Source organism: Symsagittifera roscoffensis, chromosome 4, assembly GCF_963678635.1.
Source record: "Symsagittifera roscoffensis chromosome 4, txSymRosc1.1, whole genome shotgun sequence".
Taxonomy (NCBI): domain Eukaryota; kingdom Metazoa; phylum Xenacoelomorpha; order Acoela; family Convolutidae; genus Symsagittifera; species Symsagittifera roscoffensis.
This window is the reverse complement of record NC_087065.1, coordinates 3827825-3972003: the sequence shown is the minus strand read 5'-3', so window position 1 is coordinate 3972003 and position 144179 is coordinate 3827825. Positions and strand designations below refer to the sequence as shown.

The following is a 144179-nucleotide window of genomic DNA, read 5'->3' as shown; positions in this document are numbered from 1 at the left end:
ATCAAGGCGTGGACAAAGTATACAACAGGATACAGAAACGATTCGAATGGCCGGGATTGAAGAAGGCTTGTGAGAAATGGATAGCCGCATGCCTGTCTTGTCAACAGGCAAAGGATCCCAGGAAACTAAGGTTCCCCCTACAGTCAATAGAGTCGTCAGGTTTCAACGAAGTGGTGCAAATTGATCATCAGAAAATCTGCATGACAGCAACGGGCTATAATCAGGTGCTGGTAATGATCGACCATTTTACGAAGTATGCGGAGGCAGCACCCTGCATGACAGCATCGGCGGAAGAAACATGCTATCATCTGATAAATGTATGGATAGCGAGGCATGGCTGCCCCATCACGTTCCAATCGGACAATGGCAAAGCATTCGTGGGCGATCTCACGAAGGAGTTGATGAAGAGGTCGCAGGTAGCGCAGGCCCACTCGACCACTTATCACCCGCAAACGAATGGCCTAGTCGAGAGGCAAAATCGCACACTGGTATCCATGCTGAGAGTCTATTGCTCGCGTTACATGGATGACTGGGAGAAGCACTTGCCGCAAGTGATGGGTGCTTACAACAGCACGGAGCATTCCACCACGGGAATAAGTCCGCATATGATGTTAACGGGTCATGAAAAAGCGCTCCCGTTGACGTTTTTCTACCCTGAATATGAGGGGAAGAGGACAGCACCGCAAACGTACGTGCGGGATGTTATTAGAAGACAGCAGGATCTCAATGACTTATGCAGGAGGAATACGCAACAGGCGCAAATTAGACAAAAAAGGAGGTTTGATAAAAGGACAGCTGATGCGAATCTATGTTACCGGACGAACCCCGATCATTTCACTGCAGCTCGGAGGAAGACATCTTTGGATGAGCTTCCTAGTAGTAGAGAATTTGGACGAATCCGATCAGTTCATCTTAGGAAGGGATTTCGTTCGCAACTTTGACGTCACGATCGATCTCAATGACGGATTGATTAGGATCAAGGATCCTGAGAGAAAGTATGAGAAAAAACCCCTTAATAAGATCTTAATTAATCAGGCCAAGGTGCCGATTTTTCTGGATCGAAAAGTTAGATTAAAACCAAACCAAGCCGTAGTAGCGACGTTTAGGATGAGGAACTTGAATGAACTCAGCAATGACAGACAGGTGTGTCTGGTACCGAATCCAAACAGTAAAAGCTCGGCTATTTTAGGAAGAAGCTTCTCACTCACTCAGAGCGGACTGTGTGTGAGTGTGTTATTGAACACAGAAGCAACAACAGTGACAATACAGAGGGGAAAGAAACTTGGCTACGCTTTTCCTCTGAAAACAGACTTTCAGAGTGTGGAGAACTTGAAAAAGTTTGATGTAACTAAATGTCCATTGCATGCGAACCAAGAATGTATAATGAAAAGAGTGAATGAATTGAAATCTTCTAGGAAATTGTTTTCAATGAAGTCGGAAACAGATGATGGGCTGTCTAGTGGTTCCAACTTTCCTGAGCGGCCGACGGAAGCAGAGTTAGCAGCGAATAAGCCTGTCCTACCTGAGATAGAACACCTGAAGGGTAAAATATCAGATAAGGAATTAGATTCGCTCAGAGCGGTGCTAAATCGGAACGCAGACGTTTTTTCAAAGCATAAGGCCGACATAGGTTGTTTCAATTTTGTAGAGCACGAGATTGAGATAGAAGAGGGCTCGGTACCTCATAGGGAAGGGGCGAGAAGAATGACCCCAAACAAGTCAGAAGCGTGTAGGAAGGAAATCGAGATGTTAATGGAGTACGACATGATCGAGCCGTCGAAGTCTCCATGGGCTTGTGGTGTGGTCATGGCGAAAAAGAAAGGGGGACAACTCAGATTTTGTTGTGATTTCCGTTATCTGAACGCAGTGACTATAAAGGACGCATACCCGATTCCCCGCATCGATGAGAGCCTATCCAAGCTGGGAGACGCGAAGTTCTTCACGACGTTGGATTTGGGCTCTGCATTCTGGCAAGTGCCACTCAGAAAGCAAGATCGAGAGAAAACAGGTTTCGCGTGTGAGCTGGGACTGTTCCAGTGGAAGAGGATGCCATTCGGATTGTGCAACGCGACGGCCATATTCCAGCGACTGATGGCCCAGGCACTCACGAGCGTCACTAAGAAATACGGGAATCTCATCATGTGTTATGTCGATGATGTCGTGATTGCAACACCAACCTTGGAAGACCACATAGAGAGGTTGGAGGAGGTGTTTTCTTGCATGAAGCAGGCGGGTCTTAAATGTAAACCCTCTAAGTGTGAAATCCTCAGGGATTCCATAAAGTATCTGGGCCGCCTGGTTGACAAACATGGAGTGAGACCAGATCCCGAAGCGGTTGAAGCGGTGCTGACCTGGAAGGCACCTAAAACAGATACACAGCTGATGAGTTTTCTGGGATTCGCAAATTATTATCGAGATTTCATCAAGGGGTATGCTGACAAAATATACCCCATGCAGAGGTTGATGAGAAACAAGGGCAAAAAGTTCACCTGGACTGATGAGGCACAAGTTTCATTTGAAAACATCAAGCGTGAACTTTGCGAGGCACCGGTCCTCGGCATGCCAACAGAGAAGGGGATGTTCATGCTGGACACGGATGCATCAGTGGTTGCGATATCGGGCATACTTCACCAGGAGCAGGAGTGGAACGGGAGAACGGTTCTTCGTCCGATAGCCTACGGGAGTAAAGTCCTGAGTGATACTGAAATGAAGTACGGCGCACCAAAAGCGGAGATGTTTGCGGTGATCACTTTCGTGGAAAAATACAGGGCCTACTTGGGGAGTGCTCCCTTCAAGTTACGTGTGGATAATCGTGCCCTTGCCTGGCTGAAAACCTATTCGATGGACCAAAGCTATATTGGTCGTTGGATTGTGCGCCTGGATGGATACCACATGATCATAGAGCACCGTACCCGTGACAAGCACCAGAACGCAGATAGCCTCAGTAAAAAGACAGAATTTTTTGAGCGCCTCGAGGAGAAGCAGGCTAACCAATCAGAGATCAAAGACGGGTTTTCCTTCCTGGACAAAGAAACCTAGGACAAGCTGCCACTTACTAGGTGGTTAGACAAATCAGGACATCCTATACCTGGACACCCTGACCTTCCAGTGGAGACGGCCGCGGAGATAAAGCTTTTAGCTAGAGGCGAGCCCGTTCCGCTGGATCTGCTAGTCCGATCCAATTTGGTACAGCAAGAACTAACCAGGCTGGGTATAAACAGCATGGCTCTATTGAACAGGACGGTGAACGTGGCGCCGGACGTCATGGGAAAACTCCGTGACTTGTTGGACAAGGAAGTGGATAGGCATGATCGTGAATGGATGGAGACAATGCAGCGGTTGACTGTCACCGAGAGAACAGAGAAGAGGCCAGTGTCCATTCGCAGCCGAGGCGTTGAACGGGATTGCAGGTCGATCGTCAACCAGCTGGTGAGCTCGATGCCGAAAGAAGTCTTGTTGAGAACTTCGTTCACTGAATATGGAACACTGAATCAGAACCAAACTACTGAGAAAGTCAGGATCAGGTCGAAATCTAGCTTCACGAGGAGAGTGCACTTCACGGATGCAAAAGAGGAATACGAGCCGAGCCCAGATTGTTCGTCCGTGGACGAGACAATGTCCGGGGAGTCTGATACCTTCGAGCCAGTCAAGGACGACTCGGCTGAGGAGTCGGACACCTTTGAGCCCGTGCAGGACGACTTGTCCGGGGAGAGGTTGACTAGACCACCTAGGGGCAACATTTTGTCCGGGGAGTCGGGTTCAAAGCGACCGATGGACAGAGTTTTGTCCGGGGAGTCGAGAAACATCTCAAACAACTTGGAGTATGATGTTGGAGAATCAGTCGACTCAAGTGTTGACTCGGGACCCCAGTCCTGGGACAACACGTCTGAAACAACTTCCAATTCCGATATGTCAGAAATCGCAATCCACTCCTTATTGGTAGACTGGAAGCAGCGTGGGCTGGACCGGGAAACACATCAGGATCCAGACAGGGACAGATACACCTCAGATGAAGAGGGCACTGTGGTAGATAATGCCGCGGACGAGCTCGAGCTGATAGCAGTTTCGAAACGCCCAACCAGATTGCTGCCACATGGTATGGTCGTCCGTACCAATCTGGAACCATCTGTGCAGGAAGCGACGCCTTTGAAAAAGATATGGTGTGTCAAGCTGATGGACGATGCTCATGCTCCGGAGATAATGAGTGGGCAAATGAACGTGGTGAAGACGTATTTGAAAGCCAGGTACAGGCTGTCGGTTCTCCTAAGGGCTCAACGAAATGACAGAATGACGAGCAGTCTGAAGAGATGGATCGAGAATGGAGCACCAGACAAGGGAGATTTGGAAGAAGACAGCTACAAAATCCTGAAGCAATTCTACCTGAAGCGAAACAACTTGTTGTACCTGAACAAGGACGGAATCGTAGCCTGCAAACGAAAAGAGGAGGACAAGGTCCTTTATAAATACAATTCAATAGTGTTACCACAGTTGTACCAGACCGAATTGCTCTTTCGTTCACATGATCAGATGGGTCATCAAGGCGTGGACAAAGTATACAACAGGATACAGAAACGATTCGAATGGCCGGGATTGAAGAAGGCTTGTGAGAAATGGATAGCCGCATGCCTGTCTTGTCAACAGGCAAAGGATCCCAGGAAACTAAGGTTCCCCCTACAGTCAATAGAGTCGTCAGGTTTCAACGAAGTGGTGCAAATTGATCATCAGAAAATCTGCATGACAGCAACGGGCTATAATCAGGTGCTGGTAATGATCGACCATTTTACGAAGTATGCGGAGGCAGCACCCTGCATGACAGCATCGGCGGAAGAAACATGCTATCATCTGATAAATGTATGGATAGCGAGGCATGGCTGCCCCATCACGTTCCAATCGGACAATGGCAAAGCATTCGTGGGCGATCTCACGAAGGAGTTGATGAAGAGGTCGCAGGTAGCGCAGGCCCACTCGACCACTTATCACCCGCAAACGAATGGCCTAGTCGAGAGGCAAAATTGCACACTGGTATCCATGCTGAGAGTCTATTGCTCGCGTTACATGGATGACTGGGAGAAGCACTTGCCGCAAGTGATGGGTGCTTACAACAGCACGGAGCATTCCACCACGGGAATAAGTCCGCATATGATGTTAACGGGTCATGAAAAAGCGCTCCCGTTGACGTTTTTCTACCCTGAATATGAGGGGAAGAGGACAGCACCGCAAACGTACGTGCGGGATGTTATTAGAAGACAGCAGGATCTCAATGACTTATGCAGGAGGAATACGCAACAGGCGCAAATTAGACAAAAAAGGAGGTTTGATAAAAGGACAGCTGATGCGAAAGCCTACTCAGTTGGCGACTACGTCTGGGTGTTCCAGGAAGTGGTTCCACCAAAAGGAACCAAGAAATTATTAAAGAAATGGCGTGGTCCATTTCAGATAACAGAGGTGCACCAAGGAGGTCGTTTTTATCGATTGAGCACTGGAAGAGCAGCTCATTACGAGAACATCAAACCACACAATGCCTCGTCAGAGGATTGGTGCATCCCAGCGGACATGCAAGAGGGAGACTATTTGATAGTGGATCCTGCTTGTGAAGTGAATGAAAGGGGTACTCGCGACAAGAACGACGGGAATGAGGTGGTGGACGATTGCGATCTACCACTGGATCTCGAGTTGACCGAGCGAGTAGAGGTGGACGATGAAACTCTACCTTATGCCGAAGAAGACTGGGACTGCCCGGAACAAACCGAAATTGACAAAGGAATACAGCCTGACTTTCCTCTCACTATGGAAACACGCCAAAGCAAGAGAGGAAAAAACCAGAAGAAATACAATCCGTACGGCGAGGACTTCGTTGTAGACAGGATAGTAGTGAGTGATGTCATAGACTCGCTGGTGGGACTGGACGAAGTGGCGATGCTAGAAGAAATCGACCTTGTGAACGATATGGATCAAGATTGGATCGACGATCGATCAGAACCAGAAGTGGAGTTCGAACCAGAAGCGGAACAGACTCATGAGCAAGAACTAACTAACTTGCGCGTGCTCGAATGGCTCCATGATCTGCGGACAGATCCAAAAGAGACGATCCTGACGATTCAGGACGTCGATAGAGACGGCGTCAAATACATCAGTCATGACAATACCGAGTCCAACTGGGTCGCCCCAGATGGTCCTCTACGTGTTCCACAATCCAACCTCGATCTCCTAGACTTTGGGCGATCGACGGGGACGTCGATGGATATTTTTGTCCGGGGAGTGGGGGTAGGACTCACCCACACCGAAAATCTGATAATAAAAAAATTGAATTCGGCAAGAGAAACCGGAGAACTAGAGACAGAGGGCGAGAACGCTAAAAAACCGCCTTTTGGACGAATCTTTGAATCGTATTTTGATCTACCGAACCATTATTCGAACAATATCGTCATAACGGACAGCGATTTCATACTCACGGAACGCACGTGCGCCATAGCGATAACCGCGGACGTAAGCTTCAAAACAGCACTAGCGGCTGACTTCAAGAGAGAGTATAAAAATATCGAGTTTTTGTGGAAACAGAGGCCTGGTGTAGGAGGAATGATAGCGTTGCCCCCTGTTGCATCACAGATACCAGGGAAATATTTGTGTTTTTTGGTTACGAAAGCTACTGATAGGCAACACGTGAATCCGGAGAGCTTGGTATTGGCCTTGACTCGACTTAGGGATTTCCTGGTTGAGAGAGGTGTGACCTCTCTCTCGTTACCAGTTTATGATCCCAATAGAGGGAAGCTACACCCGAGAGAGTTGTACGCTCTTGTGCATGTGATATTTTCAGAGACTGACATAGAAGTTTACTTAGATAAAAAAATACTATCTGAGCATATGCTAAGAGTTGCGCTCGGCGATAAGTGGTTTTTATTAAGTTATTCGATAGGAATTGGAGTCAAGTTTCAGGTTAGGTTAGGTTTTAGGTACAGTATTAGGGATTATGTTTTTATGTGATAGTGTAGGTGTCTGATGTTTATGTGTTTATGTTATGTTATTGTTATGATTATGTTTTATGTTTTATGTCATAAAAGACCTGGGGCACTCCAGGTCATCAAGGTGACAGCGCGCATTCGTGCTACTTTGACAAAGGTAAAGGTGGACGATCGACCCTGGTGCTAAATTTTAAATCAGAATTGTGAAAAGAATTTCAATGGAGAGTTTTAAAGAATTGATTGATGTTGTATCCAAAAATGATGATTCTAAGTCGCGACTTGTTTTTTTAGATCTTGATTGATCGAAAATTGTTTACTGAACACTGAATCAGACGAGACAGAAAGGAATTACACGACACGACAACAAGAATCAAGACGATAAGAAATGGGTGACAAGAACGAACTCATGGAATTTCTCTCAGCGAGTCTAGGAGCGACTCTAGACGAGATCTATCAGCGGCTGATCGATTGTGATTTCACACGAGAAGACCCGGGGTTGGCGATGTTTGTGGTCGCACTCCTCAATGCACTAGGACGAGAGGGTCGAGGGAATCGCCCTACAGAAGTCGTGTTGATGTTGGCCTTCGGTGAGTCCGGGACCGCCGAGAGAGGCCGAAACCGATTGATGAGATGGAGGCATGGAGAAATGTCTGGCCACGACCTGGCTCGTGAGCCAGGACTAGGTGAGCAAAGGGACCACCGGCTAGGTGAGATGCCCTTACCCGTCCAACCTGCGCAGCCACTCATCGGAGCGAAGAGACAACGTGATGGGCCAGGCCCGTCACACTCGGTCGACTCTCCAACAGCTGCTCCTCCCCCGAAGAGAGTGAGAGTGAGCGAAATAGAGATCCAGACGTCGGAGAAGATTGAGACACTGGAGAAGAGGGAGAGAGATCAGAGCGAGCTGTGTGCCAAACTTCAGGAGTACAGGGCGATAGCTCGAGAGAGAGACGAATGGAAAAAGAAATTTGAAGATCTGCAGGTGGCCTATAAGGAGGATGTTGTTGGGAGTCACATCTCCCATCATTGCCCCTCGCATCGGAGCAGCTCGTGACGCAGAGAAGAGAATGCTGAAGTGGAGTGGAGGGATGGAGCCGCGCTTCATCAGCTGGAACGCTGCCGCCGCGCACACGTTTGACTTCTCATTCCCTGATGCTTGGAGCAGGAAAAAGATCAAGGCACTACCCTCCAGGAGACCAGAGGTCTCGGCTGAAACGTGGAACGAGGTGTATTTTCCCACGGATGACTTATCGAGACTGAAGTGGTCAGGAGAAGCGAAGGTAGTGATGCTGGAGGTAGCAAGGGAGAGCAGAGGAGGCTCATATATAACGATAGAAGACCTGGCTCCACATGGCGAGGAGTTAGTAGAATTCCTGGTGGATGGTGAATTGGTTTATCACGCAGGAGACATGACCGTCCCGGCTCGGCCGGAATCGGACATAGACTCACGACAAGGACCTTCAGGACCCAGGCCGAAACCTGATGCAGGTGATGATGAATTGATGGATCAGGACGATAATGATGACGAGTCCGGAAGTAAGACTGAAAAACCGGGAGAGACCGCTCTAGGAGCGTTGGAGAGGGACTTGCTAGAATACCGGTTCAGTGAAGACGACGATGGGGAAGTCGATGGGAGTTTTTTGCTGATGGCACCATCGTCCTTCATGTCTCCTACAAAGGAGGCGTCGGCCGATCTATCTCCGATGGACCCAATAAGCCAGGCTAGAGAGTGCCGAAGCAGGGATCCGCAGAGACTGCTTCATGAATCACCGAGGAGGAGGAAAATAGAAGAGTCATTGAAGATATCATTCCTCAGTACGTTACCAGAAGAGGAATGGGAAAGATATCAAATGGAACTGGAAGTCAAGACAGGAGCAACCTGGAGCCGAGTGAACTTCATGGAAAAATCATGGGACGTGATACGACGATATGGGACACAATGAAGGTGGGATTGAATCAACCCATCATGCGTGAGGTCCTGGAGAAAATAGTGAACTCCATGGAGTCGGATGTGCTGACCGAGTCAGTTACAGAAGACAGTGCCGATGATCAGCAGGGCACAAAGAAGTTACTTGTTAGACGAGCCAAAAAAGGGCTGAAGAGACTGAAAGGAAAGTCAGGGAGTCGAGTCGTGAACCAGAGGGTGGTGAAGTCAAAAGCTAAGGCAGTGGTGACCTCTCTGATTAGTGCGGGTCGTTCAGGCGAGAGCGGGCAAGGAGATGGTGCGACACCAGCCGGGGGAGAAAAAGAAAACCTGATACCCCCTATGCTCTTGGCAGGTCTGACCATAACCGCCACGAGATCGAAGAAGACGGCGCGAACCCTGGCAGACACTAAGTTAGAAATGGAAATCCTCAGTCAATGTGGATCTGGAGGACTTGAAGATTATAGACCCTCGCGAATCAACATGGCCAAGTTGAAACTGGAAGGACAACTCGACGTGGTCGAGTACAGTCGAATAACTGTGCCGGAATCGGTCCACATGGGAGATCCGGCAGGGGGTTATGTGGAGATGTTGAAAGCGAGGAACTCCGCGAGAGGGCACCTGATGGCTTGGAGCGAGAAGCGAGTCATGCAGGAATATCTGAAAGAGCTCACGGAGAATTCGAACTTGAATCGAAAAGAATACGGAACGGTAATGTCCTCTGAAGCGAACGAAGTCGGATTGGAAAAATTGCTAGAAATCTCCTGGAGGGCGGCCCTCCAGAGATACTTCGACGAGGCGATGCATGCACCTGCTACGGTGGCGGCATACCTGGCTCATCCTTGCGTGAGAACTGATCTGCAAGTACGGTTGGCTTGGTGCTTGATGGGCATCAAGAGAGCGGAGTATGAAGCCAGTAATGATTCGAAATCACGGGAACAGGAACTGGAGTTGATGGAAGCTCTGCGAGCGTTGATTTCGAAAGACGATTCTGCGATAGCATGGGCTACGCGTAAGGATGCCCTTTGCTTTGTCAGGTTCGTGGTGGATCGTATCCCCACTCCTGTTTTGGGAGAATGCATAAAGATCATTCGGCAGGAGGGAGTTGATTGTGAAAGGAACTTCCTTAGGGCACTCCTGGAACTATATCAGGACATGCCATTGACCGTGCCAAGCAAGGAGTCGAATGATATGGAAAGCTATCGCAAGTTGGAAGAGGTGAGAAGATATTCCAACAAAGAATTGAAAGTGAGCCGAGAGTTGTTTGAAGCGGTCAGAGGGCAAAAAGAGTTTGCAACACTAGGGAAACTGAAGTCGTTCCAATATGTGTCTGGCATACCGGGGATGGCGTATAATCCCTTCGTGAATGAAGAAGCCAGGGAAGCGTACTTCGACTATGAGCAAGTCATGGTACTCAATTTCTGGGTCGAACGTATTAAAGAAACTGGGATGCTGATGGTGGAACAACCCAAGCTGGGAATTATTTTGGAAGAACGAGTGGTCGAACCCTCAGTTCCCGAGCTAAAGGGGCAAGTGAGTTTTGATTGTGGTTCTTGGGACGGTCCCTTGAAAACCAGTCTAGTGACGATGTGGGAACTCATGAAGCCTTCTTGGTGCCCTCATCCTAATGCCGGTTTAATCTGGGACATGACGGCGGATATTACGTTAGACCTAGATGATGATGCGAGTTTACATGATCTGGCCATGATACACCATCTGCTGGCCATGAAGTCGACGAAGCGGAAGAGCAATCCATCCACGGAGCTGCCTGAGGAAAGTCCATCGAGCGATTGGTTGAAGCAAGGCACATGCTTGGCTCAACAAAGTAGGATGGAAGGGCATGTTTGCAACTTGGGACACTGCCTGATTACGCTGAGCGAGCAGCATCGACAACTGGCACGATTGTACGGAAGATTGAGCATGTCAGATAAGAGTGCCATGGAGTTGGTTGCAGACTGCCATGGGGTGACGGACGTGAACCTGATCACAGCCTTGGGATTTTGTAGCATGACGAGTTCGATAGAATCACTCGAGCGCCTGGAGTGTGCCCATGAGCTAGTGACGTCCCTCAGCTTGGAAATATTCCCTGGAGCATTACAAACAGAGCAGAAGATTGGAGGCTGGCGAGAAGCTCTAGAAAATGAAATGAATCTGAAGGATAGTGAAGCCTATCACAGACCTACTGGTTCAAAATATATGGTGGGTTCAAGCTTCGCGCCATACTGTAATAGCAAGTATCCTACGCACATGGTGGTAATGGATGCGAGGACGCAACAAGTATTGGTTGACCAACTTTTCTCTGTGCCAAAGTGCGTGAGGTTGGCCAGAATGTCGGAAAGGTCATATGACTTGTTGGCAAAGATCTTTCGGGCAGTCCCGAAGAGATCCGAAGGCGAGTTGCAAGACGTTGTGGGTGAAGAGTTCATGAGACTGAACGAAGGCAATGTGAGTGAGTTCGAGAAACAGAAAGCGAGTGGAGCCTTACCCACTGAATTCCCCACCATAGAAGAGAAAGACGATTTACATAGAATTCTGATGGAAGTGGAACCGTTGCTGGGAGCCTCAGGGTATCGGACCCGAAGGAACATAGTGAGAACCCATGGGGAGTATCCTTGCCACTGCTTGGCGCAGACGTAGTGGTACCCCAAACGCGGGAATCTGATCCTAGTATGGGACGTGGAGGAGTTGTACTCCACGGGGTTGCCCGATCAGAATCAACAAGTGTCAATCGTGGTGGTTAGCGCCATGCTAGCAGTGAGATGGCTGGAAGCTAACGCGGACACAAGTCAGCAGGAGACGGCCGTGCCGACTGCTGAACAGCTGAGCAACGTAAAAATGAGTCGTGAATTGGATCTTTTCAGAACCACCTGCAAGGCTCTGAGGATACCTAAAGCCATTGAAAGAATATCGTCAAGGCAAAGATTGATGCCTTGGTTCCGTGCAGTGATGACATCTTGGATGTATGAACGCGCGAAGCGTCACATGTCAAGGAACACGGAAGCCTATCAATCTTTCCAGCTAGATATAGGATCAGGAGCCTATAAACGAGCATTCCTGACGCACAGAAACGCGGTCACCACAGGGGTGAAGCGGGTAGCTGGAGCGCCTTGTGTTACTGAAGATGAGAAGAAAGAGGTCTTAAGAGCTGACCTAGAACGAAACGTGAGCCTATGTCTTCACAACAGCTTTTGCAGGAACCGGGAGCAGAAGGTGAATGTGGACTTGCTACCTTGTTGCAAACCGAGGCTGTTGGAACAGGAGGGTTGGGGCACGGCCCGCAACTCTCTGGACATGTTAGAGAAAGTCCTGGAAGACAGTGACGCTGAACATCAGGATGGAGAAATGATGGAATGAAGATGACCAAGGAAGAGAGGAGAAGGAGAAAAAACTTGATTGTCTTTGTGTGTAAAAACTTGAACAAATCAACCAAGTTTTGATTATTGAACTTGTTAAACTTTTTGTTTTGATCTAGTTTGGTCAGACCAAACTTTGAAAATTGTTGCAATTGTTAAAATTGTTGAAATTGTTGATTTTAGTTACTACTATCTATGTATGTATATAAGGAGCATAGGTGAGTATATTTACCTATTTATTCACGACTGAAGTTTTTAACCTGTGTAAGACACAAATTCACTGTGTGGCGACATGGTAAGTTTGAGTAAACTCGCTCGATAGGGGTGGGTAACTCAATAACTTTCCTAGCCACGGAGTTTCTTAGTTTTAATATTGAAAGGACCGCATAAATGACTGATTATACTTGGTGAGTGAAGTTAAGTTAATTTTAACGGGTGCGTGGCCGAGCCACGTCCCACTTTTTAATCAGAAGCGAAAAGAAGTTTTATGGCAAAACGACGTAAGTAGTCAGAAAATAAATTTTATCTAGGACACTCCTCATGGTGCAAATTTTGTGAAAATGTTGAAAGGCAGTGAGATGTAGTACGATGCCATTTGTGAACACGTAATGAGTTGAGGTGGAGTAGATAAATTTCATTTTCTTATGCAATTTGTAAGATTGATTACAGAAAACTGGATAACTACTTGATGATAACCCGGTGTTATGCGATCAATAGGGACATTGATGGAGACTTGTCCGGGGAGTATTTGCCATTCTGCCAGATGACTAAGCACAACCTTCCGGCGACATAAAAAAGGACGGCTAAAGGCCTTATGAACAAAAAAATGTTGCGAAGGAGGGTCAGAATATTCTAGAATTTTTATTTTTAAAATTTCGATTGAAGAATGAACATTTCTGAGAAATAGAAAAAAGACGGCCATTTTGAATAAAAAAGACGAAAGACAGAACGACGCCATATATTGTGAAGAACAGTCGTACCAGAGACAAGAAAATTACGAAGCCTCTTATTGTGGCAATAACACACGATAAGAACCTTAGCGACGGATATTTGTGGAGAAGGAGGCTTCAGTGGGGGAAGAAATATACCACGGAACCCTCCCGGGACACGAAAAATAAGAGATAAGAGTGTTATCTCAAGAATATTACGGGAGCGGAGGCTTGGTCCCCCAGAAACTGTCTATGTGAAGGGACTGTATAGACTGACTGTATAGCTGCTATAATGTCATAGATCTTAATTAACACCGTTATTATTTAATATTTCAGAGCATGAGTAGCTAGAAAAAGGAAAAGGCCAATCCATCTCTAATGGATTTAATATAGAACTGTCACACAAAAACATGTTAAAATCGGTTGTTCGAGCCGTGTTTTTAATGACAATCACGTAGTCTGAGGATCCGAGACTCAGCTATGTGGTTGTGTTCGCATGTAAACGAAAGCTGATCAAAAGTCGTTTGACTGATGGCCTAAAAATGGTAACTTTTTACTTTGCCCTAGACAGACCAGAAAATCAACGGGCAAGGTCGAGACGGTGAAAAACGAGTAGAATTAAGGTAACTGACGCCTGCCAGTCGTTAATAGGTACTTTTTCTACGCTCCGTCGCTGTGTAGTATTTGGGCGAATGTTACAGTGAATAAAAATTGTCCAAAACCGCTCAGATTTGTGCCATTCTGCCAGATTGGCCCAGCGCAACCTTCCGAAGAAGCACGAATTAGAGAGAAAAGGCCTTAACAGCGAAAAAGTGCTTGAAAGGAGGGTCGAAGTATTCTGAAATTTTCTATTTTCAAAATTTCGATCGTCAAGTGGATGTTTCTAAGAAATACGAAAAACGGCCATTTTGACCAAAAAAGCTGAAAAAATTAGAACAACCACAAATCTAGTGAAAAACAGTCACACGAGAACGACAGAAAAACGAAGCCTCTTATCCAGACAATCACGCACGATAAGACCCTTAGTGGAAGAAATTAGCGGGAAAGGAGGCTTCGGCGGGGAAGTGGTGGAAAGCAGTACCCTCCCGTGCCACGAATTGGGAGTGATAACAACGTTATCTCGAGGAGAACACGGAAGCGGAGGCTTGGTCCCCCAGAGACTGATATATGGTGAAAGACTGTAGTAACTTATTTTTTTAGCTACTCTGATGCCATAGAACTTTGAATTAACACCGGTATTACTTGATATTTTAGAATATGAGTAGCTAGGAGGAGGAAAGGGTCAATCCATCTCCAATGGATTTAATATAGAACTGTCACCAAAAACATTTTAAAATAGGGTATTCGAGCCGTGTTTTTAATAGCAATCACGTAGTATGAGGATCCGAGACTCAGCTATGTGGTTGTGTTCGCATGTAAACGAAAGCTGATCAAAAGTCGTTTGACTGATGGCCTAAAAATAGTAACTTTTTACTTAGCCCTAAACAGACCAGAAAATCAACTGGCAAGGTCGAGACGGTGAAAAACGAGTAGAATTAAGGTAACTGACGCCTGCCAGTCGTTAATAGGTACTTTTTCTACGCTCCGTCGCTTTGTAGTATTTGGGCGAATGTTACAATTTGTAACGATTGTGCTGCTACAATCGTTACAAAGCAATTCACGAGAACCAGGAAGGGTGTTGAGACGACGTGTCCAGCCTTCCGAGAAGAAATAATAGCGTTATTTCTCCGGAATCTAGAATCCGGAAGGGTCTCGGGAGATGACATATACATTATTTTAACAAACTTTTAGCTTCCTGGAAATATCCTGAATTGAGTTATTAACATTCGTTTTCAGATAATGAGAAGCTAGGAGTTGAGGGAAAGGGTTGATCCATCTTCGATGGAGATGATGATTTTTATCAACTGAACAGAAACAATCGTAATATAGTAAATAAGTAGTAGTCCTGTTTGTAGGAGTGACCTCGTGGTCTGGGGATACTGAGACCCAGCCATGAGCTCACTATTTTTGCATATAATTAAGTTAATCAGAGCGTTCTGATCTAAACCGGAAACAATAACGCTTTTTAGTCGACCCGATGTTAGAAAGACCATCAAAAGAACTGGCTTTGGTAGAGCAGGTGAAAAGCATGTAGAGCTGTGTTTAGACGCTAGCCAGTCGTTTTAGAACCTAGCTTTATTTTCCGTCGATATGTACTTCCGGGCGAATGTTACAAGTGATCTCAATCTGGTTGGCTTGATTCACAACCATCTGACTCTTTACTACTGTCCACATTAGTCTTTACTTTTCCAAATCTAGAAAATTCCGAGGATTTTGACTGGATAATGTGATGAAGGGACCCCTGACTGTAACCTCAGTTACTATGATACTTTCGACCTTCTGATTACCTTCTGAAAAATTTCTCAAATTTCAGTGTGCAAGTCATGGTGGGATATATACAATCGTTAATTACTGAAAAAGTAAATTGCAGTTTCAATTTTTTTGTTTAAGGTTGAAAGCATGCTGCTCTTTGTTTATGGAACTCTGAAAACTGGCCTGCCCAATCATCATCATATGCAAAAGTATACATTTTTAGGTAACGCCTGTACCTTGGAGAAATATCCATTGCTTGTTGCTTCTCCGTGTAACGTTCCTTTTATGTTGAATCAACCAGGAACAGGTTTGAACGTGGTTGGAGAGTTGTATGATGCTGGTAACAACTGGGAAGACCTAGATCGGCTTGAAAATGTGCCACATTTGTACAACAGGGAAACAATTTTGGTTAAAATGGACAATGGCGGAGAGGTTGAGGCCTATGTTTATATCTTGAATAATTTTCAAAATATTCTCTTAGAGAATAATTTAATTTCGAATTATGGAACTGAACAGTGTGCTAAATATGTTTCACGCGATAAACGCGCTGCTGGTCAGTCTCCTAAAGACATTGTTGCATCTGTCAAAAACATCGAGAAAGAAAACTAGTCAGCGATTTTGGATAGATCTCTTAACTGTGTACTCATTAGAATTGCTGTATTTTATTGGACAAATTCAAAGTAAATTCAGGAGCTTGGCGTTTACCCGCGGGCTTATAAAATGCCATACATACAAGATAACAGAAACAAATTTATTGGACAGCCCTGGTGGCTTTTTTCCGTGGTGACGGAAATGTTTTATTTTAGAAATTGTTTTGTCAAATTATTTGTCCTCAATTTGCATTAGTTTTTTTCTACTGAATGTTTTATTTCTCATATGTTTCATATGCGAGCTTTGATACTAAAATAACTGTTACCGGTAACTAATTTTTTTTTGTTTCACATGGCAATCAACCAGGGATTGAGTAATGGGGACAAGACTGAAGTCTACTAGTTGTATAAATGTTGTTTTTCTCGTTTCTCCATTTTTGGATGCGATTTGATATAACTGGAAATGTGTCCAACAAAATTGTTTCGTTGGGTAACCTAGAAAACTATCGTTTTCTAAACGAATCAGATAAACATGGGCATTCCTGCGCTGCCCGTTTTAAAAAAGCCGAATATCGCGATGTTGCTCTTTTTTTCTGATCTAATCAACAAAATGCTTTATCACTAGAGTTGGCAATGTACTAGTACCACCTAAAACTGTTAGCGTACGTACTAGTACTCGTACTGGTACCACAAAAAAGGACTTCGTTCAGGCTAAAAAAAACTTGTTACGAAAAACTTAATTCGGAATCGTCATGTGGATAGTTGATTTTCTATCAAAACCATCAAGCAGAACAGTTAAAACAAAAAAGAAAACGCGAAAAGCAATTTTTCTGTAAACGAATGCTCCAATAGCTTTGCAAATACTGAGCGAAAACTAGTTAAAAATTGACCCCCGTGTTGGCAAGGTATTAGTGCCTCTCAACTTGGTGACCGTACCATACTAGTACATGTACTAGTACTAAATGTACTAGTACCGATACCATGCCAACTCTATTTATCACCTGCAAAAGAAACTCTTTTTTTTCTAAGACCAAAACTTAGTACTGAAAAAGCGCGAAATGAATTGTATTCTGAAAGGTTAGACGTGAGTCGGCTAGTATAAAATATATACATATAAAATTACGCAAGCGGAGCAAATAAAATTGTTCATTTGTTGGCCTTTTTGGTATATTTCTAAGCATTGGCAAATCAATAGCATCTTTTTGAAGTATTATTAAAGTTTACAAAAGTTTAAAAACGTTTATATATCTATCTATTATATATTTAAATGCGGGCTTCACTATCTCGCCACGCTTAAGCTTTTTCAACGTAATATTTTCGCATGTTTAAGCTATATCGCATATTGCAATGGTTAAGATTTTTTCGGTTTTCCAGAAAACTTAAATTCCAACATAATTTTCAGAAAACTTAAATTCCAACATAATTTTACCAACTTCCCCTAACCCTGTTATTGCTGTCAGAGTACTCTCAAGGATTGCGAATCTTGCCTCCAAATGTGACGGCTCAAATCCTTGTAGTTTTCTATCTATCTATTATATATTTAAATGCGGGCTTCACTATCTCGCCACGTTTAAGCTTTTTCAACGTAATATTTTTGCATGTTTAAGCTATATCGCATATTGCAATGGTTAAGATTTTTTCGATTTTCCAGAAAACTTAAATTCCAACATAATTTTCAGAAAACTTAAATTCCAACATAATTTTACCAACTTCCCCTAACCCTGTTATTGCTGTCAGATTATTCTCCAGGATTGCGAATCTCGCCTCCAAATGTGACGGCTCAAATCCTTGTAGTTTTCGAGATATGACTTTTTTTGTGATTTTTCCAAAAATTTTCAAAAAATTAAATTTTTTTTTTCTTCTAAATTTAAAATTCCTGACCTTGTAGTTGGATGCTGTCAGGGTGCTCTCAGAGGTTGCCTATCTTGCCTTCAAATATGACTGCGCAAATCCTTGTAGTTTTTGAGATATGACGTTTTTTCTGATTTTTTTCAAAAAATTTACTTTTTTCAAAATTTGAAATTCTTTACCCTGTAGTAGGGTGCTGCCAGGGTACTATCAGGGGTTGTGAATCTTGCCTCCAAATATGAATGCTCAAATCCTTGTAGTATTTGAGATATAACGTTTTTTGTGATTTTTTCGAAAAAATTTCTACAAAACTTAAACGAAATTTTTTTCTTCAAAAATTTGTAATTACCACCCCTGTATTTGGGGGGCTATCAGAGTACTCTCAAGGGTTGCCTATCTTGCCTACAAATATGTCTGCTCAACTCCTTGTAGTGTTCGTGATATGGCGTTTTTTTGTGATTTTTTCAAAAAAGTTTTTTTTCAAAATTTAAAACTGTACCCTGTAGCAGGGTGCTGTCAGGTTACTTTCAGGGGTTGCCAATCTTGCCTTCAAATATGACTGTTCAAATCTTTGTACTTTTGTGATATGATGTTTTTTGCGATTTTTTCAAAAATTTTCAGAAAACAAATAATTTTTTTTAAATTTGAAAGTCCCGACCCTGTAGTTGAGAGCTGTCAGGGTACTCTCAGGAGTTACAAAACTTGCAAAATGCAACTGCTCAAATGCTTTAAGTTTGTGACATATTTTGATTTTTACGAGATGTGACATATTTTTTTTCAAAATTTCTCAAAGAACTTCGAAATTTCACAAAATTTGAAACTACTTATTTGATGGAGAGACAACCTTATCATCAGCGTACACCCAGGCGTTGCAAATCTTGCTTCTAATTATGAATGCTCAAATCCTTTTAGTTTCCGAGATATGACTTTTATTATGATTTTTTCATTGTTTTTTTTCGGGAAACTTAGGTTTAAAAAAACTCACGAAAGTTTAAATTTCCAACTCTATAGTAGGGTGCTCTGAGGGACTCTCAGTAGTTGCAAATCTGGTCTCCATTTTTTTTTCCAGAGCCCATTAAGTTTTCGAGCCCGAACGGTCATATGTTTTTGTGCTTGAAAAATGACGGTTTCCGATGTAACTCAAGCCTGAAAGTACTGCAATAAGTTTGCGAGATTTTGAAATTATCTTTGGTATTTATTTGCCATATTGTTCGCCATGCTCAAATTTTATCAGTGAATTCAACAATCTTTATTACAGAATATGCTGCATTGGGTTGCGTGTAGAAGAACTTAGTGAATTTCACTTGCATAGGTCATGATACTTCTTTTTGTTTTTATTTTCAGGAAAAAGTACTTAAATACTCTGATAATTACAGGAATGCTTTCCTGCGTTTATTGCATCTATGACTGCACTTTCTGGTATATGCTTTTCTTGAATTCAATTAAGTTAGGTAGGATAAATTGAGCAATCTCCCCCCCGTAATGACCAATTGAGCTATCTCCCCCCCAGCAAAAACGAAAAAACTCTACAAAAAGACCTCAGCAAACGCAAGTAGATGGATGATGTGTTTAAAGCGCTTTATCAATATCAATTAACCGACTGAAGTTTATTTTATATGAGTATCGAAAAAAAATTTGAAAAAAAAAATCGAAATTTATGAAAAAAAATTTTTTTTTTCGCAACTTTGTTTTTTTTTGTTTTAGAGAGATAGCCTCATCGAGGAAAGCAATTTACCACGGTTGGTGCTCTAGTCTTGTATCTGAATAGCAAAAAATGGTTCTCCGCAGCACCTTAATTTTGTACGTTAAAGCTTTTTTTTCATTTTAAGAAAGAAAAAAAGTCGCTTTTTATGCCTTTTTTATTGATTCTTTTTTCAATCTGAATGAAACTTTTGAGCTTTTATATTGTAAGTTTTGGCTTTCCACAGTCGTTGGAAAATATGTTTTATGATTTCATGTCATTCAAACTATTTTCAAGTGGTTATAAACAAGTCTCAAGTACCTATTGATCTATCCAACCCCCCCTCCCCCACGCGAGATTTTACTTAAATTATTTTCAATTAAATTTTTATTTAAATTATCAAGGCTTATCTATATTTACACTTAAATTAAACGTATTTAAAGCAACAGATCATCAAAGCTTTCCTTGGATCTTTAATTAAATTTCACTTAAATTCAATCACAATTAAATTAACTTTTCATTTTGATCATCAAGGCTTATCCTTGGATCAACTAGAACAATTTTGTTCTCCCACTCACAAATAATAAAGTGTCTAACAACCTCAAACGTCGATCCACTATCCAACCCTTACTCAAGACCCAGGACTAATAGAAATTTTTAAATCGAAAATAATAATTTAATGTGAGGAGAGAATGTGTTTGGCTGACACACCAATCAGTCTTGAGCCATTTTGATCGCCTCTGAAGATTAATTTTTATGTTGTCGAAGATAAGGAATTTTTGGGTTAACGCACCAAGCAAATTGGCATATTTATGATTACTTGATAGTAACATAGTTTTGAAAGCTTCGCTTCAAGATATGGTTTTGAAAGCTTCGGTTTTGATATATTAATATGGTTTTGAAAGCTTCGCTTCAAGATAAATGTAAAATTGTGTTGGATATTATCATAAGTTAAAACACCGAATATTTCAAGTGCTAGTAAGTTTAATTCGCAAGAGTGTTGCAGTCATTTTCATCTCTATGATCTTCTTTAAAGCGAAGAAGATAAATTTACAAAATGCTTCTTTTTACCTACGGAACACTGAAGAAAAATCTTCCAAACCATCACTACATGCAGAAGTATCAATTTGTGGGCGGAGCCAAAACGAGTGAAAAATATCCATTGATCAACGGTACGTCTCACAAATGCCCTTTTCTGCTGAATAAACCGGGAACTGGATTAAACGTACTGGGAGAAGTGTACGATATTGGAGACGATTCGGCTGTAGAGAATGAAGCTTGTGTCTCACAGGTTCTCGTTAATCTCGAAAGACTGAAAGGACCGAATATGCGAAAATAAAATTCAACCAATCAGGTTTCAGTATTCGAAAATCTGAAAAGAGCGTGAAAATCTCAATGAAAGTGAACATTTCTAGGGACTTAATAATAATATCGGCTGTACATAAAAATGGTGGAATCCCTCATGCGCGAAGGACCGAATGCGCGAAAATAAAAATCAGCCAATCAGATTTCAGTAATCTAAAATTTGGAAAGAAAGTAAACATTTCCAGGGACTGGAGTATTGATATTGGCCGAATATAAAAACGGCAGAAATATGCAAAAGTTCCAAATTGTCCTTGACCGCCGCAAAATTGGGACAAATTTTACAGTTCAAGGTTTTTTATTGAAAGAAGAAAAACATTGCTTCATTTAATTCATTTTAACTGAGCGGCAATTGTTTTTTTGAAAATTGACTTTCGGCTAATTTTGTCTTCGGTTTTTGGCCTACAAGTTTTTTCGCCCATTCGGTCCTTCGTGCATGAGAACAGCCCCCCATAAAAATGGCAGAAATATGCTAATTGTTACTGACCGCCGGCGAATTGAAACAAATTTTGTGTTTCAAGAATATAGTCGGTTAAAAAGAAGCAAATATTGCTTCATTTAATTCCTTTAAGTTGAACGCCAATTAAATCGCCGACGGGACTTCAAGCCGAAGGGACTTCAGGCCGAAAATTAAACTTTACAAGCACCTCAAATCATTTTTTTTTTATCTGTAAAACGTTGCTTGTCAAAATCATAGGCTATTTTACTCCATAATAAGAGTTATTTATGACAATGAATCACTTGGGATTGGCATCCGTTAATAATATCAGCCGGTTTTTGAAATGCATAAATTATAGAAAAGAAAATTACCTTCAACCGTGTTATATTTTTCAACTTTCCTAAACATCATTTGGAGGCTTAAATTTAATAAAAACGCTAATAATTACCGAATAAAGATCATGAAATTGAGAAATTCTTCGAAAAAATTTTTTCAAATTAATCATATTTCATGACTTGGAGAGAAAATTTGCGGCTTGATGTACCTAATTTTACGATTCGGCTTGAAGTCCCGTCGGCTTGATGTCCGGCACCCAAGCCCCACTGATGCTGTCTACCAATTATTAAGTCTATTGTTTACATTACAGGATTTTTATGCAATTCTGACATCCTCTAGCTGATATATTTCGATTAAAAGTGTTGACTCAGCGGCCTAATTACCTTAGTTTGATGTTCTCGGCAAAGTTACATAGCTGAAATGCTTCAAAGTCTCACACTCTTTTCATTGTTAGACTGTGAAAGGAGATTGTGTTCATCGTGTTTGTTTCAGCTTTTTTTTGTCATGCTGCCGTCTGTTATTGTTTTTGTTACTCTTCTAGGTTCTTTGCTCGGAGTGGTTTTGCTGAAATTTGATTTTGGAAGATTGATTGCTGATTTTGAGTCTCAGGAACTCGAAGAGTGTGAGTATTTTATGTTTCTGAGTCGAACACGGTGCCAAATTTTTATCAGCATGGTTTAACTTAGTTACTAGTGCGTTTAGCAAGCATTACATAACCGGAATATAGACTTTTTCTGGTTAGCAACTAGTTAAACATATTTGGAGCAGCAGTTCGCATAACAGATATATTTGAAGCAAGTCCGGATTTTAAATAGCCATTTCATTCAATTTTATTTCTTTGTGCTGATTTTGTTTTTTTTGTCTAAAGGTTTTTCGGTATGAATTTTTCCGCTAGATTCAATTTCCGATTGATTCAATTTTCCGTAAATGAATTTTCTTACAAATCAGTAATAAATTGAGCTTGCTTTGTTATTGTTATTGAACCTTAACAGCTTCCAGATTCTTTGCCTGGTCTAGAGGTAACGCCGTATCTTGTTTTTTTCTGCAGTTTTTTTTGAAATTGAAATTTGTTTCCGGAAAAATTGGATTTTTGGTTGTCTGCTTGTTTTGTTGCCTCATCGCGGATTTTTCTTGAGCTGTAAGCAATTTTCATTGTAGTTACAAGTGTTGTTATTTTACTCATGTAATTTGTAATTTTATTAATTCTGACTTAGTAAATTTTTCGTTTGCTTTTGCTTAAAAGTTTTTTTCCGGCCTGAATGGTTTCGGCTCGTGTTTCATGGGGCTTAATAAATTATTTTTGTGTCGTCTGAGGAGTAAAATTGATTGTTTTTCGAAAATTCAGATTGTTTGTGATGTAAAAGTTCGAAGTTTTGAATCCTAATCACTAATTTTTTTTTGACAATTGTTCATGGTATTTTTTGTTTTTCGTCTCAATGGCTGGTCAGCATTTATTTGAAGCTTATTTAATTCTGTTAGTTTTGGGTCTTGTTTTTTTTTCTGAAATTGAGTTTAGGTATTTTCCAAAATTTTTCATTTTTCTAAATTGTTTTTCGACTTAGTAGACTTAGGTAATCATTTGACTGTTTTCCGGCTTGTTTCCGTCTCATAATTTATTCACACTAGGTTGCAGTGATCGCTACCGAAGTATTGATTGCTTGATGAATTTGTTTTCTCAATACTTATTTATCACATTGTGTTTCTCAGCATATTTCTTGAAATTCGAGACAAAGGTAAAAAAAATAACGCATTCGAGACACACGTAAAAAGTAATAGATTTTTTTTATTCTGTCTTTTTTTTCAATTGTTTTCTTTCGTTGTTGAGTGGCTTTTGTCCTATTGTTTCGACTTGGTGCCGACTTGGAATCACAGATACTTATACCAAAGGGGTTTTGTGTTTAATCGCCCCTTTTTTCAGTTTTGGTCGCGTATTTCATTGCGAACTTATTGCCTTGATTATAAGACCTGGCTTTTCTATTTATAAAAAAAGGCATTTAATGCATTCACAAAATAACTCAGTCTGGGATGTGGGGAAATAATAGAAACTGACTATGCTAACACAGGCCCGATAACCTTTAATAGATCCTCTGCGATTCGCAGAAACCACTTTATTATTATTTCTGCCAGATTTTAAGGTAGGATTTTTGGTTGGAAGCGAGTACCTATGAAGTATGAATTCATACAAAAAATTCATGATTGGAGTCGTAGTATCATAACCATAACGTTGATACAACAATAATGTACAAAGAATGTGTTTGGCTGACACACCAATCAGTCTTGAGCCATTTTGATCGCCTCTGAAGATTAATTTTTATGTTGTCGAAGATAAGGAATTTTTGGGTGAACGCACCAAGCAAATTGGCATATTTATGATTACTTGATAGTAACATAGTTTTGAAAGCTTCGCTTCAAGATATGGTTTTGAAAGCTTCGGTTTTGATATATTAATATGGTTTTGAAAGCTTCGCTTCAAGATAAATGTAAAATTGTGTTGGATATTATCATAAGTTAAAACACCGAATATTTCAAGTGCTAGTAAGTTTAATTCGCAAGAGTGTTGCAGTCATTTTCATCTCTATGATCTTCTTTAAAGCGAAGAAGATAAATTTACAAAATGCTTCTTTTTACCTACGGAACACTGAAGAAAAATCTTCCAAACCATCACTACATGCAGAAGTATCAATTTGTGGGCGGAGCCAAAACGAGTGAAAAATATCCATTGATCAACGGTACGTCTCACAAATGCCCTTTTCTGCTGAATAAACCGGGAACTGGATTAAACGTACTGGGAGAAGTGTACGATATTGGAGACGATTCGGCTGTGTTTGACGCGGTCGAATACGTTCCGATTTTGATGGACCGAGAAATAATTTTAGTTGAATTGGACAGCGGACAGACAACAGAGGCACATGCATATGTTCTGAGCGATTTTAAAGAAGAGCTTTTGGGCGAGCCATTCATACTAGATTACTCAAAATCAGATGTTAATTTTGCCCTGATGAGAGACGCAAAAGAAATTGATGGAATAATTGAAGAAATAATTCCTCAAGTTAAGAAACAAATCAAGTCGACTTAAATCGATTCCTCTGAGCATTTTTAAAAGTATGCTCACATTTTAGATTGATCTAAATGATTAAATTTGGTTAAATGATTTATTTTAAGTTCAAGACATCTGTTGCAAATAGTTAAAATATAATAAATTATTTTAAGAGTAACGGTGGTGGTGGTGGTGGTGGGGGGGGGGGGGGTGTTTAGGGGGTACTCGTAAGATTGGTTTACATTCCTAGGAATTTGCCGACCGGAAGCGTTTGAAACAACTTTTGGTGATCGCGAGGAAAGAGTCAATGGACGTTTTTAAGCTGAAAGTCAAAAACAGCTGCAGCTGCGTAGTTCGATCGAAGTGAATTGCGATAGAAGAATTACTCCATAAAAGCGCGCGTGTATGTGTGTGCCATGAGGAAGTGTGTGATTGATCGGCTCTTCACCGAACCGAATAAATAGCGCGAACAGAAGCCGAATTCAAGAACCGACCTTTATCGATTTGATATTAGCGTGAAATTTATTATTTTTGTGATTGGTCAATGCTTAGATTATTATCAAGGTTTTAAAACTCAGCTTCTCTCGTGATTAAAAAGTAACAAGCAGCGCAACAAAAGGCTCACTTAATGAAAATTTGTTTGTTTGGCAGCGCTCGTGTTGGAATATGAGTCTTATTTTTACTTTTTTTTTTCGCAGTAACGTATTTCTGGAATTAACTGATATCCATTGAATAAGTCAGGTTATTTCTTATTTTTGTTTTCCTGATGAAAAGATTAAATGACAGTGGTGTTAAATATCGTCAATTTTTCAGAGTCTTTTTCTCAAATGTCTTTTCGCTATGTGGTTTTCTACCCTTGCGATTAGTAAGATTTTTGTAATCGGGTAAGAGACTTTCACATTAACTACTTTGCTAACAGAGATTGGCAAATGTGCACTATTCAAATTGTCAAGTACGCTCAGCTTTCTTCCAATGCGATTTGTTTTGCCATTTTTTAATTTTTTTTTTATGTATTACGATTTTCTTTTATTATCCTGTTTTTTTTCTATTAAGACTGAATAAACTATTAAAAGCAAAATTTTCGAAGAACCTCCTTATAAATATTTTTAAAAAACTTTGGAATGTTTCAATTGACATTCTGTCAGCTCATTTTCCTAATAAATTGTAATGCAGATGGAGGGCTGTTTTAAATGATTCATCTTTGTCAGGGTCAGATTCCTGAACACTAGAAAACTTTGGTACATTTTGATTGAGATTGCTTCAAAATTGGTGCAAAAATTTTTTGTGCTGTTTTTTTTAGGCTGATGTTATGGCCGCTTAGGTAGCAAGCAACATTTAGGCTGCTCATTGAAGGAAATTTTCTAGTGCTTTGTGCTCTTAATGGCAAGTTGTGAGTCTCTTTCGAAAATCATTTTTTTAAAGTTTCCAATATTCTGTTCTATCGTTATAGAGTTAGCATTTTCAGATGATTAATTTCCAATATGCCGCATAAGCAGGCATTATTAAGATTATTATAATCGGTTAAGAGACTTTCTGATTACCTACTTTGCTAACAGAGATTACCAATGATGTGACAGGATTACTGCTGTTTTTTTCTGTGGTGGTGTAAAGTTCGGTCTAATTTTCTGGAGTTAGCCTAAAATGAGCTAGTCGGCATTTTTAAACAAAAATATTTGTTGTGATGCAGTAATATTCCGAATTTTATCATTCATAATTGTGCAGATTTTCAATGATTGTCCTGTTTTCATCAGTTTTTTTATTGCTAGGATGCAAAGCTCGGCGTCACCTCCTAAAAGGCGGCACATTTTACTTCGGCTCTGGAACGATTTTCGTGACTTCTGTTAAATCAAAGTTAGCATAAGATTTGTATGAAAGAAGTTCAATAGAGGACTGCTGATTCATGCTTTTTCAGCCCCTCTAATTTTTTTTTCATTGTAGTTTCAAACAATTTCCATTTAGTTTGCAAGTGGTTTTGATTGATACTTGAATTTATCAAATTCACGAAATCTGACTTTGTAAAATTTCCTTTTTTTCGCTTGGTTGGTTGATCTTTCATCGGCTTAGTGAGTTTATATTTTTGTTTGAAGGAAAACATATTTTTAGTTCTGTTTTTTATACGTATTATTACTTTTTTCCGGCCTGCCATATTGTATCTACAGGTATTTTACTCTTTTCCCGCCGACGAGTTCTATCTTTGACGTGTTTCTTAATTTTCAAATTGAACATCACTCGAGACTAAATGCTTCAACTTTGGCAATTGTGCTTTGTTTGACTTATGCATTTTTGACAGTAGCCTTCTTTTTTGTCCGCTAACTTTCAATGCTGTTTGCCTGGAATTATTTTTGTAGTTTTTGTTTATTTAATTTCTTGCATTTTCAAAGATCCTTTAATCTTTTTTTTCTTGCATTTGCAGCTTTCTTTGCGTTAAAATTTATTTCCTAAATTCGAAGTATAACTGAAATTGCTTCAAAAGTTACACGGAAGAAGCTGCATACGACTTTTGTTCCTCTATTTTCTTCTAGAGTGGTCAAAAAATGACTATGAAAACTTCCCTTTATTATGACATTAAATGAAAGCAGCTGAGGACGAAAATTGTTTAAAATTGGCGGGCGAAAGTTATTTATGAGGACTTAAATACGAGAATTCATAAATGTCTCTACGCATTTATGAATGCACTTAAGTATGTATGTTTTTTTTTTGAGTTCAATTGAAATTTTTCTGCTAAAAGTGAGGTAAATTGAGCTCTCTGATAACGAAAGCGGAATCGGTGAGAAAAAACGCTTTTCCAACATTGTTTTGACTTACGAATACTGATTTGAATTCCCTGAGGTTTGACTAGTAAAACGAAGCAATATGCAACCATGCCTTTTCTGTAAAATTAATTGTAAGAGGATGGTCGCAAAATGTGCACTATGTTTTACTGATTGAAATTCAGATGAACCATGCTTATTTTCACATACGGTACGCTGAAGACCGGTTTGCCCTCTCATCATTTCATGAATAAATACCGTCTAGTAAGCCGGGCAAGAACAGTCGAGAGGTACCCTCTAATCACTGCCTCTTTTTTCAACAACCCTTACATCCTGAACAAACCGGGATTGGGTTTCAATATTAATGGAGAAATATACGATGTGGGTGATGATATTGAAGTTTTAGACCGAGTTGAACATGTACCTGATCTGTATGACCGAAAAACCATCAAAGTTGAACAAGAGAGTGGATCTGAAGTTGATGTCGAGGTGTATGTTTTGAGTAACTTCAAACCAGAGTTGCTACACAAGAAATTCCTCGCTGAATACACAGTTGAAGAAGCTAAAACTCTTGAAATTGCAAGCGACTGGTTCTCGTCTGTCAAACAAATTATTCAAGAAGTTAAGAATCCGGTATCAAATCTTTTGTTTTGTTACGGAACGTTGCGGAAAACACGAGTCAATCATCATGCATTGAGTGGTCATAGACTAATCGGAACCGCAACTTCGGCTGAAAAATATCCATTTGTGGTAACGACTTCATTCAATGTACCATTTGTTTTGAACAAAAAGGGAACTGGATTACGAGTTGTTGGCGAGCTTTATAGTGTTTCGGAGGACTGGAACGTGTTAGACCGTTTCGAACAAGTTCCTTTGTTGTATAGTCGTGAGGCTGTTCAAGTAAAGCTAGAAAACGGCGAGATTTTAGAAGCGCAAATATATATGCTGAATGATTTCAGGGAAGAGTTGCTGAATGAAAAGTTTATTTCGGATTACGTAACAGAAGAAAGCCGAGAACTCATATTTCCGAATGCCGACAAGCGGGATCAGTACTTCGAAGATATTGCGGTAGCTGTGAAAAATAGATAAAGGTCAATGAAACACGTCCCCCAAGGAATTTTTTTCTGTAAAGTTTTATTTCGTTTTTCTGTTTTAAGCTGTACATATGTATATAAATCGTTTGCTGCTGGGTACTTACTTTTTATAAGCGTGCTTTTCAGCATCAGATAATTTTTTGTTTAGTTTATCAATTTATTATCGGGCATAGAATCTTTCTAGTCTGATGTAATATCCTTCACAAATTGCCAAAAACAGAATCTATCATTGAATTTAGAATTTCAAAATGAACTAATGGCGTTGCGATTTTCGAATCTTGTATTATCTCATCTTTTTATCTTATATATTAAACGAATGACAGAAAAACTAATGCCATGTTTTATCTGCCATAAGGTGCAATGGTTAAGAGCGATCATCGAGCTCAACGTTTAAAAAAATCTTCACAGAATTTAGAATGTTATGGTATTTTTCAGTCAATATCAGATTGACTCTTCATATTTTTAAACAATCTTAAGCTGGAAGTTTCTAGAATTCTTGAAGCTATTTGAACAGGACGAACTCGACTCAACTTCAAACCTAGACTGTAACTGCTCACTTTTCCTCCAAAAATTGCAGTTACAGATTCATTTCAGTCTGAAACGAATCAGCTGAAAACAGCAACCACCATGTTTGAGAAAACTAATTTTTGGCAAATCGATTCGCACTATGAAATAGCTGCAAAATTTTTTCAAATTTTCATCACTTGAATAGCCTGCTTAGAACAACTCAAACTTTTCGCGAACCGATTTGGTCTATGAAACAACCTGAAGTATTTCAAAATTTCGTTGATTAAGTAGCTTGCATAGAAAAATCTCAACAATTCGCCAAATGTTTTGCTCTATGAAAGAACTGAGTTTTTCAAAGTTTCATTATTTGAATGGTTTTAATCGAGAAATGGAAATTTTTTGCCATCCGATTCATTTTATAAGTTCATTTGAAATTATCCAAAGTTTAATTACCTGAATAGCTTGAAAAAGAAACTGATTGGCTCTATGTTTCTAAGTATTTCTGCTTGAATAGCTTGCATAGAAAAAATAAATTTTTCGGAAAACGTTTCGGTCTAAGAACCAATATTTCAAAGTTTTATCGTTTGAATGGCTGCAATAGAGAAAGCCGAAGTTTTCGTCATCCGTTTCCCTCCATGAAAAAACTTAAATTATTTCAAAGTTTCATTGCTTGAGTAAATCTTTCGCCATCCGATTTCCCTTATGAAGTTACTTGAGTAAATTTTTCGCCATCCGATTTCTCTTATGAAATAATGTGAAAAGTTTCAGAGTTTCATGGCTTGCTTATATGAATTAAATTTTTCGCGTACCTATTCGGTCCGAAATAATTTGAACTTTTTCAAAGTTTCATAGCTTGTTTCGAACTATTTTTTTCGAACTAAGTTTCGAACTAATTTTTTCTCGAAACGATTAACTCTATGAAAGAACTTGCAATATTTCAAAAGTTTCATCACTTGATTGGCTTCAATAGAACATCCTCAACTTTCGGCCAGCCGATTGCTCCATGAAATAACTTGACTTACTTCAAAGTTGCTTAGTTTGAATAGCTTGCTTCAGAAAAATCAACTTTTAGCGAACCGATTTGCTCTTTCAATTAACTTGAAATAGTTCAAATTTTGTATCGATGGCGTGACTCCAATTAAAAAACTAAAGCTTTTCATCCGATTACCTTTTTGAAATAACTTGAGAAAATTTCATTGCTTGATTAGCTTGCATAGGAAAATTTTAACTTTTCGCCAACCGATTCGGTCTACAAAATTTATAGTTTTTCAAACCGGTTTATGATATGCTTTATTTTGATTAGCATGATCAGAAAAACAACAAATTTTTTGTGAGCTGATTGATCCTTTTAGACACGCTTGCTAGTTTTTTTTAAATAAATTGAATGACCAACCAAACGTCTCTACTTGCGCCGCTCCCAAAAATCATCTACTCTTGTAATCTTTTTAGATAATATGGTTTGAATATGAATGTTAAAGACGAACCCGATCACTTCGAAGAGCTCCCAGCCGCTCAAGAAAACCTAATATCAAATACCGTGACGCCGAAGTCGAAGAAAACCATTAAAAAGTCACCGAAATTGTCTCGAAGTAAACCAGGCCCGCAACTTGCAAATAGCTCGACGAGACCTGACTACGCTATCCCGGCTGCAGCCCAGAATGCGAAACTGAAAGAATTGACCAGGTACAAGAATGATAGTTGGTTCCTAAATTGATGTGTCTGCCTGACAGTTCTAAGATTACACCAATCCCCCTTCCTACGGTACTCCCCAAAATGGGTATTGGCGATTTAATAAAGTACTAGAGTTAGTCGGCTAAAAGTTGATCTCGTTTATTATTATTCTCATAAACGATGTTTAGGACTAAGTGAATAATCTTCCCTTTAAATCAATTTAGGGGGTAGATTGTTCACTTGTTGAAAGTAATATTTTTCAGCCAATCAGGTTTGAGCATAGTACATGGCCAGCCTTACGACTTGATATTGGAGTTTAGTTTTAGGGGGGAGGTTTTTTGCACATGGGACAATGTCTCTTTGGATGGCAAAGAAGCCGAATTCCCCTAAAGCTGTACCTGTGTTCATGACAAAAAAAATGATAGTCAGAAGTTTTTCGCAAACGGGTTTTGCCATCTGTTAGTTGCTATTTCTAAGGAATCACTTATCATACTTGTATCCTTGACACAGACCGCACATTGATTCGTTCAACTGGTTTGTGAGCAAAGGACTCCGTACGGCTGTGAGTGGCATCAACCCAATTGAGTTCGAAATTGCAGGCAATAGAGTGAAGATCAGCTTCAGAAATGCGTCATTACGAGGAACCAGTACCTCCACCGGATACTCGTCCGATAAGGTCAGGGGTGTAAAAAACTTCGAAAAAGTTGTCAGGGATTTTGAAATGGATACACTTCGGGTGTAAAAAACTTCGAAAAAGTTGTCAGGGATTTAAGAGAACTTGAAACGGATACACTTCGGGTGTAAAAAACTTCGAAAAAGTTGTCAGGGATTTAAGAAAACTTGAAACGGATACACTTCGGGTGTAAAAAACTTCGGGGTCAGGGGTGTAAAAAATTTGGAAAAAAAAATCTTAAGGTGGTAAAAACTTTTTAGAAAAATGATGTCAGGGGTGTAAAATTTTTCAGCAAGATTTGCATTTTGCAGAAAATAGTCCAAAGCTTATTGTTACTTGCCAAAATAGCATGTAATCAGGGTCGGATTTAGGGGGGGGGGGCTGCGGACGTACCCCCTCCTCAGGTACTCGACATCCTGCCGACCCCAAGGGTCCCCGTTTGTACTTTTTTGAGAAATCCATTTTTGGTGACAGAACCTAAACATTTTCTTTCTACTATTTTTGAGGGAGGAGCGCTCGCCGAAAAAAGGCAAATTTTCGGTCAAAATTTTCCAAAAAAATGCCTAAAAACGTCCTTTTTGGCCTGTTTTTTCAAAATTTTGCCCCTTTTAATTATTCAATTTGCCCCTTCAAATTATTCATTTCTCAATAGCCATAATGGTTATTGTGTGCAGTCAAATTTTAGACACCAACCATAAAAGTGAAAATCGTGAGATCTGATCACTTATATCAAGTGTCATTGCCCTACTTTGTTTTACACCTCTGTGTCTGTCTGTATAAGGGAATGGGTGATGTGAAGTCGAGATGTGGCTACCCGAGTGAGGCGAGGATGAGTGGCAAGTCCTACTCTGGAGTACTGACTGTTGGAATGTCGGTGGAAGTGGCCGGCCGCATCACACTCACTGAGGTAAAGAGAAGCTAAGTAATCCTTCTTGGGACATAAGAACTATCTTGACTGTGTTTTCAGTTTATACAGTTGTTTAATTTACACCTCAATTGTTCTTAACTTTTGAACAGATTACTGAAGTTATATAAAATGTTACATAATCGAGTGTCTTGGTCAAATAACTCACTTGTTGTGAATTATCTGAAATTTGACTGTGTTTTCAGTTTATACAGTTGTTTGATTTACACCTCAATTGTTATTAACTTTTGAACAGATTACTGAAGTTATATAGAATGTTACATAATCGAGTGTCTTGGTCAAATAACTCACTTGTTGATCCGACGACGAAATACGACTAAGGGTTATTGTTCCGACCTGCAGGGAACCTTGTATTCGCGTGTTAGTTTTCTAATTATTTTTCTAATAAATTAGAGTTATCTTTAGCGCAAAATGGGCGAGATTCCGATCATGGTCAAATCGGACTCCTGCATTCTCAGCAAAATGAGTCCCGCTGAGTTCATAAAACACAAGGAGGACCCGGAAGACATTGGGGGCTACTTTCTTGTGAATGGGTCGGAGAAAGTGGTCCGTATGCTGGTCCAACAGAGGAGGAATTTCCCAGTTGCAGTTGAGAGGCATACATGGAAACAGAAGAACGCCGAGTTCACGGAGTTCGGAGTGTCTATGAGGTACGTAAAGACTTTTTCGTTCTTTGGCTGTCTTTGAAATGCGAATTGCCTGAATAAGTTTTGTCTCTGAAATGTATGAAAAATGTTCAAGCGTTTGTCATTTCAAAATACATCGAGTAAAACTGAAAATGCTGGGGTTTCGTTGTGGTAATGTGCTTATTTTCTAAAACGAAGAGAGTAAAAATTTCGAGAGAGAAAAAAATTTAGTTAAATCTAAATAACCTGGGAAGATGTCGCTTAAGAGAATTCTTCCAATTTTGATAAGCAAGCTGCTGTTGACTTGGGAAATGTCCAATTTCTGACAGTTTGACACATTTTGAAAATTACGCATCACCTTTCGAATCAGGTACCCCCTGACTTTGGTTTGCTTTTGTTATCCTATATTCCTTCCAGGTGCGTAGATGCGGACGGGAGTATTTGCACCAACATACTTCACTACACCAAAACTCAACGAGTAGTTTGTAACATGATCTACTTGAGACAAGCTTTCCACATACCAATCGGAGTCATTCTCCGAGCACTGGTCGATATCACAGACTACGAGTTGTACTCACGAATAGTGCTCAATGACGCCAATGCCGCACGCTCAGAGATGTTGTGTAATGTAGCCCAGGTTTGATTTTTTTTTCAGAAAAAATCGACTTTTGTGTTCTTTTTTTATGCTATTCAGTAATAGGAAGTAAAAAGTTATATTTGATAAAAAAGTGGGCGTGTACGTCTATGCTTTCGATCCTCGTCTCTGTTCGTCTAGTGTACGATTGTTTTTTTCCGGATATTTCTGTTACCTCGCATAAGTGATAGCGTGTAGTGTGTGTCTGATTGAAGGGTCTTCAGTCGCAGTTTCAATGTCAAAAAGATATTCCAAAGTTAGCGTCTTCTTAATTTTTAGACTAGTTTGACCCAGAACCAGACTCTGAACTTGTGGAGTCAAACAGATGCACTGAATATGATTGGAGAGACTCTGAGATATGTGTTGAATGCTCCTGATTGGCACGAAAGCGCACAAGTCGGCAAACTCTTCCTAAAGTTAGTGTAGTTTTTCAAGACTTCTATTTCCATCTTCAAGTTATTATGGCCTCAATCCTCCTTCTTTAAGTATGTATGAGCCTTTTTTATGGCTAATTCCCTTGTTATGGCCTCAAATTTTAAACTTAATTTCAAGTTAAAATCTGGAATTTTCAACAAAAACCCTTCATTTTCAAAAAACAGCTTTTAGTTCCAAGAAACCTAATTTTGTTTCAAAAAATATTGCACATGATAGTATTAAGAATAGTTTGATGAAATTGAATAGTTACTGTTGACATATAAGGCCAGGAATGTATGGTAACCCGTGGAAGATATGTTTGTGCAAAACTATTAATAAATTCAAAATTTTGAAAATAAATTAAACTGAACTGTTCGCTTCAGAAAGTGCATTGCAATCCACCTGAAAGATCCGATAGACAAGGTCAACTTCCTGGCCCATGGCTTAAGAAAACTGGTCTCTTTTGCCACCGGACAATGTGCACCAGAGAATCTGGATTCACCCTCCAACTTTGAAGTGCTCACAAGTGGACATCTGTTTTGTCTGGTCATCAAAGTAGATCTGTTAAAATTTTCGACAAAGTTTTTTTCGATGATTTCTTAACTTAGAGAGAGTCATTGCAGCGAAATTTGACAAAAGTGAAGGGGGAGGAGAGGGGCTTCTCAGGGATTCGAACCCCTGACAATTCAAAGGGCCTCCCTGTGTTACTCTTTTACGACATCATTTTTTCGCTAGCCGACCATAAATTTTTTTTTTCTCAAGGCGCCTAATTTTAAGAGGGCGCGTCGAATTTTTTGTTTATTTTTGCTTAGTACCTTCCAAAAAGTGAATTATAACACCGTTTTTGGACTGTTTTTTCGAGAGTGTTTTGAGAGAGCTCGGAAAATTAATTTGGTCGATTTTTGAAAAAGTTTTAATCACTCCTTTCGCTCCGAGGCATGTTACGAGTGTTCTCTGGAAGTGGTATTTTGGTCCATAATCTCTACGTGAGCGGTTTTTTTGTACACATATCAACTGTTTTCATCACAGTTTTTAATTTTTAAGGAACCACTATCCAGAATTTTGCCTCTTTCATTTTTTAAAATAGGGATTTCTACAATAACTCAATTTTTTCATACTGCTCCTGATATTCTAGCACGACCAATTGTGCCTAAGGCACCGAAGCAATTCATTTGTTTAAAAATCCGTTTTGTCCGTTTACTTTATTTGAACAAATTTAATTATTTTCTGCAGCATAACTCATTCCCTTTTTCCATGTTGCTTGTCGATGAATGAACAAATTTTTAAACCATTTATTCCCTTGTCACTTTCCACTTTAAAATCTTGAAATGTTTTGAACGCGAAATATTTCGTTGAGTTATTGCTTCGTGCTGCTATTTTGATCTGGAAGTGTGTGTGTGCAGGGGCGGATCTAGGATTTTTTCGGGGGGAGGGGGGGTGCGGATTTTCAAAAACTTTTCGAAAATTTTGACGACCTTATTTTTGGGTCCCAATATAGTTTTTCGAGCTCTCCCAAAGCACTAAAAAAAATCCTGTTTTGGCCAAGTTTTCTGCGCCGCAGACGAAGTTTTGAAAAAAATTGGCCAAAAAAGGCGTTTTTAGGCACTTTTGGAAAGGTTTTTTCCCCTCCTCAAAATTATTATATATGGCGCCGAAGGCGCTCTTAGAAAATTTTTAGGGTTCGTCACCAAAAATGGATAATTCTTCAAAATAGTACAAAGGTGGGACCCTTGGGGTCGGAGGGGGTCGAATTTCTGAGGGAAGGGAGCGTCCGTCCACCCCCCCTCCTAATTTCGCCCATGTGTGTGTGTGACAGGGGGGTGTGTTAAATAGCGAGTTTTTGAGTTGAATTGTTTTATAATTAAATAGTCAAATTGCCAAAAAGTGAGCATTTTGGTAGAAATTTATAAACGGTCAAAAATGTCATTTTCCTTATGGTAAGCAGCTTTCGGTGAAGCATTTATTGACCTACTGTTAGTTCGGGTAGATTTCGTATGGCCCTATCTGAGTTTTGTTTGAAGGATCGCCTTGAGAATTGGCTCACAGTTTGTCAGGAAACATGCAAGAAGATTCACACAGCTAAAGGCAAGAAAATAGACATGGACAAGGTGGTGGCCGAATCAATACAGAGATCAGGAGACATAACCTCAGCTATTTTGAACTTCCTAGCCACGGGAAATATTACGTCGAAAAGTAGTCTCGGTCTGATGCAGGCGTCGGGCATGTGTGTGATGGCGGAGAAGATCAACTTCTACAGGTTTTTGTCTCACTTCAGAGCAGTTCACAGAGGGTCTTACTTCTTAGATAGTCGAGTTTCAACGTTAGTTCCATTCTAAGTAGATTGTATCCAATTTCTGATTGATTGATCCTTGTGTTAGTGTGTTTTACTCATATTGAATATATTCTGATCAAAAATATAGACTGGGTTCTTAAGTTACTTTCTGCGCCTAACCCCGCTTCCAAGTCGTCGGAAGAAAAGGACATTATCGCTGACATAATTGCTGACATTATTGGTAAAGCGAAGTTGAAAAAAGATCTCATTGTGTCTTAAAAGTGCGAAATGTAGAGTAACTTCTTGAATCTAACTTTATCTAACTGTATCTAATTTTTAAATCGAAGCTTATCATGGTTAGTGTAGCATCTGTTTCAGCTATTTTGATTGGTTGTTTTTAGAGTTCGAAAACTTCTTCCTGAGAGCTGGGGCTTCATATGTCCAGTACACACACCCGATGGAGCCCCCTGTGGACTACTGAACCACTTGCCAATCAAAACTGAAATCACGAATGACGAACATTTGGAGCTGGACTTGATTCCAATTTTAACTAAACTAAACGCAACGGATGCTAAAAATGCACCGAAGTGGTCAAATTTTTACGAGATTTCCTTCAACGGGAAGCTAATCGGATTCTGCAGGCGCAAAGATGGCTACAAATTTGCAAATGCTCTGAGATTGATGAAATTTGATGCAAAATCTGGCGTTTCTAATAAGATAGAAATCGCATTCATCCCATTTTCAGTGAAAGGTTGTCAGTTTCCAGGAATCTACATATTTTCGCACCAGTCAAGAATAGTCAGACCTGTTTTTAATTTCGAAGCAAACGACATTGAGTTTATTGGATCCCTGGAGCAAATGTATATGGACATTGCTTTGGAGGACCAACAAGATGTTGATGGTTTTACACATAGAGAGATTGCGAATACGAACATTCTGAGTTTTATCGCTAATTTGACCCCGTTTTCAGAGTGCAATCCAAGTCCACGTAATATCTATCAATGTCAGATGGCAAAACAGACGATGGGGTTCCCTTCGTATACGCTAGACAGTAGAAGTGACAATAAGATGTACATGCTTCAGACACCTCAGTCGCCTTTGAGTAGAAGCAAGACTTACGAGGAGCTGAAAGGGGATGAATATCCTCTTGGTACTAATGCGATCATAGCTGTGATTGCGTATACTGGTTATGACATGGAGGATTCTATGATTCTGAACAAGAGCTCAGTTGAAAGAGGTTTCATGAGTGCACATTTGAGGAAGACGAAAGTCATCGATTTGAGTACGTTTATATAGTTCTTCTGTTTTGTTCAGAATTGTTCAGGTTTAAGTGTTTCAACTATTTTTTAGTCGGACATTCATAAATTCCTGAATTTTGCCCCATTCGTTTATCTGAAATTTTTAATTATGATCACTGAACTGCTTCTGACTTCCTAGCACCACCAACTGTTCCATATGAAACTGAAGCAAACGCTTTGAATTAGATTTTCCGTTCCATCACTTCCAGCAGGTTGCATAGTTTTTGTTCCGACCATTAAAAGCGCGAAAGAACTTTGTCTTCTTATGGATTTTATTGTTTTGAAGTGTAAAACAACGAAGTGATTTACTCTTATAAAGATTGTGATGATTTTTTTTCATAAGCTTTAAAAACAAAGTGCCTATCAAAAGCAAATTCTCTGACTTTTTGTTCCGACTATTGAAAATGGGGAGGAACTTTGTATTCGGGTGTGTTTTAGTTTTTTTTTTCGTTTTCAAGCAACAGTAGGTACTATGATCAATCATTGGACTAGGTTGAGTAATATATCATCTAAAGCCCTTTCAGTTCTAATTCGAACCACATTAAAAAATTCCAAAAAAGTTTCCCATTGCCGCGAAAACTGGTTTAAAATATTTGGTTTTTCATTTTAATTCGACCGAACAAAGCTAAAATAGCTTATTTAATGGCTTAAAAGCTTACAATAGCTTAATTTAAAACGTAAATAATTAGTTTGACGCGAGTAACATTGGTTTTTTGAGTAATTAAGCGCCTTTTTGGAATCAAAGACTTACTAAGCTCTAAAGACTGCAAAAAAAACTTGAAAACTTTTAGATTTTTTTGATTTTCTAGTCGTTTTTCTACAAAAATCATTTTGCTTATTTCGCTATAAAAGTCCAGTATGCCTACTCTATAGCCTAAGCTTCTTTTGTCACACCTTGCCGAAAAAGAACGACACTAATTTGAAAAAAATTTTCAGTTGTTTTTTCTAAGACTATGTTCGGAACATTCTGTGCTACTTGCACAGTAACCGGTTATCCTTGTTACGCTTGCGATAAGCAACAGTTATCAAATCGGAATGTAGACATTTTCGGGTTAACAACTAGCTTACTAAATTCAGTTGAACCTTGAACATATTCAATCACTTGACATGCTTTTTAAAGTTTTTTTTGCAAAATCTGTTTTTTTTTTCGACTCAACTGATGTCTGCTCAAAGATTGTCGGCCTAGTTTCCGCTTCATAAGTTTTGTTCATTTTGAATTTCAAATGCTTTGCTTGGCATGTTTGTTTAGATTTCCTGTTTGGTAGAAACTGGTATTATGAAAGTATGGATTTTTTATTTCATTTTTTGAGACGCTTTGAAAATTGTATCAATTTTTGCAAAAATTTTAGTGTTTTCTTAAAGACTTTTCTACTGATTCTCAAAATGGGTATCCATAGAAGTATCGCCTGCGTTTTTGTGTGCCTGCATAACCCTGGTCTCTTTTTTCTTTACACTTTTGTCTACGGCCTTCGAAACAGTCTGTGGGGGGGGATTTTTGACCGACATTTTGATTTTTTTTCGTGTTCTCAAAAACTAAATTATCAAATCTGAGATTTTTGGTTTCAATGAATAGAACGAATTTGGAAAGCTACCCTCAAAAAGCGGTTACGCCCGAATTTTTTTACACACAAATTTAGGCCATCGGAATAGTCAAATTTTTGAGTTTTTTGACCGTTTTTTCAATCTTTTCAAGAACTACCCTGCCAAACCTGAGTTGCTCAATTTTCACATAAAACTGTTTTTGGGGCAATAATATTGACAAAATTTGTCGAAAAAAATGAAAACTTCAACCGCCAGAAAATGCCTGTTAAAATTGTTTCCTTGTGGTAATCAAGTTTCTGTGAAGCATATTTGGCCGACTGGCTTTTCTTGCAGAGTTTTCGTTTGTTTAAATTCGCATGTTAGTGGGATGCTTACATATCTCAAATGTTACTTCATCTCTGAGAAGTTTCATCGTCTCAATTAACTAGTTTTACCCTGTTTCAATCTATTCGTATCAAATGTCAGTGACCAGTTGAGGACAAGTTAGTAATAGTTTGTTGAATACATGTATGTATAACGATTTCATCGATATAAATGTATTTTAAAATATTTTTCCGCTGTTGGGTTTTGCGAGGTTTTTTTTTGCTCCCCTATTAATTATCTCTTGTTTGGTTGATTTCAATGTAGAGACATGTAAATGTAAGCTTGCCGATAATGATAACTTTCCACTCAATTTTTTGAAAGTTTCGGCATTTGTTTCGCTCATTTTTCTCCTGCTTATTATAGGGAAATGTTAGTAAATGTGTTGTTGAAAGTGAAAAAAAAACATTAGATCTAAAGCATTTTTTTGCGGTTTTGTCATGCTTGTCGTTATATCACGTGTACGTCAGACTGTGGTGTTCGCTGTTGGCAAAGGCATGCAAAGTGTTGAATCGAAAGGTGTTTTATTCAGCCGCTCAACTAAACTTTCGTTTTCAAATCAACTTTTTCAGTCGATCAGCAAAGTTTCAGCTTGAAATATTTTAGTTGAAGAGAAACGAAGTAACGACTACATCTTCAGTTGTGCCAATGATGACCTCATCCAGAAGGGAATTCTGGACAGAGACGGAATGCCGACTGTGGGTCGAATACTCCGACAGGGAGAACCACTCTACAGTTGTCTGGACACGACTACCCAGAAGTACTACGTGAAGAAAGTGGACTTCGCAGAGACTGCTCAGGTGTTATCCGTGCGAGCGGTTGATCATGAGAAAGTGAATAGGTGGTCAAAAGTGTGTATCAACTTGCGTGTGACAAGGAACCCTATCATAGGTCAGTTTATTTGCTTGTATTTTGTCCGAGTGTATGAACGGAAAAAAAGGTTTTATAGTGTTTTTTTCCCTATATTTCTGTAACCAAACAATATACAAGGATAACCGGTTGCTATGCAAGTAGCACAGAATGTTCCGACCACATTCATAAAAAAGTATAAAAAATAGGTTTTATTTTTTTCTTCAAATTAGTGTGATTTCTTGTGCGTGGTTTGATGAGAGAACTAAACAAACTTTTTCTGTTATTGTGCACAATTATCTTCAAGAATAGTAGTATTTATTGAGGCCTATCAAAAAATTTTAGGGTTGGCCGGCCTAATATGATGTCATAATATATAACCTAAGTGGGGACCCTTTGGTTGGTCAGCGAGGGGTTGTAGTCCCTCAGAGGGGAGGGTTGATGCTTTTTTGTTGTTTTTTTTTTTCAGGAAAAGTCTTGAACATCTTTTCAGGCTCAATTTTACGGCTCTTTTCTACCTGCCCTCCCCCAAAATTTCAAATTTTCCATTTTTTCAGTTGTCTTTCGTGTCATTATGGCTGAACGTTTTGTTGGAAAGTAAGGCATGAAGAACAAACGTGTTCACACTAGTTAAATTGTTCACCATGCAAAATTTCATTACCTTATGACAGCATAAAATTAGGTTTTCAAAACTGAAACTCAAATGTGGGGGGGGGGACGAGCCAAATTTTTTTTTTCTAGGAAGGCAACTCCACTATCAAACAGCAAAAGTGTAAAGGTCACAAAAAACGTGTCGACTTCTAGTTTCGAAAGTTGAATTTAATTTTCAGTTTTACCATCGAAATAAAAATTTACCTATTGATCTAGTGTTCTCAAAAAGGGTCACTTGTATCGAAAAAGTGCCAATCATAAGTTGTTGTAGAATTTCATAGAGCTTTAATGGTATCTGTTTTTTCTTCGAAAATCATTTTTTCTTTTTTTTTTTTTGTCTTTTTAGTTCTTTGACTCATTTCAAATTGTCTGTTTGCTATGTTTATGTTTTTAGAAACCTTTTGTTTCGTTTAGTAAACTCAAGTTTTCTTCGTCTAAATATTCAAATTTTCAAATGATCGAAATTAAACTCGGTGGAAATTAGATACGTTTGACCTGCTCGTAATTAGACCAAAGTTCGAAAATTTCGAACCGGTTTTTCTCGGCTTATTTGTCAGGTTTTGTTTAGGCCGAGCAAATTGAATTTCTGAGCTCTCCCATACCACGATGAAGACATTATTTTGACCAATTTTTCTGTCCCGCAAACAAATTGTGAACATAAAAAACAGGCAAATAGACGTTTTTTAGTCGTTTCTTGAAAAGTTTTGATCACATGATTTTTTTTGCGTTCGGTGGTTTTTCAAAATTTGTATATATATATCTTCACCGGAGGCGCCTTTGGAAAATTTTAAGGGTCGGTCAGCCTAATGTGGATGGCTTAAAAAGTACCAAAGGGTACGATTGGGATGGTCGGGTTGGTGGTCGCTGAGACAATCAAGATTGAGCTTTTGATTATTTGGAATATGCTAAATTGTATCAGATTATGACCCGGTGATCTAATCAGTTTTTTGAAGACCTTTGAAGAGCTCTTATTGTTCGGTTGAGAAATATATTTTCATGGAAATTTGCAGCGGACATATTAATTATTCATGATGGTATTTGTGCCAGAATTGGCATGCTCACTGAAGGATGGTTTGCTGCCTCAAGTCTCTGTCAGATGTAATTTGAAGGTACACAATGAAATCTAGAAGGTCTCTTTACGGAATAGTCTGATAGACGGACGTGCTTTTTCCCCTTAGGTGCTGCTAGCAACAAAAGCTGCACAATTTGCAATTACCTTAATAAGTGCGAGGCTAGTCTTTCCGAGTAGTTTTGGATGTCTATTGTCTAGTCTTATGCACAGCGAGCAGAGATTTAGAGCACTATATTATCCCAGATTAGTCTCGCTAGAACGACTCTTGGTTCAAGTTGACGTGTGTATATGGTTTTGATTTTTTTTCTGAATAGCGAAAAGTGGCTAAAAATATCTATATATACATTATTTAATTGGCGTTTCACTTGAAACATGTTGAAGAAGTCCCGATGGTGAAATGTTTAATGAAGTGACAATATTTTGCTGCTGCGTCTAATGTTTTATTGAATTCACTGTTTCAAATTTCCAAGGTCATCTATTATTTTAACTACATGCATGGAAGGGTGAATGCTTTAACTGTACAGATTAAAACTTGTAAAGCTTTTTCTTTTAAGTGTTTGTTTGACAAAATTAAAATCTCAACCATATACTGGTGTTCTATCAGGGTACTCTCAGGATTTGCAAATCTGCCCTCGAAATTTTACTGCTCAAATCTTTGGTTTTCGAGATATGGTATTTTTATGATTTTTCAATTTTCTTTTAAAAAAAAATAACAGAAATTGTAAATGGGGTTGCATTTCTGCTTTTCAAATTTGAGTGCTCATATTCTTTTCATTTTTGAGGTTTTTGTTATATTCTGCTCAAAAATTTTTTAAATTAGGTTTGAAAAAAAACTAAGGTAACAAGAAAATCTTGACCCTATGGTGGGGTGCTTTCAAGGTACACTCAGAGATTAAAAATAGGGCCTCCAAATGTGATTGATCAAAACTTTTTAAGAGCCGAGATATGGCGTATTTTATGCGTTTAAAGTTATTTCAAAAAGTATAGATTGTAAAAACTTAGAAAATTTTGAAGTAAGTCAGGGAACTCCTAGAGGTTCAAAGTTAAGATTCTAACTGAACTTCTCAATTTTAAATTACGAGATATGATGCTCTCATCTCAGTTATTTTGTCAAGTTTTCTGCAAATCTGATTGATATCAAAATTTTTGAACTGTTTTTAAATAAAGCGTGAAAATTTTTAAGGGTCCTTTTTTGAGCTTAAAGTTTCACAAATTTTTTTAAATATTACTTTTGGAGATATGACGATTTGGGTGCAAAAAACCTAAACTATAACTTGATAAATTGTTCAATTAATGAAATAGAAAACTCAGGCTGATGGGCCCTATTGAAATTTACGGTTGAATTGAATATCCTTTTTGTTAGTAAATATTTTAGGAAGCTCTTTTCTTGCTCAACAATCTATTTGAAGCACCTAAGTTCAAGTCATGTTTATTAATAAATTCTACCTCAAAATTGAAAAGCGGATGAAGTAAAGCAAAAAATGCGTATAGAATTCAATTTAGAATAAAAAGCAAAATTTGACTTTGACATTCGAAATTTAAAAAGTAGACGCGGCAACAACGTAATTTTTTGAAGTCCCGAAAATATCGAAATTGAATACCACTTTTGATTTTAGGAGACAAAAACGCCAGTCGAGCAGGTCAGAAAGGTATTTGCAGTCGCCTCTACGCAGTTGAAGATTTGCCCTTCACAGAAGGCGGAATGGTACCCGATATCATTTTTAACCCGCACGGCTTTCCGTCTCGAATGACAATCGGCATGATGATCGAGTTACTGGCTAATAAACATGCAGCTATAAGTGGAACTTTCCACGAATCGACGACGTTTAAGTACAGTGAAGAGAACCCAGCTATTGAAGTGTTCGGAAAACTGCTAGTAGAGCGGGGATTTAATTTTAATGGCTTGGAGACCATGTATAGTGGTGTAAGTGGTGAGAAATTGGAAGCGGCCATCTTTTTTGGACCTATTTACTACCAGAGACTGAGACACATGGTATCTGACAAGATCCAAGGAAGAACTACAGGACCAATCGATGCGGTTAGAAATGGAAGCATACAAGAATAATGTGATTTGTTACACGTGTTAGAGCAAGTGTTCGGTTATCGGAAACTAAACTAATTTTTTATTAAGCAATTTTTCTTACAATAAGCAATTGAGGTTTTTAATTATGAACCATGAAAGGGTATTGCGCAGCTTCCAGATAAAAGCATGGCCCATTATGCTCTCTAATTACGAACGTGCAAATGGCTCAAAAATGTGCTCGACTTTGTTTCGAAAATACTTACTAATTTTTTGATTTACAGAGTAATAAAAGTTTCATTTATTGAAACAGGTTTCTGAACTTGGGTTATTAAGTGTAAAGGATCGAGAAGTTAAATCGTACTTCTTTCGGTAACTTTGTTGTCATAACCTTTTCCATTTTTGTTGGCTGTTTTTCTTTCAAAATTTGAAGCATGAAAGATTTTGAGAATCGAATCAAAAAGTAATTAGACGTTTTTTGGATTTTCTTGATTTCACTGACGTTTTTGCTACGTTCACATTTTGCTCGCTTTGTTTCTATGATTTCATTTTTTTAAATTAGTCTGACTATTAAATACGTCTCAGACAATCGTCCGTTTAATTAAACGCTGATTAAGCGTTGATTTGATTTGATCATAATGGATATGATGACGTAGAATTGAGACAAGGAAGCTCAAATTTATAATCAAAAAAGCCGATTTCGATTTTTGTGTGCTTAGATTACGGAACAACCTGTAAAGGGTAGATCACGTGGTGGTGGAATTCGAGTGGGTGAGATGGAGCGGGACGGACTCCTCTCGCACGGTGCAGCCTACGTCACTATGGACCGCCTTCTAGAATGTTCTGATAAGTCATACATGCCAGTATGTATGCAGTGTGGACGCACACTCGGAACTGAGTTCATAAGGATGTTTAACGACGAAGATTTGTGGTATTTACGGAAATGGAGATGTAGAATATGCGATTCGAAGAAAAAAGAATCAGAAGATGATACGAAAGCAATTAAAAAAGAAACGATCGCACAAGTGGCGGTTCCGGCTGTTATGAGGTACCTGATTAGCGAGCTGTCGGCGTGTAATATATCAGTGCGGTTTAATATCTCAAAGATAAAAGATGATGGTATTATGAGATAAATTAAGGCGATCATTCGGAAATGTATCTGTTTTTTTTATTGTACACTCAAAAAAAAATGAACATGTAGTTTTAAGAAAAAAATTACGTAATTTCACATGTTCGTCACATGTGATTAAAACCTCGGGAGAAATTGCGTGTCACAAGTGATTCTAATGTCCAAACATGTAAAATCACATGTATTTTTACGGAATTTTTTTTGAATCCGCACGTAATTTTTGTGTAATTGACATGTTTTTTCATGTGAATTCTCATGTCAGCTCATGTGTGATCACATGTTGGAATTTGAGATTTCATCAAGATTTACATGATTGCTCAAGGAATTTCACATGTATGCTCATGTAATTAAACATGTCTGTTCATGTAATTTCTTATACCTGCTCATATAATTTCACATGTGTGCTCATGTAATTTTACATACCTGTTCATATAATTTCACATGTATGCTCATGTAATTTCTTATACCTGCTCATATAATTTCACATGTGTGCTCATGTAATTTTACATACCTGTTCATATAATTTCACATGTGTGCTCATGTAATTTTACATACCTGTTCATATAATTTCACATGTATGCTCATGTAATTTCTTATACCTGCTCATATAATTTCACATGTGTGCTCATGTAATTTTACATACCTGTTCATATAATTTCACATGTGTGCTCATGTAATTTTACATACCTGTTCATATAATTTCACATGTATGCTCATGTAATTTCTTATACCTGCTCATATAATTTCACATGTGTGCTCATGTAATTTTACATACCTGTTCATATAATTTCACATGTATGCTCATGTAATTTCTTATACCTGCTCATATAATTTCACATGTGTGCTCATGTAATTTTACATACCTGTTCATATAATTTCACATGTATGCTCATGTAATTTCTTATACCTGCTCATATAATTTCACATGTGTGCTCATGTAATTTTACATACCTGTTCATATAATTTCACATGTATGCTCATGTAATTTCTTATACCTGCTCATATAATTTCACATGTGTGCTCATGTAATTTTACATACCTGTTCATATAATTTCACATGTATGCTCATGTAATTTCTTATACCTGCTCATATAATTTCACATGTGTGCTCATGTAATTTTACATACCTGTTCATATAATTTCACATGTATGCTCATGTAATTTCTTATACCTGCTCATATAATTTCACATGTGTGCTCATGTAATTTTACATACCTGTTCATATAATTTCACATGTGTGCTCATGTAATTTCTTATACCTGCTCATATAATTTCACATGTGTGCTCATGTAATTTTACATACCTGTTCATATAATTTCACATGTGTGCTCATGTAAAGTCACATGTGTGCTTATGTAAATTCACATGAGTGTTCTTGTAAATTCACATGTTTGCACATGTGAAACCAGATGAGCAACATAAAAATTTACATGAACAGACATATTTAATTGCATGAGCTCACATGTGAAATTACATGAGCAATCCTGTGAATATTGATAAAATCTCAATTTCCGACCTGTGATTACACATGAGCTGACATGTGAATTCACATGAAAAAACAAGTAAATGACGCAAAAAACTACATGGGGATTCTTGAAAAAATTACGTAAAAAAAACATAAGATTTGCATGTTTGGACATGTGAATCACATGTGACATGCAGTTTCTCCCGAGCTTTTAATCATGTGACGAACGTGGGAAATTACGTAAAAAAAAACATGAGATCTTAAGTGTTTGGACCTGTAAATCACATGGGACACGCGATTTTTTCTGAGATGATGAACAGGTGAATTTACATAACTTTTAATGCACTATCACATGCTGAAAAGAAAAATGATTAGAAAAAGACTGTTGGTTATTTGGCTGAGATGAAGAGTCACAGAGTCATCAATTTCATCGGATTTTTTTTCTCCGACAAATTGACGAAAAAACCCTAAAACCCTTCCAATTTAATTAAAAAGAAAATACTATCAAGCAGGCTTATAAAAAGATTTTGGCCGCAAATTTTTAAAAAGATTTGACCCAGAAATTCTTTTGGAAATTACAAGCAGAAATTATCGACATGCATCGCAAGCGCTAAAAAATTTGAAAAAAAAAAACAAGTATCTTGAAATTCAACTAGCATTCAAGTCAACATTTAAAACAGTCAAGTTGATAATTCAAGTTAACATAACAAAAATCAAGACTCATTAAATCAAAGCTTAAGAAAAGCCGGAAAATTGTTTAAGTCAAGTTTTTGTCTTAACACTACATGATAGTGCTTACATTTAGAATCGAAGCACAAGTGAAGTGACAACTAATGAAAGTCAAGAAAAACTGTTTTTCCAAATTTAAAATAACATTCTCGATGTTTTAGCTCAGGTAAGATTGGGAGTGGTAATCGTAAGATACAGTGTTCAAGATTCGCAAATTTTGTGAGTAATCTGACAGCCCTAACTGCAGGGCTAGGAATTTCCAATTTTTGAAAAAGAAATTAAGTTTCCTGTAAAATTTTTTGAAGAAATGATGAAAAACGGTATATGTCAAAAATACAGAGATTTAAGCAGTCACATTTGGAGGCAACATTCGCAACACCTGATAGTACTCTGACAGTCCCAAACTATAGGGTTAGGGGTTTCCAATTCTTAAAAAAAATTAAATTTTCTGTTAAATTTTTCAAAAAATCACAAAAAAACGTCATACTTGGGAAACTACAAAGATTTGAGCACTCACAATCAATTTTATTTGGTTCGTGAAAAAATGAAGTGTTTCAAAGCAAAATATTAGAGATATGAAAATTTGAATTATTTCAAGGTACTTCGTAGACTGAATGCTAGCTAATAAATTTATGCTTTGAAACACTTCAACAAATTTCATAGAACGAATCAGTTGACGAAAAGCTGTTTTTCTTGAGCTGCTATTCAAGCTAAGAAATGATTCTTCAAGTTATTTCATAGACAGAATCCGTTTTCGAAAAGTTGGAGTTTTTCTAAGCAAGCTATTCAAGCTATAAATCTTTGAAAGAAACTACAGCGAATCGGATAGCGAAAAAACATACTGTATTGTGAAGCCATTCGACCAATGAAACTCTGGTTTTTTGATATTATTTCATGAGCCTAACCGGACAGGAAAAACTTCTAGTTTTTGTTTTGGAGCCAATCACGCGATGGAACTCTTAAATTTGTCAAGATATTTGATAGATCAAAATGATTACCAGAAAAGCAAGTTTTGGTATGCTAGCTATATGGCTTAACCTTTGAAACGCTTCAACTTATTTCATAGACTGAATCAAATCCCGAAAACTTCTTCGAGTCGTTTAGACCGGAAATTTTTGTGAAAGTTAACTTTAAGCGAGCTAATCGAGCATTGAGACTTTGGAATAAAATAAAATGTTTCATAGAGCGAATCGGTTTGCAAAAAAGTTGAAGTTTTTTTTAATCGAGCCAGTTTGCCACTGAACATTTTAAAAGTTCTTTCTTAGAGAGAACCGCTCTGCGAAAATTTAGTTTTTCTGCGCGAAATAATCGAGCAATGAACTTCAAAAAATCCAAGCTGTTTCTTAGATCAAATCATTCGGCCAAAAGTTAAAGTTTTCTAAGCAAGCTATTCAAGCTATGAAACTTAAAACTTTCAAGATATCTGGTAGATCGAAGCAAGCTTTTGAAGCTAGAAATTTTGAAATAATTCAAGTTATTTCATAAACTGAATAAGGTTGCGAAAAGCTGAAAGTTGTCTAAGCAAGCTATTCAGGCTATGAAACTTAGAGTTTTCCAAGTTATTTGGTAGATCGAATCGGTTAGCGAAAAGTTAGTCTTTTTAAGCAAGCTTTTGCTTAGAAAAGTTTAAATTTTTCGTGTACTAATTTGGTCACGAATAAATTTAACTTTTCTATGCAAGCTTTCAAAGCTATCAAACTTTGATTTATATCATGTTAACTCATAAACTGGATCGAATCGCGAAACTTTTAAGTCAATCTAAAGAAGCTTCAAATTATTTCAGTTTTTTTCATAGACTGAGTCGGTTCGCGAAACGCTTTAAGTCTTTCGAAGTTTTGGAAAAGCTATTCAAACTATGACAGCTATGAAACTTTGAAATATTTCAAGTTATTTCGTAATTCAAACCGGTTCCGCAAAAATTTTCAAGCAACCTTTTGAAGCTACGAAATTTCAAATTATTTCAAGTTATTTCATAGACCTAATCGTTTTGCGAAAAGCCCAATCTTATCTAATCGAGCTATTAAAACTCTGAATCTTGTAAATTTTTCAACTTATCTCCAAGGCCAAATCAGTTTAGGAAAATTTCGCTGAAAAAGGTTTACGAAAAGTTTTGAAAAAAAACCCAAGCTTTTCGCAAAATCATACGGTCAATGAAATCACTTGAAAGACTTCTGAGCACGCTGTTCATGAGATGAAACTTTGAATTATCTCAAGTTTTTACAGAGCATATCGATTGGCGAAAAGTTAGTTTTTATAAGCAAGCTATAGGGCGATGAAATTTTGAAATATTTCAAAGTTATCATAGCGCAAATCGGTTCGCAACAGCTAGCTTTTCTAGTAAGGTGGTTGCTGTTTTTAGTTGTTTCGTTTCAAAATCAAATCAATCTGGAAAGGCAAATTTTCAGTAAAAAATGGACAGGCACTGTCTAACCTTGAAAATGAATTGAGGTCATCTTGTCTGCAGAATTAAATTTTTGTCAATAAATAAATTTAGATTATTCCAGACAAGAAAATTTGACAAAACATTCTTGGCCTTCTCTTAAAAGTTAGGCCCAATGAATTTTTTAAAAGTTGCATTAGACCAAGCTAAATAATTGCGTTCAGTTAAACATTGCCCCCCATAGCGCATTCTGACTTCCATTCAATATATAAGATAGATTCAAAAAAATATTATAACAAGGTAAAACAAGAACTTTTTTTCAATGAAAGCTATTTTTGTTGCCTTTTTAATAATTTTTCGATGAAATAAAATTAATCATAACAATAGCCAAACTGCTCGTATCAAGGCGACGCCATGAATAATTTGACTGCTCTTCAAAGTTTGTGGAGAAAAATTTGAATTACAAGTTCGATGTGATGTTTTTAGCAAACAACAAGACTACTCGTATATCAGAGCAAAGCCCTGAATGTTCCGATTATGCCTCTTAACCCATTTTGAATAGTTTTTAGGAAAAAAATACTGAAAATCAATAAATGTTGGACAATATCAAAGAAAGGATCAAGTGTGAAAATTTGAGTCGTGCGAAATTCTTACGCTTTCAACATTATGAATAAAATGTCAAATCGCACATAAATTAGTCCAAAGCTTGGCCAAATTGGCAAAATTCAAACTCCAGAACTTTGTTAAAAATGAACGAAGGTAAGTTATTTTCTTAAATTTGGTTACAGGGAACCGATATCCTCAACGAGGTATAAAAACTTTCTTTAAAAATTATCATTTCGATGGCCGAAAACTGACTGAAAAAAAGCACAACGAGCATAATTATTCTGTTTACTTCGGAAGTCGGAACAAAAAGACTGATCATACCAGGGTAACGCCCTGAATGATATGACGACCTCCTAAGCTCTACAGAATACTGTTCGTACTGAAAAACAATGAACACATTTTGAATTTTTCTGAAAGTCTTCCCCCCACACGATATTTCTTTTAGTTTGTAACTATTTCTAAGACGGCCTAAATCGCCGCTCACGCAATAATAGCAAGAAATTGGCAATCTTTAAACCAGAATTTCAAACTATTAAGCAATCACGGCTATGTGGCTCACCTAAGTGTCCTTTTACACGGCCATGACAGCGCTCAAAGATGTTACTCTAAATGTACTGCTTGGTCTGAAAAATCAATTTTGAATTTTTCCTTTAACTTCGAAATCTACCATATGAAAAAAAAATTAAATTGGGCAAACTCCGGAGTTCCACTCTAATTAGTAATCACGGCTCGAGTAATCATAAATAATCAACGTTATTTTATTCCAAACTTTCAAAATCTAGCGTATGAATCACCATTAAGTGATCTTGAATAATCAACGCTGTTTTATTCCAAAAACTTCAAAATCTAGCGTCTGAAAAAGTCGTAAATTAAATAAACAACACAAGAGTTTCACACCATTAAACAATCACGTCTATGTGGCTCACATAAGTGTGCTTGTACACGGCCGCGACAGCGCTCGAAGGTGTTCTTTATAAAAAATTAATAAGCCAGGTAATTTTGGAGAAAATCTAGTGAGTTGCTAGCCCCCTGTTCGAATTACTCCAAAACATACCGCGCAGCGTTTTTTGCAAAAGATTATTGCACTGACCTGAGGTTTCTGAATGTTTTTTTTTCTCCATCTACATCAGCTAAATGAAAAGCACACAAGGAGCGACTACCAAAAGCCGATGCAAAATAATTTAACTAATACGACAAAACGAGCCGAAATCATTTAGGCCGAACACAAATTCTACGCGAAAAAAAACCAAAAAACGGAGAATATACCAGTCAGGGATAGTAAATAAAAAAAAATATAGGAGTTACTCATCGACACTTGAGACTAAAAATGAAAGCTGCTGACAGCGTAAAATTTTTCGTGGTGTGGCAACTAAGCCGACAATTTATTGTCAGACTATTCGATTTTTCTGAAAAAAAAAAAATTCAAACACTGAAAAAAAAACAAGGTCCGACCGGTACTCAAAACCCAGACCATAAGGTGCAAAGGCAAGCGCATTTTCTTCAAGCCAAGTGAGAAGACGCATTTAAAAAGCTAAGAATCAAATATGGCCAACTGACTGTTGGAAAAGAGTAATGAACGCAGGGAATCAGCAAATGTGTCTAGTTTTTGAAAAAACTTCTACTTTCGAATTTTGAAGAAAAATGTATGCCTTTAACGCTTTTTGAATTTGAAGAAAAATTTATAATTGAAAAATCTGGATCTTAAGGAAAAAATTTGTGAGAAAGCTGATAATTAAATTCCATTTTCGAAATTAGAAGTCGATCAGTTTTCGGTCACCTTTACATTTTTCTGTTCGATAGTGGAGTTTGCCTTCCTTTTGACAAAAGAAGTCAACCGCGAAAAATCAAAATAGAGCGTGAAAAAATTTGAGCGTGGATTTTTTCCTGAAACAACCCGAAACTCACCAAGACCTATAAAAGAATACGTCCATTACTCTTAAAAATTGTAACAGTTACCTTGATTTAACCAAACACCACAAGAATTTCACACCGTTAAGCAATCACGGCTATGTGGCTTACATAAGTGTCCTTGTAGATGGCCATGACAGCGCTCAAAAATGATCATTGCTTGCGGTTATTGCTTTTTTGATGAAATTAACCCAATTTGAGAAAACTGGATCAATGGGTAAAAATTTCGTGACCTTTTTGCTGGTCAAAAGTGAAGTTTTCCTCCCTTTTAAGAAAGAAATTGAACTGAATTTAAGCAGAAATCAAGCGGAAAGAAAATGAGACGCAAATAACGAAACCGAAAAAAAAACATCTCCTTTGGGGAAAGAATATTTCAGAAAACTAATCGAAAAACAGAACTACTAGTTTGAAATAAGCTTTTAGTATTTACCGATTGGACACTAAGTCAAGAACTGGTAGATAGGCGCTCATTGAGCAGAAAACAAAAAAGTCATAAACAAGTGTGGCTATAAAAAAATGCGAAGCATTAAATTATGAAACTTGGTAAGGCTGCTACACAAACAACCTGAATTTTCCAAAACAAAACTCGATCAATTCATGCTTTTGGAGCTTCACAAAAAAAGCAACTGAGCCGATAAGATAAGTCCACACCATTTAGGTAGAATAAAGTGGTGTCGTGTCGACTTCGAACGAATAAAGAACAAAAAGAAAAACCAAGAAAAATATAACGCAAGGGCTATCAAGTTTACAAACTAGAAATAAATCAAACAAATTTGCATCTACGATGAAAAATACTGGCAGCACATGTTTTTTTTCTAAAATGGCAACGGAGTTGACGACAGATCAGCAGACAAACGAAGGTCTGACCATTCAATTTTTCCAGAGAAATTTTTTTAAAATTTTTTACTGAAAAAAATAAGGTCCGGGCTGTGACTAAAACCCCAGACCTCTGGGTACAAAAACGACCGCGTTTCCTTAGGCCAAGTGGAGTTGTCGAAGTTGACGATGTTCATTAATTAAGCAACTTAACAGTTTCTTACTGTGTTATGTACTCACTGTCTTACATGTAAGAAAGTGTTTACGGGAAAAAGTCTAATTCTGATTACAAGACAATTGCTCTCGCAAAGGTAAAAAAACTAACTCAGTTAGAAAAAAAACACTTAGAAAAAACAAGGTCTTAAAATAATTTGGGTATTCCGCGAGAATTCTTAAAATTAGTCCGTTCTATTGTATTTAAATTTCAAAACTTTTATTTTGTGAACAACAATAAAATTGTTTAACCGCTTACTCATTTTGTTCCATTATCAGGAAATTACAGTTGTGTGCCTCTCATAAATGTCCATATACACATCCATGATAGAGCCCAACAATGATCAATAAACTAAGTGTGAAATCTGAAAAGTCTGAATGTTCTGGAGAAAATCTAGTGAGTTGCTAGCTCACTGGTCTGGTTACTCCAAACCACCTTTTGAATAAGTTATTGATAGATTTAAAATTTTTAAAAACTCATCTCGTTCCTGTGAGAGCCCTTTGAATATCTTTTGAACTTTGGGATTTTATAATCTGGGTCATCAATTTCGATTGATGACACATTCGGGACACTTTTTAAAATTATTTTCATATAGGAGGAGGTTTCTTGAACCTGCCGCGCCATTCGTTTACTCTATTATTATAATCTTGGCGCGAGAGTTTCCGTGACTCAGTGAGCTCCTTTTCTTTTTCATTTTTTTTCATCGAATCGGGTTATCTGAACAAAAAATGACGATCAATAAGCACCATAAGTTCAGAAAACAATCAATTTACTCTGAAGCAAGAACTAAGAAATCAAGGCTATATTAAAACTTGTTTGTGTGTACAGTTAATTTGTATCAACAAATTGTATTTTTTTTTGAAAAAGAACAAAATAAGAAATCAATAAATACAGTGAGACGAATCACGATTTTTCAAAAATACCTTTTTTTCCTTGAAAAAATTATACCGCTATAAATACAAAGCTTTAACCAGCAGTATTTATACCAAAATCAAGATACGATATCGAGCTTGATAATTTTTTCAAGGCTGAGGAGAAATCAGCAAAAACCGTGGGTTGTCTCACGATTTTTCAAAAAGCTATATTTTCACTAAAATTAATAGCACAAAAACTAGGAAAATTTAACATGTCAAATTTATATCAAAACCAAGCAATGATATTGATAGTGAGCTATCGATATCAATTTAATAGTTTGAAAAAATCCAACAGGACAGAGGAGAAATCAGCGAAGGTGTGGGACGTATCACGATTTTTCAAAAAAGCCAAATTTTCACCAGAAAATAATAACGCAAAACTTAGGAAGAATCAACCAGATATATTCATATGCAATTCAAGCTATGATATTGGGCTATCGATAGCAATAAACAGTGTTAAATAATTCGTCGAGACAGAGGAGAAATAAGCAAAGCCGCGGACGAACCAAAATTTGCGAGAAAGCTGATAATTAAATTCCCTTTTCGAAATTAGAAGTCGATCACGTTTTCCGTGACCTTTACATTTTTCTGTTCGATAGTGGAGTTTGCCTTCTTTTCGAAAGAAGAAGTCAACCGTGAAAAATCAAAATAGAGCTTGAACAAATTTGAGCGTGGATTTTTTTCTGAAACAACCCGAAACTCACCAAGACCTATAAAAGATTACGTCCATCACTCTTAAAATTTCGAACAGTTACCTTGATTAAACCAAACACCACAAGAGTTTCACACCGTTAAGCAATCACGGCTATGTGGCTCACCTAAGTGTTCTTGTAGATGGCCATGAAAGCGCTCAAAAATGATCATTGCATGCTGTTTTTGCTTTTTTGATAAAATTAACCCAATTTGAGAAAACTGGATCAATGGGTAAAAATTTCGTGACCTTTACTATTTTGCTGGTCGAAAGTGAAGTATTCCTTCCTTTTAACAAAGAAATTGAACTGAATTTAAGCAGAAATCAAAACCGCGAAAAAGTGATTTTGAGCCTGAAGAAATTCAAAAACACTAAAAATCATCGCGATCTATATTACAGTCAGAGCTTTCTATATAAGAGATCGGCTCTTAAAAAAAGGTTCGTACTAAAAGCTCGCAAGTTCAGCTATCGAACTTCGAAGAAAAATACTACGTTAAAATTCTTTGACCTCTAAATTATTTTACGAGTGACTCTTGTTTCACATAGAGGCGAAGCGAAGCTTCGCTTCCCTAACGATGCAACGCAAGCGCAGCATTGCAAGCTAGCGGAAAGAAAAAAGGAAGACGGAAATAACAAAATCGAAAAAAAAATTTGGGGAAAGAAAATTTCAGAAAACTACTCGAAAAACAGAACTACTAGTTTGAAATAGGCTTTTAGTATTTACCGATTGGGCAGTTAGTCAAGAACAGTAGATAGGCGCTCATTGAGCAGAAAACAAAAAAAGTCATAAAAAAGTGTGGCTCTAATAAAATGCGAAGCATTAAATTATAAAACATGGTAAGGCTGCTACGCAAACTACCTGATTTTTTCAAAACAAAAATTGATCAATTCATGCTTTTGGAGCTACACAAAATAAAGCAACTGAGCCGATAAAGCAATTCGACAACATTTAGGTAGGATAAAATGGTGTCGACTTCGAACGAATAAAGAACAAAAAGAAAAACCAAGAAAAATATATAACGCAAGGGCTATCAAGTTTACAAACTAGAAATAAATCAAACAATTTTGCATCTACGTTGAAAAATACTGGCAGCACTTGTTTTTTTCTAAAATGGCAACTGAGTTGACGACAGATCAGCAGACAAACGAAGGTCCGACCATTCAATTTTTCCAGAGAAATTTTTTAAAAATTTTTTACTGAAAAAAATAAGGTCCGGGCCGTGACTACAACCCCAGACCTCTGGGTACAAAAACGACCGCGCTTCCTTTAGGCCAAGTGGAGTTGTCGAAGTTGATGATGTTCATTAATTAAGCAACTTAACAATTTCTTACTGTGTTACGTACTCACTGTCTTACATGTAAGAAAGTGTTTACGGGAAAAAGTCTAATTCTGATTACAAGACAATTGCTCTCGCAAAGGTAAAAAAACTAACTCAGTTAGAAAAAACACTTAGAAAAAACAGGGTCTTGAGGTAATTTGGGTTTTCCGCGAGAATTCTTAAAATTTGTCCGTTCTATTGTATTTAAATTTCAAAACTTTTTTCTTATGAACAACAATAAAATTGTTTAACCGCTTACTCATTTTGTTATACTATCAGGCAAACACAGTTGTATGCCTCTCATAAGTGTCCATATACACATCCATGATAAAGCCTAACAATGATCAATAAACTAAGTGTGAAATGTGAAAAGTCTGCATGTTCTGAGAAAAAATAGTGAGTTACTAGCTCACTGTTCTGGTTACTCCAAGCCATCGTTTGAACAAGTTATTGATAGATTTATAATTTTTAAAAATTTACCTCGTTCTGGTGAGAGCCTTTTGAGTCTCTTTTAACTTGGGGATTTTATAATCTGGATCATCAATTTTGATTGATGACACATTCGGGACACTTTTTAAAATTATTTTCATTTAGGAGGAGGTTTCTTGAACCTGCCGCGCCATTCGTCTTCTCTATTAATATAATCTTGGCGCAAGAATTTCTGTGACTCAGTGAGCTCATTTTCTTTTCAATTTTTTTTCATCGAGTCGGGTTATCTGAATGAAAAATGACGGTCAATAAACACCATACGTTCAGAAAACAATCAATTTACTCTGAAGCAAGAACTAAGAAATCAAGGGTATATCAAAACTTGTTTGTGTTTACAGTTAATTTGCATCAACAAATTTTTTTTTTGAAAAATAACAAGATAAGAAATCAATAAACACGGTGAGACGAATCACGATTTTTCAAAAATACCTTTTTTTTTCACTGAAAAAACTATACCGCTATAAATACAAAGCATTAACCAGCAGTTTTTATACCAAAATCAAGATACGATATCGAGCTTAAAATTTTTTTCAAGGCTGAGGAGAAATCAGCAAAAGCCGTGGGCCGTATCACGATTTTTCAAAAAGCCATATTTTCACTAAAAAATTAATAGCACAAAAACTAGGAAAATTTAACTTGTGAAATTTATATCAAAACCAAGCAATGATATTGATAGTGAGCTTTCGATATCAATTAAATAGTTTGAAAAAATCCAACAGGACAGAGGAGAAATCAGCGAAGGTGTGGAAATTATCACGATTTTTCAAAAAAGCCAAATTTTCACTAGAAAATAATAACGCAAATCTTAGGGAGAATCAACCAGGTATTATTATATGCAAATCAAGCTATGATATTGGGCTATCGATAGCAATAAACAGTGATAAGTAAGTCGTCGAGGCAGAGAAGAAATAAGCAAAGCCGTGGACGAACCAAAATTTGTGAGAAAGCTGATAATTAATTTCCATTTTCGAAATTAGAAGTCGATCACGTTTTCCGTGACCTTTACATTTTTCAGTTCTATAGTGGAATTTGCCTTCCTTTTGACAAAAGAAGTCAACCGCGAAAAATCAAAATAGAGCGTGAACAAATTTGAGCGTGGATTTTTTACTGAAACAATGCGAAACTCACCAAGACCTTTAAAAGAATGCGTCCATTACTCTTAAAAATTCTAACAGTTACCTGAATTTAACCAAACACCACAATAATTTCACACCGTTCAGCAATCACGGCAATGTGGCTCACATAAGTGTCCTTGTAGATGGCCATGACAGCGCTCAAAATGATCATTGCTTGCGGTTATTGCTTTTTTGATAAATTTAGCTCAATTTGAGAAAACTGGATCAATGGGTAAAAATTTCGTGACCTTCACTTTTTTGCTGGTCGAAAGTGAAGTTTTCCTTCCTTTTAACAAAGAAATTGAACTGAATTTAAGCTGAAATCAAAACCGCGAAAAAGTAATTTTGAGCCTGAACAAACTTAAAAACACAAAAAATCATCGCGATCTATATAACAGTCAGAGCTTTCCCTATAAGAGATCGGCTCTTAAAAAAAGGTTCGTACTAGAAGCTCGCAAGCTCAGCTATCGAACTTCGAAGAAAAAACTACGTTAGAATTCTTTGATTTTTAATTTTTTTTACGAATGACTCCGTTTCACACAGAGGCAAAGCGAAGCATCGTATCATTAACGATGCAACGCAAGCGCAGCATTGCAGGCTAGCGGAAAGAAAATCAGACGAAAAAAACGAAATCGAAAAAAAACATCGCTTTTGGGGAAAGAATATTTCAGAAAATTAATCGAAAATTAGAACTACTAGTTTGAAATGGGCTTTTCGTATTTACCGATTGGGCACTTAGTCAAGAACAGGTAGATAGGCGCTTATTGAGCAGAAAACAAAAAAGTCATAAAAAAGTGTGGCTATAAAAAATGCGAAACATTAAATTAAAAACTTGGTAAGGCTGCTACGCAAACTACCTGAATTTTTCAAAACAAAAATTGATCAATTCATGCTTTTGGAGCTACGCAAAATAAAGCAACTGAGCCGATAAAACTAGTCGACACCATTTAGGTCGAATAAAATGGTGTCGACTTCGAACGAATAAAGAACAAAAAGAAAAACCAAGAAAAATATATAACGCAAGGGCTTTTAAGTTTACAAACTACAGAAATAAATCAAACGATGAAAAATACTAGCAGCACAAGTTTTTTTCCTAAAATGGCAACTGAGCTGACGACAGATCAGCAGACAAACGAAGGTCCGACCATTCAATTTTTCCAGAGAAATTTTTTAAAATTTCTCTCTGAAAAAAATAAGGTCCGGGTGTTGACTAAAACCCCAGACCTCTGGGTACAAAAACGACCGCGTTTCCTTTACGCCAAGTGGAGTTGTCGAAGTTGATGATGTTCATTAATTAAGCAACTTAACAATTTCTTACTGTGTTACGTACTCACTGTCTTACATGTAAGAAAGTGTTTACGGGAAAAAGTCTAATTCTGATTACAAGACAATTGCTCTCGCAAAGGTAAAAAAACCAACTCAGTTAGAAAAAACACTTAGAAAAAACACTTAGAAAAAACAGGGTCTTGAGGTAATTTGGGTTTTCCGCGAGAATTCTTAAAATTTGTCCGTTCTATTGTATTTGAATTTCAAAACTTTTTTCTTATGAACAACAATAAAATTGTTTAACCGCTTACTCATTTTCTTATACTATCAGGCAAACACAGTTGTATGCCTCTCATAAGTGTCCATATACACATCCATGATAAAGCCTAACAATGATCAATAAACTAAGTGTGAAATGTGAAAAGTCTGCATGTTCTGAGAAAAAATAGTGAGTTACTAGCTCACTGTTCTGGTTACTCCAAGCCATCGTTTGAACAAGTTATTGATAGATTTATAATTTTTAAAAATTTACCTCGTTCTGGTGAGAGCCTTTTGAGTCTCTTTTAACTTGGGGATTTTATAATCTGGATCATCAATTTTGATTGATGACACATTCGGGACACTTTTTAAAATTATTTTCATTTAGGAGGAGGTTTCTTGAACCTGCCGCGCCATTCGTCTTCTCTATTAATATAATCTTGGCGCAAGAATTTCTGTGACTCAGTGAGCTCATTTTCTTTTCAATTTTTTTTCATCGAGTCGGGTTATCTGAATGAAAAATGACGGTCAATAAACACCATACGTTCAGAAAACAATCAATTTACTCTGAAGCAAGAACTAAGAAATCAAGGATATATCAAAACTTGTTTGTGTTTACAGTTAATTTGCATCAACAATTTTTTTTTTTGAAAAATAACAAGATAAGAAATCAATAAACACGGTAAGACGAATCACGATTTTTCAAAAATACCTTTTTTTTCACTGAAAAAACTATACCGCTATAAATACAAAGCATTAACCAGCAGTTTTTATACCAAAATCAAGATACGATATCGAGCTTGAAATTTTTTTCAAGGCTGAGGAGAAATCAGCAAAAGCCGTGGGCCGTATCACGATTTTTCAAAAAGCCATATTTTCACTAAAAAATTAATAGCACAAAAACTAGGAAAATTTAACATGTGAAATTTATATCAAAACCAAGCAATGATATTGATAGTGAGCTTTCGATATCAATTAAATTGTTTGAAAAAATCCAACAGGACAGAGGAGAAATCAGCGAAGGTGTGGAAATTATCACGATTTTTCAAAAAAGCCAAATTTTCACTAGAAAATAATAACGCAAATCTTAGGGAGAATCAACCAGGTATTATTATATGCAAATCAAGCTATGATATTGGGCTATCGATAGCAATAAACAGTGATAAATAAGTCGTCGAGGCAGAGGAGAAATAAGCAAAGCCGTGGACGAACCAAAATTTGTGAGAAAGCTGATAATTAAATTCCATTTTCAAAATTAGAAGTCGATCACGTTTTCCGTGACCTTTACATTTTTCAGTTCTATAGTGGAATTTGCCTTCCTTTTGACAAAAGAAGTCAACCGCGAAAAATCAAAATAGAGCGTGAACAAATTTGAGCGTGGATTTTTTACTGAAACAATGCGAAACTCACCAAGACCTTTAAAAGAATGCGTCCATTACTCTTAAAAATTCTAACAGTTACCTGGATTTAACCAAACACCACAATAATTTCACACCGTTCAGCAATCACGGCAATGTGGCTCACATAAGTGTCCTTGTAGATGGCCATGACAGCGCTCAAAATGATCATTGCTTGCGGTTATTGCTTTTTTGATAAATTTAGCTCAATTTGAGAAAACTGGATCAATGGGTAAAAATTTTGTGACCTTCACTTTTTTGCTGGTCGAAAGTGAAGTTTTCCTTCCTTTTAACAAAGAAATTGAACTGAATTTAAGCTGAAATCAAAACCGCGAAAAAGTAATTTTGAGCCTGAACAAACTTAAAAACACAAAAAATCATCGCGATCTATATAACAGTCAGAACTTTCCCTATAAGAGATCGGCTCTTAAAAAAAGGTTCATACTAGAAGCTCGCAAGCTCAGCTATCGAACTTCGAAGAAAAAACTACGTTAGAATTCTTTGATTTTTAATTTTTTTTACGAATGACTCCGTTTCACACAGAGGCAAAGCGAAGCATCGTATCATTAACGATGCAACGCAAGCGCAGCATTGCAGGCTAGCGGAAAGAAAATCAGACGAAAATAACGAAATCGAAAAAAAACATCGCTTTTGGGGAAAGAATATTTCAGAAAATTAATCGAAAATTAGAACTACTAGTTTGAAATAGGCTTTTCGTATTTACCGATTGGGCACTTAGTCAAGAACAGGTAGATAGGCGCTTATTGAGCAGAAAACAAAAAATTCATAAAAAAGTGTGGCTATAAAAAAATGCGAAACATTAAATTAAAAACTTGGTAAGGCTGCTACGCAAACTACCTGAATTTTTCAAAACAAAAATTGATCAATTCATGCTTTTGGAGCTACGCAAAATAAAGCAACTGAGCCGATAAAACTAGTCGACACCATTTAGGTCGAATAAAATGGTGTCGACTTCGAACGAATAAAGAACAAAAAGAAAAACCAAGAAAAATATATAACGCAAGGGCTTTTAAGTTTACAAACTACAGAAATAAATCAAACGATGAAAAATACTAGCAGCACAAGTTTTTTTCCTAAAATGGCAACTGAGCTGACGACAGATCAGCAGACAAACGAAGGTCCGACCATTCAATTTTTCCAGAGAAATTTTTTTAAATTTCTTACTGAAAAAAATAAGGTCCGGGTGTTGACTAAAACCCCAGAGATTGGGTACAAAAACGACTGCGTTTCCTTTAGGCCAAGCGTAAGTGTCGAAGTTGATGAGGTTCAATAATTAAGCAATTCAACAATTTCTTACTGTGTTACGTACTCACTGTCTTGCATGTAAGAAAGTGTTTACGGGAAAAGGTCTAATTCTGATTACAAGACAATTGCTCTCGCAAAGTTGAAAAAACTAACTAAATTAGAAAAAAACAATTAGAAAAAACAATTAGAAAAAAACAGGGTCTTAAAGTAATTTGGGTATTCCGCGAGAATTCTTAAAATTAGTCCGTTTTATTGTATTTAAATTTCAAAACTTTTATTTTATGAACAACAATAAAATTGTTTAACAGCTTACTCATTTTGTTCCATTATCAGGAAATTACAGTTGTGTGCCTCTCATAAATGTCCATATACACATCCATGATAGAGCCCAACAATGATCAATAAACTAAGTGTGAAATATGAAAAGTCTGCATGTTCTGGAGAAAATCTAGTGAGTTGCTAACTCACTGGTCTGGTTACTCCAAACCACCTTTTGAATAAGTTATTGATAGATTTATAATTTTTTCAAAAACTTACCTCGTTCCTGTGAGAGCCCTTTGAGTCTCTTTTGAACTTGGGGATTTTTAAATCTGGATCATCAATTTTGATTGATGACACATTCGGGACACTTTTTTAAATTATTTTCGTTTAGGAGGAGGTTTCTTGAATCTGCCGCGCCATTCGTTTACTCTATTAATATAATCTTGGCGCAAGAGTTTCCGTGACTCAGTGAGCTCCTTTTCTTTTTCATTTTTCTTCATCGAATCGGGTTATCTGAATAAAAATTGACGACCAATAAACACCATAACTTCAGTAAACAATCAATTTACTCTGAAGCAAGAACTAAGAAATCATGGATATATTAAAACTTGTTTGTGTGTACAGTTAATTTGTATCAACAATTGGTTTTTTTTGAAAAAGAACAAGATAAGAAATCAATAAATACGGTGAGACGAATCACGATTTTTCAAAAATACCTTTTTTTCCTTGAAAAAATTATACCGCTATAAATACAAAGCTTTAACCAGCAGTATTTATACCGAAATCAAGATACGATATCGAGCTTGATAATTTTTTCAAGGCTGAGGAGAAATCAGCAAAAACCGTGGGACGTATCACTATTTTTCAAAAAGCCATTTTTTCACTAAAATTTTAATAAAACAAAAACTAGGAAGAATTAACACGTGAAAGTTATATCAAAACCAAGCTATGATAGTGAGCTATCGATAACAGCAAACAGTTTGAAAAAAAAATCCAACAGGACACAAGAAATCAGCGAAGTTGTGGGAACTATGACGATTTTTCAAAAAAGCCAAATTTTCACTAGAAAATTGATAAAACAAAAACTAAGACGAATTAACCAGTGATTGTTATATGCAAATCAAGCTTCTAGACAGAGGAGAAATAAGCAAAGCCGTGGACGAACCACGATTTAAAAAAATAATTTTCACTAAAAAATAAGAACGCAAAAACTAGGAAGAATTAACCAGTGACCATTATCTGCAAGTCAACCTATGATATTGGGCTATCGTTAGTAACAAGTAGCTTTAATAAATTCTTCGAGACAGAGGAGAAATAAGCAAAGCCAAGGAAAGAACCACGATTTTTCATAAAAATTAATTTTTAGAACAAAGACAAGTTCTAAAAATTGCAGACCATGGTCTGCGAATTGAGAATAAAAACAAGTAGCTTTGATAAATTCTTCGACAGAGAGAGAGGGGGGGGGGGAAATAAGCAAAGCCCTGGAAAGAACCACGATTTTTCAAAAAATTCCCTTTTTCACAAAAATAATAACCTAAATCATAAGAAGATACAACCGACGGCTGATATAAGAAAACAAAGCCACAACAAATTTCTACCAATGCCACAAATAATGGACAAAAAACAAACGCTGAGTTAAAAAACTTGTCAATTTGAACGAGAAAAAAAGATGATTTTCAGCTCGGGTACTCCCCCAATAGGAGCAAAAACAAGACTTTTGGACTAATACTCGCAATAAATCCTCGCAGAGATCTCTGGAGTCCATTCCTACCCACATATTTAAAAAATTTCAGGATTTTTGAGCGTCCTACAGGAGCTTTCCATCTTTTTCAGCAAGCATTTGCAAAATATTGTTTGGGTAGGGAATGACAAATATTCCGTACCCTAGAATTCGTGAGGAAAAATCAAAGTTTTTTTTGTGTTTCAAAAGTTTTTTTCATGAATTATCTGCAAATAGGAACACGCTTGTGCTTACCACGCTGCTTCGATGAACTAGATCTACTTTTCGACAATTTTTAAAGAATTGAGAAAAAACGTTTTTTTTGGACATTTTGGTGAAAAAAAATGCCTATCCGCGGTAACTCATCAACCTACAAGTAATCCTTTTCTTGGATTATTTGAGAACAAATGAATGAGTTGTTGATATCTAAAACTGTTTCTCTGTTTATTTTCTACGTTGATGCTAGTGCTTTTGAAAAAATTATCAATGAACTTTTTGTGTGGAAATGTGATTCCGGTTGCTTAGAAGTCAAAAACTTTGCTTTGAGGTAACAAAAAAGTGGTGTATTCTCTTATACTCTTCTAGGGTTTGCTATTACTTGCTATCATTTGAAATGTTTGTGTGCAAAAGATTAAGAAAATGAAAAAAAAAGCAATTGGTGTATAAATGATATTTCAAAAGTTCTAAATGAATCAACAAAATTGTTAGATACTGAGAAAATGTTTTTTCCAGTCAGTGAAACTCCTGTGCAGCTCTTTGAATAAGTTGCTGTTTACTACACTGTTGTAATCAGTTAGGCTTATTTGCTTGCGTCAATTGTGAAAGAAATGAGAACGAAAATGATTTTTTAAAGCAATTAATTTAAAAATATTACATGCCTCTCATCGGTAACTCATCAACATTCAAGTTATCTTTTTCTCTATACATTAGAAAAAAACTGATTGAGCCGATGTTTGAAACTGCTGTTTCTTTACTCCTTTCTTTTCTACGTTATTGTCGCTTTTTTTTGAAAGGTTTTCACTGATATTTCTGTGGAATTTTGATTCGGTTGTTTCAGATTTAAAAATTTTCATTAGGATAACAAAAAGGTTGCTGTATTTTTTTCAAACTTTTTTGAAGTCTGCAAATTTTTTCTCGATTGCAAAAGGTTAATTAAACAAGCTTTTATCCAGCAAAAACTAAGAAAATGAAGAAAAAAAAACAGTTTGTGTGCGATAGATATTCAAAAAGTTTTATTTAAACAAATGAAAAATTTTCAGTATGCAGGTTTTTGCCTGCTTTTTTCTAGTCGAGGCAACTCGCGAGCAGGTCTAAACAATTTGTCTAAAATTTTAAACTGCCCTGAGGATTTTTTCAGTTCAAACTTGTTCTTGAGTTTGAACGCAATCAAAGCCGACGGCGTAACGTTCTGCAGCAGAAGTGATAAACGCACTAAAAGCATAGTTTATACAGCATATGTTTATTGCTTTCTTGCTTTCTCTAGATAAATATATGGATTAGGTTTTAATTCTTCTTTTTTTGCGCTTGATTTTTTTTAATGCAACGAAAACATTTTGAACATAAATCAGCAAATTTGAAAAAAAAACATTCACTTTATTGCTGCAACTACTCTACTCGCACGGAAGGTCAAAAAAACTAGATACGTGTCAAATATATTAACTAAAAATTCTTTAATAAAAATTATTTAATAAGAGTTCATTATAATGCTAAATATTTTGTGTCTCACAAAAAAAACGAATTAATACAAAGTTTGACTCGTTGGCCTGTTTTTAAAGTTTTTTTATTTTGTTTAAAAGTTCGCTTTGGTTGTTTTTAGAAAAAAAACTCTGACTAATTTGATCTAAAAATCATAAAATTGCGTTTTGGTTGTTTTGAGATTTTAGCGTGTGCTCTCAAGATATCTAATACAAGGATAAAAGTTTCTTTCAACTTGAAAAAAGTTGAATAAAACCCTGAGAGTTCCACTTTCTTTTACCATTATTCACCTCAAAAGCGATTGTTTCAAACAATTTATTAGACCTCAGTGTACTCGCTGAAATATTATACAGAGACAAAGTTGCACTCCGCATACGCAAGCAAAATTATGACCGGTAACGCTACTGGGAAAAACTGAATGAGTAAAACTTTGAGTCTACTAAATTTCTTGCCAAGTGCCGCAAGATTGCTAAGTGCCGCAAGCCAATTATGACGCATTAGCAGTACCAGTAAATTAAATACTAACTAACCTGCTTCAACTTATAGAGCGGGGTATGCGAAAAAGTTCATTAAACTTATCCGACCCTGCCGAGGTTCGAACTCTCTTATTTTGTTCTGGCTCTCCTTCCCCACCTCTACGCAAAAAAAGTGAAACTGCAACGAAAACGTTCAGTTTCGTTAAGTTTTTAATTACTTTTTTAAAAAATATTCTATGGAAAAACTGTTGTAAATGTTTTAGTTGATTTACTATTCAAAGTTAATCCTAATTCAAAATTATGTTTTGATGATCGAAAATGGCCTGATTAGAACAGTTTCATTTGTTTGCTAGTTTCATGATAAGCCCAAAAAATTTTGTTCCGAAAAGGAAAAAATTTAAAAATCAAAATTTTTTTTACAAATCTTCAAGCATTTTTGCCAAAAACTACGTACTCAGCTTTTTTGTCAATACTTGAAGACGCAAGTAAACTAAAATTTTCATCAAATTTTGTCGGTGTTGATTGTCAAATAGCTTTTGAAAGTTGTTTTTTTGCATGGAAACATCGTTTCTATTAATAGCACGATTTATGTTGCGTTGTATAGTTTGCATGGTGAAAAAAAAACTCGAAGATTTTTTGACGCTTATTTTGTTCTGGTAATAAATTTTCTAGTTTGCTCGTGTCTATTTGCTTCTTATCTCATTTTTGTCATGTAAAAGCAGATGCATGAAAACGTCGCTTGCATAGATAGCATCATTTATGTTGCGACGTATGATTTGCATGGTGAAAATTTTCCATAAAATACCAAGAGCTTCCATAATGAGAAAAAAGGGTTTTAGTACTGATTTGATCATTCAAACAGTTGTTTTAAGAGTTTTTGAAAAACTAATTTGTGCGACCCATGAATAGTTTTTTTCCATACAACTCGTGCAGGGATATGTATGGTTGTGCATTATCTTGCATGGTGGGGTGGGCAACCCGGGTTGTCCTCATCCTCATGATTGTTTTATTAAGTTTTTTTTTCATCTTAATGGGTTTAGTTTTTGTTAGGAAATCAGGATCATCAAATTCAACCGAGGATGCAATGATGAGTTGTATCACAACAGTTCTAGAAAAGTTGTTAAGTTTAGGAATCGAGGGTTGCTTCAGTCGGCCCCAATTTTGCGATATGCGCAGGTAATAATTAACAGTCCAAATCAGTTTTGAGTCGCAAATGACAACTTGCACATACATTCCCTCCGACTTAAAGTACCTGCAATCCCACTCATTTTTAAAAAGTTATATTTTGTTGTTCAGTTAGTTCACAGGTAGCTTTTTTTTATCATTTGTACATCAATTGCAGACAATCAAAAAATTATCAAACTTTAGACTTTACACCAAAAACCTAAAACTCCTTGTACTAATATTGATTTTTTTCAACATGTGAAAAAACATGTGATATCGACATGTGTTTTTACACATGTAATTTAACATATGTGATTCTACGTTTTGTTTCATGTAATTTTATATGTTTATCATTTTACATGTGACAAATTACATGTTCATTTTTTAGAGTGTAAAGATCTGATCTTGAAGATTGAACTTTGATGGTGCTCAAATTAGCTTGAGTTGTTTACTGATGATTGCTGGAAATTAGAAATGATTAAACCTTTTTAGACATTTTATTTGAACAAGGTCGACCGAAAACATTCCATGTACTTTTTTTTAGGTCTAGACAAAAATTGTCCAAAACAGGATGTGTTTACAACTGCAAGAGCATGTGTGTTGTAACCGGGCACTTGACTTCTTTCTCCATGAACAAATTCGTTCTCAAAACTCATCTCCTCCCAGCTGAACCAAGCAGCTCTTTCCTTTCGAATTGTTCCTTTCTAAAATCAACATGAGTGTTCGAGGATAGCTTAGGTAAACGTTTTTTCACCCCCAACTTCGAAAAATGAAAAACAAATAACGGTTATATGATTTTGCACTTCTTTTTATCAAATCTCTAATTACATGCATTTCGAACCTTCATGGGATATATGGTGGGGTCTCCCTGGTGGAAAAAAAAATCAAAGATGTCATATTTACTCTTAAGGCACAAACCATTATAATAAATAGGAGTTATCGCAGCTAGTATTTATTGATTTTTTTTGTCTGCTCGTACGCATATACGATGATATATATGTTATTTAATCCAATGATGCTTATTAAATTCAGTCGTCGTCTCCTTGAAAGTTTTTAGTCTTCATAAAACTGTCACAAATTTGACCTTGAGGCATGAATGAATCCAATATATCAGCAGAAGTATATCTTAACTGTGAGAGCATAAAAAGCGAATAACTTTCACAGAAATGTCATGTTGTCACTTTGCTTTAATGACGTTTGCAGTTCTGTCATATGCTGTTCACGCTTTGATGGCCTTGAAATGTTTTAGTCTGCTTTTGAAACCATTAGTTTTTTATTAACTTTTCCATATTACAGTTCCACCATAAAGCCCTTGTTGGCTACGACTGGAACGGAACATGTAGGATAAACTCAATTCACTTCACACGCAATGGCCGCGAAATAATGGTAAAAGGGTTACTCGTTGCACCATGAAATAAAATTCGTCTGTTATTCTTCCGTTCAATTAGGTTCAATTCTTTTCTCTTATTTGTTTGTTTTAACAGTGTCAATTAGATCCCAACGCATTGGTTGTGTTAGAGGTAAAAGTTCGTTTCGCTCTGAAAATTCCCTTTTTGTAATTGTCAATTTGTTTTGAAGATCAGATTAAATTTAAGTACGAAGAAATCTTGGTTGGTAATTTAGACAGAGAAATCTGGTTGCGCTAAATTGGTATCTATGTTACCAATTGTGTTGAACCTTGTGAAGATTTTCTCTTAAGCCCCATTTGTAATTGTTTTCGCTGCGACCAGAAACAATCAATCATAACAATAGTTTCCAAAGCCTCTAAATAAAAACCATTCTATATGCCTAGGGGCCGTGGGCTTCAAATTCAATAAACCTGACAATCTTTTGACCCTTCTATTATAGATCGTTATTGGTAGATACTCAGAAAATCTTGAGCTAATTTCTGGTAAGTCTTTTAGAACTGCTTGGTTTGCATAGTGCCAGATTAAAAACGACTTCATTCCTCGTAAAAGACAGGCTGCTAGAGATTTGAAATTTGGAAACTGTCTTCTCTTGTTAAACAGATCAATAATTGAATATTTTTTCCGTAGTTCCACCCAGTTTACATTATATTTTCAGCCAATATTTACAATTTTTTTTATCAGAGGCGGGACATCTGGGTACAAAAAAGGTCCTTAATTTCAGTAATGAGGCTAAAGAATTCGATCTGTATGCCGCCTAACGAGAAGTCATTTGCTTGCTTTTATTTTACGACATCCTGTTTTGGTACGGCGGCTTCCCAATGAGCCTTCGGTGTCAAATTTTTACTTAAATTTGAGGGTGGATAAAAGCGTAAACATTCAATTTTGGTGAAATTTTGAGTGAGTAAACGTAATTTTTAGCTTTCTCAAAATGAAACAACAATTAAATAGTTTACCTTAAATATTCTATAAATCTGGATTTGTCCAAGGATTGTTGGTTTAGTAACTGCTGCGTTAGCTTTCTTTGATCGCTGATTTAACGCTGGCTATTGTCTTTCTCGGCATATTTCGAGACAAAAGTTTGAATATTCGGTAGACAATTTTTGTTCGCTAGCTAGTCATACTATGTTTTAAAAGCTCCACTTTGCCTCTGTCGAATTTTTTTTTGTGATGTTAGTTTAATTCTCAGTTTTTTCGATTTTATAAAGTTGAAAAGCAATATTCTTAGCAATGTACTGTATCTGAACTTCTATAAATTTCATTCATAATAAGGTTTTATTATTATGTCTCAATAAATATGTTCATGGACGTTTTTTCGCATTTACATTCAATGAATGATCATGCCATTGTCAATGCGAGTGTTTGAAATCAGATACTTGGAGGAATTATTGTTTCCTTTGCGTTTGATTGAATTTCTGGAGAAACTGTAAATGTTTGATCTATTATCTGCTTTCAAGCACTCGCTCTGACATTAGATATAATTTTTTTCGTGATATTTTGCGTTCTTAGAACGAGTAAGTTGCCAATAAATCTTTCCGTATTAAATTGAGGGGAGGTAATTAGTATTATTAGAACATCACTAGTTGCTAATTATTGTCCCGACTTTGGAAGAAACTGATGGAATATTTGTGCTCGGTGAGTTTTTTTCTCCAGTCCAGTTTATTTTTTCAACTAGTGTTTTTGGTGAATTTTTTATATCAAGGGTATTTTTGTCCTAAGCTCCAACTTGAAAAGATATTTTACCTGTGCTTTTTTTGGAAAAGTTAGGGTGGTTCAAAGTTAGCTAGTTTGGGACATTAAACGCGCGATATATTTCGTGCTATAAACGCGTAAGCGCAAATTTAATCCGACGTAAAAATCGTTCCAAACTGAGTTGAGGCATGCTTGCTGGTATTTTAAATACTTTGCTGTATTCGAAATGTAATATTTTATACTTAACATTGGGTGGGGAGGGATGGTTTTCAAAAAACCTCCAAAATATTTTTTGTTTTAAAAATTCATTTTTTTTTGAAATTTAACGCTACTCCATAAGGTTTAGAAGGCAGTCAGAACAGGGCTTCGTCCTGATACGAGTAGTTTTGTATAAAGTTATACTTTACATCTGTTTGTTTAAATATACCAAAAAAAAATTTTGATGTTAAAATCAGTCGTAACATTCAAAGATTCGCTCTCATACATGCAGTATTCTAAACTCTTGAACAAAATGAGGTTTGACTTTTTTTTTCAAATGATTTTTTTGTTCTTTTTTCATGAAAGAAATTTTGTTCTTACTCAAATTTATCATTTAAAGGGTCATTATTTGGTGTTTTGAATTTATTTTATTTTAATTTGATCGGCACTTAAATTTCAAAATTGCCAAAGGCGAAAAATTTTAGTGGATTTATTGTTTGAACATGAAATTCGCGGCGGCTCATTTCTTTTTTGTCATTGTTAGTTTTTGCGGACCATATTTCGGGTTGATCATGTTGAGATCATTCGAAGCAACCGCCGTTGATTTGATGAGACTAAAACTTCATCTGCAGCTGTTCAGCCTAATTTTGTTAGCTGTAGATATAGATTGTTAGCTGTAGATATTCTGACCACTGAAAGTGGGGAGCAAATGTGTTTTCAGGCGTTTTATTTTCTTTCATGCAAGACTAATTGTCACGAATAATTATCAGAATGAATTGAGTGATATATTATATTAGAGCCCTTTCAATTAAAGATCTTTCATATACAAGCCCTTCAATTGATCGAAATTGAAATTTTGTAAAAAAAAAGTGTTCAGAAAAACTGGCTCTGTTTGCTTTTTAGTCTAATTTCAAGCTGTTTTTGGCTATTATTTAGGCTATTATAAATGTTATAATAGAAGCAAAAGCTTTTATTTAGGCCGTGAAAAACTAGTTTTTGAAATTTCATTGAGCGCTTCCTTGGTAATTAGAAGTTGTGTTGAATTGTTGTGGTGTGAAAAAGCTTTTTTTAACCCTTGCGTTAAACAAGGGTATTGCAATCGGGTACTAGACCTTTTTCCCGTTAATAACTTTGTTCACATGACTCACCTCCTGGATCCTCCATTCACTCACATATTTCATTTATTATAAATTATAAATTCAATCAGCCACCTGGAGAAGAGATAATACACTTCAGTGAGACGGCAAAGGCTTCTGGTTCGAATCCGGCCGGGACCTGTTTTTTTTTGCTTATTCAGTGCTTTTTTGTACTTTTTCGGACTATCGTTCTTCTGCTTATTTTCGTCGGCTGAATTCTTGTAGCCCAATTTTGAGTTTCAAATTTCATCCATGTTGCTGTAAGAGCCATACTTGAGACGAAAATGCCCGCGGTTTTGTTTATATTCGGAACCTGTTTTTTTTGCGAAATGAAGTAATTCGGCTATTTTAGATTTTTGTCTATCTGCTTATTTTGCCGGCTTAGTTCCTGCAGAACGGCTTTTTAGAAAGTTTGACTTCTTTCGAGCTTTCCGAAAGCTTCATGTAAAAATTCAAATGGTGCAGGTAATTTTGTTAGGGATCTTTTTTTCCTTTTTTGCAATTTTTATAACTTTTTTTATGACAAACATTTTTTGAAGATTTTTTCAATTTTTGATTCTTCTTTAATATGATTTAAAACACAGTCAATTTTTATGACTCAGCTTTACGTCTGCGTTTAACTTTTGTTTTCATTTTCTTTTTGACTAATTTACTTAAGTTGTAAGCATTCGTTTTGTTCCTGTCAACACACACACCACGCACAAAATACAACACAATTTTGAAAAAAAACGGAAAACAATTTTTCTTAGCTTTTCTTAATGTGGTCGGAACTTTCTGTGATACTTGCACAGCAATAGTCTCAATTTTTTTATCAGTTTGTTTTTGCAAGAAAATGCATTCTTTTTTCTTTTGGAACTCAGTTGTTTAATTTTATTTACCAGCTGATAACGATCGCTTTTAAAAGCGGAACCCGCCCATCTTGTGTAGAGTTTACGACTGGAAAGAAATGTGGCAACCCTTAAGTTGTTTTTAATGCGTCCCATTTGTAAAAACACCTGAGGCCCATGTATAAGGATAGGAAAGAAAGAACTGAAGAAGTTCTCGATCTCTAACTTTAACGGGCCTCGTTCGATTAACTATTTTGTTTTCTTTTTCGTCTTCCGCGGGATGGTAAGATTACATCAATACCACATCAGTTTTTCTATATATTGACTGTTGACACAAGTTAAAGCTAGCTTGCTTTTCCTTTTTTTGGTGGCACAGAACAAAAAAGCAAAATGGTGGGATTTTAAATCGTGCAGTTGAATTTTCCAAGCGACGTATTTTGTTTTCTTTCTTGCTGTAGAATTAGAGTTTGTTCGCAAAGGACGGATTTGTAGAAATGAAATACTGAGTCAAATCAAAATAGATGTTAGGCCTATTTTATTGTACCAGATCCTTGTTCTTTAATGAAATTTCTACCACTGAGAAATTTTTCCATCGTTTAGAATGGACGAGCACTTTGGCAAGGTAATAAATGTAGTCTGAAAAGTGTGTTTTACATTTCCGCTTTTTTATATACATTCTAGTTAGTATTCACTAGATCGCTGCCACAGAAAATGAAAAATATGTATTTTAATTTGCAACATTAGCTCTTGTTTCCTGCCAAAATTTTATCCCAGGAGGCCTGTCGACTTCTGGGTGTTTTTAGACAGTCTGATAATTAAGTGTGAACTATATTCTCTTTTGTTTTTCCAATTATTTTCCTTACTCTGAGCAGTCTGTAATAATCAATTGAATCTCAAATATCGTTAATCGATTTTTTATTTGAAAATTGAGCCACTTTAGGGAGCAGAGCACTTTTTAGAGAAATTGTATGCTTCCTACTTCACTCTCAGAAGTGGATGTAACAATCGCAACTTCCGTTTAATTGTTCCAGATTTAGAGCTGCGCTTCCAAGATGATTTTTTCACATCGCATTATTTTACTGAAACCTAGAAGTGGTTTATCTACTGACACGTGAAGTGAGTTGAAAGTTTTTGATTATTTACATAGTATTGCAATGTGTTCAGAGTTCGATATCGATTTGTCGAACCCGCTCTAAGTGTCTGCGTAAGGTGTGTCACGATTTTTTTCCGTAATCAAAGCCTAGGACACTAGATTTACTACAGATGTCTCACTCCAACTTATTCTGTATGACAAACTGAAATTCTGTTTAAAAAAATTAAAAATTCTTGTTCAGCACGACTAACTGAAATTGTGGAAGTAAATTACTGCCCCATGGGTTTTTGAAATGAGGTAATTCAAGCCAAAGAAACGGCTAATTTAAAGAATTTGGGGAAGGTTTTCGTGGGTCGGTTGGTAAATAATAGTTAAATATCTTATGTAGTTGGTCGGTATTCAAGTTCCGTGAATCATTCCAGATTGAGTCATTCACCTGTTGGAGCTTGGTCATTTAATTGCTAATGCATGGCCATAGCGAGCAAATTCTGATTGTAATTCATGAATTATACAGCAAAGCAAGTTGGCATAGGGCAATTTGTCATGTGAAACAAGTTGGAATGAGACAAGTTTCGTGCGACAAATTTTCCGGAGGTCTACATTAAATCTAAATGGTGTCTCATGTTTTAGCAAAAGAAAAACTGAAAAAGCTTAGGCAAAGTTATTGAATGAGTTCGACAGTTTCATTCATAACTATGTCACTGTTTCACTTGATCGTCTCCGGTTATTTAAATGACCGGGTGATAATTATCCCAAGCGACAATTCGTTGCAAACGACACTTCGTAGCAAGGTTGTGGCAAGTTGAGAACTTGCTGCGCTACGCTTACGCACAAAACGTAAGGGAAGTGCGCGTCAATCAATGTTTTTTTACGAATTGTCGGCTCACTTAAAGTTTTAGCATCATTGATCACGGTTCTTTTGATTTGAAGAGCATTTTCTAGCATTTTAGGGGTTCCTCAAACTTTCTCTCCATAAAGGATGCATAATTTTTGTCTGCTTTTTTCGTTCTATTTTAAAGCGATAATGAACAAAGTGGAAATACTTATTTGTCGTGTGTTTTTTCAGCAATGTTTTCACGCTTAAGTTAGATCTTTAGCGGTTTGTCTTTCAATTTCCTTAAATACAATTCAAACTCCTTTGCTGAAAGGAAGAAAAATTTAGCTCATCATTCTCGAAAGTGCAAATGAAGCGAAAATTAAGAATTGCTTTGAGGTTTAAAAGACTTTCCAGCAGAACAAAAAAAGTTATCTTTTGCCGTTTTTTTAATTGCTTAGTTCATGAAGAATTTTATATTATTGATTTTTTTCTCATAAAGTAACCTCTTGTTTTTTGAAAAAAGTCAATTATGAAATTTTTAAGTGATTTTTTTCTCCGAGAACCGTAAGCTGAAAAATGTTAATTTAAACTTTTTTCGATTTTCTTGATCATTGACACTTTTACAGCTTTCTGTAGGCTATGTTTTGTAGTTCATGTCAGAAAGAAAAGGGTAACAGAACAAGCGAGATGAGCAGAATAATCTGATTCAGGGTTTCCTATGTTAAAAATGAGCTTTGTTTCTGCTTATTTTTGGAATATTAGGATTTTGAAGATCCTTTATCTATTCGATGTCATTAGGCTCTTTAATAAAGAAACAGGAATGTGGAAAGCAATTGACCTTCTTAGTAATTTCCTGAAAAAGCTGAATTTTTTTCATTAAAAGAAATGAATTTTTTAAAGTTTGGCCACTGTTCTCCATAAGTCTGCTGGGCTAAAAAAATTGTTGACTCGACAACTTTTTCAGTGATTTTTTATGCAACTGAAAAAGGTAGTCATATTAAAAGTTCTTAATCCGACCATTGAAAATGAGATGGAAGTTTGTATTCGGGCGCTTTCGTTTTTTTGGTATTCACTCAAAATCAGGTACAACAAATAATCATCGGAATTGGTCGACTGATATACCAAATTAAAGTCCTTCTAGTCGTGATTCGAACAACTTCGAACTATTTTCAAAAAGCTGTTTCAGTTTCGAGATAATTTCGTTAAAAATGTTTGAATTTAATTCAATTTTGGGCGACTAAAAGCGATGGAGTAACATTCGTTGTATGAAAGTTCAACTGTTATTAAGGTTTTTAGACTAGGAAGACAGTTTAAAAAACTAGTTTCGAAAGTTTCAATTAGCGCTTCTTTGGCAATAAAGGTTTTCAAAAAGCAATCATTGTCGAGCATGCTTAGTTCACTGACTTTTTACGTTTCGCGTTGATTTCTTCTTTATTATATTGCGCAAATTTTTTATCAAATACTCATCATTGTTGCAAAAATAATTGAAAACAGTTTAAAACTAATTAGATTAGTAATACTTACTTAAAACACTGTTGATGTTAAATATAATATTACGAGACACCTTGGTTTTCCTAGCCTGCTAACTAACTGCAAATTTTTCTGTAAAGAATTTCAAAGTTTGGCTCTGTTTTGGCAGCCGGCTTCGAAAAACCAAAGTAGTTCATGTAGAATTAAATTTTATCTAGAGTGCTGATTTTATTTATCTGGACAAATTGAAAAATATTTGAAAACTTTAGTGTAACGTGTTTTTCTCAAATTGGGTGAGAACCAAAGTTGTTTAGAGTTTTACCGGAATTCTTACGGTGCATTTTTTGCGAATTTGGGGACAAAACGTTTACCCCTAAAGTGGATAATTTTGGCTTTAGTTTTCGAAGTGTATAGTTTGCGCAAAACGCTCAAAATTTGTTTTCAAGAAAAGAAGTATTTATTTAGTAAAATTGACATTTTTTGGCTATCAGACGAAAATACATTTATTTATACAGATTTCTTGAGGTTATACTTTTCTAAAACTTTGTTGGGCTGTATGAGAGGCTGACTTTGATATAACTTGATCATCAATTGACTCATTAGATTAAGCGTAAGTTTTGATTGGCTGAAAAAAGCCGAAGTGTGAAATTCTAAGCAACTTTGCTTATCATTTTTTGTCTAATCTCAAACCAATTTGAGAAAAACGCGTTTAAATTTTCAACGTTTGTTCATTTTTTCTAGATAACTTAAACAGCGTTGTATAAAACGGAGGCTCTGTTTCATCTGTTAAAATGGTTTTTGGAGTTGCGCCATGTAGAAGACATATATAGCATCATAACGAAGGACCTTGATCGGAAAATGAGTGTGCAGACGAAGTTATGCTGTCAAAGTTTTATTTGGTCAATACTTAGCCTTGTAAAACCATTGATTACCCAAAAAAATATGAAGTGGGAAAGGGGGATGAAAAAGAGTGTTTTTGTATTTTATCTCGGCAAATTTGAAAACCAGTTGAAAAGCACAATTATTGCGTGAAAATGTGTCCCCATGTGCATTTTCTGAAAATTCTCTAAAAACTCTTGTTTCTTACAGGGGCCAAAAGCATCCTTAATAATTTGACAGCTTACCGAGCTATCCCCATGAATTACCCAAGCAAATAGTTGTGTTCAATTTCAGTTAGCTGAGTTCAATTAACGATGATGACTTTATTTACGATTCATCGATATTTTTTTCACTCCATCTCTCATCTTCTGATATTGGTTTTTCGATTACATAATATTGGCTAGTTTTTGTAGTTTTCGGGTTCGAGAGTTATTTTTCTCCTATTATAGACCGTTTTCTTTTCGAGATCTCCAGAAGCCTCGGAACGCCAAAAAAGTTTTTAAATTGTTTGAAAAATCTTTTTTTTTGTTGCATGTTACAGCAGACTTGACTTGTTTTATGGTCAGACAAAAAATCCGAAGTCGTGTAAATCACAAAACCGTAGACGCTTTGAGAACACAATCTTGGGCAGACAGAATAGCATCGACCATTAAATTTACTCGCCATCTTTTTTTCTTGCAGGTGAAAATTTGTTTCATCTTTAATTTCAGATGCTATAATTCATGCAGGTGTAGCAAGCAAGAGTGACTAAACCACCCGAAATTTACGTAATGTGGGTGTTAAATGGTCTGGTTTTAGCGACCGCTATATAATTATTGTATAACTGCTCTTGTTATTTTATTTCGGCTGCTTTATACGCTAGCTGATTTTTACTTCGCCTGGATTATGAAACACCGACACACGCAGGGGCGGATCTAGCATTTTCTCGGGGGGGGGGGGGGGGGGGGGGGGAGGATTTGTAAAAAAAATTTTATCGAACTTTTTTTAGGTCGACCAAATTGATATTTCCGAGCGCTCCCTGACAACTATGAAAACCCTATTTCAACAAAATTTCTTTTGAAAAGAGCGGCCAAAAAGGCCGTTTTGGAAAATTTTAACAAAAAAATGCAATTTTTGAGAACCCCTCAAAACGTATATATTAATGCCTTTAGAAAAATGCCTTTAGAAAACTTTTAGGTTCCCTCGGCGCAGAATGGATGTCGTTAAATAGTAACAAAGGGGGACCATTTTGGTGGTGAAGGTATCGAATCCCCCACCCCAAATCAGGCAACTGCACGCGCGAGCTCAAAAATGCTCTTTTAAAACTTTCCAAATTTAAATTGCATCTCAGTGACATGAAATACAATAGCATAATTTATAACGGAGGGTAATTTTAATTAGAATCAGAGGATGAATTCCCAGAAGACACGAAACTTATTTTCTTGTTCGAGTAGAGTTAGTTTCTTTTCATGTAGGATTGTATCTTTAAACCTTCAGATTGTTAGTGAGAGGAATCCAATTTCACGGTTATTTCTCTGCAGAAGAAAATGGAGATTTTTAAAGAAAATTGTTTCTTTTTTCAAAGCCGCTGGCATCTTCAAGTTAATCCAAGTTACCAACTACTTCCAGCCATTCAATAATAAATTAGCCCGCCTTTGTAGTGTAGAATGGCTGGTGCTTCAATTTCACATATAATCTCCGGCCCATTTTGCTAAGTTTCTAATCCGTCCCTTTACTACCCTCATCTTCTTGTGCCTTCATTCGACCTCAGTCTTACTCTTCTCCTTCATTCCCAGTCTCTGGAGAAATATAATGAAAAGCCCACTTGTAGCAGAACGCATGTCGTGCAAGCTTTCCATAGTGCAACTAAGCCGAAAAGTTCTAGAGTAAACGTAAAATCATCTCGATAAATTTTTTTTCGTTTTTTTTGAACTGGATTAAAAGTTGATTCAGTCGAAGTATCAGAATTAATAACTAAAATTGATGAAAGCAATATTGTTTTCAAAACTTGAAAATTATGCATATTTTTTTTTGTACTGAAATGCATTATTGGCGAATGGTTTCTGCATATTTATGAAATAACTTTTGGTTATTTGCTTCTTCTGGTGGGTGAACTTTTCTTGTAAGCCACATCCTCTTGGACGCTCCAAAGTAAATACGATGCAAAAGTGCGCCACTTGCCAAGCCCACATACCCTCCTAAACTCTCAGAGGGAATAATCGATCTAATATATTTTATCACCTATTTCGCAATTCACAACAATTGAGCTTTTGAAGCCTGTGCTCTTGAAAAAGTGTAGCCTTTTGTTTCGCTCTGTCGCAATTCAAGTGTGCGGAAATTGGACTCTTTGAAGGGATCTTTTTTCTTCGAGCCTCGTGAACCCTGCAGCTATATGTTGTGCATTAATTGAAAATAAAATTCAGAATACGACTGGGCAGTAAAATGGGAGAAAAATTCAATTTACTTATGAAGAAGAAACGCACGTCAAAACTCTCTTCTATAAATGCCTGCGTTGCATGTTTGAAATACTTGTGCGTCACAGTTTGTTTGACAGAGAATTAGTGTTTAGCGGTTCCGTTGCGTTCAATTCGTGGCTGAAGGATTCTTGTGTTGGGTCGTGCCGCTATCCTTGACATAAAATTCCCCTAATGAAGCTCATTAAGATTCATCCACTGTCCAGTCAAATCATATCAGCCGATTCAATGTTGCAGCATCCCTAATGAGCTCCGACCCATTTCCTCTTTATTGTATAATTGTCAGCCATCGCTTCTGTTTTGAAGGAATCCCTTTCAAAATTCCACCCTATTGCGAAAAAATGGGAATTCATTCTAGATTCAATTTGTAATATTCGCTTATGCGTAACCTTGGTGTTAGTCCTTTTTAGGGGAATGTTTGTTATAATTTTTATAGACTTGAAGTTTGATTAGATGTTCTGTTCAATTCGAATACATGTGCGCTTTTGAATTCGTCGTTTTTAGGCAGTTTTGTCAAACACAATTGATTTATGAATAAAAAACTTCGACTAGAGTCAATAATTTTTGAAGTATTGTTGACTTCTTCATATTTTCTATCACATTCTGAATTATTTATAATGTTTATTTTCTTGTTTGTTTCTGCAATCGAGAATTGCAAATAGGAAAAACAGCGGTACGCCTGGTCTAGGAACTGATTATCTCTGTATCCACTTATTATCTCAATATTCAAGTTTTTTGTGGTCTTATTGATTGGTATGCTTGTACCGGCAGGCAAATGAACCAAGCAATCGATCTATATGAAAGCAATAGAGTTTTTCGATTTGAATATCCGCCCACTTGAAAAACTAGTCGGGTAGATTTTGGCACAAGAACCGCGTTGTTCTTTTTTCTAAACTGAATTTGATACGAATTTTTTTTTCGTTAAAAATGATATGTTTTGTCTTAGTAAAGCTGTACTTTTTTAAAGTACTGATGTAACGTGATTACTCAAAAAAGGATTGAGTTTCTAGCAAATGCCTCTATTCTGCGATTAAGTGAGGGAATGATGTCATATCGATTTCGTATTTTAGTAGGAGGGTCTAATTTTAATCCGTTTCAAGCCTTTCAGTTCTGATCTTGTCTGAAGGTGGCGGGGGGGGGGGGGGTGTTGGTGGGGTGTTGAAATTTTGAGTACTGCGGTGTAGTATGTCTTAAAACCCTCTACCCTCTTATAACTCATTTTTACCAAAGTATAATTTTACTCTTTTCTGCCGCTCTGCGATGCACAAATACTCTTTTCTTAAATTTGATCTTTTTATTATATCGGAAAGGGTTTTCTAGGGGTTGTTTTTTGAATTTTCCATTAGTTTTTTAATGTTTTTCTCGGCCCAGAGGAATCACTTACAGGTAATTCGACTACTCTGGTTTTGATGTTTACTTACTCCCACATGTAACTGATAGTGTATCGCCTCGGAAATTATCAATCAGCAAGGAATTTTTCCTGAGGTTGTAATTTATTTTATAGCGCCATCAATCTTTTTTTATCGTTCTGTTCAGAGCGTCAGGATGTCTTAAATTATCACAGACTTTTTCTCTTCTGTGCCATTTTCTTTGTTTCGTTCGTATTCGGCTTTCCGCTTGAAAAGAGCGAATTTCCAAAACAGTGGTTTGGATGCAAAAACAAGAACAAAGGCTTTCTGAGATATAATTGACTTCCCAAATCGTAATTGAATTCATTGATTTTTTGGCAAGTACTCTCCTAAAAGGTTCAAAAGGTAGATTCATCATTTTACCATATTGTGACTCAGTCACTAACTTTTCCGTTTCATTTTTTTGTCTGCGATTCCCAAATTTTGAGTCATTGGCTTGATAATTTATGTGGGTGCGCTTAACTATGTTACATTTGTGATAATTTATGAATACGAAAAATGGATCAGGCGCTGTGCTCCGTTTTCAGATCAACTGCAAATTATATGAAGCAGAGCTAACCGAATTTTCCTTTTTTCAGTCGCGTATCATGTTCATTTCAAACAACTGTATCCCTTATTAGTCATCAGAAGAAGATGGAAAAATGGGCCGGCGACGAACAATTTCTCCACGCCATTATAGATTTATAACCAATTTTCGATTAGTGACTGACACGATTCCAGTAATGACCAATCATGGATCAATTACTTTAACCCATAATTAATCGTCAGTTTATCCGGTTCAGTCAAAACATGGCGGACAAATTCCACCAGAATAACCACAACAGCAACAGCGACAGTTTAAACATGTCAGCAGTTGAGAGCTCAGATTACAGACTGCAGCCGCCGTACAATGCGCTCTCAAACTCAAACAATGTGAACCAAACCGGATCAGTGGCAAACATGGGAGACGAGGAGGCAAAGCTCTTGGAGTGGTGTGCCAGTTGTTGCCAGGGATATCCAGGCGCGGTAGTCGACAACTTTACCTCGTCATGGGCCGATGGACTGTTATTCAATGTCCTCATACATTATCATGACCCGACCTTGTTTGATTACCAAGACGTGTACAGAGAGATGAGTTCGAAAGAGAGAATAAGACACGCGTTCGATATTCTGAATCAGTTGAATATTTTCATGATTATCGGACCAAATGACATTAGCCTTACAGAGCCGGACTCAACAACTGTCATTTTGTATGTGCTCAAACTGTTCCAGGTAAGAAGTGCGCCAAGTGGTTCGGGTACTCATAATTGGGTACATGTAGTACTAAAGCAAGGGTATTGCAATCGGGGTACTAGTCTTTTTCCCGAAAATAAGTTTGTTCACAGAATAGTCAAAATTAGAAATGGTAAATTTAGGTTCAGCTCATAATGAGTTAAGTGATCTTTGCGTCACTGACAGGACCTGCTTATGTTTTGTCGGGTTAGTTGCCACATAGAAGAAGTGTCTTTTTTTGCTGTACGAACTTAGCATTGTAGTTGCTTTTAGTGTTTTAGTTAATTACTGCAAATTGTAATTTTACTAGCCTTGACTTTGTATATTTTTTTCGCTTAAAATTTTTAACCTGCCCAATTTGATTTCGGCTTAAAATTTATCGGCTTAGTGGCCTAATTTTGAATAGTTTCAATAGAAACATAATTTTATGTTCACCTCTGGATCGCACAAATTGTTAAATTTTATTTTTCCCCCTGTTTTCGGGTGGATAGGTTTTGGCTATATTATATCTGTTAATGGCCTCATATTGCGTCTCAAATTTGAGTGTGCGGATATATGTTTCGAACGTGAAGGGACTTCTTAACTTTTTAATTAAAGTCTTGTTGATTTTTTGTCGGCTATTTTCGGTTTTTTACCGCTTGGTAAATTTTCTTCCGATGCTTATTTTACATTTTCTGTCTTGGCATCTTCTTGTTTCAAAATTAGCCTCATTCGTTTTGATAGATCTGGTTTTTCAAATTTGAAAAAAAATCCGACTTTCTTGTTTTGTATCGCAAGCGACTTTCTTGTTTTGTATCGCAAGTGGTGCGAAGCGCAGCTTCGTCTCTGCGTCCTTGTGATAATGATTACACCCCTCGCCCCTCAGAATTTGTTGCTCCTACCACGGAGTGGGGGTGCGGGACTTGTATTTGGTTGTTTTTATACGACATTCGAGGAAAGATCAGTAATGTCATTCGTTTCGTGTGATATCTTATTTTGAAATGCTAGTAGTCATGAGTCGAGCTGTAATGAGATGTTTTTTAAAATTTTCTGAGCGTCGAGAAGAACGTTATGAAAGTTTTCAGTGCTCATCCATATGCATGCATCAGTTTTCCTTTAAAAGGGTAATTGATGTACGTACTCTAAGCTTAGCTTCTCATATTTGCGAGACAAGAGAAAAGGAAAAACCCGAATTTCTGATGTATTTTGGTTACCCAAATCTTTAAAAGCTGTAGAAAAGTTTTTTAAGAAGTCCGCACAGTTTTCAGTATTCTGCTTCAAATTATAACTTCCCCGGGAAATCAATAGCCTTTCAATCCAAATAAAAAACTACCAGTACCATTATATGACATCTTTATGTGGCTGATAGCTCTGAAAAGCAATTCGGTCGATATTGAAAAAAGGAAACAACGTTTTTCGAATATACAGCGAGACCCTTCGAAAAGATCCTAGATTTTCCCTCTGATCCTATTAACTGGCAGTGCAGGTGCATGGAGTGGCTCCCCCAGGAAGAAACCCCAGGATATCATCCCCCATTAGATTTTTTTTTAAATCAGCGTTAAGTTATTGTTACGACCACTGGACGAACGTTTTCTTCTGGAGCTATTTTATTTTATTTTATTCTTAAGTGTCAATGAACTTAGTGTATACGCTAATATAGGTCGTAATCTTTTTTTCAGGAAAATCCTTAAAACTTGATCATGCTTATTTTGATTTTTTGCGGTTTGATTGTTGATTGCTTCAATTCCATTGAAATTCATTTGCTAAATGGGAGTCAAATTTTGCTCTCTAATTGAGAAATCGGAAACGGCGCAACAAACTTGAATAAGTTTTTTGGTTCGAAAGTGGATTTCGATTTTTAGATCGGGCTGCTTTCATACTTCGACACTTTTACAACTGTTTGTTGACTAGTTCTTTTTTTTCTCGCAAAATCAGGTACCACAAATGATCGGAATGGGTCGACTGATATATCATATTAAATCCCTTTCGGTCGGGATTCGAACGAAACTAAAATTTCTCAGTGTCGAAGAACCAGTTTAAATTTTTTTGAAATTTAATCAAATTTCCAACGATTAAAGCGAGCGCGCAGCCAATAGGGCGATAAGCTTTTTCTTACATTTTTTATTTTATTAAAGTTTTTTTATACTATGAGTTAAATACTCCAGTTTTTTTGACGGTTTTGAGTGTTTCTGATTTTTTTGTTTTTCTATTTTTCGGGGAACTCTGTGGTCGATTATTACTAATTTACTCTCACTTTGAAATATGCTCAAGTTCAATGTTAATCAATTCGTCAATTTTTCAGCGGTTATCCTGAAAAATTTTTGCATTTTTACCAAACCATTTGTTTTTACCAAACCATTTACCAGGTCAAAATACCGTTTTTGTGTCTTTTGAATGTTTAAAAATGGATGCCGTAAAACCTTTGGGTGCTGAGTGGTTCGAATCCCTTAACGCGCCTGACTCCCCCCCCCCCCCCCCCCCTGTTATCACCACCCAAATCCTCCCCCTGGATTACTGAAATAGGATCGACTTAAATCATATTGCTGCTTATATGGCTATAATCAGGACTCAAACGTTCATAATTTTTCTTGGATCTTAAGATTTTAATAGATGGCCAAAATAAATAACTATTCGACTATTTTGGCTGTAGGCTTTCGGCTTCGCGAATGAAATTGACGGGGAGGGGAGTCTGACTAAAAAGTCATCTCTCAACTCCGTGTCGGCATCCTCTCAGATATCAGGTTCCAAAAACAACAGCCTTTCAAAGCGGAACAAACAACCAAACAACAGTAATAATTCCTCGTCATCCTACATTCTATCGCACAACTCTGCAGCCGAGTTTCTAACCCCATCCCAAGTACTTGCCAACGTCACGAGAAGTGTAGACGAAACTCTCAGTTGGATCACAGAAGTTCACGACAAACTCGCTTCTATTCACACCGAAATAGAGTCGCTGTCTCAGCTAGCCGACGCAAGGAAGTTGTTCCACTCAACCGAAGACTTCTTCAACGATTTATCATATCAGAATATGGAGATCATTAATCTCATTGCACAAGGTCAGACGTCAATGCCAAAGCTGAACAATGTAGCCGAATCGCGGAACCTCTCAAAGAAGCTACTGACCCTAAAGCGTGACTGGGAAAACGTAAAAAATCGAGCAGCCAAAACCCAAACCGATGTCCAAAGTGCTCTTATGAGCTACGAAAAAGCCGAAATTGATACTATGGGAGATCGAATGACGGTTATAGAAGATCGTATCGACAAAATTACTGCGATTCCTGGAAATTATGAATTAGTCGAAGAGCATATTTCAGAAGTCAGCAGTCTTCAAGACCTTTTGCAGTCATATCAGCCGAAAATCAACGACTTAGGAAGTGCAGTCATTTTAGTAGACGAGGCTGAAAATTATCAGGATTTGGAAGAGGAGCTGAATTTATTAGGGAACAGATGGGCGAAGATCTGTAAGTGGACTGAAGAAAGGTGGGATTTGCTGCAAGTTATTCACCAAAAATGGGATCAATTTTACGAAATGAAAGAAAGCTTTTCACTGTGGCTAAATTCACAAATGTCTTCAGTTGAAGACTTGATTCTGAAATCTTCTAGTGACGATTTGGTATTGACTCAAGCAAAAGAGTATTTCAAACAGTTGAAAGCACTTGAAAACATTATGGAGACAAAACAAGAAGAGTTTGCAGCGTTGGGCGACGTTTCAGCCGAGTTGTGTAAATACAACGAAAACGACGAAAGCTTCGTTGACGTGCAAAATAGCATTATGCATCTCGCTTCTTTATGGGATATTTTAGTCCAAAAAATGGAAGATCTAGGAGATCAGTTGGGAAAAAGTTCGCTTTTCACAACGAAATTAACTGAAGATATAAACGCACGTGATCGAGTGGCTCAAATGACTACAAATATCGTTCTCACTGAAAAAGTTCAGACAAGTTCAACAGTTGAACAGAAGTTGGTGCCCACAGTAAATGTCGATGCTATGAGAAAGTTCTCGGAACGTGCAGTAAAAGTAGCGTATGATCTCGCAGTTAAAGAACTAGAAACTTCATTTAGTTCTTCAGACGCTAAAAACAGCGAACACAGTGCGTGTAATAATGGAGTTTCAGCGGACGAAGAATGCTCATCACGTGCGTCCGTCAGGCACGAGTCAGAATTGGAAGTGAAAGAGAACCCGCTGGAACACTGCTTCTCGCCGACAGCGATGGATCTGAAAGACGTTTGTTGTGAAAGTAACTCCAACATAGCGAATTACGAAACGGTAGAAGACGACTCTCAAAGAAGTTCACTTGACGCTATTCACAGATATAGTCAGTTATCGATAGATGTGAATTCGTCCTTTGAGGCAGAAAAAGTTTTAAATATCCCTCCTTCAGGTCGGGAAACTCCAAAATCTGAAACGAACACTGGGCAAATTAGCGAAAGAGACAAAGAAAAAATCAAAGAGGTCTCCAAATGGTTGGACACAATAACGCCAGAAGTCAACGCTTTGTCACATTGTTCAAACTCGGCCAAAAGCACCAAATCTATTTTAGAAAATCTGATGTCAGATTTTGACGCCAAAGATATCGAAATTGACTGGTTACCAGAATCAGATGAAAGTGCTTCGGAGGTACGTGAGCGCTTCGCCGCTCTGAGGAAGATTGTCCGCAACAAGGAATTAGAAATCTCAGCTTTCTTTGCTCAAAAACAATTACTATCCGAGCTTGAAATCTTGGAGAGATTAGCCAATGAAACGAGCGAATGGATAAACGCGCAAGAGCCAATAGGAATTGAGCAAGGAAAAATTAAATTTCAACTTGACCAATGCCAAGGAAAGTACTGGGAAGTCCAGAAACATCGAGTGAAGCTGGATAATTTGGAGGAAAATGATCTGGATAGTCTGGAACAGAACAAAGAGTTTTTGGATCCGCTGACTTTCAAATCCATTTATTCGAGGCTGAAACATTTGAAAAGCAGTTTCGACAAAAGTATGCTGTGGCTGGAAAATCGAGACAAACGGTTAACGGTGTCGTTGGATAACACGCCGCCTCAAAAGTACTCGGATTCTCTCTCGGATCTGACGTCATTTTTAGCCGAGCTGAAAACGAAAGTGGAGTCAATGGGATCACATGTTGTGTGTGATATAAATGTGATGGAGGAAAATTTGCAGACGTGTAAAGGCTTAAAACGCAAAGCAGTTGAACTTGGCGTCGCTTACGATTATGTCAAAACTAGTTTTAAAGAAATTGCCCAAAGATGCACGGACCATTCGAAAGGAGAGTTCTTGAAAAGTCAGAATAGCGAAGTTTGCGATAAATGGGTTCGCTATACTAAGAAAATCGACGACAAAACAGCTCATATTGAAAAATGGCTGAAGGTTTTCAAAAAGTTCAACGAGGAAGTCAGCGGACTTAATACGTGGATGGATCAAGTTTACATGTTTTTGCATTCAGAGGAGGCTGCCCTTGGTGATGTTGCAACAGTTACGGCACAGTTTGAACAGAGCAAAGCTTTAGAAGAAGATATTTCAACAATCAAGCCAAATTTAGTGACCATTTTGGAAATCGGCCAGCAATTGATTGATCGATCTGCGCCAAAATATGGGCGAAAACTGAGAAGTTCGCTGGACACTTTGCAGAAAAAATGGGACAAAACTGTTAAGTTGACAAAACAACAAACAGCAATGCTAGAAGTTGCTCTTGACAAAAGTAAAACCCTGGACGACTCTTTAAACCAGTTAAGAGCCGTCTTGGAAGACATAAGAAGCAGCCAAGTTTCGTTGGAGAATTTTGAAGTGAAAACATTAGACCAGATTCCACGTCAAATTGAGCAGTACTCGAAAATACAGGAAACAGTTAGAAAGCAAGAGCATCTTGTTAAGAAAATCGAATCAGTTTATAATGAAATTGTGAAACAAGATTTGATGGATGGACTTGATGAGTTAATGACACGTGTTAATACAGTCAACGATGCCTGGTCTGCGATTAAAAAACACGTCGACCAAAGTTTGGATAATTTGTCTCTAGCCAGTGAAAATTTTGCACTCTTGAAGAGCAAAGTTGAAAAGCGAAGTGAGTGGTTGCTAGAAGTAGAGAAGGTTCTAGAACGAACGCCGAAGTTAGTAGTGGGCGATGCGGAGGATCTTTCAGAGCAACTGGATTGTCTGGACAGAATCTTAGACCAGGAACCGGAACCAATTGACGAAATCAATGAACTGGCAACGAAGTTGAAAGAATCGGCGATTTTAGTAGTTGAAGTCAAAGAATTGGCAGATAAAGTTGAAAATTTGACTACTTCGATAGAAGTTCCAGCGAAGGAATTAAAACTGACAATGCAAACGAATTTGAAGAACGTTCAAAATATTCAAAGTGATATTATCGAAACTCAAACGTGGATTTCAGAGACGGATAAAATCATCCATGATTACATCGAGGAAGACATTTTCTCAGAAAAAGTTCCAGATGAATTTTCCAAAATCGAAGAAGAGATGGAACATTTTCAGCAGAAGATTAAAGATATCAACCAGCAATTTACCCAGATGACCTTGAACTCCTCTGACAGAATCCAGCAACAACTGAACCTCCTAGAACAAGACATGGCGAAGTTAGAGGTGAAATTTGTGAAGTTCCAAAAACCAGCCTCGTTCGAAGAAAAACGCGAAGAAGTTCTGACTAAATTATCGAGTGTTGCTCAGACTTTAGAGTCTGCTGAAATTAAAGACTGGAACGAGGAGTACCTCCAAATGTATCTAGATGACCATGAAAGACTTTACACGGAATTGAGTAGTCTGAAGCCAGAGGTCGAATTCGTTCTCAAAACCGGATATAGTATCATCGAATTGAGTCAAACTGAAGATCCAGATAAGCTGGACGGCAGTTTGTGTGAAATAAAAAACCAGTTTAATGAATTGGGCGCGCAAGTAACAGCGGGAAAGGGGATGTTTGAAAGCGCTGTTAAGTATTCGAGAAGGATTTCGGCGAATTATATTGAGCTGACGGATTGGATTGACCAAACTGAAAAACAGCTTCAAACTGATTCTCTGAATTCTCAGGTTGAGGACCTTCTGTATGATTTACAACTTCACGAACGAGAAATGAAGAATCTGTTACATGATACAGACGAGCTGTTGGATTTGGCAGAACCACACCCACTCCCATCTTTGGAACAGATGGTGGAATCGGCTAACCAACAGTTCAAAACACTGGCTCATAAAATAGCAGACCACGTGAATAAAACAGTTCAGAACGAAGATAAAGCGAATTCGCAGCCTGTTAAAAGTGTATCGCAGAAACCAAATACGAGTACAAGTGCTGAGACGAGCAAAGTGCCTAAAGCGACTAAACCGAAAGCAGTTTCGAACTCGGAAAATATTCCGGAGTCAGTTGCTACTGATACTTCTACGTGGTATGGCCTCGTTAATATAATTCGAAAGTGGTTAATAATTGCCGACAGAGACTTATACGAGATCGAAACCGCGAGCGAACCGAAAGACGACGAGACGAAAGCGGGTTACGATCGACTGAAGAAAGAGTTGAAAGAGCAAGAGGTCAAGAAAAGAGGTTTGAAAGCAATGGCAGCCGAAGCGAAAGCTGCGGGAGACACGCGAATAGACGAAGAAATCAAATGTTTCAACAGTCAGTTTAACAATGTCAGTTTGCGAATTCACACGGCGAAAGAGACCGTTACAAAAATACCGTTTGTAAGTCGAACTCTGGGACCTTTCGATGGCAACTCGGAACCGGAAGTTTCTGAGCCAGTGAGTGAAAAACCAACAGAATCATCGCCAGTAGAAACAAAACCGGAATCGAAATCCGAATCGAGTGACGAAAAATCTACGGCCAGAGCCGACTTTGTTCCGAATGCAATGGCGTTAGCTCAAGAACATCTGGAATTAGAACAAGAGTTGAAAAGTTTGAAAATGGTTGTCGACGAAATTAGCCAGTGTTGTAAAATAATTTTGAGTGAAGATGAAAACACCAGTTTCGGAAGTTGCAGCAGTAGTAGCAGCGCTGAGGAGTTGGACATGGCACGACAGGAAATTTCGATTAAAAATTTAGAAAAATTGGAAAAACTTTTCTCCAATTCCGAGCACCGTTTCAAGGAGCTTTTTGTCCGAGGATCAAAAGTTGTGAGTCGCATGAGTAGAAGTAATTTTTCGAAAAGCAGAAGTATGCAAGAGAAACTCGAGTCATTCAAGGGCGAATGGGACTCGGTCAAGAAGCAGAAAAACTTAGTGATCGAGAAACAGTGGTATGCTTTCAAACGTGAAATCCAACATTTTGAGATTTTTCTGTTCGAGCTTGAGCGAAAAACGAAACAAACAAAAGGAAATTTGCCAAAATTGAAAATAATATATCCAGATTTTATTCACCTGAAGCAAGATTTTGCAGCTATTAATTTCAGAACACGTGACTTGTTCGCCCACGGAGGTTCAAAGGAAGGCGAACTTTTGCTGAGTAAATTGACAGAAAAGTGGAAATACGTTGAATCTTATTTCGAATGGTTTGATCCACAACAGAGCTACCAAACAGACGAGCAAAGCGGTGCAAGTGTCTCGAGTAATAAAAACTCGGTGAAAGAGTTCATGGTCGAAGCTTACCCGATCATGATTTCAATAAACGAAACCAACACCGATCTAAAATCAACTGATTTGTTCTTATCCAATGAAAGCAACTTGTCAAATTTGGTGTCACAGTTAGAAGTGTTGGAAGCAAAACTATCTGCAATTGATTCGGAAATCAAAAATTTGGAACTCGTGTCGCGAGGATACGGCGAAGGCTCAAACTCAGAGTTCGAAGCTCGTGAAATCGAGCGAGTTTTCACTCGACTCAAGTTGGACTATTCGCAGTCGAAGAAACGATTTGATATGAAGAAAGATCAATTTGCGCATTGTGTTACTGAAGTTCAAGTTCTTTCTGATTTCTTGAAAGTGTTGACAGCCTGGGCAACAAAAACGGAAGCCATGTTTTCAAATACGAGACTTCCTTCGGGTAAATTGAATCTGCAGCGGGCTCAGATAGAACAGCCAGTTTTGGAAAGTGAGCTTAAGACAAACGCTCAGGTTTTTGAGTCACTCAAAACTCGATACACAGACTTAACTCAAATGAGCGCGTCTTTAGATACAACTTTCTTGAACGAAAAAATTGAAGCGTTCGAGAGACGCTGGAAAGTTATCGCCGATGAAATAAATAATCGCAAAACGTACATGAAAGATTTTCAACCTACGGTTGAAAAATTCTTGAGAGAGATTGATTCAATTTTAGCATGGGTAAATAAAGCCAATGATTTTTTGGCACAACAGCCTGGAAATTCGGAAATCGATCAATTACTAGCCCACCATGAAGAGCTCAAAAGTCATATTAAGGAGCTAGAAAACATAAATGACCGAATCCAAGATATCAACGAAATGGGAAAAGAATTGACAGCTAGCAGTCCTGCAGATTTGGAGTTGATTGAGTGCAAATTACGTGAACTGAATCCGCGATATGTGAACATTTCACACGCGGTGCTGAGGTCAAGCCATGAGATCGACTCGCTACTTCGACTAACAAGAGAATATACAGATGCCTTGAGTGAACTAGAACAATGGATTCCTGTAGCGAAATCTACACTTGATGATCCGGCGCTGGTATCTGACTTTAGCGCCATGTCTAATTTGAAAAATGTTTTGACAGAGAAAACTAACTTGGTCAACGTCATCAAAAGTTATGACAACGTTCAAGATCTGAAGTGTTTCGAGGAGCGAGCGGCGAAGGTGTTGCACGATGTTGCTGAAATAACGCATAGAATTACGAACAGCCAGCCTTCGAATATTGAACTGCAAAGTATTTTGAGGCAGTCAAAGTTACGAGAACTTGACAGAGAAGCGGTTATTCAATCTGGTCATGATCAATTTGATTCTACGATTGAAGAAATAAGAGATTGGTTGATAATTTTGAAGCATTTACTCAAATCGGAAATGGTGACAGTTGGAGACGTTAACCACATTAAAAACTTGATTAGCAGACAAAAACAGATTCTGAACGACCCAGGAATGACGAGTTCCGAGGAAATTATGAACGATCCAGGGTTCGCTGGCGACGAAAGCGACGAGTTGACCAAGTGTCTTTTCGGAATACAAAACGGCCTCCAGTTTGTCCAGGGATACCTGCTAAATTTGCACGACGGTCCGGGAACTGCCGAAGCCAATGAAGACGATTCAAAGATATCGATTCTTTCTAGGTTGGAATCCATCAAAAAAGACTGGGAAGAATGCCGTGAACAAGTTGTGGATCGATGTCGACATCTCGAAATCTTACTTCAGGCTTCGGAAACTTTCCTGAACATCTACGATAATTGCAGAAATGATTTGTGCAATACAGAGTACAAACTGACTCATTTTGGAGACATTGGTTACAGTTCGAATGTTTTGAAGAGACAAATCTCGACGCAAAAAGTTCTGAAAGACGAGATAAAAGTATTACGCAAGAGCGTGGAAGCTCTAGTTCGGCTAGCCAATAAAATCATATCCGATTTCAGTCAAGATAACACGACACGAGTTCGAGAAATGAGAGATTCCATTTATAGCAACTGGAAACGAGTCATGAAAATTTCGGACGAATTAGACGGAGAGTTGAGAAGAAACATGCATGAGATTGACAATTTGACCAGAAACGCGAATGATTTGCTTTATTGGATGCAAGAAATTGAACTGCAAATCGAAGTTTTGGCGCTTGAAGTTTCGACCAATGATTTAATTGAAAATGAAGCACAGTATTTTCAGTGGCAAGTTCAATGTAAGGAGTTTCAACTTGAAATTGCGAATCATCGGGGTCTATGGCATTCAGTCGAAAGTGCTTGTCACAAAGGTCTGAAATCTCTCAAACCAGGAGAAGAGTTTGATATTTCTGTTCCATTTTTAGACGAATTAACAGTCAAGTGGAATTCGATTAAACAGAAAGTTAAGCAAATCAGACAGAAATTGAATATTAACATGGAACATTGTAAACAGTTGATCGGCGCGCTAGTTAGTCTTAACACATGGGTAGAGCAGTATCTGAAAGAGACAAACGAAAAATCAGCGTCGCAATGCGGATCTTTAAGCGAAGTTGAAGCTTTGTATGACAAATTCATCATAGATAGAGGACAGATTAGTAAAAAGCAGAAAATGATTGAAGCTAACATTGATCTTGGAAGGCAATACGTGTTGGAATTGGAAGATACTTTTGCACGTGTTTCTGCTGACCTTGAACTTTATTCGGAACGACGAGGAAGTATTGTAAGCGTTGCAAGCGAAGACTCGCCCGAGTCCGTAAAGGAAGTCGTGAACAACATAAACTCTTTGATCAACAAGTTGAACGCAAATTGGGAAGAGCTGGCTAAAAAGTTGGAATCGAAAGGAAAAGAGATCACGGAAACTATGAAAAGATACCAAGTGTTTACCACTTCGTTAAATAACTTGTTCAGAAAAGTTCACGAGGCTGATAATTTGAGATATCGTTGGGTTAATGTGGAAACGATAACAGTTGAAGGCGTTCCAGAAGAACTAGAAATCATCAAGAATTTCGAAAGTCACCTCAAGGCCCTGAAAGAAACACTTGACGCTCTAAATGCAGATTCAAAGAAGCTAAACGTTGCAGTTGAAGAGAAAAAACGCGTGTCAACTTGCTCGACTAAGTGGAACGAAGTTCATACATCAACAGAACAGAGGAAAAATAAACTAAAAAAGCTCCTAAATGAATATGGACCAAATTCGCAGTCTCACTTAGCCAATTCCGTTTCAGCGCCTTGGGAGCGAACCGTCGCCCCAAATAAAGTCCCCTTTTATATTAACCACAAGACCGAATCGACACAATGGGATCATCCAAAGTACTCTGATTTTATGGACAGTTTAGCCGAATTGAACAGCGTGAGATTTTCGGCTTACAGAACGGCTATGAAGTTAATGAAACTAGAGACGTTTCTTAATTTTGAAACAATTGACTTACAGCAAGTTCAAGCTGCTCTTGACAAGCAGGATTTCAAGAAACAAGATTCTGGATCTTTCATCGACGTTGCAGATGTCATAAATTGTCTCAATTCTTTATTCCAACCTGTCGTAACGAAGAAAAAGAATCAGGTCAAGTTATCCTTTTTAGTGGATTTGACGCTTAATTTCATCCTAAACGTGTTCGACGCCCCCAGAAACGGAAAGATTCGAATACTTTCTCTGAAGACAGCTCTGGCTACCTTATGCCGGTGTGGATTAGAGGATAAATATAAGTTTTTGTTCAAACTTATGTGCTCAAATGCTGCAGCTGCATCGTGCAGTAGTGCTGACCTTGGAAGATTGATTCACGACATTATGCAAATTCCGAAACAGTTGGGAGAAATCGCCTCGTTTGGTGGGAGTAACATCGAGCCCAGTGTTAAAAGTTGTCTGTCGCTGAGTCAGAACAAAAGCAGCATCGACCTGAACACTTTTCTGGAATGGATGAAGTGCGAGCCCCAGAGTCTGGTTTGGCTGCCAGTACTGTTTAGAATGCAAAACGCAGAGGTAGCGAGACATCAAGCGAAGTGCAACATCTGTAAGGCGTTTCCGATCACTGGATTCAGATACAGATGCCTGAAGTGTTTTAACTTTGACATGTGTCAGAATTGTTTCCTGGCGGGGAAGTCCCACAAGAGTCACAAGCTGAGTCACCCGATGCAGGAGTACTGCTCGGCTTGTAACACGAGCGAAGACGTCAAAGCGTTCGCCAAAGTCTTCAAAAACAGGTTTTTTCATTTGTTCTGATTTAGAATTGTTAAATTTGCGCGGAATTTCAAAACCATGCCCGTTGCCAAAGTATTGGGTGTCAAATGGTATGATGTTTTAATGTTTGAGGAGAGCTCAGATCTTAATTTTCAAGGCTAAATTTTTGATTATCAGCACAAAAATAGCCTGAATGTGCAAGTATAGGTTATAATCAGGTAAAAAAACATCATTTTTCAGCTTAGAGCTAAACATTGTTTGTTGGTATTTGCCTTTTGGGTGAAAAATTTGAACCCTAAAATAATATAGTTGGGCTATATATGTGATAAGTAAGATTTCATGAAAGTCATTTTTTTTAGCACGATAATTATATTTTAAAGTTTTTTCTTATTCGTTCAAGCATCATTTCTGATCATTTTCTGATCTAAACACGTCATGTCCAAATGTGTTTAGATTCTCAGGGAAGAAAGTAAGAAAGCGTGGAAGCAAGTTAGGATATCTCCCGGTCCAAACTGTGAAAGAGGGACGCAACCTGGAAACGCCCAATCAGAACAACCAAAACTTCTACCTAGCCTCAGACGGGGGCAAAGGTCAGCACGGAGACTACCCAGTGGATGACCTCTACGCCTCGGGAACCGGCAACAAGTCAAACGGGTTTGAAGGTCGCAGTTACTCTTCCATGTCCAATTTCAGTCAACCCTCGTCATCAATGGGAGCCTTTTACGCTGGCGCTTCTGGACAACATATGGAAGAACCAGTCAGTCCTCAGCAGCTGATAGTATCCATGGACAAGCAGGAGCAATGTGAATTGGAAGAATTAATTACGGCTTTAGAAGAGGAAAACAAAGGCCTGCTTAAGCAGTACGAAGACGTCAAACAAGAAAGTTACGAGATCAATTCGTCAATTATGAATAGGCAGTCACTACATGGCAATACTGGATTCCCACATTCTTATAGCTTGTTAAATGCGAACGCTCAATTTGCTAGTGGCGGAGGTGTCTTGACACCTACTGAACGCGGAGATTCCCAATCGTTATCATCAAGCGCCGCAATCCACGAAACGCAGCAGTTGTACGCGGACAAATTTAAACTAGAAAACAGAATGCGACTTCTAGAAGATCAAAATAAGCAACTAGAAGCGCAATTGGAGCGACTGAAAAAACTGCTAGCGCATCCGGCTACCTCTCAAACGCAGAGTCCGCCGACTAATCCACCCCAAGCAAATCATCGATCCAGAAGCAATACTGGGAAGAGCTCGCTCAACCAGTCCTTGAACCAACCAGGAGGTACTGGAAATGCGGAACCGGCATTTCATTCCTGCATGGACTCAACATGTTCGCCTTCTTCCTCATTTCAGTCTCTGAACAGCGACAAAAACAGTCTCTCTATCAATCACAACTCGACCATAAGATTCAACACAGTTCCTCCGGCACCTCAGCAAGGTCAAATGATAGGAACGAGGAGTCATTTTAACAGCAATAGTAGGCCTATGACGACGACGCCGTCTCAAGGTGAAATTGAGCAATCGAGAGAGATAATACACAACAATAGTGGTCAACAAAATCAACTCACGGCAATGTTAACGCAATCGAACTCGAGAACCCCAACCCAAAGTCCCTTCTAACAAATCAAATGACGTTGGTACCCAAACAGAATTTTGTATTCGTTCATAGAATCCGAGTTTCAATTTGGTCACAAGTAGATGCGGATTCTTTCATTGTCTCATTGAAGAATAATATTGTCATAATTCAGTAATCAAATAGAAAACTGAAAACTGAGATAGATTTAGAAATTTCAAATTTCGCAATAGATTTTCACGGAATTATAAATGATTTACTTAATACTGGGTTTTAGAGATAACATATTTGAATAAATTTGAATATTTGCCTTTTTCTTTTTTGGAAGGATTCACAAAGTTAAGGGTTCAAGACTCTGTTGTGTGATTGAAAGAAATGTTGATAAAAAGCGAAATATCATTCAAAATGATTAAGCTCTATCATTAATCGCGGTTTTTTTTATTTCGGTTTTTCTTTTATTTTATGTATTTCGCGGTTTCCTAGGAAGGGGGGTGCGTTCCAAAAAGCTCTTTAGGTTTGAAACGAAGTATAATAGTAATTCAGAACACTAAGTCGAATTAATATCTAACACAAAGTAGAATAATAAGTCACACTATAATCGACAAGTGATAATCATCTTACTAAAAAAATTGTAATATAGTTGTATTTGAATAGGAAGAGCGGCTTTAAAAAAGTTAACATCTGTCAAATTTTTTTCCCTCAGTCTAGTCCGTCGAAACATTAATAGCAAACCTGAACCTAGATACTACTGAGGTTGTATCAAGACTTACTAAAAAAACCGAAAAATTTCTATGCAGAGAAAATTTCGTCCATCCGGAATATCATCAAAACTTGAATGAGATTCTCTGGAGTCGAATAAGTATTAACTACAGTGAAATCTCATCTGTAGTGCCTTAATTTTTTTCATCTGAAATTTAGTAGGTGTGCAAAATTGAGTTTCCATTTTGCTTAATAAGTAGCTGCTGTTACTTTTCCTCCAAAAACTAACAACAGTTTAGACAGTTAAATTGGAGATAAAAGTTTGATAATGCTATCTGCTTAGCTCTTCTTGGGACGTATTGTCCTTGGTGACGTATCGTTATTCACTTACGTTCACCGCAGAAAATTTCCCTTTAGTACTGTGATATAGCGGGGCTTCTAGGACTCAGTACTATCCACAATCCCAAAGGGTTATTTTGGGTGGCCCCATACTACTAATTGTAATTTGCTGCCGACTCTTTAGTGGTGCTCTGTAGGCTGATCTTGAGTCAGTTGATCGAAACTAGCTGAATTGAGCTAGCTGAACTGAAACTAGCTGAATTGATCTAGCTGAATTGAAACTAGCTGATTTGATCAAAACTACCTGAATTGTATAGTTACAGTAAACAGAAGTGTCTTCAGTTCAAGATATCAAAACAATTTAAGGGACCGCGATCTATTTCACAGGATTTCTACTCAAGAGCAATCTCTGTTTTTGCTGGTGGTATGTCAGTAAACCGATGTATCAGCAACCCAAAAAGGGGCAGAACAGATCAATAAACCGAAAATGAAAATATGTGATCAGTATACCGAAAATTGTGCAAAAGGTGTTTAATAAACTGAAAATAAGTTTTTCAAAGTAACAACGTTTTTAAAGTAAAGTTTTAATTAATTTTAATTTGCCAGAAGTTATGCGCAACACTGTTGTAAATTAAGTTACAAAGCTAAGAAATTGAAATATTGTAGTCAATCTGTGGAAAGTTTTTGCTATTCGGTTCCTTGTTGCGTTTATTCAAAACTGAGTTAGTACTAATGTGACTCAACCGTTTACGTAAATGTTGGTAATTGTTACGTAATCGTTTTATAATTCAATTTAGTGATATGGTAATTCAGAGATACATCGATTCACTGACGCTCACCGTTCTTGCTCTCTAGAAATTTAAGCATTCGGAGCCTCCAAGATAATCATACTACTTTTCCACTGCTAACTCTGGTCACTCAGTTCAACTTGGAATGATATCTGAGCTCGACTAGAGCGGCGCTTACGCGCTTAGGGAGAAACCGCTTTATGATTCTGCTTAAGTTAATCCGTTTACGATTATCCGTTTTACAAATTTAATCGACGGTGAAAAGAAATTTAAACTTGAGCCAAAGCATCAATATATTTTAGACGTCAATGAAAACCGTCAAAAATTCCCATCAGAACTCTATACACATGACTTAAGTGAAAAAAAAGCCGCTCCGAGCACAAAATTTGACTAACAAATCATAACAGCGCAAAAACTTGATTTTGTGGGATGTCTTTTTAAGCTGATGATGAAAATTTTTTAATTAAAAATATGTAGAAGCTAATGTGCAATTACTTCAAAAATAAACGTAAAAAAAACTGAAAATCACTTGAAAATAAAAGAAAAATTGACGGATAAGAAAACACTAAAAAAATTTCAGTTTTGTAAGGTTTGTTTTTCATTGAGTCTTCAGTTCGTTAATTAGTTTGAAAGATTTGACGGAGCTAATCTCAACCAAATTGTTAAATGTTTTTGAGGAAAAAAAACGGAATAATTTTGAGGAAATTTAATTAATAGAATATCACACTCCAAGATTTTCCATTTTCTTTTTGTGACACCTTATTTTCAATTTAAAAAAGCATCCTTGATCATAGTATAGTCCCTATCGAGAATGCTCTTTTCCACTTATTTGGTGTTTACAAGTTTCAGTAAGACGAACTAATCGTTAGATGGAACCAACTTTAATAAAAAATGTCAAATACTATTGTTTGTCTTAAATATTTTATCAAAAATATCTTGAGGCATACTAATGATCGTCGTTTTGATTTTCGAGATTTTGTCTCGATCGTTCACGAGAAAAATGTTGATTAAAACTCAAAAGGAAATTTTTTTAATTACTGTTGCTCAACCTTCAAGAGTCATTCACAGAAAGATTGTGATTATGGAGTTTCTCAAAGTAGGGTGTCACAAAAAAAGGTTGCTATGCCAAGATAAGAATTAATGTAATTGCGTTTCACATAACCTGATTGACTGAAAATGCTAGTCGTACAATTTTAATTTTAAAAAAATGCCAAAAATACACTTTTCATGCAATTCCATAAGTACAGAAAATTGCATGGAAGGTCTTTGATTAGTGACTTTTTATAGATGGAAATTGTATGACTAGCATTTTTCATAAACGAAAAACTTGATTTTATTTTTATTTTATATACTTAAAGTTTTTGGGATGAGTTTGTAACCGAACACAAGTGACAAAAACCTTGGTTACACAAAAATACAGTCACCAAAGGCTTAACGGTGTCGCTATTAAAATGCATCGAGACGGCTTGAATTGTCTTAGTTTTGTCTAAACAAATAACATAAGGAAAGTACCAAACTTTTAAATTTTGGAAAAAATTTTCAAAGATAGTTTTTTTTTGAGTTTTGAATTAATCATGCATTGATCAAGGCATACAAAAACATGCCAGACAAAAAATATGCGTTTTGAGCGTTTTTGAAAAAGGGATCTTGAGAATTGGAAAAAAACTTTTATGTATCATGGACTACGTTGAGCGTACGGAAGACTGAGATTACAAAACTAGTACTGCAATTGAAAAAAAAGTTGGAGCAATTTCGATACGTAGAAAAAGTTTTGCTGTCGCCAAAAAAATGCCAGTCATGAAATTTCCATATATGGAAATTGTTTGACTAGCATTTTGTGTTGACAAAAAGTTTTCCTCTTTTACTTATGACGATACACTGATTTTTATGCCAAAACAAGAGAAAAGTTCGTGAAATTTCGAAGACTTCATTTTAGCAAAATGAAAGAATTTGTTTGATTAGTATTTTTTCATAGAATTAGTTTATGGAATTAGCATTTTCGGTCTATGGAGGTCCACCCGGGTGTGTACAACAGGTGTAGTTAATGTACAAACGTGGTACATATGCGGTACCACATATGCAAAAAATGTACTTAAGTAGCATCAATGTACCACATTCAATGTAACTTGTTAACCAATTACCCACCCCTTTTTCCCTATTGGACCTCATTAACTAATTACACTTAAGTATGAACTGTTTTTGACAAACACTTACGTAAAAAGCTGGCATTTTGAAAGTTTCGCCAGTAATTGTGTTTCCATTTTTGTGCGTTCGAGTTTTACTCAATATTCATATGATACATGAATTAGAGGTGCATATACAGAACAGTTCTATACAAAACTGTTCAATTCAAAACAGTTCGAAAAATTATGCAATGAACAAAAAAACAGTCCGATACAAAAGACTCCGGCTTAAGGTCGCCGGTAGGCGCTCTGTGCGCGCGTCGCCGTTTCGCGGTGATAACCGGCTCTGAATTTCGTATTAAGTCCTACCCTCTGTTGGGAAGCTCGCAACACGTTGGCTTGTCTGCGGTGGTCACTATTTTGTTGTTTTTGTTTGTTAAACAAAGGACAATTCTCTGCGTACCGTCTTGGTAAAACAATTATTACTTGGGACGGTTTTGTATTGGACTGTTTTTTCGTTCATTTTCATACTTTCAGGCTGTTTTGTATTGGAATGTTTTGTATTGGTCTGTTTTGTACAGTTGCGGAATTAGGAAGTTGAAGTAGATTCATGCTCTGAAAGTTTTTCAAGCAATTCAAAATGTGGCAACTAAAAACAATTTTCTAAAAATCGAAACAGGGTTTGTGAAGTAATTACAAATATGCAAGTTAATTTTTCAAGAAGGGGCCGGAATCAGAAGAAAAATTAAGATATTGGAAATTCAACAAATTTCACTTAGAGTTTGTTGTGTCTTTTTGATAGAAAAACAACGTCCATTTGTTTCTTTCGCTATCTCATATCTCTATTTTATAGAAGGATAGTTACAAAAAAACGCCAAAAATTTGTTTCGCCATTCCTTTAGAAGGCTTCAGCTGAGTTTTCTTCATAGACCTCGTATACAACAAATTTTTTGGATAGAAGATTTGAAAATGTTTGTGAGAAGAGTACGAATCTAAAAACTAGGCTTTCAAAAAATTTAGATCAAAAGAACTAAACATTTTGCTTACATCTTAGTCAAATATTGTCAGAAAGTTCAGCTTTTTTTACTAGTAAACTGACAATTCCAAAGCAGATTTTTGTTTTACAGCTGATTAATTTTTCCTACTTTATGTGACAGGAAAGTTTAACGAGTGACTTACTCAAATTTTAGACAAAAATTATGTGAAAATTCATAAAATTTTTCCATTTGCTCTCTTTTAAGCGGATAGCATTTCGTTATAAGTCTCCATGAAGGTTCAGATAAGGAAAAGACAAATCCAAGCACAATTTCATGAAATCAAATTTTGATGTGCTAATTTCTTTGGAGTAACGTCATGATTCGCTAGCAAACCAGCATTGACTATCTTTTGACATGTAAAACTCCAGAACTGGATCGAAATCTGTACAGAACTGAATCGGAAACAAAATCAGGCAAAAAGTTTCTGTAATACTTTAGTAATGAATCGCAGGCGGAAAAGGAATTTTTTTCAATAAAATTACCAATTATTCGCAGTTGATAAAGAGAGCAGTAAAGAATGCCTACCTCGTTTTGAATCCGCTTTCTTTTTTTTTGCAAAGAATCGTATAATCTTTGCACAAATTTTATGGAAAGGGAAAAGGAGCAAATTAAATTTGTTTCCCTAGCTTATATTGAACAATCACTGTGATCGTTGAGCCAAACATCACCCTAAGCAAACAAAATCAATCGGCATTTTTCAAAAGTTTTTGCTGTAAATCTGCAAAACTAAGCAAGTCCTTCGTATAAGTCTCAAATAACATTTAAAACAGTTGAAAAACCATTTTTTGCCAAATGAAAACAATTAAATAATTCACAATTGTCAACAATTGATTGGGTTTCTTTTTCATGCGTTCGAATTTGTTTTAGCCTTCAAATGATACACAATTTAATTTTTCTTTGAAATAAAAACCAATTTTGAAAATTAATATATGGTTTGGGAAATTGTTAACAGTGTCTCCGTTAATAATTGAGGGGAAATCAGAGAAAAACAACAATACATGAAACATACTAAATTAAACAAAATTCTTTCGAAAACTGTATGGTTATTTTTACTACAAACTCACTTGGTGCTTAGCTTTTTTTTTGCTCGAATATGAATCATGTAAAGAATGGTTGTTTCACTAAACGCAAATTGTTTGCAATACCGACCGAAGGTATAAGTTCTTAATTATTAAATGCGTACTTTTTTTCTGTAGCCACATGACAAAACCTTTAATCTTGAAAACTTTTTAAATTCTAATCTTTGATTAGACAAAAAACTCATCTTTTAATCGGACAACAAACTCATTTATATATTGATATCAGCAATTCAAAAGATCAATCACAACTTCATAAAATCTCTTTTTGTTCAAATTTAAAATAAGTTTTTAAGCATTCGTCTCACAGTTTACACCAGTACTGATTAAGCTTTGACAAGCCAAATCTCAGAACTGACTCGGGCTCACCACAATACCACTTACACTTAGTTAGAGATAAAATAGGGAAAAGTAACACAATACTCTTTTATTACTGAATAGTAACTAGACAAAAAAATTTTCTTCAAAACCAGAGATAAAGATGCTTAATCCGTTTCGATTCTGTCGCGCTTAGTTCTTACATTACTCAGGCAAAGAAAAATTTAAACCTAGCACAAAATTTATGTGAAATGAAAAGGAGTTTTTTCTAAATTTTTTCTTAGCCAAAACTTACAATCATTGATAAAAACCGAAAAACTGACTATTCAATGGTTGCGCACTGTATCATGTAAATTTAGTTTGAATCTACAGTCAAGAGACATAGAAGTTACAATTTTTAGTTTTCAAACAGTGCAGTGGACAATTTTTGTCTATTTTTTAAACTTCTTCAACTTCCAAACTTCCTGATTGAAATTTTGATACATAATAGATGAAGCTGTTGATTAAAGTATAGACACATATAAAACGCTGAAAAAAAGTTTTCAAGGCGTTGTTAGACTATTCAATTTGAAGACGGCAGAGAGGTGTTTCTCAAGACGCAAATCTCCGCAAACAACCACAACCGTTAAATGTTTCGGATATAAAATTGTATTTTTGAACGCTACGTTCTACGCGAGGCCTTCATATAGCTTTCATTTCACATAAAAAGACCCATGCAAAGAACCGCGCAGTCTTACTTCAAATATTATGGAAATTGAAAAGGTGTAAATTTTTATTTGTTTCCCTAGCTTACGTTGAACAATCACTGTGTTCTTAGAGCCAAACACGCCATAAAATCTGATAATGGTTTGAAGTTTAGTATTTTAGAGTGTTCGTTAGAAAGCTATAGTTCTAAGCCAGATCTCATATCACAATGAAAGAAACCAAAATTTTATTTGTATCTTAATCAGGTTAAAAACTCAATCAGAAATTCCGCTTGTTAATCAATTAAATGACAATTTCTGAGTTCATTTTTCCTTTGCAGCTCAGAAGTTTTTAGTTTTAATTTTTATGTGAGCAGAAACTTATAGGAGTGCAATTCTTAGCTTACGCGTGAACATTGTGTTTCTGTAGTCACATGACAAAATGACAAAACTTTGACTCTTAAAATTTTTTTATATTACACTCTTTTGATGGGATAACGTACGCATTTGCCGATCTATAAATGTTCAGAAAAGCAACTCGTAAGTTAAATCACAACTTCTTAACATCAAAGCTTACTTTTCTTTTTTTCTTTGAAGTAACGCCATGATCGGAAAAGGCTTATTTTTTTCTATGTGTCAAATACATTGTGATTTTTTGTGTTCTTTTTACAGTGCAATCCAGAATTGATTACGTTTTGAGAAGTAAATAGCAAAAGTTAAATCAAAATCTTTATTTTGGTAAGAAAAAGTTTCAGGAAAAATTTTCAGTACTGTCTTAGTTTTGAATGGCAGCTGTACAAGGGTTGATGGCAGCTGAACAACTTTTTTGAAACAAGCTTAGTTTGAATGGCAGCTGTACAAGTTTTTGACAAACCAAAGAAAATTCGCACTCGATAAATTGAGTGGTATGGGATGCCTAGTTTCGAACCTGCTGTGTTTAGTTTCTACTCTAACCAGGCAAGGAAGCGTATAATCTTGGCACTAATTTTACAAAAATGAAAAAAGAGCATTTCCTAAACTGTTCCCCTGGTTTATCTTAAGCAATCGCTGTTGAAGCCTGACTCTTCATTGGTTGAGCACTGTATAAATAGTTCTTATTTTGAATCTACAGAGAAAAGACAGAAGTTGCAACTTTCATTTTTCAAACATTTCAGATAAAGCTTGGGCCATTTTCTCGAACTCCTCATTTACTAAAAATTGCGATTAAGTTTTTGATAGGTGATGGACAAAGCTGCTGATTTGTGTATAGTCACATTAAAAACCTAAAATTTTGTTTTCAATACGTTGCTTGGCCATTCAATTTGAAAGCGTCAGCGGGGTGTTCAATTTCACCAAAATTTTTTTTATCGATTAAACTAGTAATGAGTGGTAGCTAGACCCGGGTTAATTTAAAATGCAAACTCAGAGGTAATTTTTATTTAACCCATTGAGCAGTAAGTGATGCTTAATTGATTTTGAAACCATTGTGTTTAGTTTTTATACTACCCAGGAAAAAAGGGTATAATCTTAGCACAAGTCCTATGAAAAAAGAAAAAGAATTTTTCATTTATTGTTTTTCTAGCTTAGGTTAAAAATCACTGATAAAAAGTGACTTTTCTATGTTTGAGCATTTACATGAAAAATTTTTGTATTTATTCTGATTTTAAAGTGAAGAGATATAGAGGCTGAAATTTTAATTTTTCAATTAACGAAATGAACATTTTGGCCATTTTTCTACAACCACTAAAAATCACAATTGAATCTTTGATAGGTGGTTTAAAAAGTTGGTTAGAGTATAGTCACATAAAAAAAGTAATTAAAGTTCTAGTGTTAAATTCCAAAAGACTCTTGCCTATCCAATAGACCCTAAACGTTTTCTAGAGACGCCTTTGGCGCCAATATATACTAGTTTTGAGGAAAGAGGCGCGCGCGCCGAAAAACGCTATTTTTTGGTCAAAATTTTTTGGTCAAAAAACGCTATTTGTTGGTCAACGACTTTTTTGTCTTTTTTTCTGAAAAAAGCGACAAAACAGTTTCTTTATAGTATTTTCGTAGAGCTCGGAAAATCAACAAATTGATCTAAGAAAAGGTCATGAACGTTTGCAATTTTTTTAAACAACCGAACCCCCAACCCCCCCCCCCCCCCCCCTCCGCCCGGGAAAAAAAGCATATGTCTTTTTTATTTATTTTTATTTACTTTTTTGGCCCAAACTCATTTATGCGCGTCAATTCAAACCGATTTCATTGTAAACTCTGTATTTAAACTGCAGGTTCATTTTAATCCAGGCCAGTCTAAGCTCTGAACTAAACTGATTGCAAAACAGACTTCTGCAAAACCTCCTAGACCGAGTTTCCTAAATTCCCTGCAAAATTCTTTTACAACCCGCTGTAGCTTCAGATCATGGAGTAAACATTTCTCTGAAATGCCCCTGTGTCATAAAACCCCTGTAAATAGTGCGGGTATAATAAATACAAGTTTCATTGAAGAAATGCTCGCCTAACTGTTGGCTAACACCCAGTAAAATATGTTATCTAAGATCTGATTCCGCAGTTTCCCCGAATGCGTAAAAGCGGTTTCCTAAATATTTACGCTCGATTTGAAATGAGTTTATGCCTAATTTGACATTGTTAACTTAATGATTGACTTGCTTGAAGCCCTTGCTATCATTCCTATTTTTTTTTTTTGTAGAGAAAACTCTCATAAGACGAATAATTCCAACAAAAGTTACCACGGAAGTTTTGAAAAGCTTTTTGAATTTATTGAAGCAATCGAAAATTACAATGATTGAAACTTGCAATTAAGCTTGATAAATTCGTTTAGTAAATTCGCTTCCTAATTGTCAACGACACGTAAGTTTTTTTTGCATTCCCGAGTCTGTACTCATACACTATTATGGCTTACCATACAATTCGAAAATGCGAATTCAATTGAAATTTTTTTTTTCATCAGATTCCATAAAGTTGTACAATTTACTTAGAAAATAACAACAGCAGTTCGTATGTAGCAGCTTTATCACTGTAAAATAAATTGGAATAATTGTTATAATTTTGTGTCAGTATTCATATATTGGTTTATCTGGGAATCTGCAGGATTTTTACAAAGGTTAAAGCAGTATGATATAACTGATGAATATTGTTGTTCCGACTTTCGATACGAAAGTAACGGAACATTTGTGCTCGGGGTGGGTTTTTTTTCTTCAGACAAATTTCGACTTTTTAACTAGCCATTTTTGACGGAAATTTTTTAAATCATTCAAAAGGTATTGTTGTCTTAAGTGAGCTTAAATTTGAAAAGATATTTGACCTGTGATCATTTTTCGTAAAGTTATGAGGGTTCAAAGGTTGCCATTTTGACCAATTTGGGACAATTAACGCCGCTATAATTCGAGCTAATAAGGCGTAAGCGGAGATTTAATCCGTCTTCGAAATCATTCCAAATTGGTTGAAAGAAGCTTATTTGCCGTAATTGGTTTGTTTCAAGGAACGAAATCTATCCTTTTGTACTTTATATGGCGTGTGGGGGATGATTTTCATTTAAAAAAAATCAAATTAAAAAAAAATCATTTTATTTTATTCCAATAAATTTTTAAATGGGCAGTCGGAATATTCAGGGCTTCCACAAAAAAACATCTGAACGACATGATTCCCTACACAATTTAAAAAAAAATTTTTTTTTGAACTTTTTGTCTTGAAAGGGAAAGTTATTGGGTTTTAAAAAATGCCATTTTATTTATAATGGGACCATTAGCGTGCAATGTATTTCGTTCTATCACAAGTGAGCTGCAAAAAATTTTTCTCAAAACGATTCGTACTCAAATTAGGCTGATAATTGTTCCCAGATAAAAAGAAATGTCAGAAAGACTTGTCGAAAATAAGACTTTTTATGCAGCGCAAAGATGTGAGAAAATTTGAACCTCGGATAAACCATTCTTTTGAATTAGAAATTCATCTTAAATTAAAACAGCTTCAACAGTTGTTAGGGTTGACTTCAATTTTTGAGTGTGGTTACATTTTTTTTGGAAAAAAAACAAACCTGCCGACCGAAAAGCATCTAGAGATCCCTCATAGCTCATTTGTAAAATATTTAAAGTTAAAATGTATTCAAAAACAATGCAAAACTGTTTTTTTTTCTGTATTCACCCTATGAAAACTTACTTCCATAGTCAAACCGTTTTCATGATTTTTATACAATTAAAATACCATCTTCCCACTTTTTACTGCTTTATCAGCAATGAACAGAATGTTTTACTGCAGTATTTTTCTTCGTAGCAAGAAAGACAAAGCCATAAATGAATAAATATATTTAGCATTCCCAAAAAGAATTCACATCACAATAAATATGCTCACATCAATGCAAATTCCAGATCGTTCCGTGTGTTTTTTGACTAACTTGAAAAAAAAAACGAGCAATACATTTTTATTAAATTTAAATATTTGATGAAAGTTTGAAGAAACGAACAAAAGAAGTTTTTTTTTCAGGCTTCTTTCTGAACATTTTTCCGCTGCACGCAACACAAGAAAAAGACATATTCAGCGTCTATTAACTTATTAATATGATCAAATAACTTGACTCAAATCAATTGGCAATGCTCTCTGAGCTGGATTGCTTGCCGTTCAAGTTTTACTGCGCTCTATTTGTCCCAAATTGATCAACTGGCAATTTTCAAAAACCTTAACCTTACAAAACATCAGTTGTGGAGTACAAATGTTTAAGCTCAGATTGTAAAATCATTTCAAGTGTTATGATAACTTCATTTGAAAGATGTAGACTGGAAACACGATATTTGACAGAAAAAACAACCACACCAAGCACAACATTTTCATCACTTTCTCTGTAGGAATGAAAAATTTTTTAGAAAAATTTAAAAGCGATTATTTCACGCATGAAATTTCAGGACGACCAGTCTGTTTTGCCTTTCTCCAAAAAAATTTAAAAAATACAAATTTTTAATGATTATGAATAGTTTTTGTGTTTAAGCAGGCCTCGAGGTTTCGGTCAACTAATTATTATATAATTGAAACAAAAAAAATCAATTTAGTTGTTACCGAAAAGCATCTAGAGATCCCTCATAGCTCATTTGTAAAATATTTAAAGTTAAAATGTATTCAAAAACAATGCAAAACTGTTTTTTTTTCTGTATTCACCCTATGAAAACTTACTTCCATAGTCAAACCGTTTTCATGATATTTATACAATTAAAATACCATCTTCCCACTTTTTACTGCTTTATCAGCAATGAACAGAATGTTTTACTGCAGTATTTTTCTTCGTAGCAAGAAAGACAAAGCCATAAATGAATAAATATATTTAGCATTCCCAAAAAGAATTCACATCACAATAAATATGCTCACATCAATGGAAATTCCAGATCGTTCCGTGTGTTTTTTGACTAACTTGAAAAAAAAAACGAGCAATATATTTTTATTAAATTTAAATATTTGATGAAAGTTTGAAGAAACGAACAAAAGAAGTTTTTTTTTCAGGCTTCTTTCTGAACATTTTTCCGCTGCACGCAACACAAAAAAAAAGACATATTCAGCGTCTATTAACTTATTAATATGATTAAATAACTTGACTCAAATCAATTGGCAATGCTCTCTGAGCTGGATTGCTTGCCGTTCAAGTTTTACTGCGCTCTATTTGTCCCAAATTGATCAACTGGCAATTTTCAAAAACCTTAACCTTACAAAACATCAGTTGTGGAGTACAAATGTTTAAGCTCAGATTGTAAAATCATTTCAAGTGTTATGATAATTTCATTTGAAAGATGTAGACTGGAAACAGGATATTTGACAGAAAAAACAACCACACCAAGCACAACATTTTCATCACTTTCTCTGTAGGAATGAAAAATTTTTTAGAAAAATTTAAAAGCGATTATTTCACGCATGAAGTTTCAGGACGACCAGTCTGTTTTGCCTTTCTCCAAAAAAATTTAAAAAAAAAACAAATTTTTAATGATTATGAATAGTTTTTGTGTTTAAGCAGGCCTCGAGGTTTCGGTCAACTAATTATTATATAATTGAAACAAAAAAAAATCAATTTAGTTGTTAACAAGTGGCAATTTTTATATCTCATATATCATTTGCAATTGTATCTGGTAAGATAATTAAAGAATTAGTATCTTCCTTTGTCTTAGCGTAGAAACTAAATGTAAGCTTAAGATGTATGCCTATGATGCGGGCTTTTGATTTTCATAATCATTAATCTGCAAAAACCTCAAATTATATAGACAGTGTTTGAGAGAAAAGTGGTTACATATAGTTTGATTTCCACAAAAAAAGTTCCACAAAAAAGCATATGAACGACGTTGATTCCCTACAACATTTTTAAAAGAAATGTTTCGAACTTTTTGTCCTGAAAGGGAAAGTTATTGGAATTTAAAAAATGCCATTTTATTTATAATGGGACCATTAGCGTGCAATGTATTTCGTTCTATCACAAGTGAGCTGCAAAAAATTTGTCTCAAAACGATTCGTACTCAAATTAGGCTGATAATTGTTCCCAATTTGAAAAACATCTGAAAGTTTTATAGTAACAAGAAATGTCAAAAAGACTTGTCTAAAATAAAACTTTTTATGCAGCGCAAAGATGTGAGAAAATTTAAACCTCGGATAAACCCTTCTTTTGATTTAGAAATTCATCTTAAATTAAAACGGTTTCAATAATGTTAGGGTTGACTTCAATTTTCGAATGTGGTCGCATTTTTTTTGTAAAATATTTAAAGTTAAAATGTATTCAAAAACAATGCAAAACTAATTTTTTTCCATAGTCAAACCGTTTTCATGATATTTGTACAATTAAATTACCATGTTCCCACTTTTTACTGCTTTATCAGCAAGGAACAGATTTTTTTACTGCAGTATTTCTCTTCGTAGCAAGAAAGACAAAGCCATAAATAAATAAAAATATTTAGCATTCCCAAAAAAGAATTCACATCAAAATAAAAAAGCTCACTTCAAAACAAATTCCAGATCGTTCCGTGTGTCTTTTGACTAAATTGAAAAAAAACGAGTAATTTAATTTTATAAAATTTAAAAATTTGATGAAAGTTTCAAGAAACGAATAAAAAGAAATTTTTTTTCAGGCTTCATTTTTTTAAGCTCAGATTGTAAAATCATTTCAAGTGTTATGATAAATTCATTTGAAAGGTGTAGACTGGAAACACGATATTTGAAAGAAAAAAAAGCCACATCAAGCACAACATTTTCATCACTTTCTCTGAAGGAATGAAAAAATTTTTAGAAAAATTTAAAAGCGAATAATTCACGCATGAAATTTCAGGACGACCAGTCTTTTTTGTCTTTCTCCGAAAAAATTTAAAAAAACAAAAATTTTTAATGAGTATGAATGGTTTTTGTTTTTGTGTTTAAGCAGGCCTCGAGGTTTCGGTCAAATAATTATTATATAATTGAAACCAAAAAAATAACAAATTTATTTGTTAACAATTTGCAATTTTTATATCTCATTTATCATGCGCAATTGTATCTGGTAAGAGAATTAAAGAATTAATATCTTCCGTTATTCTTAGCGTAGAAACTAAATGTAAGCTTCAGATATATGCCTATGATTTTCATTATCACAAATCTGCGAAAACCTCAAATCATATAGAACAGTGTTTGAGAGAAAAGTGGTAACATATAGTTTGAGCAAAAACACTTTCTCGTCACGTTTCATAGACAATTTTTATAACCAAAAATCGTTTATAACCCTTCTTTTAAGTTAGAAACTCACTTTAAATTGAGACTGTTCAACAGTTGTTAGGATTGAAATCAATTTTTGAATGTGGTAGCATTTTTTTGAAAAAAAAAACAAATCAGCCGACCGAAAAGCATCTAGAGATCCCTCATAGCTCTTTTGTAAAATATTTAATGTCAAAATGAACTCAAAAACAATGCAAAACTGTCTTTTTTGGTTTTCACCCCATGAAAACTTACTTCTATAGCCAAAACTTTTTCAAGATAATTATAAAATTAAAATACCGCGTTCCCACTTTTTACTGCTTTATCAGCAATGAACAGAATTGTTTACCGCAGTCTTTTTCTTCGTTGCAAGAAAGACACAAGCCAGAAATAAGTTTTTTTAGTATTCCTAAAAGAAGAATTGACCTCAAAATGAATATGCTCCCATCAATAAAAAGCCCTGATCGTTCGATGTGTCTTTTGATTAACTTGAAAAAAAAACGAGTGATACAATTTTATAAAATTTAAAAACTCGATGAAGGTTTCAAGAAACGAACAAAAAAAGATTTTTTTTCAGGCTCCCTTCTGCACGTTTTTTCGCTGCACGCAAAACAAAAGACAAAATGCGTCTATTCAGCGTCTAGTCACTTAATAATATGATCAGATACCCTGACTCAATTCAATTTGCAATGCTCTCTGAGTTGGATTGCTTGCCTTTCAACTTTTTTTGCGCTCTATTTGTCCCAAATTGATCAGCTGGCATTTTTCAAAAACCTTAACCTTACAAAATATCAGTTGTGAAATATAAATGCTTACGCTCAGATTGTAAAATTGTTTCAAGTGTTACGAAAAATTCAATTCAAAGATGAAGACCAAAAACACACTATTTGACCAAAAAGTTTGACCAAGCCCAACATCTTTATCACTTTCTTTGTAAGAACAAAAAAATTTCTGAAAAATTTAAAAGCGATTAATTCACGCATGAAGTTTCAGGAGGTCCGGTTTTTTTGTGTTTTTTTTTGTTCAGATATATGCCTATGATGCGGGCATTTGTTTTTCAATATCAGTAATCTGCAAAAACTTCAAATTTATAGAACAGAATTTGAGAGAAATGTGGTTACATATAGTTTGAGCAAATAAACTTTCTGTTCACGTTTCATACACGATGTTTGTAACCAAAATTTGAACTTTATACGAAACTCTCGGCCCCAAATTTTCAATATTCTGACAAATTTGTGAAAAGATGGGTTCCTTAGTGCCAAAAAGTGACTATTCTTCAGGGTGATTTTCCAAATAATAATCATAATGCTACACTGAATAACAATATTGAGGCAGTTTTATATACAAAGAAATCAAACGTATCCGATCTCAGTCATCTAAACAAAACGGTTGAAGTTTGAAACAATTTGATCCAATATTTTTTCCTAATTTTACTAAGAATTGAAAAAAGATTCAGATATTAATTAAATTTGTCATTAAAATTTCAGATATAAATAAAAACGCACTAAAAAGGCAACGAATTAGATTGATTTTGCGCACTTTTTCCTAAATGTTTCAACCAATTTTTTTGACATTGAGGCAGTTTTTAGGATCAGATTTACAAGTAGAGTAGTTTTTGTTCCAACTTTTGTAACAAAATTAACGGAATATTTGTGCTCGGGACGGGTTTTATCTCACCTGTGAACAATTTTTGTAAAGTTATGAGATGAGGGTTTAAAGATTGCCATTTTGGCCAAATTGGGACAATAACCGCGCCATTAACGCGTATTTTGCGCCTTTATTTTGCGCCATTAACGCGTAAGCGGAGATGTAAATAGTCTTACAAATCGTTCCAAATTGTTTAAAGGAATTTTATTTGCCATAATTGATTTGTTACCAATAGCGAATATATCACTTTGTTGTTTATTTGGCGTGTGGGGATGATTTTCACAAAAAATTTCAAATAAAAAAAAATGTTTCTTTTTATTTTATTACATTTACTTTTTTCATGTTATTACTGCTACATAGACCTTTAAAGGCAGTCGGTACACTCAGGGCTTTGCCCTGATGTGAGTAGTCTTGTTATGATATGAGCTGTCTCTGAGTTATCTCAAACTGATCGGAGCGAAAAACGAGTTGAAAAAAAAACGGCGCTGAAGTTTTTTGACGCTCAAATCTAATCACTGACAATCTGATTTTGTCTGATATCATACTCCCTTTTCAGCCTAAAGTAGCTAGTTTAATTTCAATTGCCTTTCTACATTCTTGAGAAGGGCAAAAAATTTTAAAATTGAGAATAATTGTTTTCTTTTTAATTTTTGGATCAAATTAATATCCTCCCCCCCCCCCCAAATAGACCAAATTAAAGTCCTCCACACCCCAGCGCTTAATTTAAATTAAATTTCCATGTAAAATGCTCGATTCTAAAAATACTAGCTGAAAAATGTTAAGGATGTTAACTTGGTCCTAATTTTTTGATCAAAAACTAGCCTGAAAATTCAATTGGATTGTTTTTTCAAAAAAATTTCAGTAGATCACCTCGTCCGCCTTATCTGTCGATGGTTTGACCAGATTTTCTGAAAGCAGATTTTCGGAGATACTTAGCACAGTGGTAAGGCGTTCACTTTGAAATCGTCAGATCGTGTATTCGATCCCATGCCATGGCAATGATAGTGTGTGAGGACAAGCTATCACTTGACCTCCAGCTTCAGGTCTACCACAACCTGACCAAATTTGGCTGCAATAGTGGTACCACGTAAAAGTTCTAGACGCAAAAAAACGGCCTTGAGTCGCAACAAACAGCTTCGCTCAGCAAAATAACTCTGTCTGGAATGTGGGGAGATAATACAAATGGACTGACTATCCTCGACAGGACTGTTAAGGCCTACTGATAGCTCCTCTGCGATTCGCAGGAACTACAATTATTATTATTTAACAACCAAAAAAGACATCAATGGACTTTTTTCAGGATACTTCTAAAACTACACTAAACATATAGTCTCTGACACTGTATAAAAAAAAACCTTTTAAATGTCGCGCATTCAAAATTTGAGCCTAATCTGCCTTGAAAAACACGAGTCGGTCAAGGGGGTTAAGAGAAAAGATTGTTTTCTGAAAAAATAAGGTATATTAATTGAGCTCTGATAAAAAATCGATTATGTAATTTTGGTGTCCTGGACATGGGACGAAAGAAAACTCACGCAGACGTATTAATGTTGGTTTATTGCGCTTATTGGTTGACGAAAAAAATGACGTAATTGAGTGGAGTATATTGGAAGTGCTTCCTGCATGATTATCACGGTTAGCTAAACCTTTTGATATCAATTTCAATCGAATTTTATAATTTAGTTTAAGATTGATTGTACGACATGGAAACTGGATATAAACAAAAGAAAAACACCTGAACGAAGAGAGAGGAAAAATAAACAAAGCTTGCCTGACATTTAACAACGTACACTAGTTAAGGATATTATATTTACCCCTGTTAAAAACAAACAACACACTACCATTTTGAACCAAATTCTTCAAAATGATTTCAAATAGTCTATCGCCTTTTAACGAAGGTTAATGATCAAGAAACATCAAAAGAGCGTTCACAAAATTATCATTTTTCCATCAATTTAATTACATTTTCTTGTTAATTACAAATGATCTCCTAAGCTTCAAAAAAAATGAGCAGCCGTTTCAAAAGTAGGGCTAAAAAGGTAATGTTTTTTCTTGCGTTCTTAAGTTACGATGTGGTCAAAATTCTCAGCACATTTCGATCAGCTAAAAATTTGATAGCGTTTTATGGAGAAAATAATCAAACAAAATGTGCTACTATTTTAATTTAGATCGTAAATAAGTCTAAATAATAGGAATAAATTGTCGAATGCTGTTACTTCTGCCAAAGCCATGAGAAGAGAAAAATTTCCAGAATTTTCATTTTTTTTAAAAATTTTAAAACTTTTTTCGACTTGGACAGGTGCTAAGAGCGGCTTCAAGAATTAGATCATTACAGCTTAATCATCCTTAAGAAGTAAATTTCTGCAATGAAATTTTCTCAAGTTTGAGACTGGGTTTAAAGTGTAAAGAAAGTATTTTGTAAATTGTAAGCCTGAAATGATTAGCTAAACCATTTCATTATGATTATTATAATATGGAAAAATAGAAACTCTTCACGGGAGTGGAGAGTGATTTTTCATTCTATTTTCGGCTGAGTAAGCATTTTAAGCCGGTTCTTTCGACACGGAGAAAATTTTATGGGAGAAGTGTTCAGGAGATTTGATACCTGCCCGGATTTTTTCACGAAATCAGATTTTTCTAACTTTATTTTAGAATTTTGTTTCGTTCCGACAATTAAAAGTAGGGAGATAGTTTTGCCTTCGAGTGTTTTGGTTTTCTCTTTTGGTTCTGAGAATTATGAGAATGGGTCGAAAGATATATCATTTTAAAGCTTTTTGAGTCGTAAGTCTAACGAAATTAAAATTAACGACTCTTTAATTTTCTGTCAAGTAAAGCAAGCGAGCAGACTTGTATATCTAATATAAATAAATTGAAAAAACTTTCTAATGAAAATTTTTGAAATCTTCTAATCATATTTCGAAAACCTTACATGGCCAAACTTTTTGTGAACTGTTAGCGGATTCCGCGACAAAGACGCTCTCTTTGATCTTCCTTTGTTCTTTTTTTTGTTTTCTCTGATTGTTGCAAAAATTTTTAAGTAGGTTTAAGAAACAACTTTTTGGAGTTTTTGATAGAAATAAAAAATGGCATCAGAAAGTGATTGTGAAATGATTATGTTCATTTCATTTTTATCTTTTTGCTTGTAATTGTCTCAGCAGTAGGCTAGTTTTTCAAATCAGAGTTCTTTTTAATTTTGATTACAGGCCGCGTCCAACAAGGAACTCTCCTCCCCAAGTCCCAAATTGATCAACTGGCAATTTTCAAAAACCTTAACCTTACAAAACATCAGTTGTGGAGTACAAATGTTTAAGCTCAGATTGTAAAATCATTTCAAGTGTTATGATAACTTCATTTGAAAGATGTAGACTGGAAACACGATATTTGACAGAAAAAACAACCACACCAAGCACAACATTTTCATCACTTTCTCTGTAGGAATGAAAAATTTTTTAGAAAAATTTAAAAGCGATTATTTCACGCATGAAATTTCAGGACGACCAGTCTGTTTTGCCTTTCTCCAAAAAAATTTAAAAAATACAAATTTTTAATGATTATGAATAGTTTTTGTGTTTAAGCAGGCCTCGAGGTTTCGGTCAACTAATTATTATATAATTGAAACAAAAAAAATCAATTTAGTTGTTACCGAAAAGCATCTAGAGATCCCTCATAGCTCATTTGTAAAATATTTAAAGTTAAAATGTATTCAAAAACAATGCAAAACTGTTTTTTTTTCTGTATTCACCCTATGAAAACTTACTTCCATAGTCAAACCGTTTTCATGATATTTATACAATTAAAATACCATCTTCCCACTTTTTACTGCTTTATCAGCAATGAACAGAATGTTTTACTGCAGTATTTTTCTTCGTAGCAAGAAAGACAAAGCCATAAATGAATAAATATATTTAGCATTCCCAAAAAGAATTCACATCACAATAAATATGCTCACATCAATGGAAATTCCAGATCGTTCCGTGTGTTTTTTGACTAACTTGAAAAAAAAAACGAGCAATATATTTTTATTAAATTTAAATATTTGATGAAAGTTTGAAGAAACGAACAAAAGAAGTTTTTTTTTCAGGCTTCTTTCTGAACATTTTTCCGCTGCACGCAACACAAAAAAAAAGACATATTCAGCGTCTATTAACTTATTAATATGATTAAATAACTTGACTCAAATCAATTGGCAATGCTCTCTGAGCTGGATTGCTTGCCGTTCAAGTTTTACTGCGCTCTATTTGTCCCAAATTGATCAACTGGCAATTTTCAAAAACCTTAACCTTACAAAACATCAGTTGTGGAGTACAAATGTTTAAGCTCAGATTGTAAAATCATTTCAAGTGTTATGATAACTTCATTTGAAAGATGTAGACTGGAAACAGGATATTTGACAGAAAAAACAACCACACCAAGCACAACATTTTCATCACTTTCTCTGTAGGAATGAAAAATTTTTTAGAAAAATTTAAAAGCGATTATTTCACGCATGAAATTTCAGGACGACCAGTCTGTTTTGCCTTTCTCCAAAAAATTTAAAAAAAAAACAAATTTTTAATGATTATGAATAGTTTTTGTGTTTAAGCAGGCCTCGAGGTTTCGGTCAACTAATTATTATATAATTGAAACAAAAAAAAATCAATTTAGTTGTTAACAAGTGGCAATTTTTATATCTCATATATCATTTGCAATTGTATCTGGTAAGATAATTAAAGAATTAGTATCTTCCTTTGTCTTAGCGTAGAAACTAAATGTAAGCTTAAGATTTATGCCTATGATGCGGGCTTTTGATTTTCATAATCATTAATCTGCAAAAACCTCAAATTATATAGACAGTGTTTGAGAGAAAAGTGGTTACATATAGTTTGATTTCCACAAAAAAAGTTCCACAAAAAAGCATATGAACGACGTTGATTCCCTACAAAATTTTTCAAAGAAATGTTTCGAACTTTTTGTCCTGAAAGGGAAAGTTATTGGGTTTTAAAAAATGCCATTTTATTTATAATGGGACCATTAGCGTGCAATGTATTTCGTTCTATCACAAGTGAGCTGCAAAAAATTTGTCTCAAAACGATTCGTACTCAAATTAGGCTGATAATTGTTCCCAATTTGAAAAACATCTGAAAGTTTTATAGTAACAAGAAATGTCAAAAAGACTTGTCTAAAATAAAACTTTTTATGCAGCGCAAAGATGTGAGAAAATTTAAACCTCGGATAAACCCTTCTTTTGATTTAGAAATTCATCTTAAATTAAAACGGTTTCAATAATGTTAGGGTTGACTTCAATTTTCGAATGTGGTCGCATTTTTTTTTGTAAAATATTTAAAGTTAAAATGTATTCAAAAACAATGCAAAACTAATTTTTTTCCATAGTCAAACCGTTTTCATGATATTTGTACAATTAAATTACCATGTTCCCACTTTTTACTGCTTTATCAGCAAGGAACAGATTTTTTTACTGCAGTATTTCTCTTCGTAGCAAGAAAGACAAAGCCATAAATAAATAAAAATATTTAGCATTCCCAAAAAAGAATTCACATCAAAATAAAAAAGCTCACTTCAAAACAAATTCCAGATCGTTCCGTGTGTCTTTTGACTAAATTGAAAAAAAACGAGTAATTTAATTTTATAAAATTTAAAAATTTGATGAAAGTTTCAAGAAACGAATAAAAAGAAATTTTTTTTCAGGCTTCATTTTTTTAAGCTCAGATTGTAAAATCATTTCAAGTGTTATGATAAATTCATTTGAAAGGTGTAGACTGGAAACACGATATTTGAAAGAAAAAAAAGCCACATCAAGCACAACATTTTCATCACTTTCTCTGAAGGAATGAAAAAATTTTTAGAAAAATTTAAAAGCGAATAATTCACGCATGAAATTTCAGGACGACCAGTCTTTTTTGTCTTTCTCCGAAAAAATTTAAAAAAACAAAAATTTTTAATGAGTATGAATGGTTTTTGTTTTTGTGTTTAAGCAGGCCTCGAGGTTTCGGTCAAATAATTATTATATAATTGAAACAAAAAAATAACAAATTTATTTGTTAACAATTTGCAATTTTTATATCTCATTTATCATGCGCAATTGTATCTGGTAAGAGAATTAAAGAATTAATATCTTCCGTTATTCTTAGCGTAGAAACTAAATGTAAGCTTCAGATATATGCCTATGATTTTCATTATCACAAATCTGCGAAAACCTCAAATCATATAGAACAGTGTTTGAGAGAAAAGTGGTAACATATAGTTTGAGCAAAAACACTTTCTCGTCACGTTTCATAGACGATTTTTGTAACCAAAAATCGTTTATAACCCTTCTTTTAAGTTAGAAACTCACTTTAAATTGAGACTGTTCAACAGTTGTTAGGATTGAAATCAATTTTTGAATGTGGTAGCATTTTTTTGAAAAAAAAACAAATCAGCCGACCGAAAAGCATCTAGAGATCCCTCATAGCTCTTTTGTAAAATATTTAATGTCAAAATGAACTCAAAAACAATGCAAAACTGTCTTTTTTGGTTTTCACCCCATGAAAACTTACTTCTATAGCCAAAACTTTTTCAAGATAATTATAAAATTAAAATACCGCGTTCCCACTTTTTACTGCTTTATCAGCAATGAACAGAATTGTTTACCGCAGTCTTTTTCTTCGTTGCAAGAAAGACACAAGCCAGAAATAAGTTTTTTTAGTATTCCTAAAAGAAGAATTGACCTCAAAATGAATATGCTCCCATCAATAAAAAGCCCTGATCGTTCGATGTGTCTTTTGATTAACTTGAAAAAAAAACGAGTGATACAATTTTATAAAATTTAAAAACTCGATGAAGGTTTCAAGAAACGAACAAAAAAAGATTTTTTTTCAGGCTCCCTTCTGCACGTTTTTTCGCTGCACGCAAAACAAAAGACAAAATGCGTCTATTCAGCGTCTAGTCACTTAATAATATGATCAGATACCCTGACTCAATTCAATTTGCAATGCTCTCTGAGTTGGATTGCTTGCCTTTCAACTTTTTTTGCGCTCTATTTGTCCCAAATTGATCAGCTGGCATTTTTCAAAAACCTTAACCTTACAAAATATCAGTTGTGAAATATAAATGCTTACGCTCAGATTGTAAAATTGTTTCAAGTGTTACGAAAAATTCAATTCAAAGATGAAGACCAAAAACACACTATTTGACCAAAAAGTTTGACCAAGCCCAACATCTTTATCACTTTCTTTGTAAGAACAAAAAAATTTCTGAAAAATTTAAAAGCGATTAATTCACGCATGAAGTTTCAGGAGGTCCGGTTTTTTTGTGTTTTTTTTTGTTCAGATATATGCCTATGATGCGGGCATTTGTTTTTCAATATCAGTAATCTGCAAAAACTTCAAATTTATAGAACAGAATTTGAGAGAAATGTGGTTACATATAGTTTGAGCAAATAAACTTTCTGTTCACGTTTCATACACGATGTTTGTAACCAAAATTTGAACTTTATACGAAACTCTCGGCCCCAAATTTTCAATATTCTGACAAATTTGTGAAAAGATGGGTTCCTTAGTGCCAAAAAGTGACTATTCTTCAGGGTGATTTTCCAAATAATAATCATAATGCTACACTGAATAACAATATTGAGGCAGTTTTATATACAAAGAAATCAAACGTATCCGATCTCAGTCATCTAAACAAAACGGTTGAAGTTTGAAACAATTTGATCCAATATTTTTTCCTAATTTTACTAAGAATTGAAAAAAGATTCAGATATTAATTAAATTTGTCATTAAAATTTCAGATATAAATAAAAACGCACTAAAAAGGCAACGAATTAGATTGATTTTGCGCACTTTTTCCTAAATGTTTCAACCAATTTTTTTGACATTGAGGCAGTTTTTAGGATCAGATTTACAAGTAGAGTAGTTTTTGTTCCAACTTTTGTAACAAAATTAACGGAATATTTGTGCTCGGGACGGGTTTTATCTCACCTGTGAACAATTTTTGTAAAGTTATGAGATGAGGGTTTAAAGATTGCCATTTTGGCCAAATTGGGACAATAACCGCGCCATTAACGCGTATTTTGCGCCTTTATTTTGCGCCATTAACGCGTAAGCGGAGATGTAAATAGTCTTACAAATCGTTCCAAATTGTTTAAAGGAATTTTATTTGCCATAATTGATTTGTTACCAATAGCGAATATATCACTTTGTTGTTTATTTGGCGTGTGGGGATGATTTTCACAAAAAATTTCAAATAAAAAAAAATGTTTCTTTTTATTTTATTACATTTACTTTTTTCATGTTATTACTGCTACATAGACCTTTAAAGGCAGTCGGTACACTCAGGGCTTTGCCCTGATGTGAGTAGTCTTGTTATGATATGAGCTGTCTCTGAGTTATCTCAAACTGATCGGAGCGAAAAACGAGTTGAAAAAAAAAACGGCGCTGAAGTTTTTTGACGCTCAAATCTAATCACTGACAATCTGATTTTGTCTGATATCATACTCCCTTTTCAGCCTAAAGTAGCTAGTTTAATTTCAATTGCCTTTCTACATTCTTGAGAAGGGCAAAAAATTTTAAAATTGAGAATAATTGTTTTCTTTTTAATTTTTGGATCAAATTAATATCCTCCCCCCCCCCCCAAATAGACCAAATTAAAGTCCTCCACACCCCAGCGCTTAATTTAAATTAAATTTCCATGTAAAATGCTCGATTCTAAAAATACTAGCTGAAAAATGTTAAGGATGTTAACTTGGTCCTAATTTTTTGATCAAAAACTAGCCTGAAAATTCAATTGGATTGTTTTTTCAAAAAAATTTCAGTAGATCACCTCGTCCGCCTTATCTGTCGATGGTTTGACCAGATTTTCTGAAAGCAGATTTTCGGAGATACTTAGCACAGTGGTAAGGCGTTCACTTTGAAATCGTCAGATCGTGTATTCGATCCCATGCCATGGCAATGATAGTGTGTGAGGACAAGCTATCACTTGACCTCCAGCTTCAGGTCTACCACAACCTGACCAAATTTGGCTGCAATAGTGGTACCACGTAAAAGTTCTAGACGCAAAAAAACGGCCTTGAGTCGCAACAAACAGCTTCGCTCAGCAAAATAACTCTGTCTGGAATGTGGGGAGATAATACAAATGGACTGACTATCCTCGACAGGACTGTTAAGGCCTACTGATAGCTCCTCTGCGATTCGCAGGAACTACAATTATTATTATTTAACAACCAAAAAAGACATCAATGGACTTTTTTCAGGATACTTCTAAAACTACACTAAACATATAGTCTCTGACACTGTATAAAAAAAAACCTTTTAAATGTCGCGCATTCAAAATTTGAGCCTAATCTGCCTTGAAAAACACGAGTCGGTCAAGGGGGTTAAGAGAAAAGATTGTTTTCTGAAAAAATAAGGTATATTAATTGAGCTCTGATAAAAAATCGATTATGTAATTTTGGTGTCCTGGACATGGGACGAAAGAAAACTCACGCAGACGTATTAATGTTGGTTTATTGCGCTTATTGGTTGACGAAAAAAATGACGTAATTGAGTGGAGTATATTGGAAGTGCTTCCTGCATGATTATCACGGTTAGCTAAACCTTTTGATATCAATTTCAATCGAATTTTATAATTTAGTTTAAGATTGATTGTACGACATGGAAACTGGATATAAACAAAAGAAAAACACCTGAACGAAGAGAGAGGAAAAATAAACAAAGCTTGCCTGACATTTAACAACGTACACTAGTTAAGGATATTATATTTACCCCTGTTAAAAACAAACAACACACTACCATTTTGAACCAAATTCTTCAAAATGATTTCAAATAGTCTATCGCCTTTTAACGAAGGTTAATGATCAAGAAACATCAAAAGAGCGTTCACAAAATTATCATTTTTCCATCAATTTAATTACATTTTCTTGTTAATTACAAATGATCTCCTAAGCTTCAAAAAAAATGAGCAGCCGTTTCAAAAGTAGGGCTAAAAAGGTAATGTTTTTTCTTGCGTTCTTAAGTTACGATGTGGTCAAAATTCTCAGCACATTTCGATCAGCTAAAAATTTGATAGCGTTTTATGGAGAAAATAATCAAACAAAATGTGCTACTATTTTAATTTAGATCGTAAATAAGTCTAAATAATAGGAATAAATTGTCGAATGCTGTTACTTCTGCCAAAGCCATGAGAAGAGAAAAATTTCCAGAATTTTCATTTTTTTTAAAAATTTTAAAACTTTTTTCGACTTGGACAGGTGCTAAGAGCGGCTTCAAGAATTAGATCATTACAGCTTAATCATCCTTAAGAAGTAAATTTCTGCAATGAAATTTTCTCAAGTTTGAGACTGGGTTTAAAGTGTAAAGAAAGTATTTTGTAAATTGTAAGCCTGAAATGATTAGCTAAACCATTTCATTATGATTATTATAATATGGAAAAATAGAAACTCTTCACGGGAGTGGAGAGTGATTTTTCATTCTATTTTCGGCTGAGTAAGCATTTTAAGCCGGTTCTTTCGACACGGAGAAAATTTTATGGGAGAAGTGTTCAGGAGATTTGATACCTGCCCGGATTTTTTCACGAAATCAGATTTTTCTAACTTTATTTTAGAATTTTGTTTCGTTCCGACAATTAAAAGTAGGGAGATAGTTTTGCCTTCGAGTGTTTTGGTTTTCTCTTTTGGTTCTGAGAATTATGAGAATGGGTCGAAAGATATATCATTTTAAAGCTTTTTGAGTCGTAAGTCTAACGAAATTAAAATTAACGACTCTTTAATTTTCTGTCAAGTAAAGCAAGCGAGCAGACTTGTATATCTAATATAAATAAATTGAAAAAACTTTCTAATGAAAATTTTTGAAATCTTCTAATCATATTTCGAAAACCTTACATGGCCAAACTTTTTGTGAACTGTTAGCGGATTCCGCGACAAAGACGCTCTCTTTGATCTTCCTTTGTTCTTTTTTTTGTTTTCTCTGATTGTTGCAAAAATTTTTAAGTAGGTTTAAAGACTTGTCTCTGGATTCCTCAGACTTGCACACACTAAATTGTGCGCCTATCTAGTGCACAGTTTGGCCTCGTAATGAAAAAATGCTTGAAGAATAAACTTAATTCACTATTGAAATTGAATATGACTAATCGCTTAAATTTGTTCATATCACATCACGACAAAAAATGATCCTATTAAGAAACAAACTGTTTATTAATTTTTTTTCTAATTGTGGTCAGAAATTTGTGTTGTATTTGCACAGCAACCGGCTGTACTTCTTTGACTTTTTACTTTTAGCCAGGGTTACTTACAGATCAATTGGTCTCTTTATCCATCTTTTTGAAGTTCAAGCATTTATTTTTTCAGTGCTACTATATTTCATATGTCTATACTTAGTTCAGATGTTCGGAAACAACTTTGAACTACGATCGCCAAAAAAATACAGTAGAACTATTCCGCGCCAATTGTAAAATGTTGAATTATGATAAAGTTTTCTGCTACTTTTTTGCTCAATGGCATGGTCTCATAGACAATAAGATTTCAAAATTCGGATTGCTTTCTCGACAGCGCAAAAACTTCAAGAATTTGCCTTGCAACTTGAACTACGTCAAAAAGATCACTCGTGGCATCTGATATCGCGCAGAAAACACCATCATTTAAATAGATTCTCGCTTCTAGTGGTCGGAAAGTAATCTCTTCCTGCATAAATTATGCTCCATCTTATGCAAATATTTATTGTGACATGCAATGACAATTTTAATAAAAATCTAGTTTCTTAGTAGTTTTTTTTTTTTAGTTCTTAATACTTCTGTTCTGTTATTTATACATTTTCAAAATACGCAAGTTGACCCAAAATGGGGCATACACGGACATATTTGTAAAAGAAACAACTTTTTGGAGTTTTTGATAGAAATAAAAAATGGCATCAGAAAGTGATTGTGAAATGATTATGTTCATTTCATTTTTATCTTTTTGCTTGTAATTGTCTCAGCAGTAGGCTAGTTTTTCAAATCAGAGTTCTTTTTAATTTTGATTACAGGCCGCGTCCAACAAGGAACTCTCCTCCCCAAGCTCCTCCCGTCTCGCTGCTCTCGGGAAAATGTTCCGCTCAATGGGGTCCCGCGGCAACACTCCTCTCAGCTCAACCGCGAATCTCAGGTCCGGTTCGAGCTCCTACTCGGGAATAGATGAGCAGGCTGTGGCGAAAGAGGCGGTCAAAATTGTTCTGGCGGGGTCCAAGAATGGAATGTCCACTTTGTGTGGGGAGTTTGCGAAGATTATGCGAGACAAAATGAAGTGAGTTTGGCCGATAAAATGAGAATTCCCCATTGCATAGATTTCATATAGTTATAGGTAATTTTTAAAAAACAAAGCATTGATGAAAGTATCGATTAAGGCTCAATAAAGGCTCAAAATTATTCTTTGCTCATCCCAAACTTTTTAAGAAAAAAAGTTGTGATACGGTTTTTGATATGAATCAATTAAATCATCTCAAGATTGTATTTTGAGACAAACAAAAATTAATTTTGAGCCTTTATTGCTATTAAAAAAAATAATTTTTACTTTTCAAAAAGAGTAATTTTCAGCTTTTATTACTACAAAAATTATGTGATAATTTAGCAGACAGTTTGCCGAAAAACGTGGGCAGTCATCCAACTATGTTTTCAAAAATGAAATCCATTTAAAAAAATATCATTTTTACTATAAAATAAACAATTCTCTCGAAACTTTAAATTAAGAGACTGATCTTTCAAAAAGAAAAAAATGTTTTTTTTTCAACAGGTATGAGCGTGAAAACCAAGTGATGAAAAAAGAACTGGCCTCAGTGAAAGGAGAGGTTGAGCTGCTGAGAACGATGTTGGATGCAGCCAAACAGCAACTACAAGAGCACAGATCGGCTGGATCATCTGGCTCCTCTGGCTACAACACTCTGGGAGATGACTCGCAATGTGGGGGTGCACCTGTTCAGCAGAATGAGGAGGGGGGTCATAATCACGTGATGCATGATCACGTGATGAGTCCAATGGACTCGAACGATTCAGTCGCACCCAGACCAGTGAGACTTTTTTTTTCAGAACTCCGCAAAGGGAGCCTTAGAGTTCTGTATGAAAATTTGGATTACGTTACTCTATGTAGAAGCGTTTTGAATGAAGCATATGAGAATTTGTCAGGATAACACTGAGAAAACGTTTTATATTTTACTTAGAATTTGCATGTAATGTACTTTCAAAAGCTCGCATTTGAAAATACCATATTTCGATAAAGCGGCAGTAAAAATTCCGAAAAACATAATTCTCCATTAAAAGTTAATTTGTGCAGTGTTTTTTTTTAAAGAGAGGGGTTGACTTAAGTTTTTGTTTGTACTCTATAATGAAACAAGGACAGCCAGCTGCTGTGCAGGTTGCACTTAATGCTCCGGTAACGACACTTTAAGCAAAGAAGTTCAATAACAATAAAAAAAATAACAATTTGTTTCAACTTTTCAGTCGAATTAAGGCAATTGATGTCTGTAAAGTAGGATGGTGAAATTACTTTACAAAAATTACGCTGCTTTAGAAAAACTTTACGTCACACTTAATTTTTACGAGCTGAGGTAGCCAAAAAAAACTACCCTACGCCATAGCTCCTTCCCCTTCTAAAAGATTGATCAGAACAAAAATAAGCTCCATAACTTTTTCCTGATAACTAAAGATGAAGCAGAGAAAAAATGACTTAACTATTCAACTTGTTCTGAAATTAATTGTGAAACATTTTGATTTAACTAACTTGATCAAACAGCCGCATAAATTAGTTTATATCTTTTTTCAACCATTTTTCGAAATTGTATGAAAATTGTATGACAAGCATTTTCCGCAAATTTGATGTTTAGAATTGTATGATAAGCATTTTCGGTGTATGGAGGATAACCCGGGTTATTTGATTTCATTCACGTTTTAGTGTCATTGCGATGGAAATGCGATGAGCTGCGACAACTGCAACTGTCACGAACACCACTCAACATGTCAGCACTGCTGTCTATGCAATCATATGACACAGTTGAGGTGCACATGCACCCTCGAAACACCCCCTTGCAACTGTTCCTGTCATCATCTGCGACACTTCCCTTCTTCCGACTACCAGACAAACAGCCTCGCAATCCCTCATAGTTCCATTTTGGGACCTCCGATTCCAGAAGAACCCGAGGATCCCGAAGAATATGAAGACTTCGAGGACCTGCCGTGTTTCTCAGTTGCCTGTCAAACCAGTGATCTCTTCAATTTTCACCAGCCTGTGATTACAATAGACGCTGTTTGCCAGACCAAATTCGCCGCTTTGAATCCACGAGAACCAGAAACACAAACAACAGCGTGTCAAACCAGCTTTAAAAGTACCCAATCTTCAGAAGATTCAACCGTCAGAGTAGTGAGAGGTTCGATTCCCGCTCACGATTTGACAGTCAAAACACCTCTAAGTGATTCTGTTTCACGATTGCCCCAATTCCAAATTCCAGCTGTTAAAATCCAATCTGACATGAGCACTCAAAGTGACCCAAGTGTCAATGAGACGAGTAAAAATGTCCAAGCAGAAGTTGCCATGATGACGATGGACTGTCAAACTGAGAGTGAAGATTTCCCGAAAATCACCCAAAAGTTGGGTTCTAAGAGCTCGAATTCCCAAACTGAAGAAGCCCAATTGGAAAACACATGCTGTCAAACTGGGTCTGATCTAATCCGGACTTTTAACATGGGGACCCAAACTCCTGGAAAGAATGTTGATTCTCAATTTTGTCAGACAAATTTCATCTCTGTTCAACTTGATAAATGGTGTCAATTTCCGCTGTTAAAAGGTGATGAAATTGTCATTGACCAAGAATGGGAGATTCCGAGGCATTTGAGTTACGAGCCACCCTTTGCCAGAACACCTTTGGTATCTATTGAAACAAATATAATGAGCATGTTGAACCAAACTCTCCAGTACTCGAACCCAATCGTAACCCTTACTGCTCCTGAAATGAGTCATAACTCGAGTCAAGGGTCGGCGGGTAAAATGTCGAAATCGAGGAGCATGCCCCGAATTAAAACAAGTACCCCAACCCGACAAATGAGCCCGATTAAGTTCGTTGATTCCAGTGTCGCGTACCAAGAGCCGCAACAAGTGCATACAGGTCGACGGTCGGTGTCCAGGAACAGGTCTTCCGGAGCTCCAGGAAGCGCCAGGGAAAGCCGGTCTTCCCGTTATTACAATGAAGAATGGGCTAGCGATTCGGCAGCAACCGGGTCTGGACATCAGTTCACGTTCGGATGTTACGAGGGACCGAAGTTGTTGAGCAAACCGAGCAAAAAGCAGCTCGGAATCAAGAAAGGGAAATCATGGGAAAATTACGTTAATGCGGTAAGTCCGTCTTCTGTTTTTTTAAAAATTTTGTTTGAAAAGTAAGGTGGACTCAAGGTTGATTGTCTGCCTTCCCTCGTCACAATTAAGTCTGCCTTCCCTCGTCACAATTAAAACTGTCATTTTTCTTTTTTAAAACTGGTGCCTTCGTTTGTTTTTTCTTTTACATAACTTTTTTTAAACAGCTAGCTTTTGATGATCTTTTTTGAAAAAAAGTTCTGCAATAATGAGATCTATCACATCCAGTTTGAGGGCTGTTTTTCAAAAATTTGCCTGCGATTCAGAAAATTTAGCCAAAACAGGGTATTTTTAGTGCTTTAGAAGAGCTCGGAAAATCAATTTAGTCAATTTAAAAAAGTCGACAAAATTTTTTTTTGAAAATCCGCCCCCCCCCCCCCCCACTCGATAAAATCTTAGATCCGCTCATGAATGGAAGTCATAAGGTTTAATGGTTTCAGCTACCGCCCAAAGTGACATTTCCCTCGCGAGTAGTCACAAACGAACACACCATTTCAAACAGCTCCATGTCAGACAACGCAGAGTCCGAAACAGAAGCACTCTCACACTCTTTCGCGAAACTTTTAGAACCTTCTGTTCTGACGTCACCGGTTCCGATGATTGGCTGCAGATGTGATGCTTGTATATACGTGTTCCAGCATGCACCGCTGGGACCAGATGACGTCAATCATGATATTGAGAAGTCAGTTTTCAATCAATCATTTTTCAGAAAAAAAGATATTTCTTTCTTCACATGAAGTTTATTGGGATCTACTAAACAATCTCCCCCTTTTTAGAACGGTAGGGGGGGGGGGGGGGTGGCGATTGTATGTAGATTAAAACTGTCACAAATTTTCGACCAATCAGAATGCATCAAAATTAGAAGTTGCAATAGAAAGTTCTGTGCTAATTAGCTGTAATTATTCATAGGGGAGATTGTTAAGTAGATTCCATAGTGTGGGGCTTGTTAAGTAGATCCGTTTACTGTTCCGACCGTTTCACCAAACGGGAAGAAGGCACTAGGGCGCAGATTTTCCACCCAATTTTAGACACTTGAAGAAAAACTGGTTTTGGGTCATTTGAAGAAAAACTGGTTTTGGGTCATTTGTAGCATCACATTGAAACTCATCTTGGTCGTGAGTTTCTAGAAAAAAAATTGAAAAGTTGTCTCAGTGTCGAGAAAAAGTGGTCCGATGTTTTGGATGCTCAGATGAATTTCAGCTAAAGAGTGAAGCCTTGATTTTGAGAAATTATGTTTTAGAAAAGGATCTTTTTGTTTTCTTATTTATATATTTGAACTCCCGGTTTGAGTCGATGGCCCAGAGTTGTCATCGATGGCCCAGAGTTGTCTTCGTCTGATCTATGCTGGTGTTTATTGTTTCTAAACACTGCGAAAATAAGCTGACGCAGTAATAATTTATTCTGCGACGCCAATTCACACAACCAATTTATAAATTTCAAAGAATAATATAACCCGCGTCAGTGTCACAAAAATTTTGAATAATGTTAAATTTTTGTTTTTTGAATTTTTTGTTACCGATTTTATTGGTTTTTTTTGTTACCAATTAATAAAAGCTATGGTCTGAATAGCCTATGGTACATGCCCAGCAGCCTACTTTTCTTGTTTTTTAAAATAAAAACTGGTAGCTCAAAAATAATTGAATGAATTTTGCTATCTTTTGTAGACTGGGTCTTGTGCTGGACGAGAGAGTGCGACTGGTGGATGGGAGGGGTGGACATGTGAGATATATTGGACACATAGGCTGCTCCTCAGACCCCTACTCAGTCTACGCAGGAGTCGAACTCCACACTCCACACACAGGTCACACATTTTTTTACATCAGAAAGTACGCACTCCCCGTCTAAATTACTACTTGATAATAATAATAAAATAATAATGAAAATAATAATAATAATAATAATAATAATAATAATAATAATAATAATAATAACAATAATATTAATAAAATAATACTAGTAATAGTAATAATACAAATAATAACCATACTAATAATCATAATAATATTAATAAAATAATCGTAATAATAATCATAATAAAAATAATAATCATAATACTAGTAATAATACAAATAATAATCATAATAATATTAATAATACAAATAAAAATCATAATAATAACAAACATAACAAGACTGCTCGTATCAGGGCGAAGCCCTGAATGTTCCGACTGCCTTTTAAGGTTTTGTGGAGCAGTAATAACATTAAAAAATTAAATGTAAGAAAAAACAAAATGAATTTTTTCTAAAATTTGAAATTTGTTATGAAAATCATCCCCCCACACGCCATATAAAGTACAAAAAGATAGATTTTGCTCCTTGTAACAAATCAATTATGGCAAATAAGCTTCTTTTAACCAATTTGGAACGATTTCTAAGACGGATTAACTCTCCGCTTACGCGTTAATAGCGTCTCAATAAAAGTGAAGCAAAAAAATACAAAGACAAAAGTATCGCGGATGAGAAAAAAACAGACGCATCCACTCACTATCTCAATCATTCCTGTCTGAGTTAGTTGTTGAGTGCGACTCAAGGCCGCTTTGCGACTCAAGATCGGTTTCTTGAGTCTAAAAATTTCCCGTGGTGCCACTTTTGCAACTTAACCAGTCAGGCTGTGGTAGACCTGAAGCTAGAGGTCAAGTGTGAGTTCGTCCTTCCACACTATTTTGCCAAGTCAGAGGATTGATTACACAATCTGACAATCACAAAGTGAACGCCTTACTGTTGCTAAGTCAAACTGTTGGAAATATCGTTGACGTTGAGCATTACCATTTCAAAAATTGAAGACCTAGATACCATACTTTTCTTGAGGCGTTTTCAGCTGCGAAAATAAAATTTTTTCTATGAAACAATTCCACAAAAAAAAACATTAGGCTTCAAGTCAAAGTTGTTCCATTTTTACTATAAACTGTTTTTTGTTATGAACAAACCACAATTTCAAAAAATGAAAGATGAACATCATCATGGTCCGCATTGATATTTAACATTTGCGAAAGCTTCTTAATTTGGTGACAAGTGCCAATCAACTTGAAAGTACGATAGAAATATGCTTCTTTGAGCGTTCCGACGAATGAAAATTGATAACTTGAAAAAGTTTTGAGCAGTTTTCCAAATGAAACTCTTCAATAAAGCTTTATTAAAAAAAGTAATTCTACACTTAAAATAGTTTTCAAGTGTTTTTTTTCCACGGTGTTTAATTATTGTTCTTTCTCCATTGTCTCAGTTGCTCTAGCCGCTTCTGTTTTTGAGGCGGTTTCACTTTCACCGTGTAATATTTTTTCATCGACCACCTTCTGTAGGACCGATGCTATTGGCTCTTCATGGTCCAATGAGAATCCACTAATTTTATCGACCCTTTGATTGATCAATTCAGTGTTGAGCTCCTGTCTTTCGAGGTCGCTTAACTGAGACGAGTACTCGATTTCAAAAGTGTTCTCGACAAGAACCAACTTCGGGTTTTGGGGTCCGTGACTTCGGATGTCTTTAACCCATTTGACCGCTCGCTTCAGCGAATACCCGAAGTTCGTGTTATAAAGTATAAAAACGATGTCCCATTTTCTGTGGTAGCCTTTAGTAATGGCGTGAAATCTTTCGATTGAATTCGTCTCGTACATACAAAGCTTAACGAACTCGTTCTCCGAATCCTCGCGACGCTCGATTCGTCTTTTCGTCGTAATGTCTTTGTCGGATTTCCGACTCGGGTTGAAATCTTTCGTCACGTTGCTGATGAAGGAGGACTTTCCTGTTTTCGCTACGCCCAAGACAGCGATACTTAAAACGGGGCGCGTTGTGAATAAATCGGCGTTCATGAAAATTGGGTCGTTTGTGGATTCTTGCAACGACATGCTAGTCAAAGGCGGCATTATATCTGATATTTGAATTATATGTTTTGAGCAGCGTACTATTTGAAACGTATTATAAAAAGCTTTGTTAAAAAATTGTTCACTTTTTCAAGGTAGTACACAAACGCTTTGTTTTCAAAGACTTAACAGTTTGAGTGCGCGGTCGGTTTGAAAGATTAAACTATACGCGTGGAGCTTTTATTTTTTTAATGCCATTTAAAAATAAAGCAAATACTTTCAGTACTAGAAACCATCTGCTTTATAGATAGAGCAAATTAATGTGCTCCAGTCAGAAAGTGAAAAAGAATTGCAAAGAGGCGTCGTCAAAATAGAACATGAAACTTTGTAATGAAATCTCGGGAAACTTTAATCAACCGTTGGCTGCGGATGATCCCGGTCAAAAACTTTACTCCTTTCATCACCCTAAACACCTTCAATAGTTTTGATGCAATCATTTTTGACTGAGGCCCTCAAATAATTTTTGGTTGTTATTTAGCATATAAATCTATTTATTCACTCATTTTGAGGAGCTTAAAATCCACAGTTTTGACAAAAATCTCGATAAAATCTGAAAAAATTTGCCCTGAAAAACTTTGTATTCGGCTAAATATAAATCTAAAAATCTAAATCGTGTAAAAAAGCAATTGTACTGTTCAGCAGTTTTGTTTTATTATTTTCTAAAATTTTGAAATTTGAAGTGGGCCCATCCTGATAGAATTGGTATTATCTGCAATAGCAAAAGCGTTTATGTGTTATTCAATGCTTAGAACAATAAAAAAAGAAAAAATACTTGACAAATCTCACAAAATGTTTCTGTAACTTTTGCTTTGTTTTCAGTTTTGCCAATTAGCGAAATTTTCTGAAAGTTTGTTCGTGAAACCTCATAAAACCTTTCAAATTTATTCGAATTAATTGAAAAGTTATAAGCCATAATGAAATTTTATGGAGCTTTATGTAGTTTTGTAGTAACAATCGAGGACTGAACTCGAGAAAAAAATGCAAATTTGTTTCAGCGTCCGGTTACTGTGACGGCAGTATTGGAAATGTGCGCTACTTTTCAACCCGACCTAACAGAGGCGTATTTGTACCCTACCAGCAAATCATATCCACCGAACGAGACCAGGTAAACTAATTTGACCTCCAATTGGATAGAAATTGCAGACTGTCCAGCTAACATTCAGGGTAATCCCAAGACCGAATGTGCAAAAATTTTGTTTATTAATCAAATAATTCAGCAATGAAAAATAAGTTAGTTTTGAAGGACGCTGATTAGGATGCTATTTTTTGAAGGATTCTGATTGGAAGGTATTTTTGGTGGACTGTTTGAAGGATGCTGATTGGATGGTATTTTTGATGGACTGTTTGAAGGACGCTGTCAATTCTTCATGGCAAATTGTTGAGAAAACAGGTCAAAAAGGGCTCAAAAGGAGGCGTTTTTAGGCACTTTTTGGACGATTATGACCAGAAAGTTGAATTTTTCGGCGCGCGCTTCCTCTAAAAATTAGTATATATTGGCTTCAAAGGAACATTTTGATAAAAATTAGGGCCATCCAGCCAAAAATGGAGGTAGAAAATTAGAATCGAAGGGGGGACTCTTTGGGTAGTCGAATCTACGAGGGGGATGGCATGATAATGTATTCATTTTTTCACACCAAGTCAGACTATATCACCAGAAACAAATTAAAAAATTTTGACTCAAAAAGATTGGAAGTATGTTATATCAATCGTTTTTGCTCAGATCGGGTGTTCTTATAAAAACTAAATACATTTGTCAAGGGAAAATTTTGTGTTTTAGAACGCAAAAAAGACAGCTATGAAAAGAAGCACAAGCAGTTACAAATGAAACACCCATCTTTCTGAAAACTGGCTAACTGCAACCAAGTTAAAGCCCTGATGAATGAACTGAACTTACTAGCAACGTTGATATTAAAACTGCTTGAAGCCTATTGAATTGAAATTGTGGTCTTCAAATACAGTGATTCTGAATAACTGGCTTTTGAGTGTCCGCTTTCTAGTTATTACTGCGGTTCTACTAGAAAACGAATCTTTTCCCAGTTGTAACAAACAATATGTAATTTTTGATTAAGTATGTAAGTTTTGATGAGATTACCGAATGTGAATCGGATTTTGAGATACATGGTAATGAGCTAAGCTAGTGGCAATTCAAATTCAGTCGAGAATGCGACCGAAATGAAATGATTCAATTTTTTGGTGTCGAGAAAATGTGGCTGCGTAAAAGACGTTAAGAATAAGGTGAGTTTTATTTTAAAATGTGATTATCTCTATAGTTGCTCTGCTCGGGATTGAATTTCACTACACCATAAAACTTTTTTAAAACTGATTTAATCAAAAAGCTAAGATGTCAACAAAGTTCGTTTCGGCTTCATTTTCTGGCAAGGATATCTAAATTTTGTGTAATGTTGAATGGTATAAACACTGAGGAAAATCACAACATTTCTAGGCCGGTCTCGCTTGCTATTTCACACCGTCGCAATATGTTCCCTTTGGTACTGAGGTCAGCGGAGCAACCGATTCCCAGTACTGTTTACAATCCCAAAAGGGTTGATTTGGTGGTTGGCTGCTCTGTACTGTACTATGCTGCTTGCCCCTCGGTTTCTGCTCCTTCGACTGTATTTTGCCCGTCAATCAATAGTCGATCGCAACAACAATTCCAATAATGAGAATGAATATAACCAGATACAGAGTAGCCTATAACTGGCTGAAATATAAATTAATCGTTCAATTAAGGAAAAGGGTCCGCGATTATTATTAACCAACTGACTGCCTCCAACGATTTATCATTATTTCACTCTTTACTATCTTCCCAGAGTTATCCCACTTAACTACGATTTATCCCCGAAAGTACCTAAAAAAATCACCTCACCCGATAAATTAACAACTTTCACGAAGTTGTTCCGTTAAGGTTTTCGTAATTTTTTATAACCGACTTGCTTAGTCTTTGTCAACTTTCGTTCTCACTTTACGTCTGTTTACTCCTAGTTTTAGTTAGAGATCCGACATCCCGAATAGGTCTTAACATTTACTTCTTATGTCTGTTTACTCCTAGTTTTAGTTAGAGATCCGACATCCCGTATAGGTCTTAACATTTACTTAAGTGCCTCCTACGCAGCGTTTAAGTTCTTAGTTCCAGCACGATCACATTACTTTAAAAGCCAATCAAAGCTATGCTAAACAAATAACAAGTGCAACTTCAACTTCATATAATTCAAGTTATATTTACATATCAAAACGCCCAAGGACTTTATTTAGTTTTCCCGTAACTTTTACCTTCTCCCATGACTAGGATACAATCCCATTGAACTTAATTTCCCGTTCATCATAATCCAAAAATTCCCATAAATAACCTATTCAAATTCCAACCTAATCGATCTTCGTGTTTAGCCGTTCCCTTACGTAAGCCGGGTCCAATTGAGCAGAAAAAACATCCCCCAGAAGCCAATGGAATATCCTGTACGATCCTAACATTTAGATTAGTTAATTCCCTATTCCCTTGCCTATATAGCTAAATAAGTATGTGACTACTTTTCTGTGCCGTTGACGCATTTCTGTTTGTAGTTCATTCACCAAGTCAGATTGAGCCCAATGTTTGCTTAGCTCACTCCTAATACTTCAAACAACATACCATTATACATTAAGCCAAGATATTCTATCGGTTTCGCAGAAATGCCTAATCAATTCAGCATACATGCAAATCAATGTTCCCAGATCCATAAAATCGTCAATGAGCCCCACTAATTACAAAACATATAATTTGAGCTATTTTCCGGTGTTAATTTAGGGGGTTTTGGGCTAAAATCCAAAAAATCAATTAAAGGTCACCCGGGGTCAACCGCGGTTAAATCTCACATATTCGGTTTGAGGTCATATGAGGGTCATGCCTACCAATAACCATCCATATCCGACAATTACTTCCTAAGTTATTCAGTTTATTAGGTCCTTTATCGCTTTTCCCGGGAAAGGTCAATTAGCACCTGGTGGGTCAACTGGGAACTAAGACTTACAGGGACCCTTTTTTCAGGGTGGGTCATACTACACATTAAAGCCATAAAATCGATATGCCCTAGCTCAGTATTTTGCTCAAAATGCCTATAACAACTCCAGGGGGTAGTTTTCCCAAGTGCTAATACCCCGTGTCATTATCACCCAATCGGGCCATCGCCCTTACATACGATAGACCATGTCACTATATATCATCCCTGTAAGTTTCAGCTCCCTAGGATCACTGGGGGTCGAGAAATAGCCTCCGGAAGTCGTGTGGTGGTTTGTTTGTTTAGAGCGTAAATTGGGCCGGGATAACCTTGGGGTTCCGAAACTTCAAACTTAAGCTTTCCTCACCTAGGGCTACCACATAAATAAGTATGTGACTACTTTTCTGTGCCGTTGACGCATTTCTGTTTGTAGTTCATTCACCAAGTCAGATTGAGCCCAATGTTTGCTTAGCTCACTCCTAATACTTCAAACAACATACCATTATACATTAAGCCAAGATATTCTATCGGTTTCGCAGAAATGCCTAATCAATTCAGCATACATGCAAATCAATGTTCCCAGATCCATAAAATCGTCAATGAGCCCCACTAATTACAAAACATATAATTTGAGCTATTTTCCGGTGTTAATTTAGGGGGTTTTGGGCTAAAATCCAAAAAATCAATTAAAGGTCACCCGGGGTCAACCGCGGTTAAATCTCACATATTCGGTTTGAGGTCATATGAGGGTCATGCCTACCAATAACCATCCATATCCGACAATTACTTCCTAAGTTATTCAGTTTATTAGGTCCTTTATCGCTTTTCCCGGGAAAGGTCAATTAGCACCTGGTGGGTCAACTGGGAACTAAGACTTACAGGGACCCTTTTTTCAGGGTGGGTCATACTACACATTAAAGCCATAAAATCGATATGCCCTAGCTCAGTATTTTGCTCAAAATGCCTATAACAACTCCAGGGGGTAGTTTTCCCAAGTGCTAATACCCCGTGTCATTATCACCCAATCGGGCCATCGCCCTTACATACGATAGACCATGTCACTATATATCATCCCTGTAAGTTTCAGCTCCCTAGGATCACTGGGGGTCGAGAAATAGCCTCCGGAAGTCGTGTGGTGGTTTGTTTGTTTAGAGCGTAAATTGGGCCGGGATAACCTTGGGGTTCCGAAACTTCAAACTTAAGCTTTCCTCACCTAGGGCTACCACATACCTAAAAATGAGCTCAATCGGACCAGTAGTTAAGGATTTCCGGTGGGGCCATTTGCACTTCCGGGAACCGTTATCACTCGGCCCCGGGGGGTCGGGTGGGTCCGGCTTTTTGCATGCCCGGGTCAAATCATCTCTAGTATCACTCCACATAATTTCGTAAAGTTCACCCCGGTACAACATGAGTTGGCGTGACTGTCCGGGGATATTCAACCACCCGATTTTTCTGCCATAGGAGGGACTATATCTTTGAAGATTCAAACTGTTTTGGATATGACTATTTGTTTACTTCTCTATTTATCGTATCGATTTGTCAATACCGAGCTCATTAGCCTTCACTACGCTGCATACAATTCCCATGGTAAACCTCTCAGCCAAAGTCTGAGTTAGGCAAAAGTGTTAGGATCACTGATCCTACAGTCTTCCCTTCCAGTCTATTAATGTCCCCAATAATGAAAAAGTAACTTCTAATAAGGCCTAATGATAAGTTACATATTTTTTCGCTTCGCCGTGCTCCCTAAGACTAAGTCGTTTTCCCTCCCGTTTAAGTTTTAACCTTAAAATATTGCGGACCACACAGTTAGTCACCGTTAAATAAACAATTATGTAGCACGAAGAGTAACCTAAGAGGGAACGTAACTGAATTAATTTTACTCTTCATGGTACGATCCAACCCTTTCACATTCATAATCATCATAATCAATTGTCTGACAACATTTCAAGTGGGATCGCACTCAATATAAATAAGCACCAACTAATGAGATAAAAAGAGACAGTTTACTAATGTAAGTTTTAACTCATAAACTTGTCGATTCCGAATCGTACAGGTGGTCTTCTTACTAGAGTTGCTCGACCGTCATTATCTGCAGTTCCAATTTCCATCACCTGTTCGGCAGCCATCACCTCGCCAGGTGGTCTGTCTTCCGCCTCCCAGGGTAGATTCGACGGCTTCTCTTCCCTTATGGCCTCCAGCTCCGCCGCATTGTATGCCTCAATCGAATCTTCCTCCCTCCTAGCAACTTCTCGCATCATTCGTGGTAAATCAGCGAAGTGTTCGGATATGGCCCGAATTCGCACATTTCTCCCGGGCGGATTAAATTGTGGCTCGACTGCTCGATTTCTCACAGGCAACAACCTCACTGGTACATCTCGTGGGCCTGGGTCATGGCTAAAACCCTCCCAGTTGTTCGCCCCCAACAAATCATCTTCATCATACATCTCCGGGTCATCGAAGAAGTTAACCGACCGATAGGGTGTCGGTCGCTTGCTGCTAGTAGCCTCATCTGACTGTGCAGTCTCTGCTTTGAATCGCTTCAGCATGTTGAAGTGCAAGAACTTGACTTCGCTAGGAGTTGACTCGTTTGCCATTATGTAGTTCACTCCAGATATTCTCGCCAGTACAACATAAGGTCCTTCCCATGGATCAAAGTGCTTCCTCGACTTGAACTTTTCCTTCGCCCACACCCAGACTTTATCTCCAGCTTTGTATGGATCTCCATGAACTTTCTTCCACTACTGATCCTCCTGTCGTCGTTGATCCGTCCCAAGGATTTCTCTGGCACTGCTCGGGCATCTCGGAAGAACTCATCTAGTTCCTCTGCAAAACTATCCTTCGTCGGCAATTCGTCGTGAGGTTTCGCGTAGAACAGGTCAATGGGGTACTGGCATTCCTGACCATAAACCAGACTGAATGGTGCTGCTCCCGTCGTCCGATGAATAGTCGTGTTGTACACAAAACTCAAATACGGCAACATCGTATCCCAACTCTTTGGGTGCTCCGCACAGTACTTTGAAATCTACTTCGTCACCTTATCGTTATATGGCCCTTTCAGCCCTCTACCTTCAGGTTTGTATGGCAAAAACGGAGTTACAGCAATTCCCAAGAGCTGAAACATCTCCTTGATCAGTTTACTGCCAAAGACTTTTACCTGGTCCGTACGCAAAGCATTGGAAAATATAAACTTCAGTACCCAATGTTCACAATTGCTTGAGCCACGTCTGATGCATCTGCTGATACAAGAGGGACTGCAATCGCATACATTGTGAACATGTTCGTCATCACCAATACATGCTTCGCTCATGTCCCCGTCGCCATCGTCATTGGACCCAATATGTCCACTGCCATCGTACTGAATCTGATTCCGGGATCAAATGGGGCCTGAACCGCATCTCGCTTCTTTTTCCCACTGGCACTCTGTGTGGCTTGGCTTAAAAACCACTGGACTTTTCTTTCGACATCCGTCCTCATCGTCGGCCTCCAATATCGTCGTCGTATCTTCGCCAACATCTTCTCGGTTACAAGCTGATCTCCTCTGGTCTCCATTGAATCAAACTGTCCGAGGATTTCCTTTCGTCCTGCTGTTGGAACAACCGTCAAAAGTGTTGGCTTTGACCCATGTCTCTGGAACCATTTTCCGTGAAGTATTCCTCACCGAATGCTCAATTCATCCCACCTCGACCAGTACGCCAATGCCTCAGGTCCTGACGGAATTGCCTACTTCTTCAGAATAAGTTTTGTTCCCAATGAAGGCATATCGCTCATCTCGTCTGCTGTTCCTGTCCAGTAAAATACTTGCGCAATCGCATCGTCTTCTTCCTGCATTGTCGCAATCTCTTTGTTCGTTCGTTCCCATCGAATCGCGTCGCTGTCGACTACTTCGTCCACCTCTGTCTCTTGAACCACTGCAACTCTCTCTGTTCGGCCTCCTCCACGAGTTCGTCTCAAAGCTTCATCTAATGAAACAGGCTTTGGGCACCCGTACATTTCTTATTCCTTCACTTTCGTTTCTTGAACCACATTTATGCTGTGATCGTCATAACTCGTCGGCCACCCTTCCAAGACTTCGCCGGGAGACTCCACAGCCGCTGTTACCTTTGCAATCAACCTCTTCCGCAAGTCTGATCTTGGAATATGATTTCCTTAAATCTGTCCGCCCGGTTCACGTGGCCGAGAGGGCATCCGTTCCGGAGAAGGCCTATGAGTCAAATGCCGTATGGGTACCATTGAACCTTCTCTAGTCCCCGTCCACAAGAAATCTTCTCCGCAACTGAACACCAAAGAGCACTGATACTCTTCTATCAATCGTAGTCCTAGGACCATCTCGGCTTTCAGTTTCCAGACCACAAGCGCTTCGATTTCTTCGGCAATGTCGCCGAACTTGAAGCGAGTTCTGACAACTCCATCGAACGCCATTATTTGTCCGTCTGTGCTGTCTCCAGTCGACCTACGTAGCGTTCCACCGTCGGTGCGTCAACCACTCTCCGCTCAACATCTGTCCTTATGTGATCGGTGGTGGCTCCGGTATCAAGCAGCACCTCAACATGGGTTCAGCCTACGCAAGCATCAACGACTGCTCCGCATGGATCGCTGACATCATGACTGATCCCAACACGCTCAATGCGCGTCCGCAAATTCTGTTTCGTTTCCAACTTTGGGTCAATCTCTCCCACCCTTGGTAGTCGCTCCATTATCGATAGAATTTCTTCCTGCTCTAATATCTTCTCGGGCTGCCCTTTTCCATCAATATTTGCATTCGTATCGTAATGCTGGCAAGACTGAGTTCCTGTAGCTTGCGTTCGCTTTTCCGCCTGCTGTCTTTTAAATTTGGCCGAGAAAAGTCCTCCTTCGAACTCGCCTACTGTCCCGGCCCTTGGTAGTTTAAATGGTTTTCGCTTCTTCGGGGACATCCTTTTGCAATGGGACCCGCCTGTCCACAATTAAAGCAACCAACCTTTGGGTTCGAAAAGCCGCATTGCTGATACTTTCCCCGTCGGGTATGACTCTCTGGCTTGAAGTTACAAGGATCAACGAACCTACCTATCATTGTCGTTAAGTTCTGCATCTGGGCCATCATTTGAGCCGCCAGATCGTTCTGGCGTGATTCCTGCATCTGCATCTCCTGTCTCACCTCATCATGCCCCGAACTCTGGACATCAATCTGCTTCGCCAGGTTGTACTGAGCCTTCATCATTTGGTCCAGCCTCTTGTTAGTGTGCTTCTGCAATCTCGTCAGCTCCATCCGTATCTGTTGGGCCTCGGCAGTCAGTGTACTGTCTCCGCCAGCCTCAGTCGTCAGGTCTTGAACATCGCACACCGACCGAACGTGATTTGGCCGTCTCCGACTATTCGTCCTGATTGTTTTGCGTGCCATATCTAGAGCCTGTGCTCGGGCCACCGCCTGGTTGAAATTCTCGAGATCTTCTCGTAGAAGCAATTCCTGAAGCTCGAAATCACACAATCCATCAGTTCATGTCGCGGTTCATGTCGACTCGGGCTTGAGCTCCCAGGTTTGTATTTGCAACTTCGCCCAAGGATCGCACTCGTCTTGCAGAATCTCTCAAGCCCTCGCCTTCCTCCTGCCTGAGGTTCGTGAATTCAGCCCTCGCAGCTGATCGTGTCCTAAATGGCATCATCCTCTGATCGAGTTCCGCGAGCATTCTGCCTAGCGTCGGCTCCTCAAACCCGTCAACTTCCTCTCGAAAGTGAGCTTGCATACTCGTGAATTCGTCCAATGAGCCTCTCAGACAGGTCGGCAGCACCATCCTGGCCTGCTCATCGTCCCATCAATTGGCGTCTGCTATCCAGGCAAAGTGTTTCATCCAGTCTCGCCAGTTCTGATAACTGCTCGCGGGAAACCCGTCTGGTCGTATCGTACCAAATTCGAACACTCCCTGTTGTCAATCGAGAGCATTCGCTGCTAACACTGCAGCCTCTGCAATCAGCTGTCTGTCTTGATCATTCAACGCCATGGAAATTGTTTTCTCGATCGTTCTTTCGTTCTTCTCGTCCTCGTAATCCCGCACAAATAGTCGTTGCAGCTACAATCCAGAACAGCGCCCACATAGGAGCGCCACTTTAATTACTGAGGGAATTCACAAAATCTCTAGGCCGGTCTCGCTTGCTAATTCACACCGCCGCAATATGTTCCCTCTGGTACTGAGGTCAGCGGAGCAACCGATTCCCAGTACTGTTTACAATCCCAAAAGGGTTGATTTGCTGGTTGGCTGCTCTGTACTGTACTATGCTGCTTGCCCCTCGGTTTGTGCTCCTTCGACTGTATTTAACCCGTCAACCAATAGTCGATCGAAACAACAATTCCAATAATGAGAATGAATTAAGAAATGAATAAAACCAGATACAGAGTAGCCTATAACTGGCTGAAATATAAATTAATCATTCAATTAAGGAAAAGGGTCCGCGATTCTTATTAACCAACTGACTGCCTCCAATGATTTATCAATATTCCACTCTTTACTATCTTCCCAGAGTTATCCCACTGAACTACGATTTATCCCCGAAAGTACCTAAAAAAATCACCTCACCCGATAAATCCAAACAACATACCATTATACATTAAGTCAAGATATTCTATCGATTTCGGAGAAATGCCTAATCAATTCCGCATACATGCAAATCAATGTTCCCAGATCCATAAGATCGTCAATGAGCCCCACTAATAACAAAACATATTATTTGACCTATTTTCCGGTGTTAATTTAGGGGGGTTTTGGGCTAAAATCCAAAAGATCATTTAAAGGTCACCCGGGGTCAACCGAGGTTAAATCTCACACAATCGGTTTGAGGTCACATGAGGGTCATGCCTACCAATAATCATCCATATCCGACAATTACTTCCTATGTTATTCAGTTTATTAGGTCCTATATTACTTTTCCCGGGAAAGGTCAATTAGCACCGGGTGGGTCAACTGGGAACTAAGACTTACAGGGACCCTTTTTTTCTGGGTGGGTCATACTACACATTAGTGCCATAAAATCGATATGCCCTAGCTCATTAGTTTGCTCAAATTGCCTATAACAACTCCAGGGGGTAATTTTCCCAAGTGCTAATACCCCGTGCCATTATCACCCTATCGGGTCATCGCCCTAACATACGATAGTTCATGTCACTATATATCATCCCTATAAGTTTCAGCTCCCTAGGATCACTGGGGGTCGGTAAATAGCCTCCGGAAGTCGGGACGTGGTTTGTTTGTTTAGGGCGTAAATCGGGCCGGGGTAACCTTGGGGTTCCGAAAATTCAAACATAAGTTTTCCTCACCTAGGGCTACCACAAACGTAAAAATGAGCTCAATCGGACCAGTAGTTAAGGATTTCCGGTGGGGCCATTTGCACTTCCGGGAACCTTTATCACTCGGCCCCCTGAGGGTCGGGTGGGTCCGGCTTTTTGCATGCCCGGGTCAAATCATCTCTAGTATCACTCCACATAATTTTGTAAAGTCCACCCCGGTAGAACATGAGTTGGCGTGACTGTCCGGGGATATTCCACCACCCGAGTTTTCTGCCATAGGAGGGACTATTTCTTTGAAAATTCAAACTATTTTGGATATGACTATTCACTTTTCTACTTATCGTATCGATTTGTCAATACCGAGCTCATTAGCCTTCACTACACTGCATACATTTCCCAAGGTAAAACTCTCAGCCAAAGTCTGAGTTCGGCAAAAAGTGTTAGGATCACCGATCCTACAAATGGCAACCACCTGTTCTTGAGTGAACCTGGTTTTTCAACGTATTTTTATGTGAAACGTTTTTGATTTTCTCGTTAAGGTTTTTCAGTTTTCGAAAAGTTAAAAGAAAATACACTCAGGTCAAATTTCTTTTATTTTATTATGATTGACACTTTTTTACATAAAGACATAAAGTTATAACAATCACATAAAATAAGGTCTTCAAGGGATAGTAATATTGCTAATCTGTTTTCCGTCTTGCAAATTGTTTTGAAGTGAACCTAAACGAAAAAGATCAAACAACAAAAGTCAAATTTAAAAATTTTTCCTCGACCTTGAAAAAAAAGAAAAAAAGAAGAGTTTTCAGTTCGTTTAATAACACATAAAAAAGTTACCAACTGCCGCTCAAGCCTTAAAAGACCAACTTCATGGCGCGTATATTGTCTCAATATAGCTATTATGAGATATTCTAAGCTCCTAAAGCGTAAACGGCTAGTTAATCTGCTCCTTAACCAATCCAAGTCAAATTGATTGGCAAAAAAAAATTGAATTTATTAACAGCTTACTACACGCTAAAAACAAAACTTGGTACTTGGCATAGCATGTGGTTGAAGTT

The 144179-nt window shown here is 36.8% G+C and overlaps 5 protein-coding genes across 8 annotated transcripts; all 5 read left to right on the top strand.

The window, feature by feature from the left end:
• Positions 1 to 24387: 24387 nt before the first annotated feature.
• Positions 24388 to 24849, top strand: LOC134844708 (putative gamma-glutamylcyclotransferase CG2811). Its single transcript, XM_063861523.1, has one exon. It carries the CDS (start codon positions 24388 to 24390, stop codon positions 24847 to 24849), a length of 462 nt encoding a protein of 153 aa, XP_063717593.1.
• A 2900-nt stretch (positions 24850 to 27749) lies between these two features.
• On the top strand, positions 27750 to 28903 carry LOC134844572 (uncharacterized). The gene has a single exon (XM_063861309.1). The coding sequence runs from the start codon at positions 27753 to 27755 to the stop codon at positions 28647 to 28649; it is 897 nt and encodes a 298-aa protein (XP_063717379.1). The 5' UTR covers positions 27750 to 27752; the 3' UTR covers positions 28650 to 28903.
• Positions 28904 to 30613: 1710 nt separating this feature from the next.
• LOC134844364 (DNA-directed RNA polymerase I subunit RPA2-like) lies at positions 30614 to 47606 on the top strand. 2 transcript variants are annotated; one of them, XM_063861016.1, is made up of 13 exons: positions 30614 to 30844; positions 31343 to 31508; positions 32287 to 32412; positions 32836 to 33080; positions 33474 to 33693; positions 33970 to 34106; positions 34488 to 34659; positions 36126 to 36424; positions 36778 to 37658; positions 40183 to 40467; positions 43765 to 44186; positions 44888 to 45216; positions 47568 to 47606. In XM_063861016.1, the coding sequence occupies exons 1-13, from the start codon at positions 30627 to 30629 to the stop codon at positions 47587 to 47589; spliced, it is 3522 nt and encodes a 1173-aa protein (XP_063717086.1). In that variant the 5' UTR covers positions 30614 to 30626; the 3' UTR covers positions 47590 to 47606. The 2 variants fall into 2 exon arrangements, with proteins under 2 accessions (XP_063717086.1, XP_063717085.1); XM_063861015.1 differs by lacking the exon at positions 47568 to 47606 and having other exon boundaries at positions 44888 to 45600.
• Positions 47607 to 73173: 25567 nt separating this feature from the next.
• Positions 73174 to 96611, top strand: LOC134845081 (dystrophin-like). 2 transcript variants are annotated; one of them, XM_063861926.1, is made up of 4 exons: positions 73174 to 73327; positions 81405 to 82077; positions 84707 to 94779; positions 95210 to 96611. In XM_063861926.1, the coding sequence occupies exons 2-4, from the start codon at positions 81616 to 81618 to the stop codon at positions 96378 to 96380; spliced, it is 11706 nt and encodes a 3901-aa protein (XP_063717996.1). In that variant the 5' UTR covers positions 73174 to 73327; positions 81405 to 81615; the 3' UTR covers positions 96381 to 96611. The 2 variants fall into 2 exon arrangements, with proteins under 2 accessions (XP_063717996.1, XP_063717997.1); XM_063861927.1 differs by lacking the exon at positions 73174 to 73327 and having other exon boundaries at positions 81105 to 82077.
• A 9307-nt stretch (positions 96612 to 105918) lies between these two features.
• LOC134843970 (uncharacterized) lies at positions 105919 to 133880 on the top strand. 2 transcript variants are annotated; one of them, XM_063860363.1, is made up of 8 exons: positions 105919 to 106225; positions 124693 to 124949; positions 125436 to 125709; positions 126591 to 128024; positions 128483 to 128724; positions 129707 to 129843; positions 132894 to 133003; positions 133676 to 133880. In XM_063860363.1, exons 2-8 carry the CDS (start codon positions 124753 to 124755, stop codon positions 133721 to 133723), a joined length of 2442 nt encoding a protein of 813 aa, XP_063716433.1. In that variant the 5' UTR covers positions 105919 to 106225; positions 124693 to 124752; the 3' UTR covers positions 133724 to 133880. The 2 variants fall into 2 exon arrangements, with proteins under 2 accessions (XP_063716433.1, XP_063716432.1); XM_063860362.1 differs by lacking the exon at positions 105919 to 106225 and adding an exon at positions 122411 to 122664.
• The last annotated feature ends 10299 nt before the right edge of the window (positions 133881 to 144179 follow it).

Bases quoted from the DNA above. Each gene is read 5' to 3' on its own strand.
- LOC134844708 (XM_063861523.1), top strand. From the start codon at position 24,388: ATGCTTCTTTTTACCTACGGAACACTGAAGAAAAATCTTCCAAACCAT.
- LOC134845081 (XM_063861926.1), top strand. From the start codon at position 81,616: ATGGCGGACAAATTCCACCAGAATAACCACAACAGCAACAGCGACAGT. The intron at 82,078-84,706 runs GTAAGAAGTGCG...TTTTGGCTGTAG, and splicing joins ATGTGCTCAAACTGTTCCAG to GCTTTCGGCTTCGCGAATGA. The intron at 94,780-95,209 runs GTTTTTTCATTT...AAATGTGTTTAG, and splicing joins GCCAAAGTCTTCAAAAACAG to ATTCTCAGGGAAGAAAGTAA.
- LOC134844572 (XM_063861309.1), top strand. From the start codon at position 27,753: ATGCTTATTTTCACATACGGTACGCTGAAGACCGGTTTGCCCTCTCAT.
- LOC134843970 (XM_063860362.1), top strand. From the start codon at position 122,632: ATGAGCAGCCGTTTCAAAAGTAGGGCTAAAAAG. The intron at 122,665-124,692 runs GTAATGTTTTTT...TTTTGATTACAG, and splicing joins TCAAAAGTAGGGCTAAAAAG to GCCGCGTCCAACAAGGAACT. The intron at 129,844-132,893 runs GTCACACATTTT...AATTTGTTTCAG, and splicing joins ACTCCACACTCCACACACAG to CGTCCGGTTACTGTGACGGC.
- LOC134844364 (XM_063861015.1), top strand. From the start codon at position 30,627: ATGAATGTTAAAGACGAACCCGATCACTTCGAAGAGCTCCCAGCCGCT. The intron at 32,413-32,835 runs GTAAAGAGAAGC...AGTTATCTTTAG, and splicing joins GCCGCATCACACTCACTGAG to CGCAAAATGGGCGAGATTCC. The intron at 33,694-33,969 runs GTTTGATTTTTT...CTTAATTTTTAG, and splicing joins TGTTGTGTAATGTAGCCCAG to ACTAGTTTGACCCAGAACCA.